The 144,179-nt window shown below is 40.3% G+C and overlaps 2 protein-coding genes and 1 long non-coding RNA gene across 3 annotated transcripts; 2 read left to right on the forward strand and 1 right to left on the reverse strand.

Moving 5' to 3' along the window:
• Window positions 1–11,440: 11,440 nt before the first annotated feature.
• Window positions 11,441–20,893, reverse strand: NUDT15 (nudix hydrolase 15). Its single transcript, XM_033176915.1, has 3 exons — window positions 20,437–20,893; window positions 18,098–18,294; window positions 11,441–12,455 (listed from the first exon to the last, which is right to left on the reverse strand). The coding sequence occupies exons 1-3, from the start codon at window positions 20,592–20,594 to the stop codon at window positions 12,316–12,318; spliced, it is 495 nt and encodes a 164-aa protein (XP_033032806.1). The 5' UTR covers window positions 20,595–20,893; the 3' UTR covers window positions 11,441–12,315.
• Window positions 20,894–25,397: 4,504 nt separating this feature from the next.
• Window positions 25,398–26,063, forward strand: LOC117063268. Its single transcript, XR_004428844.1, has 2 exons — window positions 25,398–25,708; window positions 26,027–26,063. It is a non-coding gene; the product is annotated as an uncharacterized LOC117063268 (long non-coding RNA).
• Window positions 26,064–37,484: 11,421 nt separating this feature from the next.
• SUCLA2 (succinate-CoA ligase ADP-forming subunit beta) lies at window positions 37,485–103,594 on the forward strand. The gene is made up of 11 exons (XM_033176916.1): window positions 37,485–37,662; window positions 42,804–42,984; window positions 51,433–51,532; window positions 51,701–51,863; window positions 69,142–69,270; window positions 74,603–74,741; window positions 91,118–91,279; window positions 91,393–91,535; window positions 96,149–96,269; window positions 96,727–96,815; window positions 102,815–103,594. Exons 1-11 carry the CDS (start codon window positions 37,519–37,521, stop codon window positions 102,887–102,889), a joined length of 1,446 nt encoding a protein of 481 aa, XP_033032807.1. The 5' UTR covers window positions 37,485–37,518; the 3' UTR covers window positions 102,890–103,594.
• The last annotated feature ends 40,585 nt before the right edge of the window (window positions 103,595–144,179 follow it).

The raw sequence follows: 144,179 nt of genomic DNA on the forward strand, positions 1-144,179 counted from the left end.
GTGCCCCATAGTATGGAGACATAATTGCCTATTAGTGAAGAGAGGACAGGAGGAAAAAGGAAAAAAGATGTTTCCACACCTTATAATCTTTTTCTAAAGACTTATCTTACTGTTCTTGCACACGTCTCATGTAAATCTATTTCCAGTAGTTTCAATTACATGTTATAATGGTAACTCCTAGCAATTTGTAACTAATGTAAAACGTGGTAAGTTGTTTTAATTATGTGCTAGGTGCAGCCAAGGTTTGACTCCTTCCAACATAATTAAGGTTGTGGTTAATTCCATATGTCCCCAGGCCTTACCGATTGTGAAGCAGGCAAGTCAAACAGTTCTCAAAAACCAAAAAAGCAGTTTATTACCTTAAAACTTTTAGCAAACTTAGTATCTGACCTGCATAATTTAGTCCACCTATTTACATTTTGATGACATCTGCATTTTACCAATAATCTTTAAGACTTTTTATTTCTCAGAGATTAAAGTCATGTGAACTGAAAGATACCACACCTTTTAACCTCCCTTTTACAAAATATTTGATTCAAGCGCTTATCCTTCTTTAAGTTAATTAGATCTTTTTTTTATAGATGTCACATACACACAACACATACATAACTACACAGACAGGCGGAAGGAAACCCAGCAGCCCTAAGATTTTTCATTTGCCAATCTCCTAATTGGATTATTGGCCTCCAGGTGGAGCCCTTTAAGAGACAGCGCTAGAAAAACAAGCAGCTTCTAAGGCCTAATAAACAGTCATAGGTGGGGCAAAAACAGATTTTGAGAGGGATCTATCCACTTTTAATTCCTGGTGTTCCATGAGGAGAACAGGTTTCTTCCCAAAACGGAGTCAGTGGTGCCTTCTCTGTTTTTCCCAAAGAGTCCCATGCCCCCAGGAGTTATCTTAGGGCTTCTCATGCATGCATTGAGAGTGACAAGGCAAAATGAAGAAAAATAATTCGGTCGATTGAGAAAAAACCCTTTTTCCAGCAAAACAAGATCCAAGAAAAGAAAAACATAAAGACCCTTTAAATACACATACCTTAGATATCCACATTTAATTAAGCTGACTGCTCTTAACTAAAATCCTTATCCCTTGTTATCTGAATTTAGCCACACCAAGCGGCCATATTATTTGCTTTCAAACTTTACTAGAGGCTCAGAGAAAGGAAAATCCAAGGTAGTTCATGAGAGGAAGCGAATCAACAAATAGCAAAGGTTGCAGATATCAAACCAGAAAAGATTCCCTAAGCCAGGATTGAACCCAGCTGCCATTGTAAAATGGTGAGGCTAAACAAAACGTTGCCACGTGGTTACAGGTCATGCTCCCAAGGATGTAAAAGCAAGATGGAGGCCTGCAGCAAAGATAGTTACTGACTCTACAGAAAGGCATGCAAAGCACACCAGATTGGCTACAGCTTAAGACCAACTTCACAAATCCTTTTTCATAATGAAAACTTTACAGGGAATATAAACAGTGATCCTTATCATTTCTGGCCTAGTAAAATGTCTTCTAAAAAGAAAAAAAAAAAACAAACTCTTACTTAAAAGTTAAAGTTAACTGCTAACAGGGTAGAGAAAAGGAAAAAAAGTTTGAAGTGCAGGGTTAGAAAGACACCTGGAGGAAGAACCTCTTATTATGCAAATAGATTCCTCCAACCAGGAGAGAAACTTAAGAGGGGAGCAGGGTAGCTGCCAGTTTGCCCATCCATCTGGAAAAAGAAAGAAAAAGCTGACATTCCCAACCCCTGGGAGCAACAGCGGTTGGGAGGAGAGGGAGGCATAATTTCCTCTACCTTCAGAAGTTCGAGAACAAAAAGGCTTAGAAGCAAAAGGAAAAATATTTTTTGGTATGCATCTTACCCTTCCTCAAGTCCTACATCTACATCTGGGTGCCAAAATGTTGCAGAATTTTGCTCCTTAGTTCAGATAAAGCCAGAATCTTATCACACGACCAGGAAAATTTAGGCATGTGGACACATTGAAGGGTGAGTAGAGCAGGATTTTATTGGGTGAAAGGGAAAAAAGGAATACAATTCAGCAAAACAAAATGTAGTCCTGGTTAACAGGCCCCCCACCTCACAGATTGATTCCCAGGTCCCCACACAAGCTGAAGAGAGGCGGCTCCTCCCTTGCGTAAGGGGCGAATTCCCTATGGCTCCACCCACTTCCCCCTCATATGCACATCAGGCTCCAGTCAGCTATGGGCATGCCCAGACAAGCCCTGGGCAGGTCCCCACCTCTGCACAAAAGCATCTGATGTAAACACTTGTGGGGCAGGTTGAAGATTCTCTGGGGACCCTTAACTTATCTGCCTAGGCATTTGACTGTCTCAGTAAGGTTTGTCTTTATTTGACCTGACTGAGTGCTCTCTCACTGTGAACAGTGTTTTCTCTGGGTGCATTTGTCAAAAACAGTCAGTGACAAGAGTTTAATATCACAGCTGCCTGAGGCTGCAATAACAACTGAAGCAAACAAAGAGCTGACTAAAAACTTAAAAAGGAAAATTTGGGAAAGAAGATCTCCATATTGGGCTTTGAAAAGCTCTTGACATATTCCTGGAAATCTAGAAGGTGACACGCATGCTCAGTGTTGTATGTATGCCCAGGCAATACCTAAGATGGCCCTAATCTGTCACCTCTGACCTTGAGGCTTCGTGATAGCAGGGAGTGAAGGCGCGGTATAGTTGTAAACTGCCTGCAAAAGCATTGGAAGTGTGCTTCAACATGCACATAAAGCTCACTTGGCAAAGGCAAGGAGACTTACTTGTTAGAGGCATTTATGGAAACCTCTGTCTAATCATAAGCTAATCACTAAACTAACAGTAAAACTTCAAGGATCATACACGATATATTGCAGATGACATGATTTTGCATGTAGAAAGCCATAAGAAATCCACTAAAAAAGTATCAGGATCAATAAGTAAAATCAGTGAGATTGCAGAATACAAGATCAACATACAATGCTGCATTTCTATACAATAGCAATGAATAATCTGAAAAAAAAAAATAATTCAATTTGCCATAGCATAAAAAAGAGCAACACATTAAAGAATACATTGAACAAAAGGAGTGTAAGACTTACATTATAAACTATAAAACATCACTGATATACTCAAAAGAATTGAAGGCAAGGACTTGAACAGATATTTGTACACTCATGCTTCTACCAGTATCATTTATAATAGCCAAAAGGTAGAAGCAACCCATGTCCATTGACAGATGAATCAATTTTAAAAATGTGGTATGTCCACACAATGGAATATCATTCAGCCTTAAAATGGTAGGAAATTCTGACACTTGTTACGATATAGATGCACCTTGAGGGCATGGTGCTAAGTGAAATAAGCCAGTCACAAACGGACAAATACTGTATGATTTCACTTATATGAGGTACCTAGAGTAGCCAGTCTCACTTATAGTGACAGAGAGTAGAAAGGTGTTTGCCAGCGGAAGTGGGGAAGGGAGATGGAGAAAAATGTAACTCTCATATATTGCTGGTATAAAATATGACAACCATTTTGATAATCCCTCAAATTTGTTGACAATCCCTCAAAAGCTAAACACAAGGGCAGGTGTGGTGGCTCATACCTGTAATCCCAGCACTTTAAGAAGCCAAGTGAACCGCTTGAGGCCAGGAGTTCGAGACCAGCCTGGCCAACATGGCAAAACCTTGTCTCTAATAAAAATACAGAAATAAAATTAGCCAGATGTGGTGATGCACGTCTGTAATCCCAGCTACTCAGGTGGCTAAGGCACGAGAATTGCTTGAACCCAGGAGGTGGAGGTTACTTACTGCGAGCCAAGATCATGCCACTGCACTCCAGCCTGGGTAACAGAGCAAGACTGTGTCTCAAAAAAATATATAAAAAAGCTAAAGACAGTTAAACTCTATGACCCAGCAATTCCACTTCTTAGTTTATATACCCAAGAGAATTGAAAACACATCTGTGCAAAAACTTGTACACAAGTATTTTTAGAAGCATTATTCATAATAGTCAATAGCAGAAACAACCAAAGTGTTCAACTGAGTGGGTTAATAAATGTCATATGTCCATGTAATGGAATATGCTTCAGCTATAAAAAGGAAAAAAGTACTGATATATGCTACAACATGAATGAACCTTGAAGAAAATAGATACTAAGTGAAAGAAGCCAGACACAAAGCCACATATGGTGTGATTCCACCTATATGAAATGTCCAGAATAGACAAATCTTCAGAGACAGAAAGTAGACGAGTGGTTTCCAAAGGGATGGGGGAGGGAGCAATGGGGAGCAACTAGTAGGTGCTGGGTTTCTTTTCAGTGCAATGAAAATGTTCTGAAATTAGATGGTGGTTATTGAATAACTCTAAATGTACTAAAAACTACTGAATTGTACACTTTAAAGGGTAAATTTTATGGTGTGTGAATTATATCTCAATGAAAAAGTATAATATGAATTTGAAATACGTCAATGTAGGGAAACAACTTTAAAAATTTGTCTTTCAACTTCTGCAATTTCCCAGGAACAAAATTGTTTTTTAGATTGGTAACTTGAAATAATATAGGGCATAGAGTCAGTATTATAGTTTGGAATTCTGACAGTGTAAATATTTTATCTCAGTTTAGTTCAGTTTCTTTACCTATGTATGTATACCAATATACATAAATTGAGTCATCCCATAGTGTCTATTATGCAGTGAATAAAATAAAATGTTGATGGGCCGGGCATGGTGGCTCATTCTTGTATTCCCAGCACTTTGGGTGGCTGAAGCGGGCGGATCACCTGAGGTCAGGAGTTCGAGACCAGGCTGGCTAACATGGTGAAACCCTGTCTCTACTAAAAATACAAAAATTAGCTGGGTGTGGTGGTGTGTGCCTGTAGTCCCAGCTACTTGGGAGACTGAGGCAGGAGAATTGCTTGAACCCGGGAGGCACAGGTTTCAGTGAGCTGAGATCGCTCCACTGCACTCCAGCCTGGCAACAGAGTGAGATTCCATCTAAAAATAAATAAGTAAAATGTTGATGAATAAAAAAACAGATACTACAGCTAAGGAAAAAAGGGGGCATGGAGACAAGGAAGCAAATAAGGTGAAATCATGGTACTTGTTGAATGGTGATAGGTGTGTGGGAGTTCATTGTCCTATTTTCTATTTTCTCTGGTATGTTTTAAATTTTTCATGTAAAAAAAAAAAATTCCTTTGTTCTCCACATCAAAAGTATTCCCCCAATACCCTGTTTTAAAATGCCAGGGAATGGAAAAGTTTGGGTACTCTCTAAAGATGTCCTTGATGCTGCCAGAATTCCAATTCCAGGATGATAGATATGGAAGGAGTGTGTGGGACCTCACTGTAGTGAATATTTATTGACTCTATCACAGTACTTTGAACACAGCTGTGAGATTTAGGCCATCTGGATTAGTTTGCTAGGGCTGCCATAACAAGATACAGTGATTTTGGCTTGCCTATGGCCACCTGCTTGCTGAATCTTCCTGTGGCCTTTTCTCTGCTCATGCATCCCTGGTGTCACATGTGTGTCCAGATTTTCTCTTCTTATAAGGACACCAGTCAGAATGGATGAAGGCCCACCCTAATTACCTAATTTTAACTTAAACTGCCTCTTTAAAGGCCCTATCTCCAAGTACACATTCTGAAGTACTGGGGGTTAAGGCTTCAGCACATGAATTTTGGTGGGACACCAGAGTGATTCAAGAACCTGTTCCTTACCATCTGAATGGGAAGCTTTGTGTGAGACCCTATGCACATTTGAGCACTGGAGCCCTGAAGCCTTTAAGGACCTTTCTTAGTCATTGCCATTCACTATCCCAGAATCTTAGCATGTCTTTCCCCTAGGCTTTTTATTTATAAGCCAACATAGACAAAGAGAACAACAAAGAAACCCAAACCGAAAAAACAGGTAGAACTAAGTGACTTGTTTTTTCTAAGACCACCAGAGCGGGCGCAAAGGAACCAGCGACTAGGCAAGGGTAGGAGCAAAACTGCAAGTTTATTTTGGTCACCTAGCTTCAGGGGAAGAAGGTGGTAAGGAGAGGTCTGTTGGCCTCCGGCAAATGAGGCCCCAGAGTTCTCCGTGCTGCTCTCGGACGGAGTTCCGGCAGTCCCGACCGCACCGCAGTGGGGAAGCTGGGAAGTCCGCGCGTGGCACTGGTCCGCAGCGGCTTTTCTGGGAGTGGAGGGCGATAGGCGGGGCACGGGCGTGTCCGGGGGCGTTCCGCAGGTGCGACCAGGTAAATCTTGGTCTCTTCAGATTGACGTCACCTGGCGCATGCCCAGTTGGTCTGCACCTTCCGGGCGTCGGCTGCATTTTCGCGCGCGCGGGAAAAGTTGGAGGGGGGGGATGAAGAACCCGGAAGTGCACCATCTTGCCTCCGCTCATCCAAACACTAAGAATACATAGATTACTTCTAAGAAGCATTAATGGGGAGTGAATTTAAAAAAAGAAATGGGAATTTCACATGTGCCTCTAAGAAGTCGAATTGCTATGTACATTTCATGTGCATTTATATATATAGCTCCATAACCCCTCATCCAAAACCTTTGAGTCTAAATGTATTTCAGAATTTGAAATTCTTTTTTTGCATTTTGGAAGGTTAATAGGATTTATATACCATGTGTTATATGTCCCCATTAAAGCCAGAAGCAGCACCTTATAAGTCAAACAAGCATATGAAAATTTATTTGGCAAAAACATATATACTCCATGACCCAGCCTTTTCACTCCTAGGTTTATATTTTTCCAACAGAAATAAGCACACACGCACATGTAAAACACATGTGCACATTATGGCAGCTTTATTTGTAATAGCCCTGAATTAGAAACAACGCAAGTGAACATCAACATTAGGTAAATTTTGGTATAAACAATGGAATACTGTGAATTACAGCCATACACAGATAAATATCTCAGAAACAATGTTGACTGAAAGATACCAGACACAAAAATACATAATGTATGATTCCACTTAGACCAAATTAAAAACAAACTATGAGATGGTGGTAATAGTGGTTATCTTCGTGAGGGGACACTTTTGGGGTGATGGTAAAACAGTTCTTGATCTACGTGGTGGTTATATAGGTGTGTTCATTTTGTAAAAAGTTCATGGAAAGCCTATGTGCATGCTATACCTGAATTTAAAAGTTAAAAAAAAAATGCTGCCACTTAATTTTCTATCATCTTGTTTCTATAATCCATTTGAATCTTTCAAATAGATTCAAATATTTATGGAGCCCTACTAATACGCCAGGGACTACACTAGGCATTAAGGATACCAAAAGAGCCTTACTGATTGATTGATGATTGAGATAGGGGCTGACTCTGTCACCCAGGCTAGAGTGCAGTGGTGTGATGTTGGCTCACTGCAGCCTCGACCTCCTGGGCTCAAGTGATCCTCCCACCTCAGCCTCTTGAATAACTACCACTACAGATGTGTGCCACCATGCCCAACTAATTTTTATATTTTTTTGGTAGAGATGGAGTTTCACCATGTTGGCCAGACTGGTTCCGAACTCCTGACCTCAAGTGATCAACCCACCTTGGCCTCCCAAAGTGCTGGGATTACAGGTGTGAGCTACCGTGCCTGGCAAGAACCTTCTTTCTTTAGCACAGAAGATTGTTTAATAAATACTTCTTAGTTATATTGCTTGCCTGTTTTGTTAGATCCTACATAAAACAAACTCTTAGGGGATAGAACTAGCTACTGAGCTGGTGTTTCTACCGCAGTTCTAACCGTTGGTTCTTGCAACTATTGTTTCTGGCCACTTCTAGCCCTTTGGGTCAGTCAGCTAGACCCCCAAACAGTTCACCTGGGATGGCTCATGGAGAAAAATCCATGCATGGTAGCTGGGGTGGGATGGTGGCATCTCGGGACGTCACAGACTCCCCTGTTCTGACCTGCTGATCTATTTCCCTGATTCTAAACTCCTCACTCCAACCCCCAGCCCTTTAGTCCCTTACTATGGTCCTTGCCCAACATGGCATCTTGCATTACTGAACCTGTTGACCACCTATTCTTTCTCCTTCCATTTAAATTCAACTGTTTGATGGTGGCATGAGCAGGGACATTGATTAAGTTAGTGAACTGCCATAAGTATTTGTAAACCCAGTGTATGCAAAAGCCATTAAGAAAATGAAAATTCTCCTGGCCCTGGATTCCTTCTATGTAGCACTGCTGATAAGAAAGATGGGTGAAGCAATGTGTGGTCGAGAGCACTGGGTTTATTTTCACCAGTGGTAACAACAGAGGGAGGAACAAAATGCAGGTGTGTGTCTTGCAGTTCTCAAACTGGTAGACCTAAAACATTTTGTGGACAAGTTGAGCCCTTCCTCATACTGTCTTAAAGCTGCTCCCTACTCCCTTAAGGCAATTCATGGCTCCTACTTGCTGGACTTCCACCTGTGGTCTGGTTTACCTCTCTTGGGGCTGCAAGAATATCTTACCTAAATAGTCACTTTCTCTGCATCCCAAGGATCTTGTTGATTGAAACACCTTATTGTATGAGTCAGGTTTATCTAATTCCACTGATTTATTTCCACTAATAAAACACAGCCTAATAAAATTCTCAAATATGCATAAACACATAATTATATCCCTTGAAAAACACAAAACCTGTTATAAGGTATATTTCACATGCATGTTACTTAATATTTTCCCCTACAACATAGTAAGTTGCCCTCATTTTTCCTCACGTTAGTAAATTGGCATTTGGATTTCAACTTACCCAGTTGTGGACTTTGTGTATATCTTTAGCCAGAGTGTCACTTCTGTTTGTACTTTGGACCCTAACTTCTCCTTACACCTATAGAAACAGATATTCTTCATGTCCCTGCCAATAATTGGAATGCAGTATTTGCATTTCCTATCCTGAGGATCCTCAGTACTACTTGTTTTCATTCTGACCCAGAAAAAGAAAAAGTTAAGAAAAAGAATACTGAAAGGTATTTTTTTCTTTTTTTTTTTTTTTTTTTTTGAGGCGGAGTCTCGCTCTGTCGCCCGGACTGGAGTGCAGTGGCCAGATCTCAGCTCACTGCAAGCTCCGCCTCCTGGGTTTCCGCCATCGCCATTCTCCTGCCTCAGCCTCCCAAGTAGCTGGGACTACAGGCGCCCGCCACCTCGCCCGGCTAGTTTTTGTATTTTTAGTAGAGACGGGGTTTCACCGTATTAGCCAGGATGGTCTCGATCTCCTGACCTCGTGATCCGCCCGTCTCGGCCTCCCAAAGTGCTGGGATTACAGGCTTGAGCCACCGCGCCCGGCCTGAAAGGTATTTTTTTCATTCAACTAGTTATATATTAGGCATTTAGCATTAGGAGTTACCACTGTGGCTGCTTAGGTATATAATAGAAAGACATGCCTTTAAGCGATTTTCCACCCTGGGTGGACCAGGTGTTCCTTGCCCTCATTCCCATAAACCCACAATTTTCCAGCTTGGGTGTTAGGCCCATTATGAACATGTTATAGTGCTGCAAAGATTTGGTTTATGGCCAGTATTGGGGCCACTTTATGGCCAGATTTTGGGGGGCTTGCTCCCAACACCTTTTTACCTTTTCCTATGAATAAAACTCCTGGTTAGTTTTTTCTTTCCATTGAAATACATTTCATGTCAAGTTGGGTGAGTTAAAAAACAAAAAACTTCACAAGCTTTCAATGAGTTTGTCATTGCCTCCCAAGTAGCGGGGACCACAGGTACACGCCACCATGCCTGGCTAATTTTTAAATTATTCGTAAAGACGGGGTATCCCTGTTGCCCAGGCTGATCTTGAGCTCTTGAACTCAAGCAATCCTCTCACCTCAGCCTCACAAAGTGCTGGGTTTACAGGTGTGAGCCACTGTGCCAGACCTTGTGATGAGTGTTTGAAGCTATAAAACATCTGCATGGATAAGTACTAACATAAAGAGATATCTTAATGAATTACCAATGAACTGTAGTAGAGATAAACCTATGAATGGGCTTAATCCATAAGCTTGCCTGCTTTCTTATCAAGCCTTACATGTCTATCACTTAGGAGAAGCCAGGGACAGGGATTCAGTCAACTGAAGGAGTGAAATTAAGTAAAATGAAGAAGCAAGCAACAGAAGGACATGGAATAATCAAATAGGAGCTGAAAAATTAGTGTGAAATTAATTCATATATCCAAAGAACAAGGCATACACACACACTTACTATATTTGAGCTCTTCAAACATTCCAACATCAGGGCATCTAACATCAAAAATATGGACAGGGAGCGGTGGTTCATGCCTGTAATCCCAGCACTTTGGGAGGCCAAGGTGGGTGGATCACTTGAGGTCAGGAGTTCGAGACCAATCTGGGCAACACGGTGAAACCGTCTCTACTAAAAATACAAAAATTAGCCAGGCGTGGTGGTGCATACCTGTAATCCCAAGTACTCAGGAGGCTGAGGCAAGAGGATCCCTTGAGGCTGGGAGCTGGAGGTTGCAGTGAGCCGAGATTGCACCACCGCACTCCAGCCTGGCTGACAGTTGGAAAAAAACAAAAACAAAAATAGGTAAAGATACAATTAATAGAAAATGAGATTTATACATGACAAATTATACAATGTACATATGTAATTTTGAAAAAGTAAACAATTGGCCAGGCGTGGTGGCTCACGCCTGTAATCCCAGCACTTTGGGAGGCCAAGGTGGGCGGATCACAAGGTCAGGAGATCGAGATCATCCTGGCTCATACAGTGAAACTCCATCTCTACTAAAAATAGAAAACTTAGCCAGGCGTGGTGGTGGGCGCCTGTCCCAGCTACTCAGGAGGCTGAGGCAGGAGAATGGTGTGAACCCGGGAGGCAGAACTTGCTGTGAGCCGAGATCGCGCCACTGCACTCCAGCCTGGGTGACAGAGCCAGACTCCGTCTCAAAAAAAAACAATTACCAAAGACCACAAAGTGATTTTGTTTTTGTATGGTTTTATCTAGAAATATTTATCATGTAGAAATGAAAACTGAGAAATTTCTTAAAATTTTTATTAACCATTTACAAGTAGCAAATATGTATAAACACATAAATAACGTTTTTAAGTTATTTTTTTTTTTCACATATTAAAACCCACTAAAAAAACCATTTTTCTAACCAAGAACAAAAATCATTAGCAAGAAGAGTACTGCTGCTTTACATTTCTCCAAATCTCTTCAATGTCTGATGACAGACGAAAGCTGGATTCTCATATCTGCTTTTGCATTCAGCCTATTATAATATCACACCAGATAGCCTCTCAAAAACTCCTCTGCACACATGAAAAAATGAGTGAAAAAGATAAATGATGGCCGGGCGTGGTGGCTCACACCTGTAAGCATTTTAGGAGGCTGAGGTGGGCAGATCACTTGAGCTCCAGAGTTCCAGATCAGCCTGGCCAACATGGTGAAACATCGTCTCCACTAAAAATACAAAAATTAGCCAGGTGTGGTAGTGGGTGCCTGTAATCCCAGCTACTCAGGAAGCTGAGGTAGGAGAATTGCTTGAACCCAGGAGGCGGAGGCTGCAATGAGCTGAGATCGTGCCACTGCAACAGACCAAGACTCCTTCTCAAATAAAAAAAAAGGAAAAACTATAAATAACGAAATGGTAAGTGTTACAAAAACAGCTTTGACCGAGAATACCCTTGAAAGGCTCTTGAGGCCTCCCCAATCACACTTTTAAGAACCACTGCTCTAGACGAATCTCTTCATTTTACATATAAGGACCTTGGACCTCAACTCAACATCACACAACCTGTTAATAGGAGGATACAGACATTAGATGGTTTGTCTCACTTCTCTTGGTTTAGGTTCTCAATTGGAAACCTGGGAAATACACCCTAATGACCTGTCCTATTCCCTGTAAGTTGCAAAGATTGTCACAATATATTTATTACCCTCTCCCCAACATGCCTTTAATAAAAGAAGTAATCAACAAATTTGGTAAATTTTGCAACAGGCATACTGTGTTTGAACCTAAACTACAATATTTGAATTCAGGTCTCTATTTGAACAGAAACACTAAGGCAAATTCAACTGCATCCTACTCCATGCAAGCTAGTAATGACAAACTGTATGGTAAATATCATAGGTAACTATGGAAAGCAGATTACCCATAATATCAGTATTTATCATATATTCTGTGTCTGGAATACAATTCAATGACATATTTCAGAAAAATTTTCTCAAGTACTGGCTGAAAGGGTGGTGGATACATTAAGAGATTGCAAATAAATTGGCGATCATAAGATCTTTTTTCGATAAAATGGAGTTGTTTCTGCAATGTAGACATTTTTCATTCCCTAACCAGACCTTATTCCTGTGTTTTTAAAGAAAATTGAGAAATCTTCTCGGCCACCTAGAGATGATTTCCTTTGTATCCCACCAGATGGTTCAGATCTTCTTTAAATGGATCATAGCCTTGTTCTTTTAAACAACGCAGTCCCCAGAAAAGCTGGTCCAGAGGAGGAAATTCTTCCCAAGGAACCCACTCCCAACCTAGAAAAGAAAAATGCTAAATCAATTTATTTAGCTAACAGAAAACAAAGGGTATTTATTTGGGTAAGCTAACCTATATTTAGAAAAAATTAACTGAATTTAAAAATAACTTGCTACTAATAAACTCTAATAGTAATGCTTTGCATTTGCTTGGCTATACAAATATAATTTGCATGTAGAATGAAGATCTTATGAAGAGAATGGTGGTCATTTAAAACATTTTGTTATTTGAATGTGAAGCCCAGTTTACAAAGGCTATCCCAGGGTAAACCCAGATTTAGTATTAGTCAGTGTTTATTTAAATATTTTTGTAAAAAATGCAAATAACTTTATATACTATAGGTTATACTACATTAAAAAAAACCATTTCCTTCACCTATAAAATAAAGTAGATTATAAAGTTTCTAAGATATCCTCCATCTCTTAAAAAAGTATGAAAGCTGTGCAGAGGAAAATAAAATACTGTATTTCTCTGATGGCGAGTGAGGATGAGCATTTTTTCATGTGTCTGTTGGCTGCATAAATGTCTTCTTTTGAGAAATGTCTGTTTGTATCCTTTGCCCACTTTTTGATGGGTTTTTTTTTAGATAAACAAATACAGAAGATAATTTTTTAAAATCCAAACAAGAAAGATTTTAGATAAACAAATACATAAGATAATTTTTTAAAATACATTCAAACAAGAAAGATTTAACAGTGTCTATCAGTTATAAAGTACATGAAATTCTAGAAAAAGATTCTAGAGAATGGTGTTTTCTTTCATGATTTAAATGTAAATAACATAGAAGCACAGATGCTTATGATAGGCAAATACCTACATATTATATTAAGATATACACTCCATGTTCTGTTTCTTTATGATCACCTGTTTTTACTACACGTAAACACTAAGTATCTCTCTGCCCATAAAATACAGGTAGACAGGTAATGTATTTTCACTTTGGGAATGCAGGGGCCCAAAATCCATGAAACTGGAACAAGTACAGGAAGAGATGATCAGTATCTGTAACCATACACTAAAGAGGTGGCGGGGTGGGGAGAGGGAGGGGGAGAGAAAGAGAGAGAGAAAGAAAGAGAGAGAGAGAGAGAGACAGACAGAGACAGATTGAGTACCCAACAATGCGGTGCAAGATGCTCAATTAACCGGGTCTCCAAAAAGCTGTCCATGAAGAGATTACCTCATCCCCTAGAAAATGAAGTGTCTGGATGAGCCTCCAAACTATAATTAGATGGTTAGAGGAAGGATGCACTAAATAGTAAACTGAAGCAGGCTACCCAGATCCAAGGCCTGAGTAGCACGGGACAGAGAGAGTGTGTCTTTCTACTAGAAAGAAAGTAAAGACCCACCAAGCCCTTGCACCTTGGCTAGGCTGCAACTGGTTATCAGTATAGCTGGTTATCAGGCTGCAAATGGGAATAAAATGAACATAATTTCTGCTGTATTTTTACTAACAGATATAGAGGAATAAATGTTTTTGATCAAATCTGATTTGATGCTAGTAATCTTGGACCTTCTAAATCGTACTGCTTTATTTGAGATTACTAGCAAGGTTCATGTCAGGGAGTTAACAAAATGAAAGTGGACAAATAAAAAAGTTATATAAATGAATTTTAAAAATCACAATGCATTTAAATTACTCCTAGCTACTATATCCTAAGAGGAATAGGCTGGGCGCAGTGGCTCAAGCCTGTAATCCCAGCACTTTGGGAGGCCGAGACGGGCGGATCACGAGGTCAGGAGATCGAGACCATCCTGGCTAACACTGTGAAACCCCGTCTCTACTAAAAAATACAAAAAACTAGCCGGGCGAGGTGGTGGGCACCTGTAGTCCCAGCTACTTGGGAGGCTGAGGCAGGAGAATGGCGTGAACCCGGGAGGCGGAGCTTGCAGTGAGCTGAGATCCGGCCACTGCACTCCAGCCCCAGCGACAGAGCGAGACTCTGTCTCAAAAAAAAAAAAAAAAAAAAAAAAGAGGAATAAAACAATACATATAGTTACATGGTTATAAAAACTCATGATTTAGTACTTAAAGAATAATAGTAATCTTATAGAAATTATTCAAAAGTAGGACAGTCTAGTACTAAATGAAAGCTTCACAGAAAGAGGTTGGCTTGTATATTCATTCACTGGGTCCTTCCTTCCTTCCTTCAACATATTTTGAATACTGATTATGAGCCAGACACTGTGTGTGGCAGGGAAGAGTCCAAAATGTATAAGCCAAAAGAACTGTTCTTTATAGATTCAAAGTTCAGTTAAAAAAAAAAAAAAGAGCATAATTTGAAGTTGAGTTGAATTTGAGATGCCTTCTGAACATTAAGGGAAGATATTCAGAAAGCAACTGGAAACACAGGCCCACAGCTCAGAGAAGCGAGATTCAAAATTATAACTGGCATCAGGATTCCCCAACTCAAATCCCTACAGAGGCCAGACAGGGCAAAAAGAGACCTGAAGAATGAGGAAGCACCCAGAGGTGGCTTGGTGAGTAAGAATGGTCAAATAAAGCTGGTGGGACAGTCAGTGACCTTGGTGTTTTCTCTATAGCACCTTCTCTAAAAATGAAGGTTTTCTATATCTGCTTCCTGTGAAGGATACCGAATATAAAAAAAAAAAAATTAACTATTTTATCATATGTGTCTCTTCTAGTCTGAGCTTTATTTGCCCGTAGAAAAAAGAAAAATAAGAAAATGTTTAGTCCATTTCTTCTTTTCTTCTTTTTGAGACAGGGTCTCACTCTGTTGCTGCTCAGGCTGGAGAGCAGTGGTGATATCAGAGCTCACTGCAGCCTTGATCGCCCAGGCTCACATGATCCTTCCATCTCAGCCTCCCGAGTAGCTGCGATTACAGGCGTGTGCCACCACTCTGGCTAACATTTTTAGTTTTGTAGAGACAGGGTCTCACTATGTTGCCCAGTATATGTATATACGTCCCTTTGTCAGAGACCCTTCCCGACCACCCTGATACAGCACTCATATATCCCTTTCTTACACAGCTTTATTGCTCTTTTTAGTCCTTATTGGTACTATCATAAAGTATCTGTAATCTGTCCTTTTCCCCGCTCACTAAAATGTAAAGTACCAAGAGGGCAGGGACTTTGTTCTACGCAACATTGTTTCTTCAGTGCCTAGAACAGTGTCTGGCACACTGTACTCAATAAGTACTGTTGAATGAAAAGATTCTTCCCTATTAGAGAAGAAATCAAATGTTTAGAGGGGAGCTTCAATACATGAGACCACTTGGATAAAGTTTCATATGGCAAGGAATATATTGAAAAAGTTTGATATTTTTCTCTTTAGTTCCTTTTCTCACTGTTTTATGAGAATTTGAGGAGAGACAGTAGACAGAAAATCCTTAGAACAATGCTTAGCACATAGTAAATAAAGAAACTTTCGGGCCGGGCGCGGTGGCTCAAGCCTGTAATCCCAGCACTTTGGGAGGCCGAGATGGGCGGATCACGAGGTCAGGAGATAGAGACCATCCTGGCTAACACGGTGAAACCCCGTCTCTACTAAAAATACAAAAAAACATTAGCCAGGCGAGGTGGCGGGCGCCTGTGGTCCCAGCTACTGGGGAGGCTGAGGCAGGAGAATGGCGTGAACCCGGGAGGCGGAGGTTGCAGTGAGCTGAGATCCGGCCACTGCACTCCAGCCTGGGCGACAGAGCAAGACTCCGTCTCAAAAAAAAAAAAAGAAATTTTAAGTGCACTCAATTCAACATAGAGGGTAACAGATAATGAAACCACCTTTGCAAAATTATAACAGTGACAGAAATCTAACAAAGCTGACTCCAAGTTGCTTCTAACCTCACAAATTGTCTGCTCATTTCTACACACAGGCCAACCTAACTATGGGAGGAATTTAGTTTACAGTTTAAAGCAAGGATGATAATAGTCCCTTCCCAAAACTAACCCCCTCCTTGTTGAGGGACCAAAGCTGCTTTTGTAAAACTAATAAAAGGTCACAAGGTTAGAATTATGGTAAGGGCCAGAACTCTATTAAGATGTTGGCATAGTTAGGCCGGGCGCTGTGGCTCAAGCCTGTAATCCCAGCACTTTGGGAGGCCGAGACGGGCAGATCATGAGGTCAGGAGATCGAGACCATCCTGGCTAACATGGTGAAACCCTGTCTCTACTAAAAATACAAAAAGCTAGCCAGGCGAGGTGGCGGCCGCCTGTCGTCCCAGCTACTGGGGAGGCTGAGGCAGGAGAATGGCGTAAACCCGGGAGGCGGAGCTTGCAGTGAGCTGTGATCCAGCCACTGCACTCCAGCCTGGGCGACAGAGCAAGACTCGGTCTCAAAAAAAAAAAAAAAAAAAAAAAGATGTAGGCACAGTTAAAGTCTAACCAGGCATCATTTTATAACTTGCCTTACTGCTCAGGAAGCATGTAGCCAGTGGTCAAAAGATTTATAACTCCCAATTACCCCTACAGATGGCATTGCTATTGTAAAACCTAAGACTAGTGTTTGAGATCTTTTTCAGGCTTTGCATTCTAATGGACCAACTGGTACCATCCAAATCGGTAAGCCACACAAAGAAACTGACTCAAGTGGTCCTGTGAGGCCCCCATTGAGGAACTGACTTAGCACAAGACGACAGCTGACATCCCTATGGTTTTATCCCCAACCCAACAAATCAGCATTTCTCATTCCCTAGCCCCTTGCTTGCCAAACCATCCTTGAAAAACCCTAGCCTCTTAATTCTCTGTGGGTAGGATTTAAGAATTATCTCCTGTCCTCCTCAGGCAGCTGCCCTGTGATTATTAAACTATTTCTCTGCTACAACTCCTACTGTCTCAGGGTACTGGCTTTTTCTGGGCAGCAGGAAAGGAGAATCCAACTGCTCTGAAACAATAACTGTTTTATCAGTATAATTATTTACAGTAAATGCATGGTATTAACTCTCCTGCACAGGTGAGAAAACTGAGGAAAACAGATAAAATATTTTCCTTAAAATTACTCCCTGAAACAAAATTAAACACTAACAATAAAACTTACTGTGTTCACGAGGTTCTTCATATGTAAATCCTTACAAGAACCCATCCAAGGTACTTACTATTATCACAGATGAGAAAAGAGGCCCAGGCACGAAATAATTTGCCCAAGGTCACAAAGCTCTAAGAACCAGGACACAAACACAGGCAGTCTGGTTCTTCATGGTCCAAATATATTTACCTATCTGTATCTCTATATTACATCTCTACATTCACATATCTTAGGCTATTCAGACTGCTAAATCAGAATATTTTAGACTACATGGCTTATGAGCAACAGAAATTTATTTCTCAACAGTTCTAGAGACTGGGAAGTCCAAGATCAAGACACTGGCAGATTCCATGTCTGGGGAGAGCCCACTTCCAGGTTTCATAGACAACCATCTTCTCTCTGTATCTTTACATCATGGAAGGGGTCAGGGGTCTCTTTTACAAGGGCACGAATTCCATTCATTATCTTATGATCTAATCACCTCCCAAGGGCCCCACCTCCTAAAACCATCGTCATGGGAATTAGGATTTCTACACAGAATTCTGGGGGAACATAAGCATTCAGACAATAGCATTCTCTTCATATGGCAACACACTGTAATATTCCTCCAGACCACATGCTCTCCTCAAAGAAAAATGTAGGATTATATATAATTCTCTTACTTTCATTTTTTTCAGGTTCTGCATTCTTTGGTTCTGAATCATGAGTCACATCCACTTCTCCTTTCATTAATATAGTGACATAATGGTATTTCTCCTTCTCAATGAAAGAATTCACAACTGAGGCAAAGCGAACATTTTTCAGGTGAAGAGCTGCTTCTTCCCAGGTTTCCCTTTGAGCACATTCTTCCCAGGTCTCACTGGAAAACAGAAAAAAAAATTAATTATATCTTTTATATATACATATGTGTGTATATATGTATATACATATAAATGTATATACGTGTGTGTGTATATATATATTTTACCATGAAATTCTTGGCTAGAAATTTCTAGTGTAAAGCAAAAAGAACTGTAATTGGTTCCTGCTTTAAAACAACAAATCAGCCGGCATGTGGCTCATGTCTGTAATATTTTGGGAGGTCGAGGCAAGAGGATAGCTTGGGTTCAGGAGTTTGAGACCAGCCGAGGCCAACATAGTGCGACCTCATCTCTCAAAAAAAAAAAAAAAATAGCCGGGTGTGGTGGTGCGTGCCTACAGTCTGTGGTCCCAGCTACTCAAGAGGCTGAGGCAAGAGGATAGTTTGAGCCTGGGAAGTCAAGGCTGCAGTGAGCCATGATGGTGCCATTGCACTCCAGCTGTAAATTAGTGCTGAGATGGCTAAATGTTAATTGTGTGTGTGTGTGTGTGTGTGTGCGTGTGTTTTGGGGGTTTTTTAAAACTATTTTACAGGCAATCTCAGACATTATACCATCCCTAAATAGTTCAGTATGGACCTCGAATAGACTTTTTAAAAAAACATAACCACAAACATTTTCATACCTAACAAAATAATTCTTTAAGTATCATCTGATACCCAGTATGTGTAGCATTTTCCTCAGTGATCTTAAAAATGTCCAATTCAGGGGTGTGTGTGTGTGTTTTGGGTGGCGGAGGGAAGGGCAGTCAAGATGAAAAAAGAAAATGCTCTGTGATGGGTACAAAAGGATTCACTATTTTCTCCACTTTGATGTACATTTGAAAATTTATACTGAAGGAAAAACAAGTGCTGGGTCTGATGCTTTAGATGCTGTTTATCTGTTCTTGATTAGCATTATTCTCATTTCAGAATCCACTTTTTAGCACCATCCCAGGCTTTTTTTTTTTTTACTTGAAAAAGATTTTTTTTTTTACAGAAGTGTTTCGTATACCGGAATGCACATAAAAATGCACATAAAATGTGCACGTTAAATATGCACATAAAATAACATGTTAATAAAATGCACATGTTAAATATATATACAATTTGATGAGTCTGGACATATGCGCACACCCATGCTAGTATAGTCAAGGTGATAAACCATCCGGGCTGTCTTCACTCTTGTATAGAACTGAGTCTCCTTAGCTGTCCAACTCCTTTGATAGTTATAATCGAATCGCGGAAGTGCCAAGGCAGAAGGAAGCTTAAAGGCGATTTAGTCCAACGCTCCCATTTTAAAGATGAAGAAACTGAGGCTCAAAGCGTTTCATTAGCCCATTTGCTTGGGTAGAGTGCAACTAAAATTTTACATATAATCATCTCAACAGATGCAAGAAAAAAATGACAAAATCCAATACTCATTCATGATTATTTTTTGGATGCACTCTAGCCAAGCAAATGGGCTTGGTTATGCGGTCAGTAGGTATTAAATTGATCTGTGTTGGTCTAAATCACATGGAAACCGGCCGGACGCGGTGGCTCACGCCTGGAAGCACTTTGGAAGGCTGAGGCGGGTGGATCACCTGAGGTCGGGAGTTCGAGACCAGCCTGGCCAAAATGGCGAAACCCCGTCTCTATCAAAAATACAAAAATTAGTACGGCGTGGTAGCGGGCGCCTGTAATCCCAGCTACTCATGAGGCTGACACGAAATCGCTTGAACCTGGATAGCGGAGGTTGTAGTGACTCGAGATAACGCCGAGACAGTCTCTCCAATCAATCAGTCAGTCAATCAATCACATGGAAACGGTGCAATGTCTTAGCTGACAACATCGGGCTGCTGGAGGTTTACACACACCTGCTTTCCTCCTTTTGTGTATAAGCTGTGAGAAACACACCTCACAGACAAAATCCCAACCACCTCCTAGCCGGCGCGCAGCCGGAAGGACGCAGCCAGCCAAGCAATGACCTCGCCTGACCCGGCACAGCGTCCCATCCTGGGCGGGAGCCTACGCCGCCCAGAGGTCGAGGGGAGGAACCGAGAGAACGCAGGAGAAAGGACGCAGCGTCAGCGCGGACGTTCTCACGCACGGCGCACGAAGCAAGCACAGTGTGAGCTCGTCCCTCCGCACAGGCGCGCTTTCCTCTCTTCCGCGGCTGCTCACCCGAATTCCAGATGACCTCCAGGGAGTTGGAAACTGCCGGCTCCAACCGAGCCTTTCCTCTTCCCCAGGAGGACGCAACGCGGATGTTTGCAGCTGGTCACCACGACTCCGACTCCGACTCCGGGCCGCCGCCCCCGCGGCTCTGCACTGTCGGTCATAGCGCCCGGAAGGCGTACGCGCCTGGCAGCGGCAGGAAGTGACGCGCTCACCGCCCAGTCCCGCGGCCTCAGCCAATCTCTCCCCCGCGCGGGCGCAGGCGCCGAAATCAAAGCGAGCGCGCCTCGGCGTCTCCAGCTGTCCTTTGTGCGTAATGCGTCGCGGGGGGCTATCGGCTTGCGGAATGTCGTGTTTCCTGCCGAAGGGCAGCGTGCTTTAAGAGTTTCGCTCTAGGCCGGGCGCGGTGGCTCAAGCCTGTAGTCCCAGCACTTTAGGAGGCCGAGACGGGCGGATCACGAGGTCAGGAGATCAAGACCATCCTGGCTAACACGGTGAAACCCCGTCTTTACTAAAAAATACAAAAAACTAGCCGGGCGAGGTGGCGGGCGCCTGTAGTCCCAGCTACTCCGGAGACTGAGGCAGGAGAATGGGGCAGGAGAATGGCGTAAACCCGGGAGGCGGAGCTTGCAGTGAGCTGAGATCCGGCCACTGCACTCCAGCCCGGCAGACAGAGCGAGACTACGTCTCAAAAAGAAAAAAAAAAAAAAAAAAGTTTCGCTCTAACTAAAGTTGCTTACTGTTGTGCCTTGAGTATTCATCACCCATCAGCCTATCCACTCCCAGATTCATCCAAACCATGTATTTGCATGTACAAGCTGCCTGCTCTTACAAACCTCGGCACCACCGCACATTCTCTTTTCCTTTGAATGACCTCGTCCACTGTGGTGCACGGATTTGCCCTATAGCCCAAATCAGTGTGGTACCAGGACAAGGATAGGTCATTTAGAAACATCCCATTATAAACAACTATGCTTAAAGTATATTCATAAGTCATGGGAGGAAATAAAGGCTAATTGATAAATCATGGTAGGACGAGTTAGTTACAGTGGAAAACACATTTTCAGATGTCTGCACACCATGTACCTTGCAAAACACAAACCAGCTGAATCATAAAAACAAATGACTAGTCACTGGGAGGATTTTCTCTCTCTCTCTCTCTCATTATTTTTACTTCTACCAAAGTAATGTGCACATACTGGTAATTTTATTTATTTATTTTTTTTAATTTTCACCAAGCTAGCTAATTTTGTTTTTGTAGAGGTGGGCAGTTGCTCTTTTGCCGAGGCTGATCTCCAACTCTTGTCGTCAAGCAGTCCTCTCACTTGGGCCTCCCAAAGTGCTGGGATAACAGGTGTGAACCACTGCGTGTGACCTATAGCTATGATTTTAAGAAGTAAATTGATGCAAAAACCGCAACAAGAACAACCTGACCCTCTACTACTTCCAGAATCACTTTTAACTCTTTGAACTGTATTTCTGAAATTTGCCTACGTATTTCTAAGTAATATGCTTACTCTCTATGTTATAGTAAATGGGTAAGCTTTTTACAGCATCTCTCCTTACTATCAACATTCACATTCATTACAAGGGTACTCTACAATATCTTCTCAAATAAAAAATGGTAGTATATAAAAAGGATAATATATTAAACAATGGGATTAATCCCAGAAATACTAGGTTGGCTTAATATTTGAAAAGCCAATGTAATTTAGCATATTAACAGAGGGAAAAAGGAAATACATATAATCATCTCAACAGATGCAGAAAAAATTTAACAAAATCCAGGCCTGGCACGGTGGCTCACAGCTGTAATCCCAGCACTTTGGGAGGCTGAGGTGGGTGGATCACAAGGTCAGGAGTTCAAGACCAGTCTGGCGAAGATGGTGAAACCTTGTCTCTACAAAAAATACAAAAAAAATTAGTCTGGCATGGTGGTGGGCGCCTGTAATTCCAGCTACTCGGGAGACTGAGGCAGAGAATTGCTTGAACCCGGGAGGCAGAGGTTGCGGTGAGCGGAGATCGCGGCACTGCACTCCAGCCTGGGCAACAAGAGCAGAACTCCGTCTCAAAAAAAAAAAAATTAACAAAATCCAATACTCATTTGTGGTTTAAAAAACCCACAAAACCTCTGAGCAAACTAGAAATAAAATGAAACTTTAACAACATGATATACGGCATCTGCAAAGACCTACAGCTAACATCGTATTTAATGACTATTTTGAGCTGAATTGTGTCCCCTCAAAATTCCTATGTTGAAGTCCTATCCTCCAGTACCTTAGCATTTGGAGACAGGATCAAGTTAAAATGAAGCCATTAGGGTAGGCCCTATTCTAATGTGTCCTCGCAAGAAGTGGAGATTAGAACCCGGACTATGTTCTATGGGAAGACTGCGTGATGACACAGGGAGAAGGCAGCCGTCTGCAAGCCAAGAAGAGCAGCCTCAGAAGAAACCAACTCTGCTGACACCTTGATCTTAGAATTCTAGCCTCCGGAATTCTGAGAAAATTAGTTTCTGTTATTTAAGCCACACAATCTTTGACACTTCGTTATGGCAGCCATAGCACTAGCCTAGCCTTAGTCTCGGTGAAAGACTTAAGATTTGGGAGAAGCTAGGGTATCCACTCTGAGCACGTTTAGTTATGTTGCTGGAGATTCTAGTTAGCACAATTAATAAAATTTAAAAATCAATAAAAGGTAGTTGAATTGGAAAGGAATAAGTAACCGTCTTTTTTTAAAAAAACAATCCTAGGCCGGGCGCGATGGCTCAAGCCTGTAATCCCAGCACTTTGGGAGGCCGAGACGGGCGGATCACGAGGTCAGGACATCAAGACCATCCTGGCTAACACAGTGAAACCCCGTCTCTACTAAAAAGGACAAAAATCTAGCCGGGCAAGGTGGCAGGCGCCTGTAGTCCCAGCTACTCGGGAGGCTGAGGCAGAAGAATGGCATAAACCCGGGAGGCGGAGCTTGCAGTGAGCTGAGATCCGGCCACTGCACTCCAGCCTGGGCGACAGAGCGAGACTCTGTCTCAAAAAAAAAAGAAAAAAGAAAATCCTGAGGAATTAATTAAAAAGCCATTAGAACAAATAAGCAAGTTTAGCAAGGTCATAGGATTCAAGGTCAATATACACAATCGATTATATTTCTATATATTAGCAATGAACCATAGAAAAGTAGATTGTTAAAACAAGACCATTTATAATACCATAAAAAACATACTTAGAAATATAGTTAGCAAAAGATGTGGAACACTTCTACACTGAAAACTATAAAACTGAACCAATGGCCGGGCGTGGTGGCTCACACCTGCAATCCCAGCACTTTTGACGACCTAGGTGGATCCCCTGAGGTCAGAAGTTCAAGACCAGCCTGGTCAACATGGTGAAACCCCATCTCTACTAAATACACAAAAATTAGCTGGGCATGGTGGCGGGCACCTGTAATCCCAGCTACTCAGAAGGCTGAGGCAGGAGAATCGCTTGAACCCAGAAGGCAGAGGTTGCAGTGAACTGAGATAACGCCATTGCACTCCAGCCTGGGTAACAAGAGTGAAACTTCGTTCCAAAAACAAAAAACTGTGAACCAAAAATAAAATTCTAAACACCTTCACCCCCAACCATCTGAATGGACTCCGTCCTCTTGGCCAGAGAACTCCAAAGTTAACCTGAAAAACTGTTTCAAGCCATGATGGAAGCAGGGGTCGGATATGCCTCATTATGCCCCCCTTTCTTTTGGAATTCAGGAAAAGCCAGCCAGCATTTAACATTAACACAGACCTTAAGTCTGATAAGAAACATTTATAATCTAGTCTTTTCGAAGCCTACTACCTGGAGGCTTCAGCTTCATGATAAAATTTTGGTCTCCACAATGTCTTATCTTAACCTAGACATTCCTTTCTATTGATAATAACTCTTCCAACCAATTGCCAATCAGAAAAATTTAAATCTACCTATAACCTGGAACCCCTGCCCCACTTCAAGTTGTCTTGCCTTTCTGGACCAAACCAGTGTTCAATCTGTATCTCAAGTGTATTTGAAGTCTCATGTCTCCCTAAAATGTATGAAACCAAGCTGCTCCCCAACCACCTTGAGCATATGTTCTCAGGGTCTCCCAAAGGCTGTGTCACAGGCCATGTTCACTCATATTTGGCTCAGAATAAATCCCTTCTACTATTTTACAGAGTTTAACTTCTTTTTTTATTTCAAGTTTTTGGGGTATAGGTGGTTTTTGGTTACATGAATTCATTCTTTAGCTGTGATTTCTGAGATTTTAGTGCACCCATCACCTGAGTAGTGTACACTCTATGTAGTCTTTTATTCCTAACCCCTCTCCCAACTTTCCCCTCTGAGTCCCCAAAGCCCATTGTATCACTCTTATGCCTTTGCATCGTCATAGCTTAGCTCCCACTTGTAGGTGAGAACGTACAATGTTTGCTTTTCCATTCCTGAGTTACTTCAGTTAGAATAATGGCCTCCAGTTCCATACAAGTTGCTGCAGAAAACATTATCTTGTTCCTTTTTATGGCTGAGTAGTATTTTATGGTGTACATTTACCACATTTTCTTTATCCATTCGTTGGCTGATGGGCACTAAGGTTGGTTCCGTGTCTTATTGTGCTGCTATATGTGCATGTGTGTTTTTTATGTAATGAGTTATTTTCCTTTGGGTAGATATTTATTAGTGGGATTGCTGGATTGAATGGTAGTTCTACTTTTAGTTCCTTAAGGAATCTCTATACTGTTTTCCATAGTGGTTGTACTAGTTTACATTTCCAGTAGCAGTGTAAAAGTGTTCCCTTTTCCTCACATCCAGACCAACATCTATTGTTTTTTTACTTTTTTATAATGGCTGTTCTTACAGGAGTAAGGTGGTATCTCATTGCGGTTTTAATTTGCATTTCTCTGATGATTAGTGATGCTGAACATTTTTTTGTGTTTGTTGGCTGATCGTATATTTTCTTTTGAGAAATGTTTATTCATGTCCTTTGCCCACTTTTTGATGGGATTTTTTTTTCTTGCTGATTTGTTTGCATTCCTTGTAGATTCTGGATACTAGTCCTTTGTCAGATGCATAGTTTGCCAGAGTTGGCTCTTTTCATTGACAGAACATTGCTGAAGAAAATGAAATACTTAAGTAAAAGAAGAGAAATATGATAAACATGGATCAGAAGACCCAGTATCGTTAAAATGTCAATTCTCTACAAATTAACTTACATAGATTCAATGCAGTCCCAATCAGAATAACAGAAGGTTTCCCTTTCCAGTAGTAATTGATAGGTTGATGCCCGGGCGCGGTGGCTCAAGCCTGTAACCCCAGCTCTTTGGGAGGCCGAGGCGGGCGGATCACGAGGTCAGGAGATCGAGACCATCCTGGCTAACACGGTGAAACCCCGTCTCTACTAAAAAATACAAAAAACTAGCCGGGCAAGGTGGCAGGCGCCTGTAGTCCCAGCTACTCGGGAGGCTGAGGCAGGAGAATGGCGTAAACCCGGGAGGCGGAGCTTGCAGTGAGCTGAGATCTGGCCACTGCACTCCAGCCTGGGTAGCAGAGCGAGACTCCGTCTCAAAAAAAAAAAAAAAAAAAGAAATTGATAGGTTGATTCTAAAATTGGTATGGAAACACAAATAACTAGAATAATAAAAACAGTTTTTAAAAAGGAAACATTTAGAGGGTTCACACCACTTGATTTCAAGACTTAGGATCAAGCCACAGTAATCAAGAGAGTATGGTATTGGTAAAAACATAGACACATAGATCAATGAGACAAAAGAGAGGGACTAGAAATAGATCCATATATATATATATAATTTTTGAAAATGTGCAAATACAATTCAATAAAGAAAAGATAGTCTTTTTAACAAATGGTGCTGGAACAATTTGACATATAAATGTAAACAAAAAGCCTCGATTTATAATTGGCACCATATATAAAAATTAGCTCAAAGTGGATTGTAGACCTAAATAAAAACATCTGAAGTATACAATTTCTACAAGAAAATATAGGTAAAAATATTTGTGATCTCTGATTAGGTATAGATTTCATAGCTATGACACCAAAAGAATGACCCTTAAAAAATTATAATCTGGGCCAGGCATGGTGGCTCATACCTGTAATCCCAGCACTTTGGGAGGCCAAGGCGGGCAGATCACAAGGCCCAGAGATCGAGACCATCCTGGCTAACACGGTGAAACCCCGTCTCTACTAAAAATAGAAAAATTAGCTGGGCGTGATGCCGGGCACCTGTATTCCCAGCTACTTGGGAGGCTGAGTCATGAGAATGGCCTGAACCCAGGAGGCAGAGCTTGCAGTGAGCCAAGATCGTGCCACTGCACTGCAGCCCTGGTGACAGAGCCAGACTCCGTCTAAAAAAAAAAAAAATCTGGGTTTCACCAAAATTAAAACCTTTCTCTCTTTGAGAGACACTGCTATGGACTCAACTGTGTTCCCACAAAATTGACATGTTGAAGCCCTAATCCCTAACATGATGGTATTTGGAGATGGGGTCTTTGGGAGGTAATCAGGTTAAATGAGATCATGAGGCTAGGGAATTCATGATAGGATTAGTGGCCTTGTAAGAAGAGACCACAGAGCTTACTTGCTCTTGCTAAATGAAAACAGAATTCTAAGCTTCCAACTGACTGAATGGACCCCTTCCACCCCCCACTTGGCCAAGGGAATGCCAGAGAAACCTTGGATGCTGAATTTACATCTATGATAGGATAGGAGATTGGACACACCTTATTATACCCCCTCCTTTGTTAATAGTCATTAGGTTTTCAGCCGGGCTCTGTGGCTCATACCTGTAATCTCAGCACTTTGGGAGGCTGAGGCAGGCACATCACTTGAAGTCAGGAGTTCGAGACCAGCCTGGCCAACATGGTGAAACCCTGTCTCTACTAGTAATACAAAAATTAGCCAGGTGTGGTGGCCGGTGCCTGTAGTTTCAGCTACTTGGGAGGCTGAGGGATGAGTATCACTTGGACCCAGGAGGTGGAGGTTGTGTGCTGGGAGAAAAGCTGAGTGTTGGGAGAGAAGCTGAGGCAGCGCTTGCATGTCTGACATAATGTAAAAGAGTCTTGGAACATGTCTGGGTCCGGGGTCTAAAACCCCTCGTGGCCTTTGGAACACCAAGCTCTGTGCTGAAGGGTGGAAGGCTGCCCTGCTGCACCATAATCTAAGCCCAGGGCATAAAACCCCTTGTGGCTTGGACGGAACCCAGAGCTCAGGGCATAAAACCCCTCCTGGCCTCTGCAATGTGTCTAGACTTGCTGGCTCCTTGCTTCTCGCACTCTCATGATCTCAAGTAGTAGAACATGTTCCATATGCTGCAACGAAAAATGCTAAACCATCACAGCTGTAGCTCATTTGCTTGATGCATCACTACCTTTCAACCCCCACATCCTCACACCTGTTTCTTTGTTTGATCACCAATAAATAGTGTGGGCTCCCAGAGCTCGGGACCTTCACAGCCTCCATACTTGTGTTGGTGCTCTGGACCCATTTTCTCTCTAAAACTATCTTTTCTCATTCCTTTGACTCTGCTGGACTTCATCTCCCCCGCAAACTGGTGTTAGGTCCAATCACCCCATCATTGTGGTGAACTGAGATCACACCACTGCACTCCAGCCTGGGTGACAGAGTGAAAGTGTCTCAGAAAAAAAAAAAAAGTCATTAGGTTTTCTTCCCTAAAAGCCAAACAGAAACTAGCCCTTTCAAAAGACTGCTAGTTTATCTTCCCAGGTGCAGAACAAAAACAAGATGCGATTAATAGTTCACTGGTCCCTGAGATAAAATCAGATTAATGTTTCCTTTACCTCTCCCCTGGATGGCAGCTTCCTCTATTCCCTTTTTCTTCAAATGTTCACCTTATGATATGTAAAATGTAGATTTACTGGGCTCTAAAGTCTTGTAAGTGTGTAATCATTTATCTCAATGCTGCCTCCTGTTTTTTAAGGAAAATGTATAAATGCTAAACCTCCCGAGAACCTTTTTGGAAACAATAGCCACAGATGCTTCTGTGACTTATGTTTTTCCCAGGCACACCCTTAACCTGGCTCAATAAACCTGGATGATTTGAGACTTATGCCTCAATCACTCGTTTTGGTTGTCACTCTATCTCTGCTATGGTTTGAATGTATACCCCAAAGTTCATGTGTTAAAACTCAATCCACAATGCAACAGTGTTGAGAGGTGAGATCTTTAAGAGGTGATTATAGCAGAGCCCTCATGAATGCATTAATGCTAATATCTTGAGAGGAGGTTAGTTATTGTGGGAGTGGGTTCCTGATAAAAAGACGAGTTGGCCCTTCCAACTTTTCCCTTCTCTCTCTCTCTCATGCACACGTGTGTGCATATGTGTTCTCTTAACCCTCTGCTCTTCCACCATGGGAAGATACAACAAGAAAGCCCTCATTAGATGCAGTCTCTCGACTTTGACTTTCCAGCCTCCATATCTGTCAGGAATAAATCTCTGTCCTTTGTAAATTACCAAACAGAAACCATTCTTTATAGTGGCATAAAACAGACTAAGACAATCTCTCTTTGCTCTGTGAGAAGACAGTGAGAAGGCAGCCATCTGCAAGCCTGGAAGAAGGTCCTGACGAGCAAGCAAACCTACTGTCACCTTGATCTTCTTGGACTTCCCAGCCTCCAGAACTGTGAGAAATAAATGTCTCTTGTTTAAGCCACTCAGTCTATGGTATTTTGTTATAGTAGCCTCCGTTCACTAAGACACTAGTTAAGAAAACAAAAAGGCAAGCTGTGGACTGGGAGAAAATGTTTGCAAAGCACATATCTTATGAAGGACTTGGATCTAGAAAATGCAAAGAATCCTCAGCTCTCAATAATAAAGCAAACAACCCAATAAATATATGGACAAAAGAATTGAACAGATATTTCACCAAAAAGAGATATTGTATTAGTCCGTTTTCACACTGCTGATAAAGACATACACAAGAGTGGATAATTTTTAAAGATAAATAGATTTAATGGACTCACAGTTCCATGTGGCTGGGGAGGCCTCACAATCATGGTGGAAGGTGAAAGTCACATCTTACATGGCAGCAGGCAAGAGAGAATGAGAGCCAAGTGAAAAGGGAAACCCCTTATAAAACCATCAGATCTCATGAGACTTACTACCACGAGAACAGTATGGTGGAAACTGCCTTTATGATTCAATTATCTGTCACTGGGTTCCTCCCACAACATGTGGGGATTATGGAAGCTACGATTCAAGATGAGATTTGGGTGCAGACACAGCCAAACTGTATCAGTTATGATGGCAAATAAGCACGTGAAAAGATGCTAAGCATCATGAGTCATTAGGAAAATATAAGCTTAAACCAAACTGAGGTACCTGTGCACATCCATCAGAATGAATAAGAAAAAAAATCCCCATGAAAACTGGCAATACCAAATGCAGGTGAGGATACAGAACTGTTAGAACTCTCACACATTGTGAGAATGCAAAATTGCACAACTGCTTTGGAAAACAATTTGCTATTTCATATAATGTGAAGCATACATTTATCATAAAACTCAGTAACCTTACTCCAAGATATTTACTCACAAGAAATGAAATCTTATGTTCATACCAAGACCTGTATGTAACAGTTATAGTGGCTTTATTCATAATCATTAAAATCTGGGAACAAATGTTCTTAAACTGGTGAATGGATAAAGAAACTGTGGTAAATTCATACAATGGGAAACCACTCAGCAATATAATGGAGCAAACATCTGATACACTCAACAACATCGATGAATCTCAATTGCATTATGCTACATGAAAGGAATCAGATATAAATGGCTATATGCTGTATGATTTCATTTATATGACATTTTGGAATAGGCGAAACTCTGGACATAGAAAACAGGTCAGTGTTTGCCTGGGGCTGAGGATATGGAGAGGGGTTGACGACAAAAAGATGTGGGGGATTTTGTGGGGGTGATGGAATGATTCTGTATCTTGATTATCACAGTGGTAATATGATTATGTATTTGCTAAAACTCATAGAACTGCACACTAAAAAAAATGAGTTTTACTATCTGTATATTAAAACTAAAATCAAACTTTTTTTTTTTTTTTTTTTTGAGACGGAGTCTCGCTCTGTCGCCCGGGCTGGAGTGCAGTGGCTGGATCTCAGCTCACTGCAAGCTCTGCCTCCCGGGTTTACACCATTCTCCTGCCTCAGCCTCCGCGGTAGCTGGGACTACAGGCACCCGCCACCTCGCCCGGCTAGATTTTTGTATTTTTTTTAGTAGAGACGGGGTTTCACCGTGTTAGCCAGGATGGTCTCAATCTCCTGACCTCGTGATCTGCCCGTCTCGGCCTCCCAAAGTGCTGGGATTACAGGCTTGAGCCATCACGCCTGGCAAATCAAACTTTTTGAAAAAACCAAAAGAAGAAAAATGTAATGTGGATTTGCAGAAAGAAAAAAATCAAGATACAATTCAGCAGTAGAAAGTGTCAAAGCGATGCTGAGCTGAACTGTTCCACTTAATATAAAAAGGGGTCATCCTTTTGGGTGGAGCAGAGCCTATGAAGATTATATATCTGCAGAGGCTAGCCTTAGCAGGTTCCTCCTCTCACTGGGCCTTGGAGGACTTGGAGAGCCTGGCTCTGGGGTGGTGGTATTCATGGTCCCAGGTATTCCTGTTGAGGTGAGTAGGCCACTTCTAGAACATAGTAGGAAGTCTGGGGCTAACAGGACGTGGGAAGGTGAAGAGGAGAGCCTAAGACATTCAGAAGTCACATTTGCTAGCCAGTTTAAAGTTTTCTTTTATTGCATAGTAGTTCCATTTCATCATCCCAAAACCTTCAATAAAGCCTAGTTATATGTTACAGCCTGATCTTTACTAAGCTTTGAAGAGTTGGAATAGCCTAAGTATATCCTCCCGTAAAGGAATGACAAGAAAGGTGCACCAGCCCAGAGAAGCATTAAGGTCAAGGAGGATGGCTTTGATGTCAGTATCTCTAGTACCCAAACGGTGACTAACACATACACACACTATAAATGAGTACTTGAGTAAAAGTTGCTCTCCCTAATAGCAGTGTAACAAAATACAGATGTCCCTAGATTAAATGGTTTGATGTAATGATTTTTCTATTTTACAGTGGTGCAAAAGCAATAACAATTCAATAGGCTCCTTGACTTATAATGGAAATTATAATGACTTGTTATTTCCAAATAAATTCATTGTAAGTTGAAAATATAGTCAAGTTGAAGATTTTGGTTGTTTGGACGAATGGAGGTAAGATGGCACACTGCCGGGTTCTTCATCACCAACTTTTCCCGCGCGCGCGAAAATGCAGCTGGCGCCTGGGAAGGTGCCAACCAACCGGGCATGCGCCAGGTGACGTCAATCCGAAGAGACCAAGATTTACCTGGTCGCACCTACGGAATGCCCCCCGACACGCCCGTGCCCCGCCTATTGCCCTCCCACTCCTAGAAAAGCCGCTCCCGACAGATGCGCGGCGCGGACTTCCCAGCTCCCCCCACTCCTGTCGTGACTGCAGGAACTCCATCCGAGAGCTCACCGGGCGACTCTCTTTGCCTCCTTTGCCAGAGGCCGACAGATTTCTCCCTACCCACCTTCTTCTCTGAAGCTAGGTGACCAAAAATATGCAGTTTTGCTCCTACCCTTGCCTACTTGCTGGTTCTTTTGTGCCTGCTCTGGTGGTCTTAGAAAAACAAATCATTGTTTTCAACTTAGGATGGTTCTATTTAGATGTAACCCCATTGTAAGTCGAGGAGCATTGTCGTTTTAAATAGTTAAACAAGAAAACTTTTTTTTTCCTTAAAACTTTATGCTGTGTGGAGAAAAGTGGCATGATTCAAGTAAGTACAAATGGTAATAAAAAAAAAGCACCAAGCTGATGTTTTATGAATCATATCAAAGAAATGTCAAGCCATATAAATATTAGTCTAATTTAGAGAATCCCCATATTGAATTCCCTTCTGCAGGATTCTCAACCGGTTGAACAGGATCTACCAGAAGTTACTGCAGCATGAGAACCTGACAGAGCTCCTTTTTGCTACACTTTCTTCTACATTTATCCCGATTCCCAGCTGAAGGAAAGTTGATCTAGGCAAAGAGGCCCCTTTCCTGCCCAATTCCAGGTCTCTGCTAGGAGAGCAACATTTTCCTCCCTCCATTTACATAGAAATAGCCTCAGTCGGCGGGGCCCGTGGCTCAGGCCTGTAATCCCAGCACTTTGGGAGGCCGAGGCAGGCGGATTACAAGGTGAGGAGATCAAGAGCATCCTGGCTAACACGGTGAAACCCCGTTTCTACTAAAAATACAAAAAATTATAGGCCGGTGCGGTGGCTCACGCCTGTAATCCCAGCACTTTGGGAGGCTGAGGCGGGCGGATCACAAGGTCAGGAGATTGAGACCATCCTGGCTAACACAGTGAAACCCCGTCTCTACTAAAAATAAAAAAAAATTAGCCGGGTGTGGTGGCAGGCGCCTGTAGTCCCAGCTACTTGGGAGACTGAGGCAGGAGAATGGCGTGAACCTGGGAGGCGGAGCTTGCAGTGAGCCGAGATCGCGCCACTGCACTCCAGCCTGGGCGACCGAGCGAGACTCCGTCTCAAAAAAAAAAAAAAAAAAGAAAAAGAAAAAAGAAATAGCCTCAGTCTGGGGAATGCTGGAATGCCCCTCAAACTGGCTATTTTGTTCTGCTCCAGTACATTCTTATGTTAATGGCAGCCTCTCTGTTCTATTTTCATACCTCTTTTATGTATCTATTATTATTGAGTCAGCTTTTTACCAGAAGATAATTTGAACTAAAGCTGAGAATATTCCTAGCAATGAAGTGGGAAGCAGGCTCTCCTTAATTTTCCTGAATAACGTGTAACAAATATAGTTAGGTTATAAGACGAAATAATGCAGTTGAGGTCATGCTGCCCGATTCCTCTTTCCTTCACCTGTAACTCTTTCTCAGGAGATTGATTTGGAAAAGAGAGTTCACTGTAACTGGAGCCATTCTTCCACCCCACCCTGCCCTGGGCAACCCTGTGCTGACAGGATGTGCTTTATTTTATTTTATTTTATTTTATTTTGAGACGGAGTCTTGCTCTGCCGCCCAGGCTGGAAGTGCAGTGGTGCAATATCGGCTCACTGCAAGCTCTGCCTCCCGGGTTCATGCCGTTCTCTGCCTCAGCCTCCCGAGTAGCTGGGACTACAGGCGCCCGCCACCACACCCGGCTAATTTTTTTTGTATTTTTAGTAAAGATGGGGTTTCATTGTGCTAGCCAGGATGGTCTTGATCTCCTGACCTCATGATCTGCCCACCTCAGCCTCCCAAAGTGCTGGAATTAGAGGCTTGAGCCACCGGGTCCAGCCTGGATATGCTTGATTCTACTCTCAGACCTGAGCCTCTTGTTTAAACTCATCCAGTTTCTTTTCCCTCTTTCCTCTGGGGAAATGTTTGATATTTGAAGCTTCATGTATAAAACTCAAGAACCCACCTTATGGTTTTGTGTAGTATTAGATGGTATGTATTGTAACTGAATCACAAATTTAATTCACACTGCAATTCAGATGTGCAAAGAAAACGAGTTTCTTTCTTTCTTTTATTTATTTATTTCTTTTTTTTTTTAAATATGGACTCTGATTTTCTCCCACATCTCTTTGTCACTACTTGGGATATGGGTCTGTGTAAAATGAATCAAATGTTCATTGTGGTTCAACTTGGTCCCATTAAATCATGTTCACTCTGTCCTGGTTTAAAGGGCTGTCTTCTCAATCATCTTTTTCTCCTCGTGCCCCTTTACTTTTTTTTCTGAGACAGGGTCTCACTCTGTCACCCAGACTGGAGTGCACTGGCACGATCTCAGCTCACTGCAACCTCTGCCTCCCAGGTTCAAGTGATTCTCCTGCCTCAGCCTCCTGAGTAGCTGGGATTACAGGCACCTGCCACCCTGCCTGGCTAATTTTTGTAATTTTTCTGGAGACGGAGTTTCACCATGTTGGCCAGGCTGGTCTCAAACTCCCGACCTCAGGTGATCTGCCTGCTTTGGCCTCCCAAAGTGTTAGGATTACAGGCATGAGCCACTGCTCCCAGCCTACTTAAGATGTTCCTGATGTAGCTGGGTGCAGTGGCTCACACCTGTAGTACTAGCTACTAGGGGATGCTGAGTGGGAAGATCACTTGAGCCCAGGAGTTCGAGACTACAGTGAGCTATGATGGTGGCACTGCACTCCAGCCTGGGTGACAGAGCAAGACCATCTCCAAAAAAAGAACCCGGTCAGGAGATCGAGACCATCCTGGCTAACACGGTGAAACTCCGTCTCTACTAAAAAAATACAAAAAAACTAGCTGGGCGTGGTGGCGGGCACCTGTAGTCCCAGCTACTCAAGAGGCTGAGGCAGGAGAATGGTGTAAACCCGGAAGGCGGAGCTTGCAGTGAGTTGAGATCCGGCCACTGCACTCCAGCCTGGGCGACAGAGCGAGACTCCATCTCAAAAAAAAAAAAAAAAAGAATCCAGATATAGGAGGTTGAAAAGTCCTGGCATCCATGTAGACTCAGTATAGTGTTCCTGGATTAGGCAGACCAGAGATGGGAAGAGTCCAAATAGAGCAACAAAGAGTGCTGAAGAGGTCCCTCTCTTTATGGCCACCTGATCATACTGTGTTACCAAATTTGCTTTGGTACTTTGGTATAGGAGACTCTTTGGGATGACCTCATTTCAGATGAGGACTCAAATGGGAAGCATGACAAGGCTGGGACAGAAGAGGAGAATCCCCTCCTGCCTGTTTGTTTGTTTTTTTTGTAATGGGGTCTCATTATGTCACCCAGGCTGGAGTGCAGTGGCACGATCACTGCTCACTGTAGCCTTGACCTCCTGGGCTCAAGTGATCCCCCGATCTCAGTCTCTGGAGTAGTTGGGACCACAGGTGTGCACCACCATGACTGGCTAAATTATTTATAGAAATGAGGTCTTGCTAAGTGGCCCAACCAGTTTAGTCTTGAACATCTAGGCTCAAGCAGTCCTCGCACCTCGGCCTCCCAAAGTGTTGGGATTACAGGCATGAACCACTGTGCCCAGCAACTTTTTTTGTTTTGATTGAAATTATTGTTTCACGTGTCCGTGTGAAGAGATCACCAAACAGGCTTTGTGTGAGCAACATGGCTGTTTTATTTCACCTGGGTGCAGGCAGGTTGAGTCCAAAAAAGGAGTCAGCAAGGGTGATGGCATTATGAGTTCTTATAGGTTTTGGGATAGGTGGTGGAGTTAACAGCACTGTTTTGGGGGCAGGGGGTGGATCTCACAAAATACATTCTCAAGGGTGGGGAGAATTACAAAGAAACTTCTTAAGGGTCGGGGAGATTATACAGAACATTGATCAGTTAGGGTGGGGTAGAAACAAATCACAATGGTGGAATATCATCAGTTAAGCTATTTTCACTTGTGTGGCTCTTCAGCTGCTTCAGGCCATCTAGATATATACGTGCAGGTTACTGGGGAGATGATGGCTTAGCTTGGGCTCAGAGGCCTGACAACTATGATGTGATTTTTCTAACTTATTCTGTTAACAAAATGCATTACACATATTTTCAAATATAAAACAAACTTACATCTCTGGAATAAATCCCACTTGGTCATATTGTACGATTCTTTTTACATATTTCTGAATTACATTTGCTAATATTTTGCTATGGATTTTTCCAACAATATTCATGAGAAATGTTGGAATTTTTCTCTTTTTGTAAGGTCTTTTCTTGGTTTTGGTATTGGGGTAATTCTAACTTCATACAATACATTGGGAACTGTTCCATCCTCTTCTATCTTCTGGAAGAGGTTGCATGGAATTGGTGTTAATTCTTGTGTAAACATTTGATAGAATTCATTAGTGAAAGCTTTTGTGCCTGGAGATCTCAGGTATTTTTTTTTTTTTGAGTTTAAAAATTACAATTACAATTCTCTCTAGTTAGAGGACTATTTAAATTATCCTTTCATATTAGGTTATTTGTAGTAATTTGTGTCTTCTGAGGAATTTGCTCATTTTGTCAAAGTTGTCAAATTTATGTTGTGTGGTGTTATTTATGGCATTCCTTTTTGGTGTCTGAAGGGTAATTATATTCCCTGGTACGTTCCTCACGTTGGTAATTTATGTCTTCTTTTTTTTTCTTTGCAGTCTTGCTGGAGGTTTGTTAAATTTATTTATCTTTTCAAAAACTAGATCCTTGGTTGGGTGTGGTCACCCACACCTGTCATCCCAGCACTTTGGGAGGCTGAGGCAGGAGGATTGCTTGAATCCACAAGTTGGAGACCAGCCTGAGCAACATGGAGAGATTCTGTCCCTAAAAAAATAAAAATAAAAAAATCAACCAAGCCTGGTGGCACACACCTGTGGTCCCAAACTACTCGAGAGGCTGAGGTGGGAGGATCCCTTGAGCATGGGAGGTTGAGGCTGCAGTGAGCCGTGATCACCTCAGAACCTCCCCCACTGAGCACCTTGTGACCCCTGCCCCTGCCCCTGCCTGGAAGAGAAAAACCCCCTTTGACTATAATTTTCCACTACCCACCCAAATCCTATAAAACAGCCCCACCCCTATCTCCCTTCGCTGACTCTCTTTTCAGACTCAGCCTGCCTGCACCCAGGTGAAATAAACAGCCTTGTTGCTCACACAAAGCCTGTTTGGTGGTCTCTTCATAGGGACGGGCGTGACACCGACCATCTTCTTCTTGAGCATCACAAGTGGTTTTATTCATTGCTGTAGCCCAAGGGCTCAACGCTGTTTAGCACGAAGCAGACATTGGGTAATCATTTCTTGAATGAAACCCATTTTACAGATGAGGCAACTGAGGCTCAGAGAAGTTAAGTTCACATAAGTGGCAACGCGGGTCACCTTTCCATTGTAATTCACTTGGAAGTGTTCAGGTTGCTTTCTGACTGCAGGACAGATATTGGGGCTGCGGTGCCCAGTTCCAAAGTTCAAAGTTTGCTCTGTGCCCGCCAGGGAGCTGGTCAAGCAGCTGCAGTGTTAACCCGAGGCCCCGCCCCCAACGAGTGGGGCGAGGCGGGGCATTGGTGAGCACTGCAGAGAGGCTGCGCCTTGGGCCGCCTAGCGCATGTGCGCCTGCGCGCCTGCGCGGGGCGCTGAGGGGACGGGGTCTGATTCAGAAATGGCGGCCTCCGTATTCTACGGCCGGCTCTTGGCCGTCGCTACCCTTCGGAACCACAGGCCTCGGACGGCACTGCGGGCCGCTGCTCAGGTAATGCCTTCCAGCCCACTCTCATCTCGAGGGTCGGCAGGAGAAAGGGTGAGGTATGAGGGGTCTCGTGGCCGACTCGGGGTCACTTCGCCGGCAGTGACATTTTTTGGGTACCCTGCAAGGCCCTCGGGCTACTTGCCCGGGAGTGCTGCTCGCCAAGACTACGAGCGAGCCCATGTTTGCGCCGCGCTGCCCCAGCCCTTAGTCCGCGAGGAGCCCGGACGGTCCGGCCGTGGCTGCTCCTAAAGTTTCTGAGGGGTGGGCGGGAGCAGGGGGCCTCTGAGTGGAGGTGAGGGGTCAGGACAGTCTGCTGCCATTCCCGCGTCTGGCGCGGTGGGCTGAGACTTGAGCGGCCCCTCTTTGGACAGGGGGGAATGCCCTTCAAATGTACTTTTGTGTTTCTTGGGAGCTGTCATAGGTGGGAATGTCAGAGGACCAGCGGTGTTTGCTGACTTGCCTTTTCTGGGGCAAGGTAGGGAAGTCTCCCCTCTCCTCCCAGTAGTTGTATGCTGTTCTACTTGTTAATAGCAGTAATAAGATTATGTTTTCTACCTAACCAGTTGGAGAGGTAAGAAAATAATCTTCTTTTGTAAGCCTTATTTCTGGATAGGCCATAGCATAGTAGTTACTGGCTTTGTTTTGAATATTTGATGTGTGCCAGGTAATGTGCTAAGCCCTTAATGTGTAGTCTCTCAGGTTTTTCAGCAACTGTGAGGAAGTCATTCAATACGTGCATTATTGTTGAACATATTATGGTTAAAGAGAACAAGTAATTTGGACTAGGTCATATAGGAGGTAAGATCAGAGCTGAGATTTAATCCCAGAGCTGTCTGGTTCTAAAGCCTGTGTACTTGAGTCGGCTTTACAACTTTGAAAACAAACATCTTCCTTCCAACTTTTACAACAAAAACCTGTGGAAGGGCATTATTGGTGTCCTAACTCAATTCCAGAGTTTTAGTTTTTTTTCTGAAGTAACTCTTAATACATGTCATAGTATGGATTGATTTGGGGCCCTCCCGCCGCTACCTTTTTTTTTTTTTTCTTCATTTTTATTAAAATTCCGCCAGGCGTGGTGGCTCACACCTGTAATCCCAGAACTTTGGGAGGCCGACGTTGGCGGATCACGAGGTCAGGAGATCGAGACCATCCTGGCTAACACGGTGAAACCCCGTCTCTACTAAAAATACAAAAAAATCAGCCAGGCGTGGTGGTGGGCGCCTGAGGTCCCAGCTACTCGGGAGGCTGAGACCAGGGAATGGCGTGAACCCCAGAAGTGGAGCTTGCAATGAGCCGAGATCGCGCCACTGTACTCCCATCCTGATCGACAGAGCTAGACTCCGTCTCAAACAAACAAAAAGTTGTTCATACTTTCAGCCTAGGGGTAGTGAGTTCTGTGAGTTTGCTTCCCAAAAGAAGTGACTTTTTGGCCTTGAACTTCCTTCTTGTGAGTCTTACAAGAGTGCCATTTAGTTTTTAGAAAATGGGGAATTTGGTGACAAATACGTTTTCATTCTAATCAAAAACTTTATCTTTTTGGAAGTTCATTTAAAAGGCTTCATTTCTCCATATGGAAATATCCAATATTATTTTCATTATTCCAGTTGCTCTCTTCTACCCTACTATTAAGAAATGCAGCTCTAGAATTTGGAAGGATCTTAGTCTAACCCTTTGCTTTTGTAGATGAGGACATAGAAGTACAGAGTCTTAGGAAACTTGTTCAAGGTCACACATTTAATTTAGCAATTTGTTTTCAACATTTTTTTTTTTTCCCTTGAAACGGAGCCTTGCTCTGTCGCCCAGGCTGGAGTGCAGTGGCTCGATCTCTGCTCACTGCAAGCTCTGCCTCCCGGGTTCACGCCATTCTCCTGCCTCAGCTTCCCGAGCAGCTGGGACTACAGGCATCCGCCACCGCTCAGGGCTAATTTTTTGTATTTTTTAGTAGAAACGGGGTTTCACCATGTTAGTCAGGATGATCTTGATCTCCTGACCTCATGATCCGCCCGCCTCGGCCTCCCAAAGTTCTGGGATTACAAGCTTGAGCCACCGCGCCTGGCCTGTTTTCAACGTTTTTTTAAGTTCTCTGACCCTCCTCCAATTTCTTGATATCTTTAGCCTAGTGTATCTTCCTTGAAAATAGATATTTCAGCATATATCTTTGAGAATAAGGACATTCTTCCAAATAACCACAATATAATGATCATACTTAGGAATTCAATATTGCTGTAACATGAATATATATAGTTTAAATTCAGATTTTTCTAGTCATCCCCAAAGTGTTCTTTATAGACATTAGATTTTTTAAAATTTAAACTGGGATCAGACCTTATGACATTTTCTCTGATCCAACTAACCAATTAGGTGCCACCTAGTGAGTTACATGCTAGTGACCTATGTATTGCAGTTGTTTATTTATATGCCTGTGAACTCTGTGGCTGGGACTCAGGTCTCTTTATTCTTTTAGTGTCTGTAGTCCACTGTCTAGTACATAGTCATCAAAAAAATATTTGAGTGTGCCGGGCGCAGTGGCTCACACCTGTAATCCCAGCACTTTAAGAGGCCAAGGCGGGTGGATCACGAGGTCAGGAGATTGAGACCATCCTGGCTACCATGGTGAAACCCCATCTCTACTAAAAATGAAAAGAAATCAGGTGGGTGTGGTGGCACGCGCCTGTGGTCCCAGCTACTCAGGAGGGTGAGACAGGAGAATCGCTTGAACCCGGGACATGGAGGTTGCAGTGAGCCGAGATTGCGCTACTGCGCTCCAGCTTGGGTGACAGTGTGAGACTCGGTCTCGAAAAAAAAAAAAAAATTTGAGTGTATGACTATTTTTGCCAAGCTTATGCTGGTTACTCCCCTACCCACTTATTTTTATTATTATTTTGAGGTATAATTTATGTACAGTAAGATGTACAGCTAAGTAGATAGCTGGATTAATTTTTATGTATGTATTCACCTGTGTAACCATCATCCACATCAAGATATACAATGTTTCCAGCCCTCAGAAGGCTCTCATGTCTTCTCTCTTATCAATACTCCTGGACAGAAGGTAGCAACTGACTTCTGTCATTATAGGCTAATTTTGACTGGTTTTGAACTCTGTAAAAATAAATCATGTAAGTATATATTCTTGTTTCTGTCTTCTTTCCCTCTATATTATGTTTGTGAGATTAATCTATTGTGATTAAAGTACATTTTGTGATTAGATTAGATTACAATATGTGATTACATATTGTGATTAGATTACATAGATTACTATTGTGAGCCATAGTACTTTTTTTTCTTTTTATTTCTCTGCAGTATACTGTTATATACATATACCATAGTTTATCCATTCTCCTGTTAATGGGCAATCAGCTAATTTCTGTTTTCTGTCTGTTATAAACAAGCCTGCTCTGGACATTTTTATATGTGCCTTTTTATAGATGTAAGGACTAATTTCTTTCTTTTTCTTTTTTTTTGAGACAGAGTCTCTCTCTGTCACCCAGGCTGGAGTGCAGTGGTGCGATCTCAGCTCACTGCAAGCTCCGCTTCCTGGTTCACGCCATTCTCCTGCCTCAGCCTCCCGAGTAGCTGGGACTACAGGCGCCCATCACCACACCCGGCTAATCTTTTTGTATTTTTAATAGAGACGGGGTTTCACCGTGTTAGCCAGGATGGTTTCCATCTCCTGACCTCATGATCAGCCCACCTTGGCCTCTCAAAGTGCTGAGATTACAGGTGTGAGCCACCGCGCCCGGCCAAGGACTAATTTCCATTGATCTATACCCAGGAATGGGATTTCTGAGTCAGAAAGTGGAGGCATGCTAAACAGTAGTTTGAGAAGTTGCTAGCTTTTTTCTTTTCTCTTTTCTTTCTTTCTTTCTTTTTTTTTTACTTATTTATTTGTTTTTTTAGACAGGGTCTTGCTCTGTTGACCAAGCTGGAGGACAATGGTGAAATCACAGCTCACTGCAGTCTCAAACTCCTGAGCTGAAGCGATCCTCCTGCCTCAGTCTCAGGAGTAGCTGGGATTATAGGTGTAAGCCACTGTGCCCAGCTTGGTTGCTGGCTTTTAATATTGAAGTGACACTAAATCAAGGAATTGAGCTACCTAGGTTAAATGTTACCAAGGATTTTTAGCTTGCTAAATGAATCAGAAATAAGTTACTGTTATATATGATTGATTTGTAAGACTAGTAGTTTTCATAACTGTAGGGTTCTTAAGAATCAACTGAGTGACTTGTTATGAATGCATATTTCCTTGGGCCCAGTCCAGAGATTCTAATTTTGCAGCTGAGAATGGGTCTCAGGAATCAGCAGTTTACAAACAACCCAGTTCATTTTGAGGCAAAAGCTCATGAACCTACTTTTTAAGAAACAGATTGTTTATATGACTTCTTTAAGTTTGATTCTTACGACATTGTATGTTTCATATGAACCATGTTTCAGTATACCACATTCTGTATTGAGATTATGGAAATGTGTGGATAACACTTAAATGCGTGATTCCATTGACCAGTCATTGGGTATAGGCTGCCAGTGGGAAGGAGGTGTGACTTTGGGCAAGTAGTCTCCAGTGAGAGGACTTGGCTGAGAGCTGTCAGCAACCAGCACTCCCAGCAGCAGCTGCTGGGGCTATGAATGTCTTGGTCCTGAATGGGGAGTGCCGGGGGGATATGGGCAGCATACTGCAATATCCACTACAGATGAAGCCATGGTTTTGAGTATCGAGTGTATGAAAGAGTAATGGTACCAAATTATTTTATTTTTACATATCTAGTGTCAGGTGACTTGTTAGGTGCTGGAGGAATGGTAGAGAGAAGAAAATTGGGAAGGAGTTTTGGTTTGGTGGAAAAGATGAGATTGGTTTTAGGTCTGCTGAATATGGCATTGAGGTAGAACTGCCCTGTAGATCATTGGAGATATGGTAGTAAAGCTGAAATCTAAAATAAAGAATAGAGATGATAAGGAAATAATTAAAACAACAGTGGTAACAGTGATATTTAGTTGATAGGCTAGCTTTTAGTTTTATGCTGTGATTCAAGTACTCTGAATATTGTACTTTGATAAAACAGTTTTGTTATAGTTATGAAGAACCAAGTAGTTAACAAGACTGGCTGCCAAATCACTGTCATATATAAATATGTCCCCAATCTTTCTAGGTTCTGGGAAGTTCTGGATTGTTTAATAACCATGGACTCCAAGTACAGCAGCAACAGCAAAGGAATCTCTCACTACATGAATACATGAGTATGGAATTATTACAAGAAGCTGGTGTCTCCATTCCCAAAGGATGTGTGGCAAAGTCACCAGATGAAGCTTATGCAATTGCCAAAAAATTAGGTACTAAATTAAGAAAAACTTTTGCCAGCTTGACATGAGAGCTCTGAGAAGATTTCAAATTTAGTTTTGGTTTGATAACAACTTTTAACTTTTGTTTTTTAAGTACATTTTCTTTGCTTAAAATAGAGGGTGGAACTTTATGATTATTGAAATTCTAAAATTGTTATTATTATGCGCTCCCATAGTGCCAGTGACGTGGGAGTCCCTTACATTGGCATTAGGAAGCGGAAGTCCTGTTTTTAGTTGGAATATAATTATGGGGAAGGGAATTCTACTACTACTACTCTAACTACTCTGGAGCTTAAAGGATGGCAGTTGTGATGATTCTTTGGGGAAATGGTGAAGGAAAATCTTAGCTGTTAATGCGCTTATAAGGAGAGGTCCAGTGCTTCCCCTTCCATTTTTTGTCATGAAAAATATGGAACCAAAGGGGAACAAAAAGTAGAGTGCTAGAATGTAAACTCCATGAGAACAGTTTCTTTTTCTTTTCTTTCGTTTTTTTTTGAGACGGAGTTTCATTCTTATCACCCAGGTTGGAGTGCAGTAGTGTAATTCTGGCTCACTGCAACCTCCGTTTCCCAGGTTCAAGGGATTTTCCTTCCTCAGCCTCCCAAGTACCTGGTATTACAGGCACCCACCACCATACCCGGCTAATTGTTTTGTATTTTTAGTAGAGATGGGGTTTCACTATGTTGCCCAGGCTGGTCTCAAACTCCTGACCTCGTGATCCGCCCGCCTCGGCCTCCCAAAGTGCTGGGATTACAGGTGTGAGCCACCATGCCCAGCCCAAGTTTCTTTTTCTTATTTGTTCACTAATACATCCCAAAATCTTAGAAGAATGCCTTACACTTAGGTAATCAATAAATACTAAATAAATATTAAATGAATTTAATAGTTGCCCATGTTTATTAGATTCCTTTATTGATAACAGAAGCCTTAATAGCTTTTGTTAATTTCAATTTCTTAATAAAAAAATTTTGATTTCTGAAAATAAGCTTACATTTTTAAAGATTTAGCATAAAAACATGAGCTGATGTACTAGCTATACACTGCATTTTCTTTTTAGCAGTATTTTAAATCCCACCAATTTTATGTAGATTAGCATAAGTCATCTCTCTTCTATGTACATTTAATTATTATGACTTTAATATGATTTGTTGAATACTTTGCTTTTATGTTTTTTGAGAAAGATAAGGAACATTTTCAAAGTGTTTGAAATTTTAAAAGTATTCATCTTGGGTAGTACTTATTTGTCTCTAGACTGGATTTTTCTTTCAAAATTAAAGATACATACAAGTTAAGAAAACTGTCGTATAAGCTGTGTTTTTGAATGAGATGACCGTGATTTCCTTGACTTGGAAGCATGATTTTTCATTTATAGTTTGCTAGTTATTGTTGTTAATCAGAAGAAATTATTTTAAATCAGATTACAAGCAAACTTTTTATTAAGCAAAAGCTTTGTATAAGTTCATACTAATTGTGGTGAAATTTTTGTTAATTAATGGTGACCTATAGTTGGAACTTCTGCATAATGTTAATAGGACCTGATTTATATATAATTACATCAGTAAAAACGGTTTTCCCCTTGTTTCCAGATTTCAAAATTCCAAAAAAACACTTTTTTTAGAGATAGGGTCACTATATTGCCCAGGCTAGTCTCAAACTCCTGGGCTCAAGTGATCCTCCCACCTAGGCCTCTAAGTAGCTGGAACTACAGGCCCATGCCACTGTGCCTGTCTATGTTTTGATTGTTATAATTGGTTTCTTTAACTAGTTTTCCATATATTTTCTCATTTAGTCAAATTCCATTGTTTTGTCAGAAAAAATAATTTGCATAGAAACTTTTTCATAAAATGAATAGGATTTATTTAGATGCCAATCTGTTTTGATTATGCCTTATAAAAACTTTTAATGATTCTTAGGTACAGAAGAAAGAAATAATATGTGCAGGATAAACTGTAACTATGAGTATTTCTGGCAAGTTCTCTGGGACTAGAACTCACAAGTAGTAAGAAGCAGATAGGCAGCTCTGATTTTGAGCCCCTTGGAACAGATACCTTGTTCATTTATTTATTTATTTATTTTTTGAGACGGAGTCTCGCTCTGTCGCCCGGGCTGGAGTGCAGTGGCCGGTTCTCAGCTCACTGCAAGCTCTGCCTCCCGGGTTTACGCCATTCTCCTGCCTCAGCTTCCCGGGTAGCTGGGACTACAGGCGCCTGCCACCTCGCCCGGCTAGTTTTTTGTACTTTTTAGTAGAGACAGGGTTTCACCGTGTTAGCCAGGATGGTCTCGATCTCCTGACCTCGTGATCCGCCCGTCTCGGCCTCCCAAAGTGCTGGGACTACAGGCTTGAGCCACCGCGCCCGGCCACACCTTGATCATTTAGAAAGTGTTTTTTGTCAAAGAATGTTGCAAATGATGATTATAGTGTGCGAGTGAGACTAATAATTAACAAGGAAATTTAAATCTAGAGGAACAGAAATGCTACTTTTTAAAAGATAAATTTAGAAAATTCGGCAAAAACATAGAGGACAATTTTGTGTTTTTAGTGAGTCATTGATAACAAAAGATAATGATTATGGGATCTAGTTGCACAAGGTGTAGCATGAGGGACCTTAGCAGTACACCTGGTTTTGTTCATCTAGCTAGCAATTCCCAGTGCTGATTTTTCATTACTTCAGGGTGATTTTTGCTTTTTGAGTTTCTGCAAAATTCACAAAATGCTAATTCTCATTTCATAAAAACTCTTAACTCAGTGCTTTGCTCAACAAGTGATATAATAGTGTATAAATGCTTTACAGGTGTGCCAAACTATTGTTTCTCCCCAGTCCTGTGGTGGCAGGAGAAGTTGAGTTAGCATGGGGTTTGGGGCCACTGAGCCTCTTTACCCAGTATTTCCTACCATGTCCATCATTTTCTGTTTGTGTGATGATGTGAAAAAAGTTGAGAGACATTGTCCTGGAGGTAAGTTTTACCTGTTGTGAATAATTGAGGTTAGGAATGGAGGAATGGTTAGAAAGAAATCTAATTCTAATATTTTAAAAGACTATATGAGTCCCCAAAATGAAGGCTGGTGAGCTTGAAGATCATGAACTTTCTGGAATAGATAATCAAAGGGATGGCTGTTAGCACAGATAAATGTAGTAGATATAATTTGGGGTCAGTTTTGAGAGCAAATTATCTCTTTCTAACAGTTCATAATTCAAGAAAATATGATTTTAGTAAGGATTTGGCAGAATTTCTGTTGTTGTTTTGTTTCTGAGATGGTGTTTTGTTCTGTCACCCAGGCTGGAGTGCAGTGGTGCCATCATAGCTTATTGCAGCTTCAACCTCCTGGGTTCAAGGGACTTCTCCCCCTGCTGAGTGGCTGGGACTGTAGGTGTGCGCTACCATGCCTGGCTAAGTGTTGTATTTTTTCTTGAGTTGGGGTTTCACCATATTGCCCAGGCTGGTCTCAAACTCCTAGGCTCAAGCAGCCCACCCACTCTTGGCTTCCCAAAGTGCTGGGACTACAGGCGTGAGCCGCTGCGCCTGGGCACAGATTTGGCAGAATTTTTAGAATTTCCCTATTGACTATAGAAAGATAGTTTGGCTTCTAGTATATTTAAGACGGAATCCCTATCTGGTTGAATAGATACATGTAAAGGATGCTGATTAATGAATGTCAGTCTGGAGGGAGATTTCTAATGGCATATAATAGGACTTTACCTTCTTTTTTTCTTCTTCTAAATATTTATTAGTTAGATGCCTGTATACAAGGAATGCTTAAAATGTTTGTGAGTGACTAAAGGTAGGTGGGATAGTGATTGTGTTTTAGAGAGACAGTCTTGGAATCCAAAAAAGATCTTGTCTGACTAGAACAAAGTGCCAAATGTGGTAAGACTGCAGGCTCTATGAGGGCAGGCGAGGTCTCACTAACTGTTGTATCTACAGCACTAGCACAGTGTCTGGTATGTAGATGAACCTGTCGAGTGAATTAATGGAATTGAATAAAATGTTTGTTTCAACCAGTTGTCCTCATACTTCTCTTCTTATGCTTCTTCCCTTCTTGATAGTTGATGAGACTGTATTTTATGAATTTTTTTTTTTTTTTGCTTTTGTTGTGAACGGCTTTTTTTTTTTTTAGAAGAAACTTTTGAAGAATTATCTTTTGCCCTTAAAGACTTTATATTCCTAGAGAAAGGAAATTGACACTTTGTGGGGAAGAGAAGTACATTCTGTCTTGCAAAATGTTTTTGAAAAAATAGTTTCATTACTCTTACTTAATTGGTCAGTGTGTTAAGTTAGTGTGTTAAGTTCCCAGTTTAATGAATAGGAATGATTGAATTTAGCTCAGTAAAGTACAGTGTTAACTATGTTTTTTACATTACATTTGCATTGTTTGCATTGTAGTTATCTTCTTTGGATATAAACAAGTATTTCTTTGGATATAAACAAATACTCAAAGTGCTGGAAAACCAGGACTTGACAGGTAAACAGAAACAGGTGGAATAAATAGTGGCTGCTCCTTTCCGTTTGGATACAAACTCTCTAATTTGCCACAGTTCAGAGACTACCTGTAGTAGTCTCAATAAGAACGTAATTGTTTGTTTTAAGGAAATTTCTAAGTTGTTTCTATTCATTACCTAGTATTAGTTGTGATACCTTGTGAAATGAAGGCTCATTGAAGAGTCTGTCTTATCTAAACAAGATACCTTTTCTAATCAGCTCTAGTTGTAGTACTGTACACCCAGTTTTTCCAGTTCTGAGCTTTCGTAAGAGCAGTGAAAAATCCAGATTTATAAGAATTCTGGGCCGGGCGCGGTGGCTCAAGCCTGCAATCCCAGCACTTTGGGAGGCCGAGACGGGCGGATCACGAGGTCAGGAGATCAAGACCATCCTGGCTAACACGGTGAAACCCCGTCTCTACTAAAAATACAAAAAACTAGCCGGGCGAGGTGGCGGGCGCCTGTAGTCCCAGCTACTCGGGAGGCTGAGGCAGGAGAATGGCGTGAACCTGGGAGGCGGAGCTTGCAGTGAGCTGAGATCTGGCCACTGCACTCCAGCCTGGGCGACAGAGCGAGACTCCGTCTCGGAAAAAAAAAAAAAAAAAAAAGAATTCTGTTCATATTTTTAAATGTTCCTTTTTTTCAACATTAGCAAAATATTATGTGCTAGGAACTCTCCCAGACGCTTGTTAACATCTATGAATACAATAAAGATTCTGCCCTCCTGGGCCTCTTTTCTAGTGGGGAAGCAAAACATTATATGATAGATGTAAGAAAATTACGTATGTACGAAGGTGATGAATTCTGTGGTGGAAAGAAGTGGAGTAGGTAAGGGGAATTGGTCACAGGTGGGCAGGTTCGTAGGGTAAGCTTCATGGGCAACATGAGATTTAAAGAGAAACTTGAAGGATTGGGGACTTTTCTTTCCCAAATGGACACCTGGTGAAGAGTATTCTAGGCAGAGGGTGCATTAGAGCCAAGTCCTGAAGGCAGGAACATGCCCAGGAATAGTGAGGAACTATAGCGCAGTTGGAACTGAGTAGCAACAAGGAGGTCCTAGGAGATAAAAAAGGGTAGAGAGTATTATAGGGTGTAGAGGGTATTATAGGGTCTTCTAGGCCATTGTAAGGACTTTCTCATATATATACTCTGAGTGAGATTGGCATTCAGTGTAAGGTTTTAAGTAGGGGAATGGTGTGCCTGCTTTGGCTGCTGCCTTGAGAATATTCTGTGGGGGACAAAGGTCATATAGGTAAGAGATAGTGGTGGTTGGGATCAGAGTCTAAACTGTAGGTGATGAGGAATGGTGAAGATTCTGGATGAATTTGAAGATAAAAGCAGTATGATTTCCTGGCTGAATGGAAGTGGGGTTTGAGAAAGACAAGTTTTTTAAACACTCTCTTGACTGACTATGCATAGGGTCATGATCTGGTTTAAATAGCACGCATTTCTGATGAAGGCTTACATCAGTAATTTTCTAAATGTTCTTTTAAAATAATTGTTAATGTGTAAACTTTAGGTTATTTTTGTTTGGTTTCAAACTCCATTTCCTACCTCATTGATTTGGTTGGTTCATTCTGCTTGATAAGTGCGTCATGGAGTGACATCCTAGTTGTAGAGGTCCCTACTTCAGTCTGTTCAAATCCATGTCTATGGAATGGTTGTTATATCCCAGAGACTGCCTTGTGCTTGGGATAAAATGAATGCAATGAGACCTTTAGCCCTGATCTCAAAGGTTAATTTTTTTGCCATAATGTATCATTGGTGCCACACTGCCAGTATGGGCAAAATGCTATGAGAGGCAAAATGAGGAGGCTCTGAAATTCTGCCTGTCTGGTAGACAGAGAATGCCTTTGTAAGAGGTATTACTTGGCCGGGCGCGGTGGCTCAAGCCTGTAATCCCAGCACTTTGGGAGGCCGAGATGGGCGGATCACGAGGTCAGGAGATAGAGACCATCCTGGCTAACACGGTGAAACCCCGTCTCTACTAAAAAAATACAAAAAACTAGCCGGGCGACTTGGCGGCGCCTGTAGTCCCAGCTACTCGGGAGGCTGAGGCAGGAGAATGGCGTGAACCCGGGAGGCGGAGCTTGCAGTGAGCTGAGATCTGGCCACTGCACTCCAGCCTGGGTGACAGAGCGAGACTCCTTCTCAAAAAAAAAAAAAAAAAAAAAAAAGAGGTATTACTCTTACTTTTTAACGATACATAATATTTTCGGGGTACATGTGATATTTTGTTACATGCATAGTGTAATGATCAAGTCAGGGCATTTAGGATACCCATTACCCAGAGCGTTTACTCTTTTGAGACAGTCTTGCTCTGTCCTCCAGGAGGGAGTGCAATGGCGCAATCCTGGCCCATTACAACCTCCGCTTCCCAGGTTCAAGTGATTCTTGTGTCTCAGCCTCCCAGGTAGCTGGGATTACAGACGTGCACCACCATGCCTGGCTAATTTTTGTATTTTTAATAGAGATGAGATTTTGCCGTGTTGGCTGGTCTGGTCTTGAACTCCTGGCCTCATGTGATCCACCTGCTTCAGCCTCTCAGAGTGCTGGGACTATAGGATTGAGCCGCTGCTCCTGGCCCATTTACTCTTGATCATGAATGATGAGAACTACCTAGGCTAAACAGCTAGTTTGCTGGTTTTCCACAGCAAATTAGAAAGGAGAAGAAAAGGGATAAATAGTAATCAGTCTACCTGTTAAAGAAGAAAAATTCAGTCCATTTATTTAAAAATATGCATAAGCTTTGCAAGCATAGCATTCTGAAATCTTTTGATACAGATACTTTAATAACTCCTGATAATACTACTCATGCAGTACTGCTCAATAATGTATTTTAATAGAACTTTCGCTTAGTGGGACAGTATAAATCAGTATCAGTACTGGTAATAGTAATATCCCCCAAGTCGTGACATATTTCTGCTATAGCATATGCAACTCAAATGTTCTCAGGACAGCAAGTTTACATGTGATTAGAGAGGGAGGAAGTGTTAGAAAGCCATGAAATTCAATTTTATACTTTCAATACTTTCCAAAGTTCTAGATGACATTTTCCAAAGTGTCAAGGAATGGTTACATTATTTTCAGTTTACTTTAAGAAATGGTTGGCCAGGCGCGGTGGCTCAAGCCTGTAATCCCAGCACTTTGGGAGGCCAAGATGGGCGGATCATGAGGTCAGGAGATCGAGACCATCCTGGCTAACACGGTGAAACCCCGTCTCTACTAAAAAATACAAAAAACTAGCCGAGCGAGGTGGCGGGCGCCTGTAGTCCCAGCTACTCGGGAGGCTGAGGCAGGAGAATGGCGTGAATCCGGGAGGCGGAGGTTGCAGTGAGCTGAGATCCGGCCACTGCACTCCAGCCTGGGCGACAGAGCGAGACTCCGGCTCAAAAAAAAAAAAAAGAAAAAGAAATGGTTTAATGTAAGTGACTAATTTTGAAAATTGTGAATCTTTTAGACAGTGATTATTTTAGTGTTCTAATCTAGAAAGTCTACATAGGCCGGGCGCGGTGGCTCACGCCTATAATCCCAGCACTTTGGGAGGCCCAGACGGGCGGATCACAGGGTCAGGAGATTTAGACCATCCTGGCTAACACGGTGAAACCCCGTCTCTTCTAAAAATACAAAAAATTAGCTGGGCGTGGTGGCGGGCGCGTGTAGTCCCAGCTACTCGGGAGGCTGAGGCAAGAGAATGGTGTGAACCCGGGAGGCGGAGCTTGCAGTGAGCCGAGATGGCACCACTGCACTCCAACCTGGGCGATAGAGCGAGACTCCGTCTCAAAAAAAAAAAAAAAAAAAGAAAAGAAAATCTACATAAACAGAATGCCTCATTTTTGGACACTGTGAATAAATTAGACTTGATTTAATGCCACCTGTTAATATGTGTGTTAAATAACAAAATACTATGTCTGGCATGCTGCTCCATGCTTCACGTTTAATAGAAGTGTTTTTCTTCTAGGTTCAAAAGATGTTGTGATAAAGGCGCAGGTCTTAGCTGGTGGTAGAGGAAAAGGAACGTTTGAAAGTGGCCTCAAAGGAGGAGTGAAGATAGTTTTCTCGTAAGTCATATTTTTTAAGGATCATCCTTTTAAAGATTGATTAAAGATTGCTTATTGAATTGATAAAAATACTGAAATTTAAATATTAGATAAAATTTTGGCTATTATGTGGATTTGCCTTTTCTCAACTGGAGGAAAGAAAAATTTGAGTTATTTTTCTTATTTTAGTCCAGAAGAAGCAAAAGCTGTTTCTTCACAAATGATTGGGAAAAAATTGTTTACCAAGCAAACGGGAGAAAAGGGCAGAATATGCAATCAAGTATTGGTCTGTGAGCGAAAATATCCCAGGAGAGAATACTACTTTGCAATAACAATGGAAAGGTCATTTCAAGTGAGTAATTGTAGATATGATACATAGAGGATAAATTTATGACATTCAATTTCAAAAGTTGATTATTGTTTCTATTTATGTGGGAAAGATTTTAAAAGTCCAACTGTAATCTGTATGTCATGAGCATGATATTTATGTCATTTAAAAAACAGCTTTGTTATGCCATAAAATTTGATATATAAATCATGATTTTAAAATCATAGGAAAAATTCTGTTGTAATAAATTTCATGGGATTCTCAAATTGTTAATTCACTAACAGCAGCTTAAATCATCTCTGGATCATCTCCAGATTGAGAAAATAATATCTAGCATAGTAAAATATTCTAATGAAAGAGAAAGTCGCTGAACCCACTAGAAGAATGTGTATCCATTGCATCATCTTCTGTTTTCTCAATTTCTTTTTTTTTTTTTTTTTAATAGTTTGGGGGATTTGTTTCACTATATGGTTCAATATTTGGTAATTTGAGGGATGACATTAAGTAGCAAACAATATGATTTTAAGGAGTATTATTACATTAGCACAGCTCTCCTCTCTTTATTGGAACCTAAGATGTTGAAGCTTCTGGTGAAGAGAAAAATCAATCCCTTTATAGACCTGATGTGTGGAGAGAGCATTGATAATCATTTTACACTAGAATTATCTGTTTTTTGAGGGTATTAGTTAGGTTTTACAAGCTGAATCTGTGTGTTAACTAGCTTTTTTTTTTTTTGAGAGGGAGTCTCGCACTCTTACCCAGGCTGGCTTGCAGTGGTGCCATCTTGGTTTACTGCAAGCTCCACCTCCTGGGTTCATGCCATTTTCCTGCCTCAGCCTCCCAAGTAGCTGGGACTACAAGTGCCCGCCACCATACCCGGCTAATTTTTTGTATTTTTAGTAGAGACAGGGTTTCACCCTGTTAGGCAGGATGGTCTCGATCTCCTGACCTTGTGATCCGCCTGCCTCGGTCTCCCAAAGTGCTGGGATTACAGGAGTGAGCCACTGTGCCCAGCCAGAACTGCTTGTTTTTTTGAAGCAACTGAGTATATATTTGAAAGCCCCAGTAAGGATTTGACGTAGAACATTAATTGTGTAGAATTTAGAATAATAAAAATTTTAAGAGTCATGAAAATAATTTTCTTATGTAGAATAGCTTTTTAAAAAATAACAGCTTTCTATATTGTGATTTTTCTTACTTGCAGTTAAATCTTCTATTAATGTTTGAGTGATACGTCTTTTGCAACTTTTAATTTTTATAAGGTATATAAAATCTTAAGATATAACACTAGATGGTAGTAAAAATCCACTTAGAATATAAAATTAAGAAGCATTGTTTCATTCTTAAGTGATATTCTATGTGGTAGAATTTAGTTAGTAAGTTATTTTAAAAATCCCATGACAGTAACCTCATCTATTACCCAAAATTTACATAAATTATATTTTTACACATTGACTTATTTTCACTACATTTTATTTTTCTTTTCATTGACATTATATATCAGCATCTGTCATTTTGTTAGTTACGTTTTTACTTTTTGTTATAGTAGTCAGAAACAAGGTTTAAATACCTGGACGAATTGAGATAGGAGTTCTCTATCCATAGTAATTCATCTCTGTTGTAGTAAAGGTAGCATAATGAATATGTATCCTTAAAGATATGTTAAGGCATTTGGGAAAAGGATCAAATTTGAGTTCATCTTAAGAATCTGAATTTTTTGACAACTATTTAAGTCTTGTTGAGGATAAAATGTTTTTATTTTAATACATGGTTATAATATTTCAGGTTAAAAATACTATAGTACTAGTAAAACTATTTGACCAAAGACATTATAACATTCTTTGATATTATCACATTAGACCAATGTAGAGTTGGTTGGTGTTACTTTTTGGGGTATAGCCATTTTTTGGGGAATCCCTGTGGACAGATCTCTGTTGAACAACAAAAATTAGTCAGCTATTTAAACTACAAAGAGTACTTGTGATTGAGTTAATGTCCCATGCATGGGAATTAACTAATCATTAGAAACTGCTTTTGTTAAAATGGGGAAAGGACTTCCTATTTAGTAAATGGTGCTGGGAGAATAGGCTAGCCATGCAGAAAATTGAAACTGAACCCCTTCCTTATGCCAAATACAAAAGTTAAGGTGGATTAAAGACTTAAATGTAAAACTCAACTGTAAAAACTCTAGAAGGAAATCTAGGTAATACCATTCAGGACATAGGCACGGGCAAAGATTTCATGATAAAAATGCCAAAAGCAATTGCAACAAAAGCAATAATTGCCAAATGGGATCTAATTAAGCTAAAGAGCTTCTGCACAGCAAAGGAAACGGTCATCATAGTGAACAGACAACCTGCAGAATGGGAGTAAATTTTTGCAATCTATCCTTCCAACAAAGGTCTAATATCCAAAGTTTATAAGAAACTTAAATTTTCAAGAAAAAAGCAGCCCCAATAAAAAGGGGGCAAAGTACATGACACAGGCTGGGTGCGGTGGCTCATGCCTGTAATCCCAGTACTTTAGGAGGCGGAGGTGGATGAATTAGCTGAGGTCAGGAGTTCAAGACCAGCATGGCCAACATGGTGAAACCCTGTCACTACTAAAAATAAAAAAATCAGTTGGGCATGGTGGTGGGTGCCTGTAATCCCAGCTACTTGGGAGGCTGAGGCAGGAGAATGGCTTGAACCTGGGAGGTGGAGGTTGCAGTGAGCTGAGATTGTGCCACTGCACTCCAGTCTGGGCAACAGAGCAAAACTCCATTTCAAAAAAAAATGGCCACATATGGCCAACATACATGTGATTAAAAAGCTTATCACTGATCATTAGAGAAAAGCAAATCAAAACCACAATGAGACACCATCTCATGCCACTCAGGTGGCTGTTATTAAAAAGTCAAAAAACAACAGATGCTGGTGAGGTTTTGCAGAAAAAGGAATGTCTTTACAGTGTTGACGGGAGTGTAAATTAGTTCAACCATTGTGGACGACAGTGTGGCAATTCCTCAGAGACCTAGAGGCAGAAATACTATTTGACCCAACAATCCCACTAATGGGTATATGCCCAAAAGAATATAAATCATTCTATTACAAAGATACATGCATCGGTATGTTCACTGCAGCACTATTCACAATAGCAAAGACATGGAGTCAACCTAAACATACATCAATGATAGATTGGATACAGAAAATATGGTTCATATACACCATGGAATACTCTGCAGCCATAAAAAAGGAATGAGATTATGTCCTTTGCAGGGATGTGGATGGAGTTGGAAGCCATTATCCTCAGCAAACTAATGCAGGAGCAAAAAACCAAACACCGTGTGTTTCCACTTATAAGTGGGAACTGAATGATGAGAACGAACACATGGACACAAGGTGGGGATCAACACACACTGGGGCCTGTCGGGATGGGAGTGGGGGTAGGAAGAGCATCAGAAAGAATAGCTAGTGGATGTTGGGTTTAATATCTGGGTGATGGGATGATCTGTACAGCAAACCACCATGGCACATGTTTACCTTGTAACAAACCTACACATCCTGCACATGTACCCCTGAACTTAAAAGTTGAAGAAAAAAAAATAAAACTAAAAACAGAAAACAATTACTTTTATGACTGACTTGTTTTTAGGAGATGTGTCATAGGTTCTACTGGTCTTTAGTACCTTTCACATCCTAATTCCAGGGGCTATCTTCCATGGGGTTGGCATGCCAGAAAATCAATTAAAGTACCTACTCTCTGTGTGATACCTTTGTTAAATTAGATTTCTTAACATTTGCCTAGTGCCTTTTGGGTACTTTGGGCTGAGTCAAGTCTATTTAATAAATCACATTTACTACTTTATTTTTCTGGTAAAACAGCTGCAGTCTGCTGCAAATGAGTGGGACATATTCTTGTGTCAATTTTTGACTTTACCTGAAATAGTTACAAAATGTGCTTAAAAATTCTAGTTTTATTTTGTATGATTTTTTTTAAATACACATCTTTATTTTTTATTTTTATTTTTAATTTTTTTGCTCTGTCGCCCAGGCTGGAGTGCAGTGGTGCCATCATGGCGCACTGCAACCTCCGCCTCCCAGGTTCAAGTGATTCCCCTGCCTCAGCCTCCCGAGTAGCTGGGATTACAGGCACCTACCACGATGCCGGCTACAGATCTTTACATATGGCTGCTTTGTCATTTAAGCCTTTTACATTTAAGCTTAAGTTTTAAGGCAAATTTTTTTTTTTTTTTTTTTGAGACGGAGTCTTGCTCTGCCACCCAGGCTGGAGTGCAGTGGCCAGATCTCAGCTCACTGCAAGCTCTGCCTCCCGGGTTTAGGCCATTCTCCTGCCTCAGCCTCCCGAGTAGCTGGGACTACAGGCGCCCGCCTCGTCGCCCGGTTAGTTTTTTGTATTTTTTAAGTAGAGACAGGGTTTCACCGTATTAGCCAGGATGGTCTCTATCTCCTGACCTCGTGATCCGCCCGTCTCGGCCTCCTAAAGTGCTGGGATTACAGGCTTGAGCCACCGCGCCCGGCCTTTAAGGCAAATTTTAAAAAATACCAACAAGAAAAGAATTTAGGTTAAGAAAGTGAAAATTAGCATTATTAACATATTTGAAATGTCAGCTACTTGCTTGAAATGAAATTGTTTTGAAAGTTTATTTCTAAGATTTAAAAGTGAAGCCAAGTCATTTGAACATGAACTAGCTATTCATTCTACAGTGATGACCAAACGTGGAACTACAGTCATTGTTTAACCTGTTTACCCATGCAAGTTGGCTCCTTTCTAACTGGTTGTGGAATTAAGACAAATAGAGACTTCACTTTCTTCTGTGTATTATTGTTTCCTTTTTTTTTTTTTTTTAGTTTTTTTTCTAACTTATAACCAATTGTTGAAGACTTGATTTTTACTTAGTGAGAATGTAATATTAACTTTTCTCCTCAACTAGTGTTGCTTTCTCTATGGCTTTTCATTTCTTTTGCCAGTTGATATAAAAAGAGAAAGTAAAACTAAAATGAGGAAAAGAGGCTGGGCACGGTGGCACCCACCTGTATTCCCAGCACTTTGGGAGGCCAAGGCAGGCGGATCACAAGGTCAGGAGATCGCGACTTTGAGCTCTAAAATTCTTTTGTCTACATGTTGTAGTCTATTGTTGAACCTTTCCATGGCACTGGGGATACTTTCTACCTGAGATCTCTTAGGTTGGCAGATGCCCATGGAATGGCTTTGTCCATCACTATTACCATTCATTTCAAAGAATCTTTTGATTTCTATCTTGATTTTATTGTTAATCCCCAAATCATTCAGGAGCAGATTATTTAATTTCCATGTATTTGTATAGTGTTGACAGTTCCTTTGGGAGCTGATTTCTAATTTTATTCCACTGTTGTCTGAGAAGATACTTGATATGATCTTGACTTTCTTAAATTTATTGAGACTTGTTTTGTGGCCTATGTTGGAGAATGTTCCATGTGCTAAGAAGAATGTATATTCTGCAGTTGTTGGGCAGAATGTTCTATAAATTTCTGTTAAGTCCATTTGTTTTAGGGTATAGCTTAAGTCCACTGTTTGTTGGCTTTCTGTCTTGATCTGTTTAGTGCTGTCAGTGGAGTACTTTTAGGTCCACCACTATTATTGTGTTGCTATTTTATTTCTTGGGTCTAGTAGTAACTGTTTTATAAATATGAGAGCTCCAGTGTTAGGTGCATATAAATTTAGTATTATAGTATCATCTTGTTGGATTGATCCTTTTATCATTATATAATGACCTTGTCTTTTTTCACTGCTGATGCCTTAAAGTCTGTTTTGTCTGATATAAGAATAGCTACTCCTGCTTGCTTTGGTTTTCATTTGTGTAGCATATCTTTTCCATCCCTTTGAGTTTATATGAATTCTTATGTGTTAGGTAAGTCTCCTGAAGAAAGCAGATATTTCGATTGTGATTTTTAAATTCATTCTGCCATTCTATATCTTTTAATTGGAGCATTTAGGCCATTTACATTCAGCATTAATATTGAGATGTGGGGTACTGTTCTATTCATCAGTATCAGTTGTTGTCTAGATAAACTGTTGTTGTGTTATAGTTTTACAGGCCCTATGAGTTTTTTTTTGTTTTTGTTTTTGTTTTTTGCTTTCAAGAAGTTCTATTTTAGTGTATGTTGAACTTTTGTTTCGGGATTTATAACTTATTTTAGCATTTCCTATAGTGCTGGTTCGGTAGCAGCAAATTCCCTGAGCATGTGTTTGTCTAAAAATGACTTCATTTCTCTTTCATTCATGAAAGGTTTTAGTTTTGCTGGATTTATTCATTTTGCTGGATACAAAATTCTTGACTAACAGTTATTCTGTTTAAGGAGGCTAAAGATAGGACCCCAATTCCCTTCTAGCTTATAAGGTTTCTGCTGAGAAGTGTGCTATTAGTCGGATAGGTTTTCTTTTATAGATTATTTGATGCTTTTGTCTCGCAGCTCTTAGAATTCTTTCCTTCGTGTTGATTTTAGATACCTGACAACTGTGTGCTTCAGTGATGATCTTTTCTTAATGAAATTTCCGAGGAGTTCTTTGAGTTTCTTGTATTTGGATATCTAAATCTCTAGCGGCCGGGCTCGGTGGCTCATGCCTGTAATCCCAGCACTTTGGGAGGCCGAGATGGGCGGATCACGAGGTCAGGAGATCGAGACCATCCTGGCTAACATGGTGAAACCCTGTCTCTACTAAAATATAAAAAAAGTAGCCGGGCCTGGTGGTGGGCGCCTGTAGTCCCAGCTACTCCGGAGGCTGAGGCAGAATGGCCTGAACCCTGGAGGCGGAGCTTGCAGTGAGCCGAGATCGTGCCACTGCACTCCAGTCTGGGCGACAGAGTGAGACTCCGTCTCAAAAACAAAAACAAAAACAAAAAACAAACAAAAACAAAAAAAAAACTAAATCTCTAGCAAGGCCAGGAATGTTTTCCTCAATTATACCCTCAAATAAGTTTTCCAAATGTCTAGCCTTCTCTTCTTCCTCAGGAACACCAATTATTCTTAGGTTTGGCTGTTGTACATAATCTTTTTTTTTTTTTTTGAGACGGAGTCTCGCTCTGTCACCCAGGCTGGAGTGCAGTGGCCGGATCTCAGCTCACTGCAAGCTCCGCCTCCCGGGTTCACGCCATTCTCCTGCCTCAGCCTCCCGAGTAGCTGGGACTACAGGCGCCCACCACCTCGCCCGGCTAATTTTTTATATTTTTTAGTAGAGACGGGGTTTCACCGTGTTAGCCAGGATGGTCTCGATCTCCTGACCTCGTGATCCGCCCGTCTGGGCCTCCCAAAGTGCTGGGATTACAGGCTTGAGCCACCGTGCCCGGCCAATCCCATATTTCTTAAAGACTTTCTTCATTTCTTTTGATTCCTTTATATCTTTGTCTGACTGGGTTAATCAAAAGCCTGATCTTTGAGCTCATGTACTAAAAATACAAAAAATTAGGTGGGCGTGGCGTCCGGCACCTGTAGTCCCAGCTACTCAGGAGGCGGAGGCAGGAGAGTGGCGTGAACCCGGTAGGCGGAGCTTGCAGTGAACCGAGAGTCGCTGCACTCCAGCCTGACTGGCAGAGCGAAACTCTGTTTCTGTTAGAATATTTTAAAGATTTGTTGGTCTGTACCTCTCCTGTTGAATAAAATTATATTTTATGGTTATCTATAGACTTAATTTGTCTATATTCTATTTCAGTGGCATGACTAATACTGAACTGGCTCTTCTTCAAATCCAAATTTTTTCCTGCTCTTTAGATCATTGTAAAAGCTTATAATTAAGAACTGCCTTGCTAGAGAGGAAACGAAGAATACCCTTTCATTTGAAATTTATAGAGGGACTGAAAATTAGACTATAATTTCAAACATTTCTCTTTACTTAGGATTGCTAATGTTGTCTTCTTTAGCCTCAGAAGGCTCAATGAATTCTTCTATTTCAGTTTTTTTTTTATATTGAAAGGAGTTCTAATACCGAGTGCCCAGAGTTTATCCAAACTTCAGAGGTTAAGGGCATAGTCCTGCACATGATTGCCCTTACTTTAGACACCAGTCTCAATTTTAGTGGTCTCCAGCTTACCCTCATTTCTGACTAGCTAGCTACAAATTTGAGGGTTAATTCCCTAGAACAACTCACAGAGCTCAGGAAAATGTTAAACTTAGGATTACAGTTTTATTATAGCCAAAGGATATATAAATCATAACCAGCCAAATGAAAAGACACATAGGACAAGGTCTGGGAGGGTTCCCAAACATGAAGTTTCCACTATTCTCAGGAATGTTTTGTCTTGCTAGCATCTTAATGTGTGACAGTATGCAGAATATTGCCTACCCAAAGCTCCCCAAGCTTTTGATGTTCAGAGTTTTGTTTTTTTTACAGCAGACTGAAGGGGTGGCCTGCCCCTCCACACCTGTAGGCGTTTCTCCTTAGGTGGAACAAGAGACTTGAGAAAAGAAATGATACACAGAGACAAAGTATAGAGAAAGAAAAAGTGGGCCCAGGGGACCGGCGCTCAGCATACAGAGGACCCACAGGACCCACACCGGCACCGGTCTCTGTGTTCCCTTAGTATTTATTTTTAATTATCTTTACCATCTTAAAGAAAAGGAAGTGGCAGGATAATAGGATCATTGTAGGGAGAAAGTCAGCAGTAAGACATATGAATAAAGATCTCTGTGACATGAATAAGTTTAAGGAAAAGTGCGTGCCTTGATATGCATATGTAAACATCTCCATAAACCTTTTTAGTGCGTAAAGAGCAGCATTGCCCTAGCAAGTCCCGCCTTTCACCCTAAGGCGGTTTTCTCCTTTCTCAGTAAACAGAACGTAAAATCGGGTTTTATACCGAGATGTTCCATTGCCCAGGGACAGGCAGGAGACAGATGCTTTTCTCTATCTCAACTGCCAACAACCGCCAAGAGGCCTTCTTTCCTCTTGTACTAGTCTTCCTCAGCACAGACCCTTCACGGGTGTCAGTCTGGGGGACGATCACGTCTTTCCCTTCCCACGAGGCCATATTTCAGACCGTCACGTGGGAAGAAACCTTGGACAATACCTAGCTTTCCTAGGAGAGGTCCCTGTGGCCTTTGGCAGTGTGCGTATCCCTGGGTACTTGAGATTAAGAGAATGGTGATGACTTTTAACCAGCAAGCTGCTTTCAGGCACTTGTTTAACAAAGCACACCCTGCACAGCCCAAAATCCTTTAAACCTTGAGTCACCGCAGCACACGTCTCTTGCAAGGGCAAGGTTGGGGGTAGGGTCACAGATTAACAGCATCTCAAATACAGAACAAAATGGAGTCTCTTATGTCTACTTCTTTCTAGATAGACACAGTAACAGTCTGATCTTTCTTTCTTTTCCCCACAGCAGACAAAGCTTCCAATTTTTCTGCATCCTCGTCAACATTCAGTTCCTGTTTTTTTGGTAGTAGCCATCCTAAAGGGTGTGAGGTTATATTTCACTGTGGTTTTTATTTGCATTTCCCCAGTGATTAGTGATATTGAGTATCTTTTCATGTTCTTATAGGCCATTTGTAGATCTGCTGTGGAGAAATGTCTATTTAAGTCCTTTGCCCATCTTTAAAGTTTTTTGTTTGGGTTTTTTATTTTGATTTTTTTTTGGTTATTGAGTTGTAGAAGATCTTACATATTCTGGATTTCAGCTGTTAACCATATATATGGATTGCAAATATTTTCTCTCATTATATAGATTGCCTTTTTACTTTGTTGATTATTTCCTTTGCTGTGAAGTTTTTAAGTTTGATATAGTTCCATTTGTCAATTTTTGCTTTTTTTCTGCCTGTGCCTTTGGTATCATATTTAAGAAATCATTGCTAAATCCAAGAAATCATTGCTAAATCCAATGTCATAAACTGTTTTCTCTCTGTTTTCTTCTATGAGTTTTATAGTTTCAAGTTTTATGTTTAGGTCTTTAATCTATTTTGAGTAAATTTTAGCATATAGTATATGGTAAGGGTCTAATTTCACTCATTTGCATGTGGATTTCCAATTTTTCCAGCACTGTTTGTTGAAGAGACTGTTTTTTGCCCTCTTGTGTAGCTTTCATACCATTATTGAAGATCATGTAATCGTATACCTGAGGAAATATTTCTGGGTTCTCTTTTCTATTCCATTAATCTATATGTCTTTTTTATGCATTATCATGCTGTTTTGATAATTGTAACCTTATATTTTAAAAGAAGTGTGAGACCTCCCTTTTCTTTTTTTTTCTCAAGATTGTTTTGACTGTTCTGGGTCTTTTGAGATTATATATGCATTTAAGTGTATTTTTCTTGCTTTTTTTTTTTTTTTTTTTTTTGATAGAGGCTGGCTCTGTTGCCCAGGCTGGAGTGTAGTGGCGTGATCTCAGCTCACTGCAAGCTCCACCTCCCGGGTTCACACCATTCTCCTGCCTCAGCCTCCTGAGTAGGTGGTACTACAGGTGTCCACCACCTTGCCTGGCTAATTTTTTTTTTTGTATATTTAGTAGAGACTGGGTTTCACCATGTTAGCCAGGATGGTCTTGATCTCCTGACCTCGTGATCCACCCGCCTCGGCCTCCCAAAGTGCTGGGATTACAGGCGTCAGCTACCATGTCCGGCCGTATTTTTCTATTTTTATAAAAAAATGACATTGAGATTTTGATAGAGATTACATTGAATCTGTAGATTGCTTACAGTAGTATGTACATTTTAACAATATTAAGCCTTCCAATCTGTGATCACAAGATGTCTTTCAATTTGTTTGTGTCTTTTTATTTTTATTTTATTTTTTATTTTTTTTTGAGATGGAGTCTTGCTCTGTCACCCAGGCTGGAGTGCAGTGGCACGATCTCAGCTCACTGCAGCCTCCACCTCCCGGGTTCATGCCATTCTCCTGCCTCAGACTCCTGAGTAGCTGGAAATACAGGCACCCTCCACTACTCCTGGCTAAATTCTTTTATTTTTAGTAGAGACGGGGTTTCACCATGTTAACCAGGATGTTCTCGGTCTCCTGACTTCATGATCCACTCACCTCAGCCTCCCAAAGTGCTGGGATTATAGGCATGAGCCACCGTGTCCAGCCTGTTTCCTGACTTTTTAATGATCACCATTCTAACTGTCATGAGATGGTATCTCACTGTGGTTTTGATTCACATTTTTCTAATGAACATCGATGATGAGCTTTTTTTCATATGTTTGTTGGCTGCATAAATGTTGTCTTCTTTTGAGACGTGTCTGTTCATATCCTTCTCCCACTTTTTGATGAGATTTTTTTTCTTGTAAATTTGTTTAAGTTCCTTGTAGATTCTGGATATTATCAGATGTATAGATTGCAAAACTTTTCTCCCATTGTGTAGGTTGCCTGTTCACTCTGATGATAGTTTCTTTTGCTGTCCAGAAGCTCTTTAGTTTAATTAGATCCCATTTGTCCATTTTGGCTTTTGTTGCCATTGCTTTGGTGTTTTATTCATGAAGTTTGGTGTTTTATTCATGCTTTGGTGTTTATTCATGCCCATGCCTATGTCCTGAATGGTGTTGCCTACGTTTTCTTCTAGGGTTTTTATGGTTTTAAGTCTTATGTTTAAGTCTTTATCAATCTTGTTAATTTTTGTATGAGGTGTAAGGAAGGGATCCAGTTTCAGCTTTCTGCATATGGCTAACCAGTTTTCCCAACACCATTTATTAAATAGGAAATCCTTTCTTATTGCTTGTTTTTGCCAGATTTGTCAAAGATCATATGGTTGTAGATGTGTGGCATTATTTCTGAGGCCTCTGCTCTGTTCCATTGTTCTGTATATCTGTTTTGGTACCAGTACCATGCTGTTTTGGTTACTGTAGCCTTGTAGTATAGTTTGAAGTCAGGTAGCATGATGCCTCCAGCTTTGTTCTTTTTGCTCAGGATTGTCGTGGGCTCTTTGGGTTCCATATGAAATTTAAAGTAGTTTTTTTCCAATTCTGTGAAGAAAGTCAATGGTAGCTTGATGGCGATAGCACTGATTATAAAATACTTTGGGCAGTATGGCCATTTTCATGATACTGATTCTTCCTATCTATGAGCATGGAATGTTTTCCATTTGTTTGTGTCCTCTCTTATTTCCTTGAGCAGTGGTTTGAAGTTCTCTTTAAAGAGGTCCTTCATATCTCTTGTAAGTTGTATTTCTAGGTATTGTATTCTCTTTGTAGCAGTTGTGAATGAGAGTTCACTCATGATTTGGCCCTTTGTCTATTTGTGTATAGGAATGCTTGTGATTTTTGCACATTGATTTTCAGTTTCTCATTTTTGCATATGATGTTGGCTATGAGTTTTCTTATATGGCCTTTATTATATTAAGGTCATTTCCTTCAGTCTTTTTTTGTCGATTGTTTTTATCATGAAAGGGTATTCAAGTTTGTTAAATGCCTTTTATGTGCCAATTGAGATTATTGTGGTTTTTGTCCTTCATTCTGTTAATAGGATGTATTATACTGAATTTCTGTATGTTGAACCATCCTTGCATTCTAGGAGTAAGTCCTACTTGATCATGATGTAAAGTCCATTTAATGTGTTGTTGAATTCAGTTTGCTAGTATTTTGTTGAGGATGTTTTTTTTTCATCATTATTAATCAGAGGTATTATCCTGTAGTTTTCTTTTAATACCTTTCTCTGATTTTGGTATCATGGTAATGCTGGCTTCATAGAGTGAGTATGGAAATTTTCTGTCCTTTTCAATTTTTTAAAGAGTTTGGGAAAGATTGGTTCAGTTCTTTAAATGTTTGATAGAATTTTCCAGTGAAGCCCTTTGGTCCTGGGCTTCCTGTTGCTTAGATGTTTTTGATTACTGATTCAGTATCATTACTACTTAGAGGTCTGTTCGTAGTTTTTATTTCTTTATGATTTTGAAGACTGTTTCTAGGAAGTTATCCATTTCTTCTAGTTTATTCAATTTGTTGATATATAGTTTTTCATAGCAGTCTCTTAGGCTCTTTTCTATTTCTGTTACAGTTGTAATGTCTCCTTTCACTTCTGATTTTTGTTTTTTCAGTCTTTTTTTTTATAGTTAAAGGATTGTCAATTTTATTCACTTTTTCAATGAGCCAATTTGCGGTTTTGTTGATTTTTTTTTTTTTTTTTTCCCTATTCCCTGTTTCTTTTATTTCTGCTCTAATCTTTATGATTTTCTTCCTTCTGCCAACTTTGGGTTTAGCTGTTTTTTTTTTTTTTTTTTTTGAGACAGAGTCTCGCTCAGTCGCCCAGGTTGGAGTGCAGTGGTGCGATATTGGCTCACTGCAAGCTCCGCCTCCTGGGTTCACACCATTCTCCTGCCTCAGCCTCCCAAGTAGCTGGTACTACAGGCGCCCGCTGCCACGCCCGGCTACTTTTTTGCATTTTTAGTAGAGATAGGGTTTCACCGTGTTAGTTGGGATGGTCTCGATCTCCTGACCTCGTGATCTGCCTACCTCAGCCTCCCAAAGTGCTGGGATTACAGGCGTGAGCCACTGCGCCCGGCCTAGCTGTTCTTTTTCTAGTATCTTGTGGTATAAATATAGGTTGAGCATCCCAAATCTGAAATTCTGAAATCCAAAATGCTATAAAATCCTAAGCTTTTTGAGCACTGACATGACACTTAAAGGAAATGCTCATTGGAGCATTCTGGATTTCAGATTTTTAGATTTGGGGTGCTCAAATGGTAAGTATAATGCAAATATTTCAATATTCAAAGAAATCCAAAATCTTGTGGTCCTAAGCATTTCAGATGAGGAATACTCAACCTGTAAAAAAATCAGGAGCTGAGTGTGTTTTCTCAGTTGTGGCAAGCTGTGTCAGCTTCTCTCTGGGATGTTACACGTTTTCTGGTGCTGCCATGAGCCTGTGCACTCTCCTTTGTTCTCGATGCCCCGCAGGCATCCAGAGTATGCTGGTTCCCCAACAGCACCCATGTCAATTGAGACAGGAAACAGTCCCTTGGACAGCCCTCCAAGCAGCTGGAATGTTGAACATGTGTTCTACTCTTCTCTTTCTCTCCAAATGGAGAAGCCTTTTAATCCCAAACTATTAGTTTGGAGTGGTGGGGGGAAGGATGCTGATGTTGAATTTCAATACAGATGTTCTTGGCTTTGAGCTTGCCTGGGGTACTGTGACTTCCTAATTGGTTTCTGTCATTGTCATAAAAGCTTTTTGGATCATATATTGTTGCTAAAGTCAGTGTTTTTGTCAGGGAGCATGGTCTTGGGCTTCCTATTTTGTCATCTTGCTGGCCTTGGTGTCCAGAGTTTTCATTGGGGTTCCATGGTGTAGGCATTTAAAAAATTTTTTTTTTAATTTTGAATTTTTGTAGAGACAGGTTCTCACTATGTTGCCCAGGCTGGTCTCGAACTCCTGGACTCAAGCAATCCTCCTGCCTTGGCTTCCCGAAGTGCTAGGATTACAGATGTGAGCCACCACACCCAGCCTGGGTGTCATTGATTGAATCATCATCTATGCAGTTGACTTAGCCCATTTCTTCTCTGCAGAGTGGGTTGATATAATTTGGCTGAAAACCCCAAACCTCTAATCACATCGATCTTTCTGGCATGGCCATTGCCCACCTGAGTCATCTCCTTAGTGTAAACTGCCTAGGAGCCCACCATAAGTCTCCTTGTTAGTTTAGCATCAACTATCAGATGTGGTTGGAGGGTTTAGAAATTACTTCCAAGACCCTGGGGACAAAAGTCAGCCAAATTCCTTGTTAAAATGTTTATAGAAATCGAATCACATGATACAAAATAATTTTTTCCTAAATAGAAGTTTAACAGTCTTAAAAAGTGATAGATTCTTCTTTTTAATTTTTGTTACCGCAGTATTTTAACTATTTGAAGGACTGTTTTGTTCTCTAAACAGTAACGAATGCAGTACTATTCCTTTAATTTATACCTTAAATGAGTATGTTACTAAAACACTAAGTGCTAGGATAGAAAAGTGGAATTAGGCTCGCATGGTGGCTCACGCCTATAATCCCAGCACTTTGGGAGGCTGAGGCGGGTGAATCACATGAGGTCAGGAGTTCAAGACAACTTGGCCAAGATGGTGAAACCCTGTCTCTACTAAAAATACAAAAATTAGCTGGGCGTGGTGGTGCATGCCTGTAATCCCAGCTACTTGGAAGGCTGAGACAGGAGAACCCCTTGAACCTGGGGGCAGAGGTTGCAGTGTGCTGAGATCGCACCATTTCACTCTAGCCTAGGTGACAGAACAACATTCCGTATCCAAAAAAAAAGAAAAGTGAAATTAGTCTTTTGATTTAAAAAAAAAATTGTCATGCCTGTTTTTTTTTCCTGGATATAAAAGTAATATGTTCATTGTAAAAACAATTTTTTTGGAAAAGAGTTGCATTTAAAATAACAAAAGTCTTTTAATGTTTTATTCCCCACTCTTTTTTTGTTTTTGTCAATATGGAGCACATTGAAACGCATTTTATGTTAAAAAAAAAATACAATTGAGAAAATGACCTAGGGTCGTTTCCTAGGGTTTTGTGTCATTTTTTCGTACATAACACTACATGTAAACATATACTACATAACACACTACAGATCAGTATTTTCCTATGTCAGTAAATAATCTTTAAATACAATTTTATTGTTTCTCTGTTTTTTCATGTTAACATTATTTCTAGTTTAATGCATAAATTAGTAGATATATTAGATAATTTATGATTTTTCTTGATTGATATTCAAGAACTTAAAGGTTAATAATTACTGGTATTGATACCTTACCTTCTCATATTGTTCGTGATAATACCCAGAGCTATTCTTTCAAACTAGTTAGCTTTCTCTTTTATTTATTTTATTTTACTTTTTTTTTTTGAGACAGGGTCTTACTCTTTCCCCATGCTGGAGTGCCATGGTGTGATCACAGCTCACTGCAGCCTTGATCTCCCAGTCTCAAGTCATCCTCCCATTTCAGCCTGCTGTGTAGCTGGGACTAAAGGGGCATGCCACCACGCCTGGCTAATTTCTTTGTATTTTTTGTAGAAATGGAGTCTAACTATGTTGCCCAGGCTGCTCTTCACTCCTGAACTCAAGCAGTCCTCCTGCCTTGGCCTCCCAAAGTGCTGTGATTACAGGTGTGAGCCACTGGGCCTGGCCAGCTTTCTTTTTCTTTTTCTTTTTCTTTTTGAGACGGAATCTGACTCTGTTGCCCAGGTTGGAGTGCAGTGGTGTAATCTTGGCTCACTGCAGGCTCCGCCTCCCGAGTTCAGGCCATCTCTTGCCTCAGCCTCCCCAGTAGCTGGGACTACAGGCGCCTGCCACCATGCCTGGCTAATTTTTTGTATTTTTAGTAGAGATGGGATTTCACCGTGTTAGCCAGGATGGTCTCGATATCCTGACCTCGTGATCCACCCACCTTGGCCTCCCAAAGTGCTGGGATTACAGGTGAGAGCCACCGCGCCCAGCTACCAGCTTTCTTTTTCGTTGTCTTGCAGTAGGATTAGAGCTTAGACTTTACGTTTTCTTAGGCTTTTTCTTTCAAATACCTGTTTTCAGGATTTTCTAGTGTTTATGCTTTAGGCAATACTTTTAATGTCCCTTCAGTTTTAACGAAAAATGCATAGGTTATATTTCACATGTATATGTTTACATATTTGGTGTAAATTTGTTTTTTTCTTTTTTTTTTTTTTAGTTATACTTTAAGTTCTGGGATACATGTACATAAAGTGCAGATTTGTTACATAGGTGTACATGTGCCATGGTGATTTGCTGCACCCATCAACCAGTCATCTACATTAGGTATTTCTCCTAATGTTACCCCTCCCCTTGCCCCCAAAGCCCCACAGGCCCTGGTGTGTGATGTTCCCCTGTCTGTGTCCATGTGTTCTCATTGTTCAGTTCCCACTTATGAGTGAGAACATGTGGTGTTTGGTTTTCTGTTCTTATGTTAGTTTGTTGAGAATAACAGTTTTCAGCTTTATCCATGTCCCTGCAAAGGACATGAACCCATTCTTTTTTATGGCTGCATAGTATCCCATGGTATATGTGCCACATTTTCTTTATCCAGTCTATCATTGATGGGCATTTGGGTTGGTTCCAAGTTGTTGCTATTGTGGTGTAAGTTTTTGTGTATATTTTAAATCTATTTTTCTTGCAGGCAAGCCATCATTTTCTTCTTTTTTTTTTTTTACTTTTTTTTTCATTGCTTTAATTGAATATTTATAAGAGGGCACTATGCTGGAGATGTGAGGAGAAATTCTCAAGAAAATTTAAAAATATGGGTAGAGAGTAATAGATGCTTACATCTGATATTATGCATGGGTAGGTTTTAAAGTTTCATTGATGAGTCTAAAATAAATCTAGTTTTGGTTGTTTCCTACCCTTGCCAGGGTCCTGTATTAATAGGAAGTTCACATGGTGGTGTCAACATTGAAGATGTTGCTGCTGAGACTCCTGAAGCAATAATTAAAGAACCTATTGATATTGAGGAAGGCATCAAAAAGGAACAAGCTCTCCAGGTATGTTGTATTCCTGAAAAATTTCTACCTTATGATTAGAGAATTATGATATTTAAAGATAACTATACAACTGAAGTAATTGTCAAAACTTATTTAAATATTTTGAGTGTCAGTCGGATCATAAGGTCAGGAGTTTGAGATCAGCCTGGCCAATATAGTGAAACCCCCTTCTCTACTAAAAATAAAAAAAAAATTAGCCAGGCATGGTGGTGCATGCCTGTAGTCCCAGCTGCTCGGGAGGCTGAGGCAGAAGAATCGCTTGAACCCAGGAGGCGGAGGTTGCAGTGAGCCGAGATTGTGCCGCTGCACTCCAGCCTGGGTGACAGAGTGAGACTCTGTCTCAAAAAAAAAAAAAGTCATTACTATACCATTACCTTGTCTAGTAAAATTAACAATAATTTCTTTTTTTTTTTTTTTTTTTTTTTTTTAGACGGAGTCTCGCTCCGTTGCTCAGGCTGGAATATAGTGGCACCATCTTGGCTCACCACAGCCTCCATCTCCTGGGATCAAGCAATTCTTCTGGCAATTCTTCTGTCTCAGCCTCCCAAGTAGCTGGCACTACAGGTGCCTGCTGCCACACCTGGCTGATTTTTGTATTTTAGTAGAGACAGGGTTTCACCTTGTTGGTTTAGGCTGGTCTTGAACTCCTGACTCCAGGTGATCCACCCGCCTCAGCCTCCCAAAGTGCTGGGATTACAGGCGTGAGCCACCACGCCCAGCCAACAATAATTTCTTAGTATCATCACTTAGTCATTCAAATTACTCTAGTTGTTTCAAATCAATTTTTCATCTACAATTTGACTCAGGATCCAAATAAGGTCCTTCATTGTTATTTTATTTATTTATTTTCTTTGAGATGGAGTCTTGCTCTGTCACTTAGGCTGGAGTGCAATGGTATGATCTTGGCTCACCGCAACCTCTCCCTCCTGGGATCAAGCTATTCTTCTGCCTCAGCCTACTGAGTAGCTGGACTACAGGTGTGCGTCACCATGCCTGGCTAATTTTTGTACTTTTTTTTTTAGTAGAGATGGGGTTTTGCCATGTTGGCCATGCTGGTCTTGAACTCCTGACATCAGGTGATCCACCCTCGTCGGCTTCCCAAAGTGCTAGGATTATAGGCATGAGTCACTGTGCCGGGCCCCTTCATATTTACTGACTGATTTGGCTCACAGGTCTTCAAAAACTTACAGGTTTCTCTTTTTTGCTGTCTTCATCTTTTTTCTTCCAGTTTAGTTGTTGAAGAAACTGAGGTGATTATCATTCATTGTTTTTTGTAGTCTGGATTTTATATCTCCATGGTTTAAGTGGTTGAACATTTAAAATATTCCTGTGTCCCCTTTATTTTCTGTAAATTGTATAGAATGGATGGGACACTGTCTTATATATCTCCATGATAGAGCTGTGGTTTATGAATGATTTTAAGAATTCCTTGAATGCTGTGGTCCTTCTTTCAGTTTGTATATGTTCACAATAAAATTTTGCCTACAGTTTTACTAGTCTTCTCTATTGTCCTTGTGTGCTCCTTCCCCTCCATTCTTCCCCTCACAAAAAAAAGTCCCCATTGAGTTTAATATTATGGCCTGTGAGAGTTGCTTGGTAATATTTGTAATGTTGCTATTGAATTAAATTGTTTGCTTTGGATATAAAATTAAGTGACTCATCTTTTCATTTGTTTGTTTTTGCGATGGAGAATCTAGCTGTGTCACCCAGGGTGGAGCGTGCAGTGGCACAATCTTGGCTCGCTGCAACCTCCACCTCTCAGATTCAAGCAATCCTCCCACCTCAGCCTCCCAAGTAGCTAGGATTACAGGCATGCACCACCATGCCCAGCTAACTTTTTTTGGGTATTTTTAGTAGAGACAGGGTTTCACCATATTGGCAGGCTGTTCCAGAACTCCTGATCTCAAGTGTTCTGCCTGCCTGGGCCTCCCACAGTGCTGGGATTACAGATGTGAGCCACTGTACCTGGCCTAATGACTCATCTTAAAAGAAAAATTGGAATATTGAACTTTGAAGTTAAACATTTTTATTAATATTATTATTATTTTTTGAGACGGAGTCTGGCTCTGTCGCCCAGGCTGGAGTGCAGTGGCGGGATCTCAGCTCACTGCAAGCTCCGCCTCCTGGGTTCACACCAGTCTCCTGCCTCAGCCTCCCGAGTAGCTGGGACTACAGGTACCCACCACCTCGCCTGGCTAGTTTTTTTTTTTGTATTTTTTAATAGAGACAGGGTTTCACCGTGTTAGCCAGGATGGTCTCGATCTCCTGACCTCGTGATCCACCCGCCTCAGCCTCCCAAAGTGCTGGGATAACAGGCTTGAGCCACCGTGCCAGCCTAAACATTTTTCTTTTTATTTTTCTTTTCTTTTTTTTTTTTTTTGAAATGGAGTCTCGCTCTGTTGCCCAGGCTGGAGTGCAGTGGTGTGATCCTGGCTCACTGTCAGCTCTGCCTCCCGGGTTCACACCATTCTCCTTAAACATTTCTTCATGAGAAAACTATGTCAGAATAAGTTTATGGCTGGGCGTGGTGGCTCACACCTGTAATCGCAGCACTTTGGGAGGCCGAGGCGGGTAGATCACCTGAGGTCAGGAGTTCAAGACCAGCCCGACCAACATGGAGAAACCCCGTCTCTACTTAAAATACAAAATTAGCCAGGCATGGTGGCGCATGCCTGTAATCCCAGCTACTCGGGAGGCTGAGGCAGGAGAATCGCTTGAACCCAGGAGGTGGAGGTTGCGGTGAGCCGAGTTCACACCATTGCACTCTAGCCTGGGCAAAAAGAGTGAAACTCCATCTCAAAAAAAAAAAAAAAAAAAAGAATAAGTTTATGGTATTGAAGTACAGCAAGTTAGGCCGGGCATAGTGGCTCAAGCCTGTAATCCCAGCACTTTGGGAGGCCGAGACGGGCGGATCATGAGGTAGGGAGATCGAGACCATCCTGGCTAACACAGTGAAACCCCGTCTCTACTAAAAAATACAAAAAACTAGCCAGACGAGGTGGTGGGCACCTGTAGTCCCAGCTACTCGGGAGGCTGAGGCAGGAGAATGGCGTGGACCCGGGAGGCAGAGCTTGCAGTGAGCTGAGATCCGGCCACTGCACTCCAGCCTGGGCGACAGAACGAGACTCCGTCTCAAAAAAAGAAAAAAAAAAAAAAAAAAAAAAAAGAAGTACAGCAAGTGCAATTAATTTTTTTTTTTTTTTTTTGAGACGGAGTCTTGCTCTGTCACCCAGACTGGAGTGCGGTGACATGATCTCGGCTCACTGAAACCTCTGCCTCCCAGGTTCAAGCGATTGGCCTGCCTCAGCTCTCAAGTAGCTGGAATTATAAGCACCCGCCACCATTCCCAGCTAATTTTTGTATTTTTAGTAGAGACGGGGTTTCACCATGTTGGCCAGGCTGGTTTCGAACTCCTAACCTCATGATCTGTCCACCTCGGCCTCCCAAAGTGCTGGGATTACAGGCGTGAGCCACTGTGCCCAGCCAAGTGCAAGAATTTTGACCAGCACAAAGGTTTAAAGAAGATAGAGAAATGTTTCTGATGGAGAGTAAAGCAAATAATTTTGGCAGATGAATGATATAAATGTTTAAAAGGCACAGATTTGATTTATTAGGCAGTTATGTGAAGATGATGAGAGTGAAATTTGGATGAGGAGGAAAATACTTGATTTACAAGAATACATAAAGAAATAATCTAAGATTATATAGCATTTTTCCTGATGGTTATGAGTGGAAATAGTGCCTAGCATTAGCAAATTGATGTCATAATGAATTGATAAGAATTTGTACTTTTCAAATGTTTAAGCCTAAACATTTGGTTTTAGTTTTTGGTTTTTTAGGTGAGTTATGACATAGTGAAAAACTTTCATAATAAAATGGTACTTTCATATTATTCTTTATTTGAAATAGGTCATAACAAAAGATTACATTCCTTAGTGCTTTTTTTTTGTTTGTTTTTTGGAGACAGAGTCTCACTCTGTCACCTAGGCAGGAGTGCAGTGGTGTGATCTCGGCTCACTGCAACCTCCACCTCCTGAGTTCAAAGCAAATTTTGTGTCTCAGCTGGGATTATAGGCATGCGCCACCACACCTGGCTAATTTTTGTATTTTTAGTAGAGACAGTGTTTCACCATGTTGCCCAGGCTGGTCTCAAACTCCTGGCCTCAAGTGATCCATTTGTCCTCCCAAAGTGCTGGTATTACAGACATGAGCCACTATGCCCAGATTACATTGTTTAACTTGATCATTTACTTTATTTACTGGCATTTGGCTCTTTGTAAATATCTTCTTCATCTTCAAAGAATTTAAGAATTTTTTGTTACTGAAAATCAAAAGAATGTGTTACAACCTTAGATAGCAAATGAAAAATAGGAAAGAATTCTCATAGTGTTCCTGAGCAGTGGCAGCACTGTTAGAGTAAACATATAGACATGTATCCTCTGTACCAGTGGTTCAGAATTGCTTGTGGAACTTGAAACATGATAGATGCTTGATCCAGTGTAGAACTTGTCAACCAGAACTTCTGAGTTGGGACCTTGATATTGTATTGTTTAAAAGCTCTATGGGTATCTCTAATTGGGAATCCCTCAAGACTGTAAACTCCTTTATGATATTATAAAGTTAAATATCTTTATCTTTTGGGCCTAGCATAGTGCCTGGAATGTATTAGATGCTCGGTAGATTTTTGAATAAATGGGGTAACACTCATTTGACTCAATGACAGGCATTCTTATTGCTTGCTAGACACTCTTTATAAATTACACAGAAGGTAAAATAGGGTCTTCTAATATTTTGGCTTTTATTTGGACCATTGGGGTTGTCACATTCTATATTTTTAGTAGAGTCAGGGTTTCACTGTGGGTGGCCAGGCTGGTCCCTAACTCCTGGCCTCAAGCGATCTGGCCCCCTCAGCCTTCCAAAGTGCAGGGATTACAGGCGTGAGCCACTGTGCCTGGCCCACATTTTATATATAGTTTTAATAAGATATAAGCCTCTCCTTTCAGCTTAGGTTGGCCATAAAGCTTAGGCAGTATGGACATTATGGAATAAACCCTGGAACTGGAACTAGGCCAATGGCAAGTTACTTGATCTCTCTGAATCTCTTTCTCATCTATAAAATGGGCATAATATTTTGAGTAAAGTTTTGTTTAAGATTTTGAGTAAAAAGTTTTGTTTAACCATTTAGTAATGGTAGCTGCTATTTCAGTAATTAATGTTTGACTATAAATGACTCATATTTATCGTTTAAGTGATAAACTACAAGGCTTTTTATTTACAATAATGTTGATTAGACATGCAAACCACCTATAATAAAAAGAAATACTGATTTCAGCTTGCACAGAAGATGGGATTTCCGCCTAATATTGTGGAATCAGCAGCAGAAAACATGGTCAAGCTTTACAGCCTTTTTCTGAAATATGATGCAACCATGATAGAAATAAATCCAATGGTGGAAGATTCAGATGGAGCTGGTAAAGTATCTTCTTTTGTCTAATATGATTATTCATTTATTTCTCTGTTATATGCTTCCCTAAGGAAGTTAAACTCATAGAGGTTCAAAAAGTTAAACTTCTACCTATGTAGAAGCTTTTTTTTAAAAATAACAAATAGAACGAATATGAACAAATATTAAACCCATTAAGACAAAGCAAACTATTAAACCCATTAAAACGAAACAAAAAAAATAAAACACCTTATAGAGACATGCACAGAGGGGTCGGAACTGTGCTGTCCAATACAGTGACAATCAGCCACACGTAGTTATTAAACTTAATTAAAGTTACATAAGATTTAAAAATTCACTTAATTAGTTGCACTAGTCATGGTTCAAATACTCAGTAGCCAAATGTGGTTACTATATTAAGAGAGCACACATATAGAGCATTTCCATCATTGCAGAAGGTTTTATTGGGCAGTGCTGGGTTAGTGTATCCAGTGTGGTGGTGATTGAGCTGTAATTTTGTCAAATTAGCTATCTGGATATATAGATTGCATACTACATACATTTTGCATCTTTATTCACTTAGTAACATATCCTGGGGAACTCTTTATGTATATGGGGTCTTTATATATTAAGGATGTCAATCTTTTGTCTGACATTTGGTCTGAATCTTTTTCTGAGATTGTACTTTATTGTTTAATGTTATTTGATTTTTGGGGAAATATTTTTGTTTTTGCATGTACTCAAATCTCATTACTTTTTTTTTTTGAGACTGAGACTTGCTTTGCTTTGTTGCCCACACTGGAGTGCAATGGCGTGATCTGGGTTCACTGCCATCTCCGCCTCTTGGATTCAAGTAATTCTTCTGCCTCAGTCTCCCAAATAGCTTGGACTACAGGCATGCACCACCACACCTAGATAATTTTTTTTGTGTTTTTAGTAGAGGTGAGGTTTCACCATGTTGGTTGGCCAGGCTGTTCTTGACCTCCTGATCTTAGGTGATCTGCCTGCCCCGGCCTCCCAAAGTGCTGGAATTGCAGACGTGAGCCCCTGTGCCGCCAAGTTCCATTACTTTTATACTGAGACTTTTTTTTTTCTCCATCTTTTACACTTCTTTTTTTTTGGAGATGGAGTCTTGCTCTGTCGCCTAGGCTGGAGTGCAGTGGCGCGATCTTGGCTCACTGCAAACTCCGCCTCCCAGGTTCACACCATTCTCCTGCCTCAGCCTCCTGAGTAGCTGGGACTACAGGTGCCCCCTGCCACGCCTGGCTAATTTTTTGTATTTTTTTTTTAGTAGAGACAGGGTTTCACCATGGTCTCGATCTCCTGACCTCATGATCCGCCCGCCTTGGCCTCCCAAAGTGCTGGGATTACAGGTGTGAGCCACCGTGTCCAGCCTTCTCCATCTTAAGATCAGTAAATATTCATCCTCAATGTGTTCTGTTTTTTCTTTTGGGTCAGTTTAGTCAGATATGTTCTATTTTTTAAATTGTTTCTTTTTTACTTTTACATGTTTAATCAATATTTTACTTTAGCTTTACTTTTAGTTTTTTAGAGTATCTTATTCTATTTTTAGTAAAGCTAAAGTAAAGGTTCTGCAGTGAGAACTTTATTTTCTTTTTTTAAGCTTTCAAGTAAAGCTAACGTTCTGTAGTCAGGTTAAATTATGGCATTAAGATATTCTAAAAAACTAATAGTAAACTGCATGCAGACACACTTGGAATTTAAAGTCCAAATGTGATAAGATCCAAAGGACCTTGATAACTGAAGTCCTACGTCAGATTCTCTTATTTGAGGTAGAAGTTCAAGGAAATTGATGTTCTCTCTGATTTGTTGTTTGACTGAATATTATCTAGAGGGATTATGGATTCTAGGTGGAGTGGGATTCTTTCAGCCATGGCAATTTTGACAGTTTCTCATGGGAATGGGTTGAGTTTCTTCATGGTCTCAGAAGTTATTATTGTTTGAATTTTAAGTCTCTTATGTGTTTCACATTTAAAGATATATAAAATATTAATATATACAAGTTTATCACAGCTTTGACTCCTCAATTACCAAATTTGGGGAAATAATAGCACCCCAAAACCTTAGCCATTCACTGGGAACAATTATCCAAAGCATTACTATGTTCCCAGAACCTTGGCCTTAGTTTTATCAAAGATCGTGGCAGAAACTCAGTGGTATCTGAGTGAAGAAGAGTAGACAGATACCAGTCTCACCAGAATACCAGTCATCCTGATTATTTTCCTGTGGACTTAAACTCAGGAGAAATCTCCAAGCAAAAATTGATTTTGGTACTATGCATTTGTTACTTCTAGAGAGGAAAACTACCAATGTGTCATCTCCCCTGTTGAGTACCATGAAATAGGCACCTCAGTGTGAACTGAGAATGGGCTCTACTGATATTCTACCCATACTTACTTGTGAGCATGTATTGTCAGTGGCTGCTTCTACTGCCTGTTACAGACCTTCTGCCTAAGAAATCTCTTTCCTAGGGATTTCACCCTGAGTTTTTTTCCATTGGAGAATCGCCCTCAACTGCTTCCTCAGTAAACCTGCCTTGATCTTCTGGAGTGTACTCCAGAGGCCTAGCAAGGACTACTGCCTTCACTAGGTGTTCCTCATGCCCCTCCCCCCCTTTTAAAAATTTAATGGGCTACCCAGTATTTAGAAAAACACTTTTTAAAAATCCAAATACTGATTTAAAAAACCTTAATACTGAGTCACAAATTAAAAAGTATTAGCAGATATCTAAGAATTCATAACAGATAATGATCTTTAAATACAAAGCAATAACATTGGAAATTAATATAAAATATTGTATTTTTTAATTTTTTGAGACAGTCTTGCTCTGTTGCCCAGGCCGGAGTACAGTGACACAGTCACAGCTCATTGTAGTCTTCTGGGCTCATGCGATCCTCCCTCTTCAGCCTCTTGAGTAGCTGGGACTACAGGCGCATGCCACCATGCCTGGCTAATTTTTAAAAAATTTTTTTGTAGAGATGGGCCCTCAGTATGTTGCCTAGGCTCGTCTCCAGCTTGTGTGCTCAAGCCATCCTCCCACCTCAGCCTCCTAAAGTGCTGGGATTAAAGGTGTGAGCCATCACACCCAGCTTATTTCTTTTTTAAATACAAAGAAAATACTTTATGAATTAATGAAGAAATAATAATGGAAATGAGAAAATATTTCAAACTGAACAACTGCAAGGAATGTAGTGTTCATTGTGAGGAATACTCGTTATCAAAGGGGTCAGTTTCTTAATATTTAGGTTGGTGCAAAAATTGCAGTTGTTGCCATTTTTTAAAAAAACGGCTATTACTTTTGCACCAGCTTGTATAACTTAAATGTGGTTATCTAAGGATTAACTAAAAACTGTCCAAGAACCATCCAAGAGTGGATCCTTATCCAATTTATATGGAAAGTAAAAGGATAAGAATTGCCAATTTTTTTCCTGTTCAACAGCATTAATTTAATTTAATGGGTGGTATTTTGCTGAACTAAATCATTCCTTACGGTGAATATGGTACCATGTGGGCTTTTTTCCCCCTTACTTTTAAATTTTGATACAGAAATAAACAGTATAGGGAACCCCTAAATACACTTTCCTCAACCTTGCCAGTTGTTTATATTTCACTCTGTTTTATTCTCTTTCTGCTCTCTGTCTGCGTAAACATGCATTTGTGTGTATAAAAATATAAATATATTTGGAACCATTAAGAGTAAGTTGGAAGACATTGTTCTTCTAGTATCTAAAAACAAGAACATTCTTTTTTTTTATTTTTTTTATTTTTTGAGACAGTCTCGCTCTGTCGCCCAGGCTGGAGTGCAGTGGTGCAATCTTGGCAGACTGCAAGCTCTGCCTCCTGGGTTCTCACCATTCTTCTGCCTCAGCCTCCCAAGTAGCTGGGACTACAGGCACCTGCCAACATGGCTAATTTTTTGTATTTTTAGTAGAGACGGAGTTTAACCATGTTAGCCAAAATGGTCTTGATCTCCTGACCTCGTGATCTGCCTGCCTCGGCCTCCCAAAGTGCTGGGATTACAAGCATGACCCAAGAACATTCTCTTATATAACCTGGCTACATTTATGAAAACCAAGAAATTTAACACTGAGAAAATATTATCTAATTCATAATACATATTCAAATGTAGCCAGGTGTCCTAGTAATGTCCTTTATACTATTTTCCCCCAGGAGCAGGATCACACATTGAATTGAGTTGTCACGTCCATTTGACCTGGAACAGATCTTGAAGTTTGATTTGTTTCTTGACCTTATGTTTTTGTTGTTCCATTTTTTTTTTTTTCTTTTTTAAAGAAAGGGTCATTTATTTCGTAGAATGCCCTTCGGTTTGTGTTTCTCTGTTTGATGTTCCCTCATGGTGTTTTTTTCCTTCATAGTGCACGTTGTCAGGAGGTACATTATGTTGGTTTGTTCCAGTATTGATAATGTTAACTTGGCTCACTTGTTTAAGGTAATGTCCAGAAGGTTTTTTCATTATAGAATCGTTGTTTTTTCCCATTGTAATTACTATGAAATTTGTGGGAAAATATTATACTACTTGTCAAACTTTTACCCATTAGTTTTGGCATCTACTGATGATTTTCTAACTGCATCATTCCCTCTATATTTAGTAGTTGACTTTGTATTAAAAGAAGAACTTTCTCTTCTGCCCCATTCGTTTGTATTAGGATGGGCTCATCCATTCTTTAATCAATGAGTTATCCCTTTTAATCATTATTTTGTTGCATGGACTGTCCCAGATTTGGCCAGCACAGGCCACTTTCAGGCTTGCTCTTGTGGCCTCTTTTTTTTTTTTAAATAAATGAAAAATTATAAATAAAATTATAATTTAACTTACAATATTGAAACAAATACACTTTCAGGAAGTTGTTAAAATAATAGTCTTGCATGACCTTCACCCATTGATGACATCTTATTTAGCTGTATACACCCAAATAGTTAGTTGACATTGGCTCATTACTGTTAGCTAGACTAAATATTTTATTTAGTTTTCACCATTTTTTTTAACATTTTAAACCTGCAGTCATTTGTGTGTGTATGTATAATTTTATTTAATTTATTCCATACATAGATTTGAGTAGCCACCACCACAATCAAGATACAGACTGTTCCATCAATACAGGAGACCTCTTTGTATTCACAGCCTCTACCAATTCTTTCCTACCCGTCCCTGTGCCCTGGAAATCACTAGTCTATTCTCCATCCTCTATAGTTTTTTTTTTTTTAATTTTGAGAATGTTATATAAATGCAATCATATAATACATAACCTTTTAAGGTTGACCTTTTTACTATACATAATGCCTTTGAGGTCTATCCAGGTTGTTGCATCTACCAATAGTTTCTTTTTTATTGCTGAGTAGCATTCCACTGTATGGAAGTACCTGATTTCATTAAACTATTTACACTTTGAAGGATATTTGGGTTATTTCTAGTAGTTTGCTATCACCAACAAGCTGCTACAAACATTTGCAAGGTTTGTGTGACTAAGTCCTCCCTTTGTCCTTTTGATATGCCCATATTATTATTTGAGCAAGGCTTTAAATTTTGTGCAATAATATATTCCAGGATTGTCTTCTGTTTTCCTTGTCACAGTTTGGCAGTCCACTGTTTCTCCAAAGGACCCTGGCTTTTTGTGGAAAACGATATTTATTAATAGGTACCAAGATAGACATACTGTTTAATGCATATTGCTAATATTGTGTCATTGCTTCTAGACCTTTTCAGCAAACACAGCCAAGAAGTATGTTTGTATATGTGTATATATATGTTTGTACACATACATAAAAACACACTTATGTTTATGTCTGGTTTTTTTGTTTGTTTGCTTGCTTGTTTGTTTTGGGACCAAGTCTCGTTCTGTTGCCCAGGCTGGAGTGCAGTGGCATGATCTCAGCTCACCTCCACCTCCCGGGTTCAGAGCGATTCTCCTGTCTCAGCCCCCTGAGTAGCTGGGATTATGGGCACTTGCCACCATGCCTGGCTACTCTTTTTGTATTTTTAGTAGAGATGGAATTTCTCCATGTTAGCCAGGCTGGTCTCGAATTCCTGACCGCAGGGGATCTGCCCACTTCAGCCTCCCAAAGTGCTGGGATTACAGGCGTGAGCCACTGTGCCCGGCCTTCTATCTGTATTTTTTTTAAAAAAATTTTGTAGAGATGGGCCCTCAGTATTTTGCTTAGGCTCGTCTCCAACTCGTGTGCTCAAGCCATCCTCCCACCTCAGCCTCCGGAAATGCTGAGATTAAAGGTGTGAGCCATCACACCCAGCTTATTTTTTTTTTTAATTTAAAGAAAATACTTTATGAATTAATGAAGAAATAATAATGGAAATGAGAGAATATTTCAAACTGAACAACTGCAAGGAATGTAGTGTTCATTGTGAGGAATACTCATTATCAAAGGGGTCAGTTTCTTAATATTTAGGTTGATGCAAAAATTGCAGTTTTTGCCATTTTTAAAAAAAATCTCCAAATGTATACTGATAACTCTAATTCCACTTGAGTTCTTCAAGGTTCATTCTAGTTTTACCACTTTCTATATTTATAGTTTTCTTATTCAACATTTATATAAATGGCTTTTATTAGCTTCAATATATTTTATTCATTTTGTTACCAAAACACCAGGGCTTTGGTCTAGGTCCTGCTGCTTCCCACACAGAAAGCCAATCACTGAGAGGTATTGCCAAAGAAGAAGGGTTTAATTGGGTGCTGCAGCTGAAGAGATTGGATCTCAGTCTCAAATCTATCTCCCTGACGGACTAAAATCAGGGGTTTATATAGCAGGGAAGAAACATAACAATGTGTAGGAAACAAAAACCAGGGAGGGGCAAGGAAGCAGTCATAATGAATGAAGGGTCAGAGTCTCATTGTCTGCCATGTGGTGATCTGGTGAGTTTCAGTTCTTCAATACTTTTTTTTTTGAGAGGTCCCAAGGTCCCTTCCTGAGGAAAGAACTCATAAGTCTTAAGCTTTAAGACCAGAAAGGTCAATTTCTGTGTTTATCCAAAAGAACAGTCTATGGGACTGTTGGGTCAGTTTCAATCTTCCCTTTCTATTTATCAATTCGTCAATCATGAGGAATCTGGTCATTGATCTTTCTGGCGCTTCATGCTGAGGAGGGATGTCATAGGCAGCTCCATACCATAGGTGACCATGTAGCCACCTAGGAATCAAAGGTTCATCTAATAGAGAGTTTCTTCTGACACACGTTTCTCTCACCAAAGACAAATTACAGCAGGATCTACTTGCAAAATAAGCTTCCACCAATCTACCTGCAAAATAGGCTTCAGTCCCATATACTTGGCCTGATTACCCACACACAGTGCAACAAGAATCATTGCCCATAGATTCTTCCAAATTGTCTTTGCTGGAGCATCTCACAAGGTCATTTCAGTCAAAGTCCTAGGAAAATAGCCAGTTCCTCCAGCTGTGTCCTATTACAAAAGAAAACAGGTTTTTATTAAATGTATGCAAACAAACACATTTCCATGAATTAAGAATATTCACAAATAGTTTCCAAATTCTGGAGAAATTAGGCAGAGAGAGAAATATGCCTCAAATTCTACTTATAAAAGTATCCTCTACTCAATACACTTAAAGGATATGTCAAGGCTATATATAACTCAAAAGGAACATATTCTCCAGACTCGGAAAAACAAAAAACAAGAATCAGCAATATTTCAAACAAAAAGAGCCATAAAAATTATTTGTCTTCCATTATTTCAGTCCATGCAATCAACTCCTGCTCTACTTCATATTGGGTTAGCAATCTTTATAAATACATTAGCTCTTTAATTAGAGTCCTGGAAGGTCTCTCTAATCCAGGGGCACAAACTCTCAAAGTTTTTAGAAACCTGCATCAAAGAGTCCTTTTCATGAACTCCTCCAAAGAAGCAAGCCCTGGACCGTAGGTGATTATAAGTCACTTTTTGAGGAGAATCAGAGCAATATATCAACTGTCATGTCAAAAGCCATAAGACAGTCATGAAGACACAGTTGATAAGGTAATTAGGTTACTTGTGTGGCATACAACAATTTACCATAATCATAATTACTACTGACAACATATATTAAGACATATCAGAATTTCAGGAATGTCATACAATCCTGGAATGCATATTAACACCATATCTATATAAATATAACCCTAAGACAGTTAAATGCCACCTCACATTTGATAATGCTTCCCGTATAATTCTAACGTAACAGGCTTAATAAGCCTAATATAGCTCTCCTGGATGTCAGGGAACCTAATATCCAAAAAAAATAGTTTGAGGTCAAAAAGACTGAATTTAGATCTTGAAATTTTGCTTATAGAAAGTTTGGCAAATATCAAAGTTTTAAGACACTTGTTATCACAAAATAGAATCACAAAGTCACTGTAAAATGTCATTCATTTAGCCAAAATTATACAAAACCATTTACTGTGTGATAGAGAGGAGACTCATTTTCTAAACAATAAGACATAATAAAGATAGCATGCCAACTAAACCTGTCTGGCCCTTCCCCCTCCATTTTCTCCCTGCAACTTACTCAGAAGGTAAACAAAATCTTTCATCTCTTAATATTACACAACCATTTTGTTCAAAAGCAAAAACCAAAATTTTCCTTTATATGATATGTTATTAATGTTAAAGTTAATTTTAATAAAACTGTATAAACCTAATTTTAATCAGCTTGATAATTAGGTAAGATTTTCATAAACTTTTAATAACTGTTCCCAATTTTCTTTTTAAAGAGCATATCGGTGCTCCAAGAAAACCATGTTGTTCTAACACATAGACCCAGATGCTGGCCTTGCATCAGTGTGCTTTTGGTATTAATGTTTAATTTATAGAAAAACTCTGAACTAATCTTATCCCTCAAAATCGGCCTTTACAATCTTACATGACCACCTCTTCCACAGTGGTCCCTGGGCCTAGAGGGATTGAATTGTTTTAACTTATGGTCCCATGTCTCATAAAAGCAGTTCATTATGAGTGTTAGTCTTCAGTGCAACACATGCACACATTCATTCTGTTTACAAGTACACACATGAAGGCCCATCATTGATAAACGTCTAGGGATCAAAAAGTCACTAGACAGTCTCTTTTTTTTTTTTAACTACTTAATTCAAATGAATGTCACTTAATTTTAGTAGTGGTCAACACAACTAAATTAGTTTGAGGAGAAATCCTAATGAATATAATTTCCTTAATGACAGGGCCAGTCTTTTCTGAACTTTAAAATTTTGTACCCATATTACAGTTTTTCTTCATTAAATTGAATTGAATTATCTTGGATATGAACATTTAAACATTTTTATTCTCACCTTTTTTCAAATAGCAGAATATATAATGTACTGTTCAGAAATTGTCTTTTATTATTTTTTTGTGTGTGCCAGAGACCTTAAAGCTCTTGTAGTTCTCTAGATCGTTAGAGGTAAGCAAAACCCACCATAGTTTAAATGGCTGGTGTCCTCTATCAATTTTTAAAGGCTTGACCAAAGTAGCTTAGGAACTTTAGATAAATAAGGCTAATTGTAGAAGGAAATAAAAGCTTTCCATTAGGAAATGAAAAAGTTTATGGTTTTATATATATACATACACAAGCAAAACCCACAGGAGAACAACAGCAAACAAATGAAAATGAGAAGCAAAAACAAACAGGAAACCCAGCCCTCAATCTGTCCCCTACTCAGTCTACCCTGGAGGCTACAGTGTTACCCATAGCCTCCCAAAAAACCACATGATGAGTATTTTATTCCTGGTACACAATTTAGTAATCTTAAGTCTACCGATATCACCATACGTCCTGTGCAATCAAGAAATTTCTCTCTAGGCACATGACCAGTAAATACTTCAGTGCCAGCACTATCCATGCAAAACAACTAACATAGTGTGAAGCAATGCAAGTATGTATGTGAAATTTGGGTCCATGCTAAATCTGGCTTCATGCTTAACTATTAAGAATTGCTAAATTGCCAGTGCATTTCTTTATAGTATTTCTAATTTTACCTTCATCAAGACTAAGAGCTTTAACTATGAAATGTTAATTAGCCAAATTTCTCTAGAGAATCTATTATCTAAACCTTTTCTGTGTTCTGTTTTCTCTTTATGTGCATGAAGACAGAAACAGTGGAAAACCAGAAAAGCTACATATGACTTACACAGACCATCCATGACATACCTGAGCTTTCCAATCAGTCCCAGATTTTTTTCCTCTTCCTCCTCCTCTTGGACTTTCCCATCAGTCCCAGATTTTTCTCCTCCTCCCCTCCCCTCTTCGCCACCCCCTTCTTCTGTCTTTTTTCTTTAAATAACATTTTACTCCAGGACAGCAATTTACCATACAAGATCCTTTCACATACAAAATTATTATCTTTGCTTTATAGCCTTCCTTACCAAAAATACATGATCTTCATGTACATAATTTTCTTCACACCTTTCTCCCCCACTTATTTCCTTACTACCTTGTTTCATAAAAAACTTTTTCAAGCCCATAATTTGAATTAACTTTTAGATAACTTCTGAATTAAACAAATTTATTATTTTCCTCGTAACACAGTTTTTGGGCACTTTTTTAAAAACAGAATTATATATTAATTCTTATCCTTAGTATCCTTAAATGTTAGTGAAACCCTAGGAAGCAATCCTGAAGTATATTAGCATTTTATAAGTGAGAAAAGTTTCACAGTTTTTAGAAATATATTTCCCTATATCATAACTCTTTCTTAATTGGAAATGATCCAGATATCCAATGAGTATCAAAAATAATTTCAAGATTTTAAATTACACAAAAAGTTTACCTAAAATGTTTATGCCAATTACATGTATTCAGTTCTTTCATTTTAAACAGTTTATGTGGATTGCTTCTGAAAACTGATATATTAGATGCCATCATTTAGAGTTATTTCCTTATTAACCATTTTATAATCTATGAATATCAGTCATTCAGTGAAATAAGAACTTTAAAGTTAACTACATAGGCATTTTCACCAATAACTTAGAAGATTCAACTATTTTCATTAAACCAGTAACATAATTAGTCTTATCAAAAAATTTGCACAAAGATCATTTTGTTTTGGCTTTGTTTATAGTTTTATAACCTTCTATGCCAAACCCTGACACCTCAAAATATCTACTAGAGACGAATATAAAATCCAGGCAAAAATGTATACTGACCATTCTGAAGACATTGCTGTTTTAATTTTACTAACAATTTTTTTTTTTTTTTGAGACAGAGTCTCACTCTGTCGCCCAGGCTGGAGTGCAGTGGCCGGATCTCAGCTCACTGCAAGCTTCGCCTCCCGGGTTTACGCCATTCTCCTGCCTCAGCCTCCTGAGTAGCTGGGACTACAGGTGCCCGCCACCTCGCCCGGCTAGTTTTTTGTATTTTTTCGTAGAGATGGGGTTTCACCATGTTAGCCAGGATGGTCTTGATCTCCTGACCTCGTGATCCGCCTGTCTTGGCCTCCTAAAGTGCTAGGATTACAGGCTTGAGCCACCATGCCCGGTCATTTTACTAACAATTTTAAAGCTAGCTTGTTTAGCAAAGATTTACTTAAGTCACATGAACATAAAAGTTGCTTAGTCTTAGTTTCTGTGCACTCTTTTATTTATAAGCCAATTTGGTAGACACAACATATAACAATAAGTGTGCATACAAATAAACACATCTAGACATGTATACACACACACAAATGAAAATCCAGAAGTGTTGACCTTGGAACTCTAGCCATGAGATAGCAATACAAACTCACTGATTTTACATGGTTGTACTTTGTTTACCGCAATAGGTAATCCACTGAAAGCTGTGAACCAAAACTTGGGTAAAGCAATTTTCATAGCAGTTTGATTTTTTAAAAGGCCAAACCTCTCTGTACTCCAAAGAAAACTGGGGCCGAACATCACCAAAGGAGAACATCACATACTAACCAGGCTCAACCCTGCTTAGGATAGCAACACAAAAGCCTGGATAACATGCAACTCCATCCCACTTTTTCGTTCAACAGCAAACTCCAGATTCCAAACAACAGTAAGACCAAACAGTATTGCAAAAGTATATCATTTTACCAAATTCAAACACAATCCAACTGCTACAGCAACAAACAAGCCCCAAGAGTGTCCAAACTGAAACGCTTGGGTGCTTCCTCTCTCTATTAGTTAGGCTTGGTCAACTGCATACAAAAATTCCTTAGTAATTTCCCATATCGAGAGGAGCTGATCCAACTGTCCAGTACCTACAAAGGACACTCACTTGCCCGGACACAACATGCAATTACAAAAAAACCTCCAAGAATATTCATACTGAAACGGGGTGCTTCCCTCTGTCAGTCATTTGGGCTTGTTTAACCTACAAATGAAAATTCTTTTAAAGATTTTCCAAATAGAGAGGAGCAAATCCTTATGTCTGGGTCCACAAAGGACACTCACCTATATGGATGCAGATACAAGTTTCAAAGGCAGTTCTTTTTTTTTTTTTTTTTTTTTTTTGAGACAGAGTCTCGCTCTGTTGCCCAGGCTGGAGTGCAGTGGCCGGATCTCAGCTCACTGCAAGCTCCATCTCCCAGGTTTACGCCATTCTCCTGCCTCAGCCTCCCGTGTAGCTGGGTCTACAGGCGCCCGCCATCTCGCCCGGCTAGTTTTTTATATCTTTTAGTAGAGATGGGGTTTCACGTGTTAGCCAGGATGGTCTTGATCTCCTGACCTCGTGATCCACCCGTCTGGGCCTCCCGAAGTGCTGGGATTACAGGCTTGAGCCACCACGCCCAACCTCAAAGGCAGTTCTAATGAGGCAATCAGGAAGGTTGTCGGGGCTGGCTGTGGTGGGGCCAGAGAGGGACTGACACTCACCTTCAGCCAAAATTGGGCGGGCGGTTGCTTAGGATGGCTTCTGAGACTCCCCGCCCACATCAGCTGAGTCACAAGCAACATGTTCCCTGTCAACTAACCAAAATCTGTTACGGAAACACTAGGGGTTTGGTCTGGGTCCTGCTGCTCACCTCACAGAAAGCCAATTACTGAGACAACAAGTATTGCCAAGGAAGAAGGCTTTAATTGGGTGCTGTAGCTGAGGAGAAGGGAGCTCAGTCTGGAATTCATCTCCCTGACTGGCTAAAACTAGGGGTTTATATAGCAGGGGAAAAAATGTAACAATGTGTAAGAAAATAGGAACTAGGGAGGGTCAAGGAAGCAATCATGATGAATGAGGGGTCCAGAGTCTAATCTCACTGTCTAGATGTGGTGATCTGGTGAGTTTCAGTTCTTTGATACATTTTTTTCCAGAGCCCTGAAGGTCCCTTCCTGAGGAAGGAACTCAGATAAAACAAGTGTAAGCTTCAAGCTTTAAGACCAGAAAGGTCAATTTCACTGTTTATCCAAAAGAACAGTCTGTGGGACTATTGGGTTGGTTTCAATTTGCTCATGTATTTTTGTTGTTCTTTCCTACCCATAGATCAAGATTTACCAACATTGGCACTATTGACATTTTAGGGTAGGTTGATTTTTGTTGTTGTTGTTATGGGAGGCTGTCCTGTGCTTGGTTGGATGTTTAACAGAATGTTTATCCAATAGCATTCAGATGCCAGTAGCATCCCCCATTTTGACAAACAAAAATGCCCCCAGATATTTCGTGATGTCCCCTTTGAGACAAAAATAACCCTTCTTGAAATTTACTACTTTCTGGCCGGGCGCGGTGGCTCAAGCCTGTAATCCCAGCACTTTGGGAGGCCGAGACGGGTGGATCACGAGGTCAGGAGATCGAAACCATCCTGGCTAATACGGTGAAACCCCGTCTCTACTAAAAAAAATACAAAAAACTAGCCGGGTGAGGTGGCAGGCATCTGTAGTCCCAGCTACTCGGGAGGCTGAGGCAGGAGAATGGCGTGAACCCGGGGGACGGAGCTTGCAGTGAGCTGAGATCCGGCCACTGCACTCCAGCCTGGGCGACAGAGCGAGACTCCATCTCAAAAAAAAAAAAAAAAAAAAAAAAGAAATTTACTACTTTAGATTCAGATTTCCACATGTTACATCCCTTGAGCCTGAAGAACTTTCTGTAGCATTTCTCTTAGCGCCGGTCTGCTAGTGATGAATATTGTTGCCATTATTCTGCAAATGTCTTTATTCTGTCCTTGTTTTGAAGTACATTTTCACTGAATATAGAATCTTGGCTTGATATATTTTTCTTTCATCACTTTTTTCCTGTCCCATTCTCCTTTTCTTCCAGTTTCACGTTAGACTTCTTGATATTGTCCAAGAGGTCACTGAGGTGCAGTTTCTTTTTTCTTTTTTTTTCTTCTGCAGCTGGATCATTCTCTTTGTCTTCAGGTTCACTGACCCATCACCAGTTTGCCGTTAAGTTCATCCAGTGAATTTTTTATTTCAGATATTATGCTTTTTAGTTCTAGATTTTCCATTTGTTCCCTTGTTTTATTATCTGCTGATATTACCTGTGTGTTCATTTATTATGACCATATTTTCTCTTAAATCCTTAAACATGTTTTAAAAAGTTTATAATAGTCTCCTGATTATTCTAAATCTGGGTTACTGTGGGTTTGGTTTCAGTTGACTGCTTTTTCTCTTTAATAGTGGTCACATTTCCCCGTTTCATTACGGATCTAGTAAGTTTGACTCGTATACTGTATATTTTGGGAGATGAGGTGTAAAGACTGAATTCTATTATCTTCCTTGAAAGGATATTGACTTTTGGTATTAATGGTACTTAACTTAGCTGGGCTCCAAACTTTGTCTCCTGTGTTGGGCAGCAGCTGAAATTGCTTGTTTCTTTCAACCCTGTGTCTTTTCAGGAACTGCAAGGAGAATGTTATGGTTAGATTGGAGTGAGGAAGGGGTAGAGTACTGAAAGGTGAAGTCAGAGAGGTGATCTTTGTTGAGAGCCATTTTGGTAGAGTGCTGGAAGTAAAAGCCTGATTAGAGTGGGCATAAGAGAGAATGGCAGGAAAAAAATTTGGTACAAGGAGTTTAAGCACAGGGGTTGGCAATTAATAAGTATTTTATTTAGGCTTTGTGGATCACATATAGTTTTTGGTGCTGCTGTTTTTCTTCTTGTTCTTCTCCTTCTTTTCCCCTTTTGTCTTCATAATCCTTTAAAAGTGTAAAACCCATTCTTATCTTATAGGCCATTTGAAAAACAGGCACAGGTTGGGCTCATTTGCTCATACTTTTAATCCTGGCATTTTGAGAGGCTGAGGCAGGTGGATTACTTGAGGTCAGGAGTTCGAGACCAGCCTGGTAAAACATGGCAAACCCTATCTCTACTAAAACTACAAAAATTATTTGGGTGTTGTGGTGCATACCTGTATTCCCAGCTACTCTGAAGGCTGAGGCATGAGAATCGCTTGAACCTGGGAGGTGGAGGTTGAAGTGAGATGAGATCACGCCACTGCACTCTAGTCTAGGTGTGAGAGCGAGACTCTGTCTCAAAAAGAAATAAAAATAAAAACAGGCACAGGTCAAATTTGGCCATAGTTTGCTCACCCTTCTGTTTCTTTTTTCCCCCAGAAACCTTGTTCTGAGGCCCCTCTTTTAATTAGACAAATCTTCAAGGAGTTGCTGTGTAGTGAAGAGTAAGGAGGAGATAGGAGTTAAAAGATTTTTTTTTCTCTTTGTTAAGGTGAGGAAATAAAACTGTTTTAGCAAGTTGGCAAGATTTAGCCAATAGGGGGAGGCAGGTTTATAATGTAGGGGAGACAGAATTGCTGGAACAATATTTTTGAGTAGAAGAAACTGGATGGGATATGGGGCCCAAGTGATGGGGTTAGCTAGGAACAAGGATAGTTAATTTTTGACAATTTTTAAATAATGTAAAATATTTTTGAGGTTTTCTTTTTCTTTATCTAGTGCATAGTATGGATGTAGACCCAATAACTTTGATGGGGCAGTTTTAATTCCCAAATATTCTTTTTTTTTTTTTTTTTTTCTGAGACGGAGTCTTGCTCTGCCGCCCAGGCTGGAGTGCAGTGGCTGGTTCTCAGCTCACTGCAAGCTCCGCCTCCTGGGTTTACGCCATTCTCCTGCCTCAGCCTCCCGAGTAGCTGGGACTACAGGCGCCCGCCTCATCGCCCGGCTAGTTTTTTGTATTTTTTAGTAGAGACGGGGTTTCACCGTATTAGCCAGGATGGTCTCGATCTCCTGACCTCGTGATCCGCCCGTCTCGGCCTCCCAAAGTGCTGGGATTACAGGCTTGAGCCACCACGCCCGGTCAAATTCCCAAATACTCTTTTTTAAAGAACAGTTTGAATTCATAGTGAACATAAATTGAAATACTTTCATTAAGTAACAAAGTTAAAATGTGTCTTTTCCCTAAATGAAAGACCATCTGATTATTTGATACTTTACTGTATCTGTCTTGAAATTGAAGTCATTTTCTCTTTTTCCCTTCAAAGTATTGTGTATGGATGCAAAGATCAATTTTGACTCTAATTCAGCCTATCGCCAAAAGAAAATCTTTGATCTACAAGACTGGACCCAGGAAGATGAAAGGGACAAAGACGCTGCTCAGGCAAATCTCAACTACATTGGCCTCGATGGAAATATAGGCTGCCTAGGTACCATGTGTTTTTATGTTAGAACTGGATTCACTAAGTTTAATTTGGATTTACTAAGTTTAATTTATTTTCTCTATGTTTGTTGCTTATACAAATCATTTCCCCCTATATAGTAAATGGTGCTGGTTTGGCTATGGCCACAATGGATATAATAAAACTTCATGGAGGGACTCCAGCCAACTTCCTTGATGTTGGTGGTGGTGCTACAGTCCATCAAGTAACAGAAGCATTTAAGCTTATCACTTCAGATAAAAAGGTAAGGGCAGGGCTTGATATATTTTTATATCATGTAAATGTATAAAATAAATACATATAAAAATGTATATTTTTATATTTTAGAATTCATATATATGTCTTTTAATATATGTATTTTGAGTCTTTTTTGCTGTCGTATCTTTTTTGCAATTCACCAAAACTCTTCTGAACACTCATTTTAATGTTTGTGTAATCTGTCATTATAGATGTGCCATAATTTAGAACTATGTGTTTATTAATGATTATCAAAGTACAAGGGATGTGAAGTATCATAATTCAAAAGACATATATATTATTAATCACTAGGTATTTGTTAAGGAGTGTATCATTGTGTGGCCAATGTAAGACTTACAAAAAAGATAATAATCTCTGTGGAACTATTCTTACTGGATTTAGACCGAGAATTCTTTATTGATAGGGATCATACCTTACTAACTGTTGCTTCTCCTAGTGTCTGGTATAATGCCTAGTACATATGTAGGTCATTAATCAGTATTTATTATTGATGATGGTGCTGACAATGTATATTTTTATTTGTGGTGTTAGACTGTAGAATTGTTTAAAATATAAATTTACTTCACTGCCTTTCCCTTTGAGCCTACAGCCTTATTTTCCATATTTATTAATTTTGCAAAGAGGATTAAACTAAAATGAGATGTAAAATGTGCATTATTTCCCTTGTTTAGTAATTACTAAAATTAGTAATCAGTAAACATTTTATTGGAACTATATTTCTATAGCTTCTTTTGACTTAAACTTGAGAAGCAGAGTATTAAAGACAATCTAATTATGTAACTGTTGAGTACTTACTACTAGAATTGAGTACTTACAACTAGAATTAGAATTCTAGTTGTTTATTTTTCTGAGCATGGCTTTTAGGGCCCAGGTGCAAGAATGGAGAAAAGTATATGAAGAGTTACAGTGTAGGGGACTGATGTGATGGGCATCAGAGTTGGAAACAGAACGGGAACCCAGGGTGTCAATGTGGATAGTATTGAAGTGGCCATATATTTTGTGATGGTCACTATGCTTGGACTTGGGAATACGTGAGCCCTTCTCTTAAGTTACTTATAGTTTTACTGGGGTGATCGACAAAAAGTAGTGCTGTTCTTCCACAGAAGAACAGAAGATAGGCAAAAACTGGGAGAATTAGGGTGGCCTTCACTGAATGGATGATACCTTGAGCTGTCTTGAAAATTAAATGAGGGCAAGAGGAAGAAAATATGCAAAGACATGGAATCCAGAGAGGGCCATTATGTTCATGGGGTGATAAGATGCTTATGTGTAAGAATAAGGCATTATTGAGATAAATGATAAGAGATAATGTTGGCAAATTGTGACCACATTTGTGAAGATCCCTATTATCTGTAGTTAAGGAGTTTGGATTTTAACTCCCTACCCCAGCACATACACAAATGCATATATCTATCCCCTGCCTTTTTGTTTTTTATTTTAAAGAAAATTTTAAAAGAAGATTAGTAGGCAGTGAAATGAAGAGTAGGGAAACACTGACTCACAGGAGAGATCAATTTCAAAGAGAATTCATAATGAATGAATTCTCATGGAAATTCGCATGGAAGAGATAAAGGCAATATCAGTACGAATGAAGAAAAGAAACAAAGAAACCTAATTTAGAGGCATTTCTGAGATACGGGAGATAGGGTCATTAAATCCTTTTTTTTTTCCTTCTTTTCTGGGAACCCCGTAGAAGGGTTGGTTAAGTTAACGTTAGGACTTTGGGCTGGGGAGAATCATTGTGTGGTGATGCCTTTCATGCTGTCAGAGGCAAAGTCGAGGAATAGGTATTTCTGAATGTCAAGTTTGGATTGTGGTGACTATATCTAGTAGACGGTGGGTTGAAAAGATATTGTACTTCCTATAGTGGAGAATAAAGTCTTAGGAGTTGGTGAGGTGATCCATGCAAATGAGATGAGGAACCAAGAATGGAACCTGGCCCCTCCATTCTTGTTGAAGGGTTGAATAGAGAAGGAAAACCCAAATGAAAAACAGAGAACAAATGACAGATAGGAGCAGATCGGGAGAGAGTGGTTACATTGAAGGACCAAGGTGAAGAGTTTTGAGAAGTAAGGCATTGGGAAATAATGTCAAATGCTGTAGGACCATTCAGACAGAGTAAGAACTGAAAGAGGTGAGTATGAACCTTAATAAGAATAGTAGAAGACATGGGGGCATAGGCCAGATTGTAATGGAATGATTTGACGAGGAATTGAAGGAATAGAGACATCCAGGAGAGATTACTCTTCTAGGACTTTTTTTTTTTTTTTTACAAAGGTATGGAAGGGATGCAGTGCTATCAGTCTAAGGCAGTAGGATTGAGGAGAGTTTTGTGGTGTATGTTTTCTTGCTTGTTTAGAAGATCAAGAAGATGAGCTGTTTCTAGTTGGAGGAAGAGAAGAGATTTGAAAATAAAGAGAGTGAATGTAGCTAGAGGGGTGAAGACCTGGAGGAAATACAATATAATAAATAGATGGAGATAATTATCTGTCCAGGTTAGCTTTGGAAAGGTGGTTACTCCTTTCCTGAGGTGCTACTAGAGAAAGGAAGGTTGTATGCTGAAAGTTAGAGAGCTTGCATGGGATAGGAGGCTTATGAAGAGAGTTAGAGATAGGAGGCAGACTACTAAGTTGAGGATTGCTGATGAATCATTATTTTATTGCTCTTCAGGTTATGCTAGTGTTTCCAGTTTTGTTTTCAGTTTTTACCTTTTTACTTTTCCTTGAATAAACTATGGCTGGAATCATCCAAAGAGGTATAGTTTGAAGTAGGATGGCAGAGGAATAGGTAGGACAGAATTGAGCATGCAGGTGGCAGTGACATTGAATTGCTCAGCCATGTGTTCCAGGCTCTATAATGAAGAAAGTCAGATCCATTGAGAGCTGATAGAGTTGAAGATTAAAGATTGATTGAGGGACTAGAGGCTTTTAAGAGGAAAAGATAGTGTTTGATAGAGCTAGAGGTAAAAGGCATTAAAGTGAAAGGGGAAGGAGGTTGAGTAGAGAATGAGATTTATACATTTAATATTCTAGAGACACTCATTCTGACCTAGTCCAGGATTTATCTATGGTAGTAATTCTTTTAAATTGACTACAGGTGAAAGTGGCTTGGTAAAGATCCAAGAGCTTTAAGGCTGGAGTGTTAGATGGTGCCTGGCGGTGAATGTGGAAACTATCCAGAATGAGGTGAGAGGGAGAGAGATGGGAGATGCCAAAGGCTACTATGAGTTCTAGTCTATGTGAATTCCAGAGCTTCATTTCTTGAAGATCTGCTAATAATAGTGGTAAGGTAAAGAATGTATAGTATAGCTCAACCCTTTTCATGTCATGGCATTCACAGAAGATATTTCAATGAGGCCTTGGAGGTAGATGGAGAAGATTGCTTTTAGTCAGAGTCCACTGGCCCTGAAGCTTCTGCTGCCCCAGAACATTCCTAGCTGCCCCAAGAATTGAGGGAAACGATACTTTGGTGTACCTACAACCCGTTTTAATCTCACTGTTTGAGAATCCCTGGTGTAGCTGAGTGAACTAAACCTCTTTTTTAAAAGATGAGATTATTTGGAAAGGATAGGAGAACACTGATTCAGAACTGTCATTGTGATGTTGAAAGAATGCTGACCCAAACAGGTCCTGAGATTTGGATGTGAAATGTAGCCAAGAGAGGGCCATACAGGAGAAGTTGGGTGATTGTTAGGGCCTTGTTTGTGTGAAAAGTTGATTACATTGATGGGGATTGTTTTGCAGTGAGCAAGTCTATGCACGTGTGCCCCCAGAGGCCAAGGGATCTGAGAGGCCAAAGAAAGAGGCTGGCAAATCCAGTTCTCAGAAAGAAACTAAATTTATATGGTGACTTAGAAACAGAAACTATGGGATGGGTGGCTGCAAGATGGTGGATCCCCACACTTACCCTCCAGAAAGTATCCTTTATATAGTGAGCTTTTTTTCTTGGTGACACGTGTACCGCTGGTCATGTCTCAGACTCTCTTGTCAAACTTGTGGCCATTGGTGAAGTTGGATAAACATCTTTATGAGGAGTCATTTATGCTACAGGCATTGTTTCTTTGTAAGGGTTATCTATGTTACAGGCAGTGTTTCTTGACCTTGCTGCAGAAGGCCTTGCTCTGCAGGAGTTAAACATGGCTCATTATGGCAGTTTTCCTTCAAGATGGTGTTACTCTTGCCACACAACACACCCCATTCCTGCAAGGATAGATGAGGAAATGATAGGTGATGAACACTAAATTGGAGATCTTGCACATGAGCCTATCTTATAATATGATCTGGGGGTAGTCATGTTGGTGAATGGCCAAGTTTAACAGGAGAAAGTAAATGGAATTAGATAGTCTTGTTCATATGGGATATAGTAGAGAAGGAAATGTGAACTAGGTATTGAAATTACCCAAGGAGGTGGAAATAAGTTCTGGTGGGCAGTGGACTACACAGACTTCAATAAAGAGAGCTAGAGGAGGGTATGGTGGTTTGGTTTGAAAATCTTTCTATCAAATTAATGTTTATCATGAAGCACATACACTAGTATTTTGGGGGGAAAAGAATTTACATTTCTTTTAAATTTTAATCTATCAGAACACTTTATTCATAGGTACTGGCTATTCTGGTCAACATTTTTGGAGGAATCATGCGCTGTGATGTTATTGCACAGGGTATAGTCATGGCAGTAAAAGGTTTGGAAATTAAAATACCTGTTGTGGTACGGTTACAAGGTGAGTGTAAAAGGTATCTTGCAATTGTTCCTAATTCTTTAAAAGTTCACAATTCCATGGAGCTCAGTTCATTAAAACATAGTTTTTGAATAGCTGTGTCTTTGAAAGCATTATGCAATACGAAATTTAAAACTATAGTTTTTAAAAAAATGTTAACATTGGGGCAAAAATGTTTACACTTTTGCTTGGTATAATTTGATACACATTTTCTTTGTTGTGATTTGTCTTGAATTCTGACTTGCCTGAATTACTAAGCAAGTCAGAATTATTGTAAGGCAAAATATTTTATAAGATAACCTGGGCTTTTACAGTATTTTCTTTGGTTTAGAAGCATTTATGCTAAATAATGGAAGTCTCCTCTGTTGAGGTTTCATTCTTGTACCATGTTTTGGCAAACATTTTAAAATGCTTTTGTGTGTGTATTTAAAACATTTATATTTGCATAAATCATTTACAGGTACACGAGTCGATGATGCTAAGGCACTGATAGCGGGAAGTGGACTTAAAATACTTGCTTGTGATGACTTGGATGAAGCTGCTAGAATGGTAAATGGGCCATGTTAATCTAAAGATAATTTATAAACACAGATTCTAAAACGAAGCTAATTATTCATGCAGCTAATAATTTGTGCTTCAGCTAAATATTATGAGTGTTATGAATGGTTAAAGAAAACGATTATTTATGACTCTTGCTGAAAGATGTTAAGGCAGACTTTATTCAGAGGGACTGTTGCAATAAGCATAGAGACTACTGCAGTGGAGTTTTGCAGTAGGGGAGAAAGATTGGGCCCAACTCCAAATACAACAAGGAAAAGTGGGAATTTATAACCAAGGAAGAGGGTGGGGGCAGTGGATGAAAAGTTACTAAAAGGATGCAATATGGGTAAGGGAGGACCCTGGCTAAACTGACTTAAGCAAGATTCTTGCTAAAATTGGACTATGCAGGGACAAATACAGAAGTCCAAAAGTTAGGACCAAGTTGAGAAGAGTTCAGAGTAGCCTTTGGGAGGCTGAGACAGGAGGATTGTGTATCTATCTATCTATCTGTATTCGATAAATATATATTGAAAAAACAAAAGGGTTTGGTCAAGGAGAGATTCTTTGTTAGAACGTCTTATACCTGTGATCATCTTAAACAACGGTCAGCTCCTGCCCAATCTTGTTTCTTGTTTTGTCTGTATTCTTACTTCAACTGTGATTATTTTCAAGCAAATCCCAGACATTGTATCATTTCTTATATTTCATCATGCATCTATAAAAGATACAGATATTGATAATAGTATATTTGTTTTAGGTGGGGTAATGGTATTATGGTTGTGTTTTATAAAAAATAATATAGTCTTTGAAATTTCTGAGTCTCTCATATCTTTTGTTTAAGTTCTTTGTTAGGATCAGAATAAGTCTCTGCATTGCAGTTGGTTAATATGTCACTAAGTTTCTTAATCTGTTGGTTTCCCCTTTTAAAAAGAAAAGCATTTTCTGTGGTTTATTTGTTGAAAAATCCAGGTTGATGGTACTGTTAAGTTTCTCGTAGTCTGGATTTTAATGGTTGCATCTTTAGGGTGTCATTCATTTACTATGATCTCTGCCCTCTCTATGTTCTCTGCCGTCTGTATTTCCTATAAACCGAGAGTTCAGTCTATAGGCTTGACCATATTCATATTTGATTTTGGGGAGCAGGGAACAAGAATATTTCATAGTAGGTGTTGGTGAATTTCATCAAAACGTATACAATGTTTGAACATTTCTTTTTGTGGTATTACTAGCCATTGACATCATAGCTTAGATCCAGTATTTTGTTTGTGTTGCAAAGCGGTGCTGTTGTAATTCTGTCATTCTTCACTTACTATTTTGCATAGGAAAAGTAGGATAATTACCTGATTGTTTGCCTTTATTGACCAATTTCCAAAATAATGTTTGTTCTATTATGTCCAATAAAGGTGACCTAGGCTTTGTTTTTTGTTTTTTGGTTTTTTTTTTTTGTATCTTGTTTACTTTTTGTTTTCAGGTGTGTGTGTGTGTGTGTGTGTGTGTGTGTGCGCGTACACATGCATGCACGTGTGTGTTCCACTGGCATACTGTTTTGAACTTTTGACTTAAACATTTGATGTAGTTCAGTTCATATAAGTTGTGATTGATTGAAATTCTCCAACCTTTGGCCTTTGGGAACCTCTCTTCAGGTTAATTGCTGCATCCTTCTGACATGCCCTCTATCTGGTATGATAAAATGTTTCAGGCTCATCTTTACATTTCTTGAGTCAGAACTTGAATGGGCCAAATGGTATTTAGAGACCACAATTTGGGCCTTAAGAGTATTCATAGATACTGGGTTGATTATTGTTTCTGAGCTTTTTAAATGGCGAGTCTGAGAAAACAGGTATTTTTTAAAGAGATGATATTTGAGTTCATACTGGTATTTTCAGTGCAAGTCCAGGAGTATAGATTTTTTTCTTTTTTTTTTTTTTTTTTGAGACGGAGTCTCGCTCTGTCGCCGAGGCTGGAGTGCAGTGGCTGGATCTCAGCTCACTGCAAGCTCCGCCTCCCGGGTTTGTGCCATTCTCCTGCCTCAGCCTCCCGAATAGCTGGGACTGCAGGCGCCTGCCACCTTGCTTGGCTAGTTTTTTTTGTATTTTTTAGTAGAGATGGGGTTTCACTGTGTTAGCCAGGATGGTCTTGATTTCCTGACCTCGTGATCCGCCTGTCTCGGCCTCCCAAAGTGCTAGGATTACAGGCTTGAGCCACCGCGCCCGGCTGGATTTTTTTCTTATCTGACATCTATTTGTGCCTTCTTTCATGCCATACTATCGTAATTATTCATTTGGTTTGTCCCTTAGTACAGATATGACAGTTTTATAATAATACCACCAGTCTGATTACTGAAAGCAATTATATCTGCATTTCTTTCTGTCCTTTTGGGTATGTCCCACAACTTACTAGATTTTAAAATTCATGTGAAATAATTCTCTGTGTGTTTTGCCTCAGTTTAATATAGTTTCATTGTTTTTAAAGGGATTGCTTTAAAAAAAAAAAAAACCTTTTGTTCTATATTTTATATTTACATGATTCTAAAGTTGAAAGTATAGAACAAGGTATTATCAGGGAATCTAGCTTTTATATATTTCCCTCTTTCCTTCTTCCCCAACAGGCAACCTTTTTATCTTTCTTTTTTTTCTTTTTAAGAAAGTTTTGGTTTATCTTTCCACTTTTTAAAAACGTAAGCTAATTATATGTATATAACTCTGTGTATGTGTACAGTAGTCCCCTCTTATCTGCAGGGAATATATTGCAAGACCCCCAGGGGGTGCCTGAATCACAGTACCACACCCTGTTTGTACTATGCTTCTTCCTATACATATATACCTTTGATAAAGTTTATGTATTAGACACAGTAACAGATTAACAACAACTAATAATAAAGTAGAACAATTATAACAATATACTATGACAAATGTGAATGTGGTCTCTCAAAATATCTTACTGTTCTATACTCACCTTTGTGGTGATAATGAGATGATAAAATGCTTACTTGGTGAGATGAAGTGAGGTGAATGATGAAGGCATTGTGACATAGTGTTAGGTTACTACTGACCTAATGGTGTAGCAGAAGGAGAATCATCTGCTTTGGTTCGTCCTGGATCATTGAGCCATGATGTTGATAGTTGGATGTCGAGAGCAGATAATGTTGATGACTAATGGAAGATAGTTTATACAGCGTGGATACGCTGGGCATAGAGATGGTTCACATTCCACTTGGAGCAGGATGGTGCAAGATTTCATCACACTTCTCAGAGCAACACACAGTTTAAAACTTAATGACTTTTTTATTTGTTGAATTTCTCATTTAAAATTTTTGGACCATAGTTGACTGCAGGTAACTGAAACTGTAGAAAGTGAAATTGTGGATAAGGGGAGACTTTGTGTGTGTGTGTGTGTGTATATGTGTGTGTGTGTGTGTGTCTCCCTTTTCCCACTTTAATGGTAATGTATACTTTGTTTCTTTTACTTAACGATAAGGTGTATCAGAGAACACTTCATAGTAGATACAGAGAGATGAGAATTTTTTTTTCCCTATCTTTTTTTTGTGTGTGATGGAGTCTGGCTCTGTCTCCCAGGCTGGAGTATAGTGGCATAATCTCGGCTCACTGCAAGCTCCGCCTCCTGGGTTCACGCCATTCTCCTGCCTCAGCCTCCCGAGTAGCTGGGACTACAGGCACCTGCCACCACGCCTGGCTAATTTTTTGTATTTTTAGTAGAGACAGGGTTTCACCGTGTTAGCCAGGATGGTCTCGATCTCTTGACCTCGTGATCCACCTGCCTTTGCCTCCTGAAGTGCTGGGATTACAGGCGTGAGCCACCGCGCCCAGCCGAGATGAGAGTTTTTTATTGTCTTCCCTTCCATTATGTTTATAGACATTTCATTGAACACTCAAACACTCTTTGGGCTCTATAGCTTAATCAGTAGTAGACTTGAATTTTTTTTTTTTGATACAGAGTCTTGCTCTGTTACCTAGGCTGGAGTACAGTGGCGTGATATCAGCTCACTGTAACCTTTGCCTCCTGGGTTCAAGCGGTTCTTGTGTCTCAGCCTCCTGAGTAGCTGGGACTACAGGCATGTGCCACCATTCCCAGCTAATTTTTTTTTTCTTTTTTTGAGACGGAGTTTCGGTCTCGTTGCCCAGGCTGGAGTGCAGTGGTGTGATTTCCCAGCTAATTTTTTTTTTTCTTTTTTTGAGACGGAGTTTCGGTCTTGTTGCCCAGGCTGGAGTGCAGTGGTGTGATCTCGGTTCACTGCAACCTCCATCTCCCAGGTTCAAGTGATTCTCCTGCCTCAGCCTCCCAAGTAGCTGGGATTACAGGATGTACCACCATACCTGGCTAATTTTGTATTTTTAGTAGAGACAGGGTTTCACCATGTTGGTCAGGCTGGTCTCGAACTCCTGACTTTGTGATCCACCTGCCTTGGCCTCCCCAAGTGCTGGGATTACAGGTATGCGCTACCGCACCTGGCCTTGTATTTTTAGTAGAGAGAGAGTTTTGCCATGTTGACCAGGCTGGTCTCGAACTCCTGATCTCATATGATCCACCCACCTCGGCCTTCCAAAGTGCTGGGATTACAAGCATGAGCCCCCACACTTAGCCAGACTCTTGAATTTGCTGAGTTAATGTGATGTCATTTCACAAAAGTAATAAAAGTCTTTTGTCCTTCTTTGGGAAAGTACTTACTAGTAAATGAAATTTAACTCTAGAGACAGAAGAATTTAAACTTAAATCTGAGTTAAAATTAAAGATTTTAATCAAGGGAATAGTAGGAGAAAATATTTCAGAAAGCCTGTTTTGACTTTGAGATGTGGGATATATTGAAGGGAAGAAAGGAGAGATAGTAGGAGTCTATCTAGTGCAATACTTAGATATGAGAAAAGGTGAAGGTAATAAATAGGTTATAACTTGCCTCTGAAAGTACACTTTTTTGGAATGAAAGCTTGAATTAAGAAAAGCTTGGAGGACATGGAAAAGAAGGAGATCTTGATCTCCTTGCAGGACCTTGATCAAATAGGTCATGAGAGGTAAAAGTGGAACAGTTGATTTAAGTTGTGACTACAGTGTTTTTATTGACTGGGAGATTATAGAAGTCATAACAATAATATTGGATGAGATGATGATGATATTAGCAGTTACTGCTGTTTATTGAGTATGCGTGCAATGTTCAGCTGTTTTCTTCAAGGATTATCTCATTTAATATGAGTTTGGTGATAAAATTTCCATTTTTACAGATGAAGAAACAGGCTAGATTAGTTAACTTATTCAAGGTTATATGTCATAAGCATCAGAGGGGGGATTTGAATCCAAGATATCTAACTTCAAAGCCTTTTCTTAACTCTTTTACTGGGGAAGAGAGAAGCTGAATTTGTTTTTTTGGTCTTAGACCTGTCTAAATTTGTATGATTTGTGTGGTAACAGGTGGATATTTTTAGACGGGTTGTAGAGGGAATTGGAACTCAGGGTAGCAATTATCAACTTACTGACAAAAAGTAAAGTACTAACTACTAGACCCAAACTTCTGTCCCAATATTTTAAGTTAAGATTGTATACGTATTTCAAAACAAAAATTTTTTTTTCCTTTTTTCTTTTTTTAGACAGAGCAAAACAAATTTTTATTTAGCTGTGCTCTGAATTGTGGAGTATCCAACAGAGACACTCACTGTTTCTGTCTTTAAGATAAAATTTAGAATACGATATATATATATACACACACACACACATTTTATACACACATATATAGTCTGATATAATACATATGTATAATCCTATCAGGTGGTATAGCATCTTAATCAGAAAGTATTTAATTGAAGTTTGGGCTATGAAGAGTGTCAGACTTGATTATCCTTTGAGAGTGTCATTTGCTTATAAGAACGTAATGTGATTTATAGTGATGTCAGAATAGCCCAGATGTTTTAAATGGAAAAGATTGAGTGTACATTAATTTTGCACTGACCTGTAGTTCTGAATTAACCTTTTTGTGAAAATTCTTCGTTCTTTTCTTTTAGGTTGTAAAGCTCTCTGAAATAGTGACCTTAGCGAAGCAAGCGCATGTGGATGTGAAATTTCAGTTGCCAATATGATCTGAAAACCCAGTGGATGACTGAAGGTGTTAAATGCGCTATAATCATTAAGAATACTGTGTTCTGTGTTACTGTTCTTTTTCTTTTTAGTGTGTGGAGACTGTAATTGCCATCTAGGCACACAAACATTTAAAAGGATTTGGTCTGCATTCAATTGTACCATTCTGAATGGACTGTTTGTACGAAGCATGTATAATGCAGTTATCTTCTTTTGTCGCAGCCGGTCTTTTTTGCTTCTCCTACAAAACATAACTTGCAATTTGCTGGTTTATTATTGTTGGATACAAAGTTCTTCATTGATAAGAGTCCTATAAATAAGATAAATATGAAGATAAAGCTTTATTCTTTAGTGTTAAAATACAGTATATTTAATAACTAGCCTCATTAGTAGAGCAGTATATTAAAACTGTTTTATGTAAAAAGTGTTTATCTTCAGCACCAAATACATAAATGTATCAGTCACTATTTATAAACAGAGCTTTCAAACACTCCTCAGAATATTCTTCTAAGTATTTTGATGAAGTAACTTTGTAATTATTTGAACATTGTTTTAATCATTAAGAAACACTGATTAACTGCAAGTCTTCATGATTCTGTCATATTATGAAGCACCTATAGGTTTGTTGCAAATAAAGGCATATTAGCAAGGACTTGTAGACAAAATTAAGAATGTCAATTTAAGTTAATAAAAATCTCCCAATATGATTTGGATTAATGACTTTTGTTTGCTTGTTTTGAAGTTAACACAGTAGAAGTTGATGTGTTCATTATTGCAGTATAGAGGTCTAAGCACCAATTTGTAAATCATATACTTGCCATGACGGTTTTTGTTTTATTTTGTTTTGTTTTGTTTTTTTTGACTCAGGGTCTCACTCTGTCGCCCAAACTGGAGTGCAGTGGTATGATCATGCTCACTGCAACCTCTGCCTCCTAGGCTCAAGTGATCCTCCCATCTGAGCCTCCTAAGTAGCAGGGACTACAGGCACATGCCACGTTTTTGTTGTTGTTGTTGTTTCTTTTTTGTTTTTTTGGGGTAGAGACAGGATATCACTATGTTGCTTAGGCTGGTCTCTTACTCCGGAGCTCAAGTAATCCTCCTGCCTTTGCCTCCCAAAATGTTGAGATTACATGTATGAACCACTGCACCCAGCCGGAACCATACATATTATAGAGCTACTTATAGATAGATAGTTCACTGGAAATCTGCTATTTAGGTATATGCCATCTAGTGTACCCTCTAAAGGAAACGGGGGAGAATTGAATCCAAGATGCTTAACTATTTTGCTGGGGAAAAAAGAAGCTGAGTTTGTATTTTGATCTTGGGCATGTCTAAATTTGTATGATGTTTTTGTTTTTGTTTTTTGAGACGGAGTCTCATTCTTTTGCCCAGGCTGGAGTGCTGTGGCATGATTTTGGCTCACTGCAAGCCCCGCCTCCTGGGTTCACACCATTCTCTTGCCTCAGCCTCCCGAGTAGCTGGGACTACAGGCGCCTGCCACCATGCCCAGCTAATTTTTTGTGTTTTTAGTGGAGATGGGGTTTCACCATGTTAGCCAGGATGGTCTTGATCTCCTGACCTGGGGATCCGCCTGCTTTGGCCTCCCAAAGTGTGTATGATGTTTTATATGGTAACAGGTGGATATTTTTAGACAGATTGTAGTCACATTGTTCTTTCTGTCCATATATGTATATATGTGTGTGTGTGTATACATATTGACCTTTTGCTCACTGCATAAAACTTGGTAGTTAACTGATGCCATGGAAGGAAATATTGACCAAGCAGTAGACTATTTAACCATACTGATGGATTTGAGAACTTCTACCTATTGTGATGTTCTTAAAGTGTGATCAGATGTATATACTATGAGAGGCAGCATAACGTAGTGATTATGAGCACAGACTCTTTGAAAGTAGACTGCTTTGAATCTGGATCCACTACTTACTAGCTATGTGAGGGCTTCTTTTGTTTTTTGTTTTTTTGAGACAGGACCTCAGTCTGTCAACCAGGCTGGAGCACAGTGGCACAATCATGACTCAATGCAGCTTCAATCTCCTGGGTTCAAGTGATCCTCCTGCCTCAGCCACCTTTTGTAGCTGTGACTACGTGTGCATGCCACCATGCCCAGCTAATTTATTTTTTATAGAGATGGGGTCCTGCTACATTGCCTAGGCTGGCATCAAGTAGTCTTTCTGCTTTAGAATAAGTTTTGATGCTCGTGTCCCTCAGATTTCTTAGCTCTTTTCTTATCAGTGAAGTTTAGTAAGGGAAGAGAACAAAAATATGTGAGAGAATTTATATTTAGAAAACATAAAATATGCATTTTTAGCCAAATATATATTGGGTAGTTTACATATATATGACCCAGAGTATCAGAGCCATAAACCATTTAAAATTATAGCCGGGCGCAGTGGCTCATGCTCGTAATCCCAGCACTTTGGGAGGCCAAGGCGGGTGGATCACCTGAAGTCAGGAGTTTGAGACCAGCCTGGCCAACATGGTGTAACTCTGTCTCTACTGAAAATACAAAAATTAGCCAGACGTGGTGGCGGGCACATGTAATCCCAGCTACTCGGGAGGCTGAGACAGGAGAATCGCTTGAACCTGGGAGGCACACCGAGGTTGAAGTATGCCAAGATCACGCCACTGCACTCCAGCCTGGGCAACAGAGAACGAAACTCCATCTTTAAAAAAAAAAAAAAATGTGATAAAGTTATAATTAAAAGTCCAGTCATTTAGTTTTTAGTTTTTAAAGATTCATTCCAAAGAATACCAGTCAGTGATTAACTAAGATTGGCATTATTTGTATTATTTGTATAATTCGAGGTCTACTTAGGAGTTAAAAACAATGCTTGTTATATCAGAGAGGACACAATACAGATTATTGGTAATACTAGTGTTTTAATTATCTATTCTTGCATAACATCACCACCAACAGTGAGTTTCAAACAACATTTCCTATCTCATTTATATCTCATATCTGTGGGTTTGGGATCAGTGTAGCTGGGATTGGTTCTGGTGCTACAGTTATTCAAAGGTGTCACTGAGCTTGGACGACCTACTTCCAAGGTGGCTAACTTGTATGGCTTTTGGCCAGAGGCCTCAGTTTCTCATGTGGACCTATCCACAGGGCTGCTTGTGTCCTTGTGACATGGCAGCTGGCTCTTTGCTCCCTGCCCCCTGCCCCCCAAGCCACAGTGCCTTTGTGTTCTAGTCTCATTGTCACTTCTGCTATTTATTAGAAATCAGTCTCTAAATCCAGCCCACAAGGGGAGGGAAATTAAGCTCCACTTTTTGAAGGGAGAAGCACCAAAGAGTTTATTAACATTTTTCAAAACCATCACAATTCGTGCTTGAAGACTGAAAGAACAAACAGTGGATGTTGAGTTAACTCAGTTTAGTAGCTGCTAGGTCAGAGGTGGTACTTGGAATCTGCTAGGAGTTTGGAAGCCTTTCTGATGCTTGGAATGCAAAAAGGAGTGCGTTGGCTTCAAGTATTTCTTAAGTGGCTGAAGGGGAAAACTGCAACAAAGTATTAGGCAAGGCAAGGAGAAAATATTTCAAGGACAAAGTGATCATTGGTGTCTAGTGCAGCTCAGAAGTTAAGTATGGTAAGACTAAAAAGTAACCAGTGGAATTGAAACTGTAACTAGTCTTGGCAAGAATGATTATGGAGAATGTGGAGAATGGAGACATGAAGCAACCAGCTGGTAGCTACTTATACACCCTCACACCTCCGTTTCCTAAAACACATACAACCTTGAGTATTATTTATGCAGGGCTGATAACTTGCTTCCTTGTGGGCCCTACCCACTTCATATACCCGCTACCTATACCTTCATCTAAGGTATGGTTGAGTAGATCCTATACTACTGTGGTTTGTACCGAATACAACCAGTTTTGACTATTAACCTTGCAGTTACAAAGCCTAGACTAAGCCAGCTTGATTCTGCCACTTGGTGGCAGATGCACATGAAGGGGGAAAATAAGCAGGCAAAAACAAAACCAAAAAAAACCCAACTCTCAAAACTCCAGCAGGGCAATGAAGCTGTTAATATTTCGGTGAGTTGTTTCTATCTGGCAAAGAATTCTATTTAAAGAAGTTGCAAGGCCGAGCGCAGTGGCTCATGCCTGTAATCCCAGCACTTTGGGAGGCCGAGGTGGGCGGATCATGAGGTCAGGAGATCGAGACCATCCTGGTTAACATGGTGAAACCCTGTCTCTACTAAAAATACAAAAAATTAGCTGGGTGTGGTGGCGGGCACCTGTAGTCCCAGCTACTTGGGACGCTGAGGCAGGAGAATGGCATGAATCCGGGAGGTAGAGGTTGCAGTGAACTGAGATTGTGCCACTGTACACCAGCCTGGGCAACAGAGCGAGACTCCGTCTCAAAAAAAAAAAAAAGTTGCAACATGATGGATGTAAATGTTGGATGGTGGGTCAAGGGTAGAGTTCTGTAGTTAGTCATGCTCTTTTGTCCTGTCTACGTAAAGGGTTGAGGAAAGTCCTGTGGTAAAATCAATTTTTAGATTTCTATAATTTAACAAGTAGTGGTAAAAGATTTAGAGGTTTGCAGTATAAAATGAGGAAAAAAGTAAGCTGGGCGCAGTGGCTCACGCCTGTAAACCCAGCACTTTGGGAGGCCGAGGCAGGTGGATCACCTGAGGTCAGGAGTTCAAGACCAGCATGGCCAACATGGTGAAAACCCATCTCTACTAAAAATACAAAACCTTAGGCATGGGGGTGGGCGCCTGTAATCCCAGCTACTCTGGAGGCTGAGGCAGGAGAATCGCTTGAACCCAGCAGGTGGAGGTTGCAGTAAGCCAAGATTGTGCCACTGCACTCCAGACTGGGAAACAGACCAAGGTCTTAAAAAAAAGAAAAAAAAGGTTGGTAAATACATTTTTGTTTAAAGTTTGACTTAAAATCAGAAGGTGAAAGTCAAGGGATAAGATCTTGTTGATTTCAAACTTGGTCTTCAAAGTGACAGCCTGAAGCGGAGAACATTGGGAAATGAAGGAGGGAGATCTGTGATGACGTATAAGAGAAGCGATAATAACCAGCGTTCTTGAACGCCAGGATTGGACCCACTGTTGGAGTGCTTTTTGGATTGAGGCTGTGGCAGTCTTTGTTCTCCTTTTCTAGGAGCTCCAACCTTCCTCTTCTATTCGGAAGAAATTTAAGGACCTTTGTTATTCATGACTTTACCTCCTGTGGATTAAGACCATAGGCAGCTTTTTGTTTCTTCATCTTTTTCTTCACAAGTACCAGCTTCTGTTTTTCATTTCTTTCAGTCTTGTGTGTACATCCTTGTCCTGTGTCTTGCCTCCCTTCCATGGTTAGTGGGAGGTAGCCTTCCCTTGCATGCCATCCCAACCTGCCTGTCTTCACCACGCATTCTCATTGGTTGTGCAGTCAGCAGGAAGCTCTGACTCAGTAAGCAGTCAATCCCACTGTGAGGACAAATGAAACCGACAGCACTGACCTTCCCAGGGCCCAGTCAGGCAGCTGCCTGTAGGAGTTTGATTTGCCCTCCCCATCACTTCTGTCATTCTGTCATTGTAGCCTTCATTCTTTTGGCTTTAGCTTTCAGGTTCCCCAGGTGAAGCAGCAAATACATGAGGACTTTGGACCTCCACAGATACTAATTAATGCTCTAATCCCTGAAATGTGTATACATTACTTTCCATGGTAAAGGAAATTTGCAGATGTCATTCAGGTGTGGACCTTCAAACACGGGAGCTTATTCTGGATTTCCCTGCAGGCCCAATCTAATCACATGAGCCCTTAAAAGCAGAGAATAATCTACAGCTGGAGGCAATGATTCAATGCCCCATTGCTGCCTCTGAGATGTGGGGTTTGTGTGCAAGGACTGGAGAGAGACCTTTAGCCGAGTGTGGCTGTTAGCTGACAGCAAGCAGCCAGACTAAGATGTGGGCGTCTTAGTCCTACAAGTGTAAGGAGCTGGATTTTGCTAGACATCTGAATGCATTCTGAGGTAGGTTCTTCTCACAGCCTCCTGATGAGAGCACAGCTCACTGACTCTGTGATTATGGTGTTGTGAAATTAAGCAGAGAAACCAGCCAAGCCCATCCAGGTGCTTGACCTACAGAACTGTGAGATAATAAGTTTGTGTTGTTTTAGACTGTGAAATTGCTGCTAATTTGTGATGGCAGAGATAGGAAATTTAATACACTACCATATTTATGCCTCTGTGCATAAGTTATAATAAGCCAGCTCTTAAACTGAGGAAAGATGAGTTTAAAAATAAGGGCCATTTTTTAAAAATTGGAAATTAAAATTCTATAATGGACTGATTCTTTTATAAAAAACAATTACTAGAAAAGTGAAATTTTCAAAAAGCATAGAAAAGCCTCAATTCTTTTATTCATTTATTTTTGGTTCTACAGGATAAAATGGCTCTTTCAAAGTGCTAAGCCTCAATTCTTTTATTCATTTATTTTTGATTCTACAGGATAAAATTGCTCTTTCAAACTGCTATAAAAGTTTCTAAATACTTTTAAATATCTGTTTATCGCTTGCAGAGTTGTGATCTGTTTATAGACTGGCATCAGTCCACAGATAACATTTTGAGTAGGTAGGACTGAAAAAAACTCCCATCACATCCAATTTGTGAGGCTATAAGCAAATTGGAAGTAGGCTGTAAACAAATATCTAGGGATAAGAGACTCAGCATTGAATAGTTGTGGTTAACATTATGGTACTCACAGTTATGTAAATCTGTGAAATTGCCATTAACTAAAGAAGTCATGACTGTTGTGTGTCCTAGAGTCTAGTCAGTGGTAATACAGTAACACAGAAATCACTAAGTTTAGCAAGTTGAGAGAAGTATTGAAAGGGCCAGGAGTGACCTAAGCTTCCTGGTTCATTTGTTGCCAATTGTATTAGTCCATTTTCACACTGCTAATAAAGACATACTTGAGACTGGGTAATTTATACAGGAAAGAGTTTTAATGGACTCACAGTTCCACATGGCTGGGGAGACCTCAAAATCATGGTGGAAGGCAAGAAGGAGCAAGTCATGTCTTACATGGATGGCAGCAAGCAGAGAGCTTGTGCAGGGAAACTCCCCCTTATGAAACCAGTGGCTCACGAGCTGTAATCCTAGCACTTTGGGAGGCCGACGCAGGCGGATCACCTGATGTCAGGAGCTCAAGACCAGCCTGGCCAAAATGGCGAAACCCTGTCTCTACTAAAAAAAAAAAAATACAAAAATTTGCCAGGCATGGTGGTGTGTGCCTGTAATCCCAGCTGCTCTGGAGGCTGAGGTAGGAGAATTGCTTGAACCCCGGAGTTGGAGGTTGCACTGAGCCAAGATTGCACCACTGCACTCCAGCCTGGTGACAGCGAGACTGCATCTCAAAAAAAAAAAACCAAAAACAAAAACAAAAAACCAAAAACCATCAGGTCTCACAAGACTTATTCACTGTCACGAGAACAGCACAGGAAAGACCCAGCTCCATGATTCAATTACCTCCCACCAGGTTCCTCTCACAACACATGGAAATTGTGGGAACCATAATTCAAGATGAGATTTCGGTGGGAACACAGTCAAACCATATCACCAATGAAACACTAACATCTATTAATGTCTTCAATAGGAGTTGATTGACCACCAGTTGAGACCCTGCAGTTCATCAGTTGAGAGTGACAATTCCAGAGTGACCAGCTGAGCATGTAATAAGAAGGAAACTGGAGAAAAACCTCAACTACTTTACAATTATTCCTATTATTTGTTCTTAAAGCAGAGAAGCCTCTTTTTGTTTGTTTTTGATATCCTTGTTTAATGAAACTAGCATCGTTCTAGAAAAAAGATCTTTGTTTTAGTAAAAATGACACATACTCATTGAAAAAATAAACCTCTTCAAAACTGGAATGATACAAAAAAGTGCAGATAAGTAAAAATCACCTGCAATGCCAGAACCCAGAAATAACTAATGTTAACAGTTTTATAAACAATCTTCTGGTCTTCTCTACATATGAGTATATGTGCATAGATGTGAATACACTTTTACGTAAATAGGATCATATACATAATGTTCTATAATCTGCATTTCTTCGATCAAATAAGGATCTTTCCATGGCATCAAATATAGATCTACATAATTTTTAATAGCTGCACATACAAGAGAATGTATATATCATGGTTTATTTAACCTAGTCTTGCGTTTATTGACATTTGGTTTATATGTCTTTAACATTATAAATAACAGGTGAACACTCTGGTGCGTATGTCTTTCAGCACTTGGGTAATTTATCCTTAGGGTAAAAACCTGTAAGTGAAATAGCTATGTAAAAGCATGAACTGCTTTCCGGAAGGTCTCTCTTGGTTACTCTTCCATTCACAATGCACAATAATATTTCCATACTTGATAATACTGTGTTGCTAATTCCAGTGGGCAAAAACCAAGTTCTGTTTAATGTTGATTAATGGGCATTTGTGGAAGTGTATGTGTGTGTGTGTTGGTGTGTGTCAGTGTGTGACTTCCTTTTCATGTTCTTTGACTTTTTCTATTGACTGTTCATTCTTCCTAGTATCAATAACTTTTTGTATATTTGAGATTAACCACTTTTGCCTATTATGTATTATATATATATGTCATATGTCATTTTAAATATAATGAAATGTATTAGTCTTTATGGTTTCTAGTTTTCATGATATGTTTTGAAAGGCTTAATTGTTTTGTTATAAAGTCTGAACTTGAGTTATGAATGCAAATTTCCCCTCTGAAATGGCTAATCTGTTTCCCAAACACCATTTGCTTATCCCTTAAGGGATTTACTTTTCTCTGTTTGATCCATTTCCCACCAATTTTAAAATGTCATCTTTATCATATATTAACTTCCTGTATGTTCTTGCATGTATATGAAACTGGCACATACAGGGAGACTATTTAATTTTTACTTAAAGTAGGAGGTAGGAAAGAGATCTGTTGCAACCGTGACAGAGAGCGTTGCAGATAAAGCATTGTTTTCTTCTTCAGTCATTCACCTGTCAAACTTATCCCTGTTTATTTGTAGAAAATTTGAACTTTCCATTTTCCTAACATTCAACTTTCAATTGAATGACTCTGATTCTAATAAGAAAAAAAAAAAAAAGCTATACTATTTGATTCCACATGTATGACAGTGTGTGGGCTGATAAGGAAGAACTGGAAACAAATGACAGGTGATTCACTGCTTTGTGTCTGGTGTGCCATGACTCTTGAAGGAGGGCAGTGTTCATCTGAATCTTTTTGACTAATGCTTTTTCTTTCTCTGCGAGGGATGCTGAAGAGGGGCAGCTGAAGGAGCAGTCTTAAGCAAATTGGTCATGACTTTCTTAAATATTGTGATTTGATTGATATGGACCATTTTTTCAGTCTGTGAGAGACTTTTCATTATGGGCTAACTCATAAAAAACCGTAGACTTAATTCGCCCACACTGTTGGTTCTCCTGTGTTGAGTATCATAAGTCAGTGTGAAACCTTTGGTCTTTGTGGAAGCCTTGTGGAGACCACTGAACAGACTTGGAGCCGTATCTGACTCCCCTGCCAGCTTTCCTGACGTTCAGTGCCTATTATGGCCCCTCTCCATGGCATTCTCCTCTGTGGTTATGTGAAAGGAAAATAAATCACTAAGCCAAGGGAAAAGTCAAACTGGGAGCTATGTCAGGCAAACCTGCCTCCCATTTTATTCGTAAATAACATAGCTACATACCTCCCTCACAATTTGCCACAGATCCTCGTCCACAAGGAAATTCTCTGTGGACAAAGGACAGACAGAACTCAAAGTCACCTCTGTGAGACTCACCTGAGACAAATGCATATCTGATTGCTTCCTTTGCCCTATTGTTTATGTAAAAATGCAGATTCACTGAGCCAGACTGAGTTGTGTATTGAGTGGAAGGCTAATCAGGACTCAAAAGAATGCACCCTTATGTCTTTTTTTTTTTTTTTTTTTTTTTTTTTGAGACGGAGTCTTGCTCTGTCGCCTGGGCTGGAGTGCAGTGGCCGGATCTCAGCTCACTGTAAGCTCCGCCTCCCGGGTTTAGGCCATTCTCCTGCCTCAGCCTCCGGAGTAGCTGGGACTACAGGTGCCCGCCACCTCGCCCAGCTAGTTTTTTGTATTTTTAGTAGAGACGGGGTTTCACCGTGTTAGCCAGGATAGTCTCGATCTCCTGACCTCGTGATCTGCCTGTCTCGGCCTCCCAAAGTGCTGGGATTACAGGCTTGAGCCACCGCGCCCGGCCTCTTATGTCTTTTATCTACTTCTAACCTGGAAGCCCCCACGTTGAGCTGTCCCGCCTTACCAGACCGAACCAATACATCTCACATATGTTGATTAATGACTCATGTCTCCCTAAAATGTATAAAAGCAAGCTGTACCCCAACCACCTTGGGCACATGTCATCAGGGCCTCCTGAGGCTGTGTCACGGGTGCCTCCTTAATCTTGTCAAAAAAATAAAAAAACAACTTTCTAAATTGACTGAGACCCGTCTCAGATACTTTGGGTTAACGGTTCGGGTCTACCCTTTGAGGCCTGTTCTGGTGTACTTGACTGTGTACTGAGACCAGTGGCTTCACTGGGCATTAATACCACAACAGGCAACGATTTTGTTTTGTGGTAGGGTACTTGGCCTACTGCCCATTTTGCAGATGTGTCATTGCTGAGAAGGCACAACAGTAACGGGATTTTAAAAATTTATGCACTGTTACACATTGTCACTGAAATGCCAAATGATTTAGCTTCCGTTACTGTCACTCAGCCTTCTTACTTGAGCAGGGTTTGGCAAGCCAGTAATTTGGGGGACTTGTGAGTGAAATACCATGTGAATAAAATCCATTGTTTCCTTAGTGAGAAAAAGGCTAATTGACTTACAGGCTGTTTCTGAGGTGAGGAAGTTCCATTCACAAAACCAAAGCGAGCCAAAGAATCCAGTGTTTCTCAATTTAAACTGGTCAAATATCTGATATCTCTTTGAGAAATGGATACCCAGTGTCAATAATCCTATGAGGTTAATGGCAGTTAAACAATTTTTTGCTTAAACAGTAAATGGCAAACGCTATAGGGCAAAGCCTATTTGTGGTGTAGGAGGTGCTTGCATCAGTTGATTGGCTGTGCTGTATTCATGTGCTTTCTGAAATATCTGTGGCAGGGACAAAAGTTCCTATTTGGTGCTCACTTTGTACTTTTATTTTTGTTTCCTTTGCAGTTGCAAAGATCTTTTCTGTAGTCTCAGGTTATCTAATCCAGTGGTTCCCAGATTTCAGTGTACATAAATCTTTTGGATGCCTGCTAAGCATACAGATTCCTAGGCCCATACCCAGCTATTCTAATTCAGTTGGCCTGGCAGCAGGCATGTTTAATAAATTTCTTAGGTGATTCTAATGCATGTGTTCCTTTGAAAAAACAATTGGATTGGGTCAGGATGCAGGAGAAAAGGAATTGATACTGTTTTATGCACGTATTAGGTACTAGATCTGGTTATGGCAGGATGCCTCATTTCAGTGGTTCCCTTCTAACCTCTAAATACCATGTCCACCTATTTGAGACATAATATCCCTATGTTTGTGAGAAGCTGTGCTTAGGGAGTGATTCCTTCACTGTGAAGCTTCTTATTGTCCTTTAAAATGCTGGTACCCAGGAGCAGATATGATTTTATTGGTTAGCACAATGCTACTCAAAGAGACAGTCTCTGAAGCTGTTTGTTCCTGATTTGCACCCAGGTAAGGATCTTTTGCCAGGATTTAAGTCAATTATGTCATGAAGCGCACTATTTAGTTTGTCTGAAATATGTTTTTATCTGGATAGCAAGGTAGCAAGCCTTTTCCAATGGAGGAAGCTTCAGTGCTTTCATTTATATTCTGATGTAAGTTATCTTATTGCAGACTGGTAACAAACACTGTCTTTACAGACATTTGAGCCTTAGGTATGAATGGAGCCGCTTTGGGTGGAGGGATATCTCCATGATTGGGTGGGAAGAGGTCCAGAAAAACAACATTGAAGTCACCAAATACTAACTGTTCACTAGGCTTGGCTGTTATAAAAGTTGCCAAAATTCATGCTTATGGTTTGACTGGATTTCTTTTCTCTGCTTAGTATGCCCTTCAGGAGAAGTGCCAAAGAAAAGACAAACCCAATTATATAGCCCAAAGAAGAGGATTAACTTAGTTATCTGCAGCTTCTGGATTGACTGTGAAGTCTGTTTGAAACTGGGAATGTTTGGCCAGTAAAATGTTTCCCTAAAAAACTTGAAGCACAGAGTCTTTGTGGGGACTCTCATTAGTATTTTTGACCATCAATTTAGAAGAAATATTCTGATATTACTATTGCATTACCATTACTTTATCTAGATTAAATTGCTTCGTTTCTTAAATGGTTCAGTCTAAATGGGCAGACTTGATAATAAATAATAACTAAAAGGATTAGAAAGATTCTATGATTCTAGAATTCTTTCAAGTACACAGTTATTTTAGAGATCCACTTCCAGTATTTATTCACTTCATTCAACAAATATTAAGTGCACACCTCCTCTGTGCCACACAATGTACCAGGGCTACATGGTATACAATGATCAATAGGATACATGGTCCCTTATGGTGTTTGTAATGTAGTGGGGGAGATACAAGCAATTAAATCCAAGTCAGTGTGTGAATAAATATATAACAATGAATTGTGAACTTAATATGAAATGAAAAGGCAAATAGTTTAATAATTGTCAGACATAAATTTCAGTTCAGCTGAATTCAGCAAATGGTTTTTGAGCATCTATTTTGCGCCAGGCACTGTGCTCGGTATTATGGATACAGAGATGCATACGAGAACATTCTTGTCCACAGATCCACTTGGCACTATACCTGAGTAACACCTACCCCTTTCCTCAACTCCCATTTGATTTTGTTGGTTGATTTGTGTAGGTTTGGCTATTTCACCTGCTGTTCATTCCACACTCTTAGTGTGTAACAGTGAAGTAGGACTTTCTGGTACCTGTTTGTCTGCAAATGTAGAATCAACTCTTGTGTTTGTGAATTTGACTCAGAGAAAATCTTTAAATGATTTGGCCTTTGAGATGCCCAGCTGAGCTGCTGAGCTGACACAGGCTCAGCAGAACTACGAACTGTTGAACATCTATCATAAAATTAGAGTCTTAGATTCAAAGTGATCACAGAATGTGCTTATTTCTTCCCTCACCTTCTTTCCTCCCTCCCTTCCTTCCTCTTTCTCTCTTTTCTCTTTTTTTCTTCCTTCCTTCCTTCCTTCTTTCCTTCCCTCCCTCCTTTCTTCCTTTTCTCTTTTCTCTTTTTTTCCCTTCCTTCCTTCCTCTTTCTCTTTTCTCTCCTTCCTTCCTTCCTTCCTCTTTCTCTTTTCTCTCCTTCCTTCCTTCCTTCCTTCCTTCCTTGCTTCCTTCCTTCCTTCCTTCTTTTTTTAGAGAGTGATGGCATGATCTTGGCTCACTGCAACCTCCACCTCACAAGTTCAAGCAGTTTTCCTGCCTCAGCCTCAGGGTCTCCCTATGTTGCCCAGGTTAGACTCAAACCTCTGGACTCAAGCAATGCCCCTGTCTCAGCCTCTTAAGTAGCTGGGACTACAGGCATGCACCACCAAGCCCAGCTTGCTCATTTATTTGTCGTATCTGGGTGCCTTCCACATACTAGGCACTCTTCTAGGCACAGAGTGATAGCAGTGAACAAAACAGACACACACCCCCTGCCCTCATGCAACTTGCACCTCACCCAGCATCTAACATATCCTGACAGTCGGTCATTCCTTTCAATGTAAACATCTTCACTGTCAGGGAGCTCATTTCCTTATGGGGAGTTGTCTCATTTCCAGACAGTTTGAAATATTGAAAAGCTTTTTATTATGTTGATCCCAAATCCTTTTCCCTGTAGCTTTTACCTGATAGTCTGACTAAGGTTCTGTCTTTGAACTAGTTTGGAAATAGCTAATCCTTCTTTCTGGGAACCCTTCAAATATTTGAAAAAAATACTTGTGTTTCTTTTAAGCCTCCCCATTTTATTAGTTGATATAGAGAAATATGTGTAGATGCGTGAGTACTTGGATATAATCTAATAAAGCAATTGCACCTTGAATTTTGCTTGTTGGGTTTATTTGTCCTTTAGTTCTCAGGATCTGTGAAGTGCAGGCATGTTAACCATCTCTCCATCCACGGTTGAAATAGAAACTTACCCTTTCATGTGCAGTAATTTGATGCTCACAACAATCCTGTGTGGCAGGTGTTATTATCCCCATTTAACAGATAAGAACGCTGAGATGAAAAGGTTAAGAAGTGGTTACCCTGTGTCTCATAGCCTATGACCTGAACCAGGCCTTCTGCCTTCAAATTTTATGTTCTTCGTTTCTTCTTCTTTTTTTTTTTTTTCATGTAGAGACGGGATCTTGCTTTATTGCCCGGTCTGCTCTAGAACTCCTGAGTTCAAGTCAACCTCCTGTCTCAGCATCCCAAAGTGCTGGGATTACAGATGTGAGCCACAATGCCCAGCCTCATGTTCTTCGTAATCTGTTACTACCCACCTCCTTCATACCTTGCTGGTCTTAAAGTGGAAGTGATGTTAGGCTTTAGAATTTCTGTCATCTGATAGTGGTTGCTGGAAGAATAGTGAACTCAATCTACAAAGGATCCTTTTCTGCATATTAGGAGAACTAGATCAGAGGGCAGTTCCTAGTGGCGCCCACTGTGCCTTACCACTCCTGGGATTCGTTTTACTTATTCCTCTTCCCTGCTTCCCTTCATTTCCCTGCTTTTCCTCTGTATTCTTTGTTTTTCTGTTTGCTTTTCTCTTCTGCTAATACATAGGCTTTACTCTCATGGTCTGAGCTCTGACTGCAGAGCTAAAGCATTCTTTGTCATTGGCACAAGCAGTGGCCAGACTCCAAGTACCTCTGGGTCTGCAGAGGAGGTGCAATAAACATATCCGTTAAGCCACCAAATTGAAAAGTATTCAGAGGAAATTGCTCCAGCAATAGATTCTATGCTCCAGTTTAGGGGGCAGTGAGAAAATCCCACACAAAGTATAATATACAGCTTAGTAAACTACAGCAAAGCCGGAGGGAGCTTTGGTTAAGGACATAGATACCAAATATGTCATGGGATGGTGCTGCTATAGCTTGGATATCTGACCCTCTAAACCTCAAGTTGAAATTTGATCTCCAGGATTGGAGGTGGGGCCTAGTGGGAAGTATTTGGGTGTTGGAGGAATCTCTCATGAATGACTTGGTACTATCCTTGAAGTAATGAGTGAGTTCTCACTCTGTTAGTTCCTGTGAGAGCCTGAGAGTTGATTGTTAAAAAATGTCTGGCACCTCGCTTCTCTCTTTCGGTTTCATTCTTGCCATGTGCTTTCTGCACATGCGGCCCCTGTTCACCTTCCAGCATGGGTGGAAGCAGCCTGAGGCCCTCACCAGAAGCAGATGCTGGCTTCATGCTTCTTGGATAGCCTGCAGAACCATGAGCCAAATAAACCTCTTTTCTTTATAAATCACCCAGCCTCAGGTATTCCTTTATAGCGACATAAATGGACTAAGATAGTGCTGTTATAATCATATTCCAGAAAAGCTGTTAGTGTTGCATGGGAGTAGAAAGAATGCCAGACCTTATGAGAAGGAATGAGACATGAGGCGGCATAGGGTAAGGAACATCTTACCCCTTGATTTTCAAGGATTAAAAAATCTCTTCTGTCTCTGGCTAAAAATAACTCCAGTAGTTCACTGATGTTGTACCTTTAATCAGTGAGGAATACATGTCTGGGTAGCAAATAACTTATGCAGAGTAAGATTTGTGCTTACAATTTGCTTTCATTTTACTATAAGCCATCACCTTAGTTCAGCATTGGCCAGGATACTGCTTTTGCCTTTTTAGGCAAGATAGTGCTATCATTAAGTGTCCAGGAATTAGCTGCTTTTTCTCATATGGAAATCTCTATCACCCTGAAAGACAGCATCAGAGATTTATTTTCCTCAACTTAAACTAAATAGTTCTTTATGGGTTAAAGGTTCTTTCCTTATTTTCTATGGTGATACCTAAGATCCAGCAAAAGGGCATTTGCAGGAGGGATCGTTTCTTTCTCTGAGCGATAGAGCTACTACTTACCTCTGTAACTCACTGTATTTCATATTTCAGTTTTATTTATATTCGTCTTTCAACAAAAGGACTTTTGGTGGCTACAGCAAAAGACTTGCAGTTCCATTTGGTTAAAGTAGACACTTAGTAGGAAATGGGGAGTGCAAAGATGTCTGAGGCATGATTTCTGCCCTTTAAGGAGCTTCGAGGGAAATACAGGAAAAACACCTTACCCTTTTACTAGACTGTAGCTTTCACAACGATATGCTCAGGGTGCTGAGGGAGAAGAGATGGTGTGGAGAGAGGGAAGGCTTTCAAAGCCAGATCTTGAAGCAGGAGTAGGAATCTACCATGTTGGGACAGGTAGGCTGGAGGGACTGAGCACACGTGGAGAGGGGAGACACTGGCTTATGAGCAGGTACCATGTGCCCAGGGACACTAGCCTAGAAACGAAACATTAGGATAGAAGCAGGGAGGAGGAGCCCCTAGGTGATGAAATATGAAGGTAGTGGTGTTCCTCCACTCATTTCTGAGCTTCCAGGCAGCCAGTAGGGCCCAGAGCTCAAAGATCTTTATGAGTAGTTATTCTTGAATGATAGAGAAAGGACACTTACTTCTACACTTCACACCTGTAAGGTGAATTTGAATTTGTTTTGTAACCACTTGTTGTGGGACTTGGAGTCGTAATCATTTCTTCTGAGCTTCAGCCTTGTCTTTCAAAGGTACTTTAGATTTTCTACATGTAATGGTGGCAGATAAATCCACTAGCTGCCAAATAGATGGGAAATGACCTATGAAAACCACAAGTGGCCCAACAAATGGTACGTCTTCAATTTGACAGCACAAAGGAATTATTGGTTAGTATTTCATAAGTTGAATCTTTTGTTTTATCTGACCTGGAATATTAGTATTAAAAGACTTAAGCTTTTATTTGGAAATAATTCCATACTTACTAGAAGTTGCTAAAATAAAAATAGTACAAGGAATAGTCATGTACACTTTACCTAAATTTGCCTATTCTTAACATTTCACTCCATTTGCTTAATCTTTCGCTCTCTCTTTCTCTTCCTTTCTTCATGATGTTCTTTGAACCAATTGAGAGTAAGCTACATATATCATGGCTCTTTCCCCCTAAATGCTTTGAGTATTTCTTAAGGATAAGAATATTCTATTGTTTTGTCCACAGAACAGAAGCTGAAAAAGCATACTGCTTGCATTTCAGGTGGATAGTTTATGGTTTATTCTTCAGCTTTAAATTAAACTGATTAATTCACTTCAAGACCTTAAATTATCTTCATTGTCTTCTCTCCTTCATATAATACCTTAATTTTTTTATTGTATTTTGTCCTTTTGACCAAGCTATCAGGATTGCATTAGCTCTATAATGTGGTAATATTGATGAGATATTAGGTTTCAAAAGATTCTTCCATTATTTTGAGAAAAGAAAAATGAATTTTATAGGGCTTGTCCTATGCTACCTCAAAGCTTAAAATTAGATTCTCTTTAAAAGCACTTGTATTAGAGATTAGCAGTCATGTCTCCAGTCTTAGTCTATAAATATAGGAGAATCTCCTTACCCTTAAGGTCAGTTATGGCAATATACTGCTTCAATTCTAGTGTAGTTTTCATTTCAGGGGGCAAGTGTACAAGGAGTTGGCCCAAATTTTTAGTAAAATTTGTGATGTTTGTATGTTAGCTGGCCAAAAAACTGTGGGTTTATCCAAGTTTACAATATTGAGAACTGAGGTTAACATTTCATGAAGGAAGCATGTACTGTATGGAAGTAATTTTTTTAAAAAAAAAGTATAGTCATCTACATTTATTTTTTTTTTTTTTTTTTTTTTTTTTTTTTTGAGACGGAGTCTTGCTCTTTCGCCCGGGCTGGAGTGCAGTGGCCAGATCTCAGCTCACTGCAAGCTCCGCCTCCCGGGTTTTACGCCATTCTCCTGCCTCAGCCTCCGGAGTAGCTGGGACTACAGGCGCCCGCCACCTCGCCCGGCTAGTTTTTTGATTTTTAGTAGAGACGGGGTTTCACCGTGTTAGCCAGGATGGTCTCGATCTCCTGACCTCGTGATCCGCCCGTCTCGGCCTCCCAAAGTGCTGGGATTACAGGCTTGAGCCACCGCGCCCGGCCCATCTACATTTAAATAAAGAATTCTGGACATGTTAAAAGTAAGGATGGCCAAATGTAAATAATGTAAATTTCATGACTGGGCCAATTAAGAAAGATATCTATCTATCTATCTGTATGCACATTTAATGTGTAACTTTTGTATGCTGAGTGGTACATTTTTTAATTTGCTTTTGAGGAATTTAATAAGGTGTAATAAATTGTGTCTTTACTTTAGAAAAACTCTTTTAAGACAGATGGAGGCAACAGGGATGTTTGTGGTAATAGATAAGAAAGATATCCTTGATTATAGCTAAATTGGTTTGGATTGCAGATATTCATTATTGAACTTACTCCTGTTTTATCATACTTTGGAAAAGACACCTGAATCCTGCATAGGCTACTCTCCTTCGAATGATGAACTGATATTATTTGCCTGTGGGAGATGTGTACTAAAGGAGAGAACTCTTGGGCTTTGTCAGGCCACATGTTGAACCTTACCCTGACCCCACTGCCTTGCTTTCTCCTTTGTGTTTCAGTTACTGTACTCACATTGTGGATGATACTGAAATTCTGCATAATGTGAATAGAACAAACAATTTATAAACTGCTAAAAAATAGAATATTCATTTATATAACATTAGTACTGTTGTCAGTGTGATACATGTGCATTAATAGAATTCTTTCTATTCTATTACTAATAGAATAGAATGGTAAAGAATTCTATATTCCAATTTTGTCAGTTGATCTCATAATGTCTTTTGTAGCATTTCCCCCTCCAGTGCACAATTCGGTCGAGGGTTAGGTATTGCATGTAGTTGTCATGTCTCAGCCTTTTTTTAACCTGAAACATTTCCACAGCCTTTAACAAAAGTTAGTGTTTTCTATTTTATATTGATCTACTTTTTTCTTATGATTAGATGCGGATTCTGCCTTCTTGGCTTGAAAGAACACTGCATCATTGATTTTGTGCTCTCAGTGTATTGACAAGTGCATGGTTTCCGTCTGGCCCTCACTGGTGATCATTTCAATTACTTTGTCAAAGTTATCCTCCATTTCTCTACTGTAATACATTTACACTTACAATTACACATTACAATTACCACTCTTCTTTTTTCCTTGTAATTAATATGCATTGTGTAGGGAGACACTTTTAAGACCAGCCAAATATTGTGCTCTTCATTAAAAATTCCCCCTTGGTTTTAGCATCCATTGATGTTTCTTGCTTTATCCAGACATCACAATGATAGCCCGCAAATGATGATTTTTTTCCAATTTGTTGTCCGTTGAATAGTCACCCCTCAGCATTCTATTAGGTTGGTGCAAAAGTAATGGCGGTTTTTGCCATTTCTTTTTTCTTTTCTTTTTTTTTTTTTTTTTGAGATGGAGTCTCGCTGTGTCGCCTGGGCTGGAGTGCAGTGGTCGGATCTCAGCTCACTGCAAGCTCCGCTGCCTCCCGGATTCACGTCATTCTCTCGCCTCAGCCTCCCACGTAGCTGGGACTACAGGCGCCCGCCACCTCGCCTGGCTAGTTTTTTGTATTTTTTAGTAGAGACGGGGTTTCACCATGTTAGCCAGGATGGTCTCAATCTCCTGATCTCGTGATCCGCCCGCCTCGGCCTCCCAAAGTGCTGGGATTACAGGCTTGAGCCACCGCGCCCGGCCTTTTGCCATTACTTTCAATAGCAAAAACCGCAATTACTTTTGCACCAACCTAATACTACAAGCAGGAGCCATCTCTTGCTTGGACTCATGAATTCCTGTTTGTCAGCGGTTTACAATTTCCTACTATTTTATTTTTTTCTGTTTTTGTTTTTTCCATCTGTCTTAATTTTTTTTTTAATTTTAATTTTTTAATTTTAATTTTTTTTGTGTGGAGGGGAACAGGTGGTGTTTGGTTACATATATAAGTTGTTTAGTGGTGATTTCTGAGGTTTTGGTGCACCCATCACCCGAGCAGTGTACACTGTACCCAACATGCAGCCCTTTATCCCTCACTCCCCTCCCAACCTTTCCGCCGAGTCCCCAAAGTCCATTGTATCATTCTTAGGTCTTTGTGTCCTCATAGCTTAGCTCCCACATATGAGTCAGAACATACTATGTTTAGGTTCCCATTCCTGAGTTCCTTCACTTAGAATAATGGTCTCCAGCTCCATCCAGGTTGCTGTGAATGCCATTATTTCATTCCTTTATGGCTGAGTAGTGTTCCATGGTATATTTATACCGCATTTTCTTTATCCACTCATTGATTGATGGGCATTTGGGCTGGTTCGATGCAAATTGTGTGTGTAAAACATGCATGTACAATTATCTTTTTCGTATAATGACTTCTTTTCCTTTGGGTAGGCACCCGGGGGTGGGACTGCTGGATCAAATGGTAGATCTCCTTTTAGTTCTTTAAGGAATCTCCAAACTGTTTTCCACAGTGGTTGTACTAGTTTACATACCAACCAACAATGTAAAAATGTTCCCCTTTCACCACATCCACACCACCATCTATTAATTTTGGATTTTTTGATTAAGGTCTTTCTTGCAGGAGTAAGGTGGTATCACCTTGTGGTTTTGATTTGCATTTCCCTGATAATTAGTGATGCTGAGCATTTTTTCATATGTTTGTTGGCCATTTGTATATCCTCTGTTGAGAACTGTCTGCTCATGTCCTTAGTCCAGTTTTTGATGGAACTGTTCTTTTTTCTTGCTGATTTGAGTTCCTTGTTGATTCTGGATATGATTCTTTGTTTTTTTGAGTCTCACTCTGTCGCCCAGGCTGGAATGCAGTGGTGCGATCTTGGCTCACTGCAACCTCCACCTCCTGAGTTCAGGTGATTCTCCTGTTTCAGCGTCCCCAGTAGCTGGGATTAACAGGCATGCGCCACTATGCCTGGCTAATTTTTTTTTTTTTTCTACATTTTTAGTAGAGAACAGGTTTCGCTGTGTTGGCCAGTCTAGTCCTTTGTTGGATGCATACTTTGTGAATATTTTCTCCCACTCTGTGAGTTGTCTGTTTAGTCTGCTGATTATTTCTTTTGTTGTGCAGAAGCTTTTTAGTTTAATTAAGTCCCACCTATTTATCCTTGTTTTTGTTGCATTTGCTTTTGGGTTCTTGGTCATGAAGTCTTTGCCTACGCCAATGTCTAGAAGGATTTTTCCAGTGTTATCTTCTATAATTTTTATGGTTTCAGGTCTTACGTTTAAGCCTTTGTTCTATCTTGAGTTGATTTTTTATAAGGTGAGAGATGGGGATCCAGTTTTATTCTATATGTGGTAGGTGAATTATGCCAGCACCATTTGTTGAATATGTTTTTGTTTGCTTTGTCAAAGATGAGTTGTCTGTAAGTATTTGGCTTTATTTCTGGGTTCTCTATTCTGTTCTGTTGGTCTATGTGCCTTTTTAAAATACCAGTACCATGCTCTTTTGGTGATTATAGCCTTATAGTCTAGTTTAAAGTTGGGTAATGTGATGCTTGCCACCAGATTTGTTCTTTTTGCTTAGTCTTGCTTTGGCTATGCAGGATTTTTTTTTTTTTTTTTTTGGTTCCATATGAATTTTAGGATTATTTTTTCTAGTTCTGTGAAGAATAATGGTGACATTTTGATGGGAACTGTATTGAATTTGTAGACTGCTTTTGGCAGTATGGTCATTTTCACAGTGTGGATTCTACCCATCCATGAGCATGGGATGTGTTTCCATTTGTTTTTGTCATTTATAATTTCTTTCAGCACTGTTTTGTAGTTTTCTTGTAGAAGTCTTTCACCTCCTTGGTTAGGTATATTTCTAAGTATTTCATTTTTCTTTGCAGCTATAGTAAAAGGGGTTGAGTTCTCGATTTGATTGTCAGCTTGGTTGCTGTTGGTGTATAGCAGTGCTACTGATTTGTATATTAATTTTGTGTACTGAATTCATTTATCAGTTCTAGGTTTTTTTTTTTTTTTGGATGGAGTCTTCCTCTGTTGTCCAGGCTAGAGTACAGTGGTACGATCCTGGCTCACTGCAGCCTCCATCTCGTGGGTTCCAGCGATTCTCCTCCCTCAGCCTTCCGATTAGCCTGGATTGCAGGCATGTGCCACCGCACCTGGCTAATTTTTGAATTTTTAGTAGAGACAGGGTTTTGCTGTGTTGGCCAGGCTGGTCTCGAACTCCTGATCTCTAGTGATCTGCCTGCCTTGGCCTTCCAAAGTGCTAGGATTACAGGCGTGAGCCACTGTGCCTAGCCCAGTTCTAGGAGCTTTTTGGATGAGTCTTTAGAGTTTTCTAGGTATACAGTCATATTGGTGAAGAGTGACAGTTTGACTTCCTCTTTTCTAATTTGAATGCCCTTTATTTCTTTCTTTTATCTGATTGCTGTGACTGGGACTTCCAGTATTATGTTTAATAGAAGTGATGAAAGTAGGTATCCTTGTCTTGTTCCAGTTCTCGGGGCAATGCTTTCAACTTTTCCGCATTCAGTATTGTGTTGGCTGTGGGTTTGTCATAAATACCTTTTTATTACATGTAGATATTTCCCTTCTATACCCATTTTGCTGAGGGTTTTAATGTTAAAGGATGGTGCATTTTGTTAAATGATTTTCTGTGTCTGTTGAGATGATCATGTGATTTTTGTTTTAAATTTTATGTAGTGTATCACATTTATTGACTTGCATATATTAAACCGTCCCTGAATCCCTAATATGAAACCCACTTGATTGTGGTGGATTATCTTTTTGATATGCTGTTGGATTCAGTTAGCTAGTATTTTGTTGAGGATTTTTGCATCTATGTTCATCAAGGATATTGGTTTGTAGTTTTCTTTTTCTGTTATGTCCTTTCCTCATTTTGGTATTAGGATGGCACGGGCTTTGTAGAATGATTCTGGGAAGATTCCCTCTTTCTTTATTTTTTGGAATAGTGTCAATAGGATTGGTACTGATTTGTCTTTGAATGTCTGATAGAATTCAGCTATGAATCCGTCTGGTCCTGGACTTTTTTTGTTGTTGGCAATTTTAAAATTACCATTTCAGCCAGGCGCGGTGGCTCAGGCCTGTAATCCCAGCACTTTGGAAGGCCGAGGTGGGCGAATCACAAGGTCAGGAGATCGACACCATCCTGGCTAACATGGTGAAATCCCGTCTTTACTAAAAGTACAAAAAATATTAGCTGGGCGTGGTGGCAGGCGCCTGTATTCTCAACTACTCAGGAGGCTGAGGGAGGAGAATGGCGTGAACCCAGGAGGCGGAGCTTGCAGTGAGCTGATGAGATCGCACCACTGCACTCCAGCCCGGGTGACAGAGTGGGACTCCATCTCAAAAAAAAAAAAAAAAAATTACCATTTCAATCTTGCTGCTTGTTCTTGGTCTGTCCAGAGTTTCTATTTCTTCATGGTTTAATCAAGGAGGGTTGTATATTTCCAGGAATTTATCCATTTCTTTTAGGTTTTCTAGTTTCTTTTCAAAGCACCAGCTTTTTGTTTCATTTATCTTTGGCATGTTGTTTTTGTTTGTTTGTTTCAATTTCGTTTAGTTATGCTTTGATCTTTGTTATTTCTTTTCTTCTGCTGGCTTTGAGTTTGCTTTGTTCTTGTTTCTCTAGTTCCTTGAGGTGTGACCTTTGATTGTCTATTTGTGCTCTTTCAGATTGTTTTATGTAGGTATTTAATACTATGAACTTTCCTCTTAGTACTACTTTTCTGTATTCCAGAGGTTTTAATAGGTTGTGTCACTATTGTTGTCCAGTTCAAAGAATTTTTTAATTTCCTTCTTGATTTCATTGTTAACCCAATGATCATTCAGGAGCAGGTTGTTTAATTTCCATGTATTTGCATGGTTTTGAGGGTTCCTTTTGGAGTTGATTTTCAATTTTATTCCACTGTGGTCTGAGAGAGTACTTGATATAATTTTGATTTTCTTAAATTTATTGAGACTTGAAAAGTGACCTATCATATGGTCTATATGGTGAATGTTCCGTGTGCTGATTAATAGAATGTATATTCTGCAGTTGTTGGGTAGAATGTACTGTAAATATCTGTTAAGTCCATTTGTTCTAGGGTACAGTTAAGTTCATTGTTTCTTTGTTGACTTTCTGTCTTGATGACCTGTCTAGTGCTGTTAGTGAAGTATTGAAGTCCCCCACTATTATTGTGTTACTGTCTATCTCATTTCTTAGGTCTTGTAGTAACTGTTTTTATAAATTTGGGAGCTTCAGTGCTAGGTGTGTATATATTTAGGATTGTGCTATTTTCCTGTTGGACTAGTTCTTTTATCATTATATAATGTGTGTCTTTGTCTTTTTTTTAAACTGTTGTTGCTTCAAAGTCTGTTTTGTATGATATAAGAATAGCTACTCCTGCATACTTTTGGTGTCCATTTGCATGGAATATCTTTTTCCACATCCCCCCTTTTTTTGAGATGGAGTCTGACTCTGTCACCCAGGCTGGAGTAATCTCAGCTCAATGCACCTCCTGAGTTCAAGTGATTCTCCTGCCTCAGTCTCCCAAGTAGCTGGGACTTCAGGTGTGTGCCACCATGCCTGGTTAATTTTTTTGTACTTTTACTAGAGACAGGGTTTTGCCATGTTGGCCAGGCTGATCTTGAACTCCTGGCCTCAGGTGATCCACCCACCTTGGCCTCCCAAAGTGCTGGGATTACAGGCATGAGCCACTGCACCTGGCTTATGCGAGTTGTTCTGTGTTAGAAATGAGTCTCTTGGCCAGGCATGGTGGCTCACAAGTGTAATCCCAGCACTTTGGGAGGCCAAAGTGGATGGATCACCTGAGGTCGGGAGTTCGAGACCAGTCTGACCAACATGGAGAAACCCCGTTTCTACTAAAAATGCAAAATTAGTTGGGCATGGTGGCTCATGCCTGTAATCCCAGCTACTTGGGAGCCTGAGGCAGGAGAATTGCTTGAACCCGGGAGGTGGAGATTGTGGTGAGCTGAGATTGCGCCATTGCACTCCAGCCTAGGCAACAAGAGTGAAACTTCGTCTCAAAAAAAAAAAAGAAAAAAGAAAGGAGTCTCTTGAAGACAGCAGATACTTGGTCAGTGAGTTCTTAGCCATTCTGCCATTCTTTATCTTTTAAGTGGAGCATTTAGGCCATTTACATTCAATGTTAGTACTGAGATGTGAGGTAGTCTATTTGTTGTGCTAATTGTTGCCTGAATACCTTGGTTTTGTGTGTGTGTGTGTTTGTTTTTTCATTGTGTTATTATTTTATAGGGCCTGTGAGACTTATGCTTTAAGGAGGTTCTATGTTGGTGTATTTTGAGGATTTCTTTAAAGATTTAGAGCTCCTTTTAGCATTTCTTGTAGTGCAGGCTTGGTGGTGGTGAATTCTCTCAGCACTTGTTTGTCTAAAAAGAATGATTTTTCCTTCATTTATGAAGCTTAGTTTTGCTGGATACAAAACTCTTGGTTGGAAATGGTTTTGTTTAAGGAGACTAAAGATAGGATCCTGATCCCTTCTAGCTTATAGGGTTTCTGCTAAGAAATCTGCTGTAAATCTGATAGGTTTTCCTTTATAGGTTTCCTGATGCTTTTGCCTCACAGCTCTTAAGATTCTTTCCTTTGTCTTGACTTTAGATAATCTGATGACTATGTGCCCAGGCAATGATCTTTTTATGGTGAATTTCCTGGGTGTTCTTTGAGCTTCTGGTATTAATATCTGCATGTCTAGATCATTAGCAAGACAAGGGAAGTTTTCCTTGATTATTCCTTCAAATGTGTTCTCCAAACTTTTAGATTTCTCTTCTTCCTCAGGAACACCAATTATTTTTAGATTTGGTTGTTTAACATAATCCCAAACATTTTGGAGGCTTTGCTCATTTTTTGAAATTATTTTTTCTTTGTCTTTGTCAGATTGAGTTAACTCAAAAGCCTTGTCTTTGAGCTCTGAAATTCTTTCTTCTACTTGTTTGATTCTGTTGCTGAGACTTTCCAGTGAGTTTTGCATTTCTCTCAGTGTGTCCTTCATTTTCAGAAGTTGTGATTGTTTTTTATTTATGGTATCTCTTTCACTGGATATTTTTCATTCATATCCTGTATCACTTTTTGGATTTCTTTAAGTTGGATTTCTTCTTTCTCTGGTGCCTCCTTGGCTAGCTTAACAATTGACTTTTTGGATTCTCTTTCTGGCAATCCAGAGATTTCATCCTGGTTTGGATTCATTGCTGGTGACCTAGTGTGATCTTTTGGGGGTGTTAAAGAACCTTGTTTTGTCATATTACCAGAATTGTCTTTCTGGTTCCTTCTCATTGGGGTACATTATGTCAGAGGGAAGATCTGGGGCTCAAGGGATGCTGATCAAATTCTTTTGTCCAACAGGATGCTCCCTTGTTGTGGTGCTCTCCCCCTTCTGCTAGGGATGTGGCTTTCTGAGAGCCTAACTGCAGTGATTGTTATGTCTCTTCTGGGTCTAGCCACCCAGCAGAGCTACTCGGCTCTGGGCTGGTACTGGAGGATATCTGCAGAGTCCTGTGGAGGTGGAGGTAGCAGGGGAGTGAAGTGGACTCTGTGAAGGCCCTTGGTTACAGTTTTGTTGAGTGTACTGGTTTTGTGTTGGTTGGTCTCCAGCCAGGAGGTGGTGCTTTCAAGAGAGCACCAGCTGCGGTAGTATAGAGGGGGATACGAGTTTGCCCTAAGCTTGCCTGGATAAGTCTTCCTGCTTCTCAGGTGGTGGGTGGGACCATAGAGCTCCCAAGAGAATATGTCCTTTGTCTTTGGCTACCAAAGTGGATAGAGAAAGACCATTAGGTGGGGGCAGCATTAGGTGTGTCTGAGCTCAGACTGTCTTTGGGTGGAACTTGCTGCGCCACTGAGGGGGATGGCGGTGTGGTTTTCAGACTGATGGAGTTATGGTCCCAGGAGGATTATGGCTGCCTCTGCTGCTTCTTACAGGTCTCCAGGGAAATGGGGGAAAGCCAGCAGTGATAGTTCTCACCCAGCTCCCATACAGCTTGAAAGGCCAGTCTCACTCCCACTGTGCCCCCCAACAGCACTGAGTTTATTTTCAGGCAGCCCGTAAGCAGGGCTGAGAACTTGCCTTGGGTTACAAACCTCCCTGCTAAGAAAGCAAGCAGGGCTTTTGGGTTTCACTGCTCCTTGGCTGCCATGGCTTCTGTGCTGGTACCTGCTCTCCTGGTTTGCCCTCTCTCCCAGATTCTGTCTGGGAAGCTTTGCATTCAGTTGAAATTGTTAACAGAGTTCAGCTGGAAGTTTCTTTCTCCCTGTGACCTTTCCCCTATTCCACTGGCAACCCTCCCCAAGGATCCCTGCAAGACAAAGTCAGAAATGACTTTCCTGGGGATTGAAAGTGCCCACAGGGCTCTTCCTGCTGCTTCCTCTACCCCTATATTTTGCTCAACTCTCTAAATTTGTCTCAGCTCCAGATTAGGTCTAATCCTTCTCCCATGATCTGGACCTTCAGGTTCTCCAGTAAGGATGTGTGTTCAGGGGTGGACATTCTCCCTTCACACTTTGAGGACTCACAGTTTTTTGGCTGTCTCATGGAGCCTGCAGAGGCAAGCCACTTCCTTCAAAGGGTCTGTGGATTCTCTTGGTTTTCCTGGTATATTTCTGCAGTATTTCTTGCAGTAAAAATTCACAATGTGAGTCTCCACATGCTGCTGTTTTCATCCAAGTGGGAGCTACAAATTAGTCCTGCCCCCATCCACCATTTTTTTCCCTACCTCATTACTATTTTAAACTATTGTGGTGCTCAATTTACACCAGATTCGACCGATAGAAACCCCTTCAAGCTGACTTCTGTGTCTTCACGATATGCCTCATCATTTTTTTTTAAGCACCTTCTTCTTAGGCTTACCTTGTCCTATCCGTGGAATCAGAAGTTTCTCCTAGGATCCCTGGTTCCTTTAGTGGAAAGTAGTACTAGAGACCAAGATCTGGGCTGTAAGTGTACTCATTTCTACTGGGATGTCACTGCTTGTTGGCCCTTTAGCAGGCAGAACTAGTAAATTAATGCATGTATAGTATTCACACACGTGTATATGTATGTGTATGTATATACACCCTGTGTGTGTGTATACTTATTTTAGAAATCATGAACTCACACCAATACTCTAATTTTAATCCATACCAACGGAGCTTTTTCTCACTGTCTCCCATTTGATATTTATTCCATGATGAAATCCTATATATCTACAGTATCAACATATTGACTCTTTTGCTCAGTTCAATAACACATCCACAGTAGTTTCAGAACCGTTCTGCCATATCGCTATAAAATGAAGCCTATTAAGAAGCATTTAGGATTTGTGTGTGCTTCTTTCCCTTGTCCCATATTCTACCCTCCCTAGACTGAGGATATATGGTCAAATACTTTACTATACTGTATTCATAAGTTACTTGCACTAGTTCTTTCTTTTTATTGTTTTTCCCTTTGGTGTGGTTATATTATTTATTTGAAATACAGTTAGGTTCATTTGTTTGAAATTGCTTTCAATTTGATTTTTTTCCCCCCAATTTCTAATCTTATTGATTCAACTTTATCATTTTGAACAGGTAAGATATAAATATGCCTTCAAAAGTCAAAACTATACAAGAAGATATATTCAGAGAAGTGTCACTTTCCCGTTTTTCCATCCCTCCTCATCTTTTGTAGGTAATGAATTACATTGTTTACCAGTTTGTTATTCTGTTTTTTTTGGGGGGGGAATAAGAAAATATGATTTTTTTTCTTATTTTTAATAAATTTACATGAAAGGTGCCTTTTTTCTTTTTTTTTTACGGGGCAGTAGCTCCTGAAAATCACACTATATTAGTTCATAGAGATTTTCCTCATTCTTTTTAGCTGCAGGGTACTCCTGTGTGTATTTTCCATATTTTATGCAACCAATCCCCTTTGCTTGGACATGTAGGTAGTTTCCAATATTTTGCAGTTATAATTAATGCTTTAATATATGTGGTCATGTTATTGAGGTTGTATCTTTCTTAGGGTGAATTCCTAGATGTGGGTTTACTGATTTGAAGAGTAAATATACATGTAATTTTTTTAGATATTGCCAAATTGTCCTCCATAGGGGCTATTCTGTTTTGCGTTCCCTTCCAACAATGTATGAGTGTGCCCATTTGCCCACAGTATTGCCAGCAAAGTGTATTGAAACTTTTTGAGTTTTTTTGGTCTGATTTGTTATTTTTTTTGATGAGTGATAAATGCCAACTCAGTAAAGTTTTAATTTGCATTTATTATGAGTAAAATTAAACATTGTTTCATTTGCTTAAAATCTATTTGCATATTGTATCCTTTCTGTGAATTATCTGTTGATGTCTACTGCCTATTTAACATACGATTTTTGATCATTTTCCCTCAGTTTTAAAGTTTAAACAGTGAATTGGGGATATTAGCCCATTAGCTATTATATATGATACAAATATTTATCCTGAGTTTTTTGTCTTTTGACTTTGCTTATGGTATTTTTTTTTTTTTTTTGAGATGGACTCTCGCTCTCGCCCGGGCTGGAGTGCAGTGGCCGGATCTCAGCTCACTGCAAGCTCCGCCTCCCAAGTTTACACCATTCTCCTGCCTCAGCCTCCCGAGTAGCTGGGACTACAGGCGCCCACCACCTCGCCTGGCTAGTTTTTTGTATTTTTTAGTAGAGACGGGGTTTCACTGTGTTAGCCAGGATGGTCTGGATCTCCTGACCTCGTGATCCGCCCGTCTCGGCCTCCCAAAGTGCTGGGATTACAGGCTTGAGCCACCACGCCCGGCCTGCTTATGGTATTTTTAATCATACAAAAGCTTGAGACAGTGTCTCATTCTGTTGCTCAGGCTGGAGTGCAGTGGTTTGATCTTGGCTCACTGCAGCCTCTACTTCCCAGACTTAAGTTATCCTCCCACCTCAGCCTCTTGAGTAGCTGGGACTACATGTGTGCACCATTACACCTGGCTAATTTTGTTTGTTTTTGTAGAGATGGGGTCTCACTATGTGGTCCAGGCTGGTCTTCAACTTCTGGGCTCAAGTGATCCTCTTGCCTTGGCCTCCCAAAGTGCTGGGATTACAGGAGTGAGCCATCATGCCCGGCCAAAAGTTTTAATCTTTTTAAATGTTGTCAAATTTATCAGTCTTTTCTTTTATTGCCTCTGAATTTTGAGTCATGATTAGAAAGGCTTTTTCTACTCCAGAGTTAAAGGAGAATACACTCATGTTTTCTTCATGTACTGTATATTTTCCTTTTCTGCATTTAGACCTCTGATCCATTTGAGATTTTTTCTTTTCTTTGCTTTAAGGAATGAATCTAATTATATATTTTTTGTAGATGGCTGTCTAGTTGTACCAACACCATTTACTGCACATGACTACGTTTGCTACAGTGTTTTGATATATCACCTTTATTATATGCTTGATCTTTATACATAGTTGAGTCTATTTCTGAACTTTCTGTTCCTTTGATCTGTTTGTCCAGTCATATGACAGTACTACACTGTTTTAACTATGGAGGCGTGTAGTGTATTTTTATTTTAATTTAATCAATCAATCAATCAATCAATTAATTTTATTATATATGAGTTCTAGGGTAGATGTGCAAAACGTGTAGGTTTGTTATGTAGGTATACATGTGCCATGTTGGTTTGCTGTACCCATCAACTCACCATTTCCATTAGGTATTTCTCCTAATGCCATCCCTCCTCCAGCCCCCAACCCCCTGACAGGCCCCAGTGTGTGATATTCCCCTCCCTGTGTCCATGTGTTCTCGCAGCTCAACTCCCACTTATAAGTAAGAACATGCAGTATTTGGTTTACTGTCCTTGTGATAGTTTGCTGAGAATGATGGTTTCCAGCTTCATCCATGCCCCCTAAAGGACATGAACTCATCCTTTTTTTTGACCGCATAGTATTCCATGGTGTTTATGTGCAACATTTTCTTAATCCAGTCTATTGTTGATGGACATTTGGGTTGGTTCCAAGTCTTTGCTATTGTGAATAGCAGTGCAGTAAACATACATGTGCATGTGTCTTTATAGTAGAATGATTTATAATCCTTTGGGTATTTACCCAGTAATGGGATTGCTAGGTCAAATGGTATTACTAGTTCTAGATCCTTGAGGAATCACCACACTGTCTTCCACAGTGGTTGAACTAATTTAAGCTCCCACCAACAGTGTAAAAGTGTTCCTGTTTCTCCACATCCTCTCCAGCATCTATTGTTTCCTGACTTTTTAATGATCACCATTCTAACTGGTGTGAGATGGTATCTCATTATGGTTTTGATTTGCATTCCTCTGATGACCAGTGATGACGAGCATTTTTCATATGCCTGTTGGCTGCATAAATGTCTTCTTTTGAGAAGTGTCTCTTCATATCCTTTGCCCACTTTTTGATGGGGTGGTTTGTTTTCTTTTCTTGTAAATTCGTTTAAGTTCTTTGTAGATTCTGGATATCAGCCTTTTGTCAGATGGGTAGATTGCAAACATTTTCTTCCATTGTGTAGGTTGCCTGTTCACTGTGATGATAGTTTCTTTTGCTGTGCAGAAGCTCTTTAGTTTCATTAGATCCCATTTGTCTATTTTGGCTTTTGCTGTCATTGCTTTTGGTGTTTTATTCATGAAGTCTTCGCCCATGCCTATGTCCTGAATGGCATCGCCTAGGTTTTCTTCTAGGGTTTTTATGGTTTTAGGTGTTACATTAAATTTTTAATCCATCTTGAGTTAATTTTTGTATAAGGTATAAGGAAGGGATCCAGTTTCAGCTTTCTACATATGGCTAGCCAGTTTTCCCAACACCATTTATTAAATAGGGAATTCTTTCCCCATTGCTAGTTGTTGTCAGATTTGCCAAAGATCAGATGGCTATAGATGTATGGTGTTATTTCTGAGGCCTTTGTTCTGTTCCATTGGTCTATAGCTCTGTTTTGGTACCAGTACCATGCTGTTTTGGTTACTGTAGCCTTATAGTATAGTTTGAAGTCAGGTAGCGTGATGCCTTCAGCTTTGTTCTGTTTGCTTAGGGTTGTCTTGGCTATGTGGCCGCTTTTTTGATTCCATGTGAACTTTAAAGTAGTTTTTTCCAATTCTGTGAAGAAAGGCAATGGCAGCTTGACAGGGATGGCATTGAATCTATAAATTACCTTGGGCAGTATGGCCATTTTCACAATATTGATTCTTCCTATCCATGAGCATGGAATGTTCTTCCATTTGTGTCCTCTTTTATTTTGTTGAGCAGTGGTTTGTAGTTCTCCTTGGGGAGGTCCTTCACATCCCTTGTAAGTTGGATTCCTAGATATTTTATTCTCTTTGTAGTAATAGTGAATGTGAGTTCACTCAAGATTTGGCTCTTTGTTTGTCTGTTATTGGTGTATAGGAATGCTTGTGATTTTTGCTCATTGATTTTGCATCCTGAGACTTTGCTGAAGTTGCTCATCAGCTTCAGGAGATTTTGGTTTGAGACAATGGGGTTTTCTAAATATACGATCAGGTCATCTGCAAACAGGGACAATTTGACTTCCTCTTTTCCTAATTGAATATTCTTTTTTTCTTTCTCTTGTCTGATTGCCCTGACCAGAACTTCCAACACTATGTTGAATAGGAGTGGTGAGAGAGGGCATACTTGTCTTATGCTGGTTTTCAGAGGGAATGCTTCCAGTTTTTGCCCATTCAGTGTGATATTGGCTGTGGGTTTGTCAGAAATAGCTCTTATTATTTTGAGATATGTTCCATTAATACCTAGTTTATTGAGAATTTTTAGCATGAAGCGCTGTTGAATATTGTTGAAGGCCTTTTCTGTATCTATTGAGATAATCATGTGCTTTTTGTCATTGATTCTGTTTCTCTGATGGATTACGTTTATTGATTTGCATATGTTGAACGAGCCTTGGATCCCAGGGATGAAGCCGACTTGATTGTGGTGGATAAGCTTTTAGATATGCTGCTGGATTCCGTTTGCCTGTATTTTATTGAGGATTTTCGCATCGATGTTCATCAGGGATATTGGTCTAAAATTCTCTTTTTTTTGTTGTGTCTCTGACAGGCTTTGGTATCAGGATGATGCTGGCCTCATAAAATGAGTTAGGGAGGATTCCCTCTTTTTCTGCTGATTGGAATAGTTTCAGAAGGAATGGTATCAGCTCCTCCTTGCATCTCTGGTAGAATTGGACTGTGAATCCATCTGGTCCTGGATTTTTTTTGTTGGTAGGCTATTAATTATTGCCTCAATTTCAGAGCCTGCTATTGGTCTATTCAGTGATTCAACTTCTTCTTGATTTAGTCTTGTGAGGGTGTATGTGCCCAGGAATTTATCCATTTTTTCTAGATTTTCTAGTTTATTTGCGCAGAGGTGTTTAGAGTATTCTCTGATGGTAGTTTGTATTTCTGTGGGATCAGTGGTGATATCCCCTTTATTATTTTTTATTGCGTCTATTTGATTCTTCTCTATTTTCTTCTTTATTAGTCTTGCTAGCGGTCTCTCAATTTTGTTGATCTTTTCAAAAAACCAGCTCCTGGATTCATTGATTTTTTTGAAGGGTTTTTTGTGTCTCTATCTCCTTCAGTTCTGCTCTTAGTTATTTCTTGCCTTCTGCTAGCTTTTCAATATGTTTTCTCTTGCTTCTCTAGTTCTTTTTATTGTGATGTTAGGGTGTTGATTTTAGATCTTTCTTACTTCCTCTTGTGGACATTTAGTGCTATAAATTTCCCTCTACACACTGCTTTAAATGGGCCCCAGAGATTCTGGTACAGTGTGTCTTTGTTCTCATTGGTTTCAAAGAACATCTTCATTTCTTCCTTCATTTTGTTATTCAACCATTAGTCATTCAGGTGCTGGTTGTTCAGTTACCATGTAGTTGTATGGTTTTCAGTGAGTTTTTAAATCCTGAGTTCTAATTTGATTGCACTGTGGTCTGAGAGAGCATCTGTTGTGATTTCTCTTCTTTTGCATTTGCTGAGGAGTGTTTTACTTCCAATTATGTGGTCAATTTTAGAATAATTGCAATGTGTTGCTGAGAAGAATGTATATTCTGTTGATTTGGGGCGGAGAGTTCTGTAGATGTCTATTAGTTCTGCTTGGTCCAGAGCTGAGTTCAATTCCTGGATATCCTTGTTAACCTTCTGTCTCATTGATCTGTCTAATATTGACAGCAGAGTGTTAAAATCTCCCATTATTATTGTATAGGAGTCTAAGTCCCTTTGTAGGTCTGTAAGGACTTGCTTTATGAATCTGGGTGCTCCTGTATTGGGTGCATATATATTTAGGATAGTTAGCTCTTCCTGTTGAATTGATCCCTTCACCATTATGTAATGGCCTTCTTTGTCTCTTTTGATCTTTGATGGTTTAAAGTTTATTTTATCAGAGAGTAGGATTGCAACCCCTGCTTTTTTTTGTTCTCCATTTGCTTGGTAGATCTTCCTCCATCCCTTTATTTTGAGCCTATGTATGTCTCTGCATGTGAGATGGGTCTCTTGAATACAGCACATTGATGGGTCTTGACTCTTTATCCAGTTTGCCAGTCTGTGTCTTTTAATTGGAGCATTTAGTCCATTTACATTTAAGGTTAATATTGTTATGTGTGAACTTGATCCTGCCATTGTGATATTAACTGGTTATTTTGGTCCTTATTTGATGCAGTTTCTTCCTAGCCTCCATGGTCTTTACATTTTGGCATGTTTTTGCAATGGCTGGTACCGGTTGTTCCTTTCCATGTTTAGGGCTTCCTTCAGGGTCTCTTGTAAGGCAGGCCTGGTGGTGACAAAATCTCTAAGCATTTGCTTATCTGTAAAGGATTTTATTTCTCCTTCTCTTATGAAACTTAGTTTGGCTGGATATGAAATTCTGGGTTTAAAATTCTTTTCTTTAAGAACGTTGAATATTGACCCCCCCCTCTCTCTTCTGGCTTGTAGAGTTTCTGCCGAGAGATCTGCTGTTAGTCTGATGGGCTTCCCTTTGTGGGTAACCCGACCTTTCTCTCTGGCTGCCCTTAAGATTTTTTCCTTCATTTCAACTTTGGTGAATCTGGCAATTATGTGTCTTGGAGTTGCTCTTCTGGAGGAGTATCTTTGTGGCGTTCTCTGTATTTCCTGAATTTGAATGTTGGCCTGCCCTACTAGGTTGGGGAAGTTCTCCTGGATGATATCCTGAAGAGTGTTTTCCAACTTGGTTCCATTTTCCCCCTCACTTTCAGGCACCCCAATCAGACGTAGATATGGTCTTTTTACATAATCCCGTACTTCTTGCAGGCTTTGTTCATTTCTTTTTCTTCTTTTTTCTTTTGGTTTCTCTTCTCGCTTCGTTTCATTCATTTGATCCTCAATCGCTGATACTCTTTCTTCCAGGTGATCGAGTTGGTTACTGAAGCTTGTGCATCTGTCACGTATTTCTCGTGTCATGGTTTTCATCTCTGTCATTTCGTTTATGATCTTCTCTGCATTAATTATTCTAGCTGTCAATTCTTCCACTTTTTTTTCAAGATTTTTTATTTCTTTGCGCTGGGTATGTAATTCCTCCTTTAGCTCTGAGAAGTTTGATGGACTGAAGCCTTCTTCTCTCATCTCGTCAAAGTCATTCTCTGACCAGCTTCGATCCGTTGCTGGTGATGAGCTGCGCTCCTTTGCATGGGGAGATGCGCTCTTATTTTTGAATTTCCAGCTTTTCTGCCCTGCTTTTTCCCCATCTTTGTGGTTTTATCTGCCTCTGGTCTTTGATGATGGTGACGTACTGATGGGGTTTTGGTATAGGTGTCCTTCCTGTTTGATAGTTTTCCTTCTGACAGTCAGGACCCTCAGCTGCAGGTCTGTTGGAGATTGCTTGAGGTCCACTCCAGACCCTGTTTGCCTGGGTATCAGCAGCAGAGGTTGCAGAAGATAGAATATTGCTGAACAGAGAGTGTACCTGTCTGATTCTTACTTTGGAGGCTTCCTCTCAGGGGTGTACTCCACCCTGTGAGGTGTGGGGTGTCAGACTGCCCCTAGTGGGGGATGTCTCCCAGTTAGGCTACTCAGGGTCAGTGACCACTTGAGCAGGCAGTCTATCCGTTCTCAGATCTCACCTCCGTGTGGGGAGATCCACTGCTCTCTTCAAAGCTGTCAGACAGAGTCGTTTGCGTCTGCAGAGGTTTCTCCTGCTTTTTTTTTTGTTGTTGTTTAGCTGTGCCCTGTCCCCAGAGGTGGAGTCTACAGAGACAGGCAGGTTTCTTTGAGCTGCTGTGAGCTCCACCCAGTTCGAGCTTCCTAGTGGCTTTGTTTACCTACTTAAGCCTCAGCAATGGCAGGCGTCCCTCCCCCAGCCTCGCTGCTGCCTTGCGGTTAGATCGCAGATTGCTGTGCTAGCAATGAGGGAGGCTCTGTGGCCGTGGGACCTTCCCGGCCGGGTGTGGGGTATAATCTCCTGGTGTGCCCGTTTGCTTAAAGCACAGTATTGGGGTGGGAGTTACCCGATTTTCCAGGTGTTGTGTGTCTCGGTTCCCCTGGCTAGGAAATGGGATTCCCTTCCCCCTTGTTCTTCCCCGGTGAGGCGATGCCTTGCCCTGCTTCAGCTGTAGCTGGTCGGGCTGCAGCATCTAACCAGCACCGATTGTCTGGCACTCCCTAGTGAGATGACCCCAGTACCTTAGTTGAAAATTCAGAAATCACCAGTCTTCTGTGTCGCTCGCGCTGGGAGTTGGAGACTGGAGCTGTTCCTATTCCTGGGTGCATATATATTTAGGATAGTTAGCTCTTCTTGTCGAATTGATCCCTTTACCATTATGTAATGGCCTTCTTTGTCCTTTTTAATCCTTGTTGATTTAAAGTCTGTTTTATCAGAGACTAGGATTGCAACGCCTGCTTTTTTTTTTTTTGCTTTCCATTTACTTAGTAGATCTTCCTCCATCCCTTTATTTTGAGCCTATATGTGTCTTTGCACATGAGATGGGTCTCCTCAATACAGCACACTGATGATTTTTGTCTATTTATCCAATTATGGAGTCTGTGTCTTTTAACTGGTGCATTTAGTCCATTTACATTTAAGGTTAATATTGTTATGTGTGAATTTGATCCTGTCATTATGATGTTGGCTGATTATTTTGTCGATTAATTGATGCGGTTTCTTCCTAGCATTGATGGTCTTTACAATTTGGCATGTTTTTGCAATGGCATTTTTTTCCTTCATTTCAACCTTGGAGAATCTGACAATTATGTGTCTTGGCATTGCTCTTCTCAAGGAGTATCTTTGTGGTGTTCTTGGTATTTTCTGAATTTGAATGTTGCCTTGCCTTGCCAAATTGGGGATGTTCTCCTGGATAATATCCTGGAGTGTTTTCTAACTTGGATCCATTCTCCCTGTCATGTTCAGGAACACCAATCAAATGTAGTTTTGGTCTTTTCACAGAGCGCGATATTTCTTGGAGACTTTCTTCATTTCTTTTCACTCTTTTTTTCTCTAATTTTGTTTTCTCACTTTATATTATTTGTCTGATCTTCAACCACTGATATCCTTTATTCCACTCGATCAAATTGGCTATTGAAGCTTGTGCATGTGTTACTAAGTTCTTATGCTGTGTTTTTCAGCTCTATCAGGTCATTTAAGGGCTTCTCTACACTGTTTATTCTAATTAGCCATTCGTCTAACCTTTTTTCAAGGTTTATAGCTTCCTTGAGATGGGTTTGAACATCCTCCTTTAGCTTGGAGAAGTTTGTTATTACCGACCTTCTAAAGCCTACTTCTGTTAACTTGTCAAACTCCTTTTCCATCCAGTTTTGTTCCTTTGCTGGTGAGGAGCTGTGATCTTTTGGAGGATTATAGGCGCTCTAGTTTTTAGAATTTTCAGCTTTTTGGGCACGGTTCCAAGATGGCCAAATAGGAACAGTTCCAGTCTACAGCTTCCAGCATGAGCTACACAGAAGACAAGTGATTTCTGCATTTGCAACTAAGGTATCAGGTTCATTTCACTGGGGCTTGTCAGACAGTGGGTGCAGGAGAGTGGGTGCAGCCCACTGAGCATGAGCCAAAGCAGGGAAAGGCATCACCTCACCCAGGAAGCACAAGGGGTGAGGGAATTCCCTTTCCTAGCCAAGGCAAGCTGTGACAGATGGCACCTGGAAAATCGGTTCACTCCCACCCTAATACTGTACTTTTCCAATGGTCTTAGCAAACAGCACACCAGAAGATTTATGCCGCCCCTGGCTTGGAGGGTCCCATGCCCACGGAGCCTCACTTACTGCTAGCACAGCAGTCTGAGATCAAACTGCAAGGTGGCAGCAAGGCTGGGGGAGGGGTGCCCACCATTGCTGAGGCTTGAATAGATAAACAAAGTGGCCAGGAAGCTCCAACTGGGTGGAGCCCACTGCAGCTCAAGGAGGCCAGCTTGCCTCTGTAGACTCCACCTCTGGGGACAGGGCATAGCCGAACAAAAGGCAGCAGAAACCTCTGCAGACTTAAATGTCCCTGTCTGACAGCTTTGAAGTAGTGGTTCTCCCAGCATGGAGTTTGAGATCTGAGAACGGATAGATTGTCTCCTCAAGTGGGTCCCTGACCCCCAAGTAGCCTAACTGGGAGGCACCCCCCAGTAGGGGCAGACTGACACCTCACATGGACATCACATACCCTTCTGAGATGAAGTTTCCAGAGGAACGATCAGGCAGCAACATCTGCTGTTCAGCAATATTCGTCGTTCTGCAGCCTCTGCTGCTGATACCCAGGCAAACAGGGTCTGGAGTGGACCTCCAGCAAACTCCAACAGACCTGCAGCTGAGGGTGGTAACTGTTAGAAGGGAAACTACACACAGAAAGGACATCCACACCAAAACCCCATCTGTACGTCACCATCATCAAAGACCAAAGGTAAATAAAACCACAAAGATAGGGAAAAAACAGCAGAAAAGCTGAACATTCTGAAAATCAGAGTGCCTCTCCCCCTCCAAAGGAATGCAGCTCCTTCCCAGCAATGGAACAAAGCTGGATGGAGAATGACTTTGATGAGTTGAGAGAAGAAGGCTTCAGATGATCAAACTTCTCTGAGCTAAGGAGGAAGTTCAAACCCATTGCAAAGAAGTTAAAACCTTGAAAAAAGATTAGATGAATGGCTAACTAGAATAACCAGTGTAGAAAAGTCCATAAATGACCTGATGGAGCTGAAAACCATGGCACGAGAACTACATGATGAATGCACCAGCTTCATTAGCCAATTCGATCAACTGGAGGAAAGGGTATCAGTGATTGAAGATCAAATGAATGAAATGAAGTGAGAAAAGTTTAGATAAAGAAGAGTTAAAAGAAATGAATAAAGACTCCAAGAAATATGGGACTATGTGAAAAGACCAAATCTACATCTGGTTGATGTACCTCAAAATGATGGGAAGAATCCAATCAAGTTGGAAAACACTCTGCAGGATACTATCCAGGAGAACTTCCCCAGCCTAGTAGGGGAGGCCAACATTCAAATTCAGGAAATACAGAGAATGCCAAAAAGATACTCCTTGAGAAGAGTAACTCCAAGACACATAATTGTCAGATTCACCAAAATTGAAATGAAGAGAAAAAATGTTAAGGGCAGCCAGAGAGAAAGGTCGGGTTACCCACAAAGGGAAGCCCATCAGACTAACAGTGGATCTGTTCGCAGAAACTCTACAAGCCAGAAGAGAGTGGGGGCCAATATTCAACATTCTTAAAGAAAACAATTTTCAATCCAGAATTTCATATCCAGCCAAACTAAGCTTCATAAGTGAAGGAGAAATAAAATCCTTTACAGACAAGCAAATGCTGAGAGATTTTGTCACCACCAGGCCTGCCCTACAAGAGCTCCTGAAGGAAGCACTAAACATGGAAAGGAACAACTGGTACCAGCCACTGCAAAAACATGCCAAATTGTAAAGACCATTGATGCTAGGAAGAAACTGCATCAACTAACGAGGAAAATAATCAGCTAACATAACAACAGGATCAAATTCACACATAACAATATTAGCCTTAAATGTAAATGGGCTAAATGCTCCAATTAAAAGACACAGACTGGCAAATTAGATAGAGTCAAGACCCATCAATGTGCTGTATTCAGGAGACCCATCTCATGTACAGAGACACACATAGGCTCAAAATAAAGGGATGGAGGAAGATCTACCAAGCAAGTGGAAAACAAAAAAAGCAGGGGTTGCAATCCTACTCCCTGATAAAACAGACTTTAAACCAACAAAGATCAAAAGAAACAAAAAAGGCCATTACATAGTGGTAAAGGGATCAATTCAACAAGAAGAGTTAACCATCCTAAATATATATGCACCCAATACAGGAGCACCCAGATTCATAAAGCAAGTCCTTAGAGACCTACAAAGAGACTTAGACTCCCGCATAATAATAATGGGAGACCTTAACACCCCACTGTCAAGATTAGACAGATCAACCAGACAGAAAGTTAACAAGGATATCCAGGAATTGAACTCGGCTCTGCACCAAGCAGACCTAATAGACATCTACAGAACTCTCCACCCCAAATCAACAGAATATACATTCTTCTCAGCACTACATCGCACTTATTCCAAAATTGACCACATAGTTGGAAGTAAAGCACTCCTCAGCAAATGTAAAAGAACAGAAAGTATAACAAACTGTCTCTCAGACCACAGTGCAATCAAACTAGAACTCAGGATTAAGAAACTCACTCAAAACCACTCAACTACATGGAAACTGAACAACCTGCTCCTGAATGACTACTGGGTACCTAACGAAATGAAGGCAGAAATAAAGATGTTCTTTGAAACCAATGAGAACAAAGACATAACATAATAGAATCTTTGGGACACATTTAAAGCAGTGTGTAGAGGGAAATTTATAGCACTAAATGCCCACAAGAGAAAGCAGAAAAGATCTAAAATTGACACCCTAACATCATATTAAAAGAACGAGAGAAACAAGAGCAAACACATTCAGAAGCTAGCAGAAGGCAAGAAATAACCAAGATCAGAGCAGAACTGAAGGAGATAGAGACATGAAAAATCCTTCAAACAAAATCAATGAATCCAGGAGCTGGCTTTTTGAAAAGATCACCAAAATTGATAGACCGCTAGCAAGACTAATAAAGAGGAAAAGAGAGAGGAATCAAATAGATGCAATAAAAAAATGATAAAGGGGATATCACCACTGATCCCACAGAAATACAAACTGCCATCAGTGAATACTATTTAAACACCTCTATGCAAATAAACTAGA

Source organism: Trachypithecus francoisi, unplaced genomic scaffold, assembly GCF_009764315.1.
Source record: "Trachypithecus francoisi isolate TF-2019V2 unplaced genomic scaffold, Tfra_2.0 Lachesis_group18, whole genome shotgun sequence".
Lineage (NCBI taxonomy): Eukaryota > Metazoa > Chordata > Mammalia > Primates > Cercopithecidae > Trachypithecus > Trachypithecus francoisi.

What these genes read in the sequence shown, in the direction of transcription:
- NUDT15 (XM_033176915.1), bottom strand. Translation starts at nt 20,594, where the DNA reads ATGACCGACAGTGCAGAGCCGCGGGGGCGGCGGCCCGGAGTCGGAGTC. An exon ending in GGAGGTCATCTGGAATTCGG is followed by an intron (nt 18,295 to 20,436) that starts GTGAGCAGCCGC and finishes TCTGTTTTCCAG; the next exon opens with TGAGACCTGGGAAGAATGTG. An exon ending in AGAACCTGAAAAAAATGAAA is followed by an intron (nt 12,456 to 18,097) that starts GTAAGAGAATTA and finishes TTTCTTTTCTAG; the next exon opens with GTTGGGAGTGGGTTCCTTGG.
- SUCLA2 (XM_033176916.1), top strand. Translation starts at nt 37,519, where the DNA reads ATGTGCGCCTGCGCGCCTGCGCGGGGCGCTGAGGGGACGGGGTCTGAT. An exon ending in TGGAAATATAGGCTGCCTAG is followed by an intron (nt 91,280 to 91,392) that starts GTACCATGTGTT and finishes CCCCCTATATAG; the next exon opens with TAAATGGTGCTGGTTTGGCT. An exon ending in TGTTGTGGTACGGTTACAAG is followed by an intron (nt 96,270 to 96,726) that starts GTGAGTGTAAAA and finishes AATCATTTACAG; the next exon opens with GTACACGAGTCGATGATGCT.